Source organism: Mesoplodon densirostris, chromosome Y (genome assembly GCF_025265405.1).
Source record: "Mesoplodon densirostris isolate mMesDen1 chromosome Y, mMesDen1 primary haplotype, whole genome shotgun sequence".
NCBI classification, from domain to species: Eukaryota; Metazoa; Chordata; class Mammalia; order Artiodactyla; family Ziphiidae; genus Mesoplodon; species Mesoplodon densirostris.
The window spans coordinates 10,123,871-10,249,982 of NC_082682.1; the positions used below are offsets into that span (position 1 = coordinate 10,123,871).

Below are 126,112 nucleotides of genomic sequence, written 5' to 3' on the forward strand. Positions count from 1 at the left end.
AACTGGAGAAAATCACAAAACAGCTTTTGTGGCTTAACTCTAAACTCATGATGACCTACTCCCAAATTGCCTGGGATCCCCTTAGTAGTCTCCAACAGTTTTCTCGCTCTCATGATTCACAATGACTATTTCAAAGCTCCTTCAGGCCTCTCCAAATCTCAGTGCTGCCCTCAAACCTCACTCTCACTAGGCACTCTTGTTTTATAAGTTACTGATAACATCTCAAGTCATCCACTTACACTCCCCCGCCCTCCTGACACCAAGTACAAAACTTCCTCCATAGGCACATGTCTTAGCCACGTCCTCCCCCGAAGGGCCAGATGTGGTGTATCTCCTCCTGTCAAAGGCTGTTCTGTCCACCTCTATTAGGAACACTTCCATTCGGCCCTTCCCGGGATCTAAACAATACAGTTTCCCCCTCTCTTCTGTGCATTCAGTGCTGACTGGAGGCTCTCCATTGACTCTGAACCATGCTCAAGTCTTTCCCATTAAAACAACAGCAAAACTAAATCACTTTATTCAGTCCTCCTTCTTCTACCCATTGCTGTCTCTCTCCTGCCCTTCACAGCCAAAATTCCCAAAGGAATTATCCATCCTTCTGTCTTTACATGGTCACTGCCCACTTACTCTTTTTTTATATAAATTCATTTATTTTATTTATTTTTGGATGTGTTGGGTCTTTGTTATTGTGCATGGGCTTTCTCTAGTTGCGGCGAGCAGGGACTATTCTTCATTGCGGTGAGCGGGCCTCTCATTGCAGAGCACGGGTTCTTGTTGAGGAGCACAGGCTCTTCTTGTGGAGCACGGGTTCTAGGCACGTGGGCTCAGTAGTTGTGGCACATGGGCTTCAGTAGTGGTGGCTCATGGGCTCTAGAGCGCAGGCTCAGTAGTTGTGGCACACGGGCTTAATTGCTCCGCGGCATGTGGGATCTTCCCAGACCAGGGCTCAAACCCGTGTGCCCTGCATTGGCAGGTGGATTCTTAACCACTGTGCCAGCAGGGAAGCCCCACTGCCCACTTATTCTTAACCTCCTCCACCATGTGCCTTCCAATCCCTCCACTCCACAAAGCAGCTCTCTCACATTACCAATGACCTTCACGCTGCTCAACACAATGAGCAGTTTTCAGTCACGCCTCGCTTGGCCTCTCAACGGCATCTGATGCTCTTGAACAGTCCCTTCATCTGAAAGCGCTCTCTTCCCTTTCGTGATATACAGTGTCATCCTGGTTTTCCTCCTGCCCCTCCGCCTCCTTTGCAGGTTCACCCTCCTCTACAAGGCCTTTAAGCTTTTGAGAATCGCTAAGCTCAAGGCTAGCCCCTCTCCTCTTGCCACCCTCTGCTTTCTCCCTCAGCACCGTCATTACCACCTCAATGCAGGTGACACAGGAATGTGTATCTCAAGCCACTTCTGTCCTTGCCTGTTTGTCAATAATATGTCAACGTCAGTAAGTCCAAAATTAAAGCCATGATTTTCTTGTTGGTTCTTTGTTCCCTGACTCATAAATGGGCCATTATGCATCCAGCTGCATAATTAGAAACCAAAGCTTATCCTTGACCCCTCGTCCCATCCCATCCCCGTGGCTCTCAAATCCTTTCACTGCCCCCTCTCTCCACCAACACACCATACTCCAAATAGCCATCATCTCCCACCTGCACTACTCCAACTGCCTCCCAACTGGCTCCTCCTCTCTACTCCAGTCCCCTTGACTCTGTCTTCCACACTGTGGCCAGAGTGTCTTGTAAACACAAATTCTGTCATGACACCCCTTCCACGAAACTCCTCATCGCTTTAAAGATAATATCAAGGACTTCCCTGATGGTGCAGTGGTTAGCAGTCCACCTGCCAATGCAGGGGACACACGGGATTGAGCCCTGCTCCAGGAAGACACCACATGCCGTGGAGAAACTAAGCCTGTGCTCCACAACTACTGAGGCTGTGCTCTAGAGCCTGTGAGCCACAACTACTGAGCCTGCATGCCACAACTACTGAGCCTGCATTCTAGAGCCCACGTGCCACAACTGTGGAAGCCAGCATGCCTAGAACACGGCATGCCCGTGTTCTGCAACAAGAGAAGCCACCACAATGAGAAGCCCGTGCGCAGCAACAAAGAGTAGCCCTGGCTCGCCACAACTAGAGAAAGCCCGCACGCGGCAACAAAGACCCAACGCAGCCAAAAATAAATGAATAAATATTTTCTTTTAAAAGAGAAAGAAATAGGGGGTTGAAATTTTGTCCGCAGGACCAGTCATAAAGCAAGAAAACTTTGTCTTTCAAATACAGGAAAAGGGGCCTAAATTCTACTATGAGCAGCACTTGAGCCTGGAAGATTCTGGAAGGTGCTGGAAGCCACTGCCGACTTGTTCATCCAGGACTCAGAATTCTTCCTGGAGGAATGGCCTTCCCACCACTGATCTGAGAGGAGTGCTCAGAAGGGGGCTGAGCTCATTCCCCAGGAACCCACATTCTGAGGTCTTCATTAACGTTGCAAAGCCAAAGCCCCCCTTTTTTAGAGAAACAAAGAGGAAGGCGGGCCCCTCCTCCAGCAGATCTTTCCCACCCACCCACCCGGGCGAGTGGTAAAAAGCCTGGGAGGGAGCAGGTCTCTTTTCTGAACCGACCACAGGGCTGGGCACTGCTGCAGCCCCTGCTTGCTCACCCTTGCTCACCGAAGGATGTGCCTGGGTGCCAGGAAGCTGGAAGCTTTGATTTAAAAAGAAGAAAAAAAAGGACCGAGAGAGAAAGAGTTGCAGGGATTGACAACCCCATAGCTTTCCCTAGAAAAATGAAAACTGCCCACCAGCCTGCCGAGACTGGGTCGTTAAGGTGGGCAGCTCAGTTTCAGCCCCCCTTCCTTGTGTTTTACCTTCTCCAGTTACATTGTAAATTGAACGTAAAAGGATCTGAGCAATCAAAGGCATATTCTCTGCAATACATAGCGGAATATAACATGTTCCCATTTCATTCAAACATGATAAAAATACTGACCTATGGGGGCTTCCCTGGTGGCGCAGTGGTGGAGTGTCCACCTGCCTACCAATGGAGGGGATGCGGGTTCATGCCCCGGTCTGGGAAGATCCCACATGCCACAGAGCAGCTAGGCCCGTGAGCCATGGCCACTGAGCCTGTGCATCCGGAGCCTGTGCTCCGCAACGGGAGAGGCCACAATGGTGAGAGGCCCGCGTACAGCCAAAAAAAAAAAAAAAATACTGACCTATGATGGGTTGTTTGCCCGAATGTGTGTTTGTCTGCCCACCTTCTTTGCATTTGTCTCTACCTATGTGCCGATGTTCACCAGCCTCAATATTTATTAGAGATGTTAGGCTCTTAGTGTGGTTGAGTGTGGTTGCCTAATTTTGTAGAGCATCCAATTTGGACACACTGGCTCTAAATAAATGCTTCCCCGTGAAGACGATGATAAGAATCCCAGCAGCGGTGCTGAGTCTTAGGAAATAGTACTTGGGTTGGGGTGAAAGTCTATGAACCCTTAGGATCTAAGGAGGGTCGAGTCATCTGGCCCCAGAGGGCTGAGTTTCTCCCAATCTCCATTCCTGATCAGAGTCTACATTTTCACCCTTCAAGGTCCAGTTTCAGGACTGTTCCTTTATAAAGCCTCCTGAGTCGTGCTCAGGGTTTCCTCCCCACAAATCTGAACTTTTCTGGGTAGTGCAGAAACTTGAAACTTACAGGGGGGTGACCCATGACATTGTTTGTCTTATTATCTCTGTGTGTGTGTTTGTGTGTGTGTGTGTGTGTGCACGCACATGCACAATAGTAAGAGCTAATGTTTCCTGAGAGCTTTCTTTGATGCAGGGGCTATGCTAAGCAACATATATGTCATACATATGAAATACATATATATATTGATATATATATAGATATTCTGTCTCCCCAGCTAAATAATTAATTTCTTATGGGAAAGAGCTAAGTTCTGAACTTGGTTCTATGCCCCCAAGAGAGCTTAGGTTGGTGCAGAGTACTCAGTAAACATTCAATAAATATTTCTTGGCTGTCAACAAATCCCAAGAAATTAGCAGAGTTCACTCTGGAAGGAATGTTGAGTGAAACAATAATGGAACCAGATTCAGCAATGAACATTTTTTTGACTGCCTGATGTAGAGATATAACCAATCTGGCTTGTCATTCATTAACTAATTGTGTATCGCGGCCAAAGAGCATGGGTCTGGAAGTCAGGTGACATAAGTCTCACCCCACTTCTGTGACCAGGTCAGGGTAGTGCCTTGGGCGAGTCTCTTCCCCTCTCTGGGTCTTAATAGCCTCAAAAAAGGAACTGGACTAGATGGCTGTAAGCTTCCTTCCAACCCCCGAATGACGTGATTCTATAGCTCGATCTACAAATGTACACGCTTCTTGTTTGTGACATAAAGCCCCACCGAAAAACAGAGTCGGCAAGAAATTATGAAAAACATCGGGTGCCGTGATCATTTGCACACTCTAAGGATGCTCAATTCAATAAATTCCACCCCTGTACCTAGCCTGCCTCTCCACGGCAACAGAAGATTCAAGGCTGTCAGTGGAGCGAACCAAACAGTCTCTCCCCATAATTGTATTGACAGGATATCAGTCGAGTTCTGATGGCAGGAAGGGCGCACCCTGACACGCTCTGTAAAGAAGGCTTGAAGGCTATTGTCGCAGGATCCTCTGTTGAGTCACAGAGTTCTGGGGAAATGAGAATCAAGCAGGGAGAAGCCTGGCTCTTTCTCTATTTAATTTTATTCTTCCCAGAGAGTCACATTTGAAGGAAAACTGGCTAACCACACGTCACTTTATACAATAGAATAGATGCCCTTTCTAATGGAAAACACCTGCATCTTCTTGTGGCCACATTAAAACATGCAGTTGTTTCAATCAGCCCCACTCAATAGCCAGCTGGCTTGGTTTTAAATGAGGCAAAGAGTTGTTGAGCTCTTGTTGATAAAATATCTGCTTGGATATCTGAGGTTTTCACTTTTCACTTGGTTACGGTGGCATCTGGCAGACATGTTCTTGAATAACTGATGTGTGTACGTCCCGGTAAATTCCATGGGTGTGAAACAGCAGTGTTGTGTTCGTTCAGGCAGTGTGTCTGCATTTTAAATGAAAAAGAAAATCGCAATGCTATTCACTGGAGAAAACAATCTGAGCAACAACCTCCCAACATGGGGGAGTAAATGACTCTTTCTCAGGTGTTATGTTCCCCCAATACAGATGCAACGTTCAGATTCAGACGGAGACAAAAACAAAATATACTTAAGTTCCAATCATTCTCCTGCAGACACCCCAGGCAGAGGGCACTCCCACCTCTGCTGCACACAATGAGAACTCGCACAGAAACAAGGGTTTGAAAATCTGGGATTGTGAAACTGACATGCCACAGTCAAGAAATCCACAAGCCATGCCTCAACAGAAATTTCAGCAATACATTATTTATTTATTTATTTATTTTTGCGGTATGCGGGCCTCTCACTGTTGTGGCCTCTCCCGTTGCAGAGCACAGGCTCCGGATGCGCAGGCCCAGCGGCCACGGCTCACGGGCCCAGCCGCTCCGTGGCATATGGGATCCTCCCAGACCAGGGCACGAACCCGTATCCCCTGCATCGGCAGGCGGACTCTCAACCACTGCGCCACCAGGGAGGCCCAATACATTATTTTTTAAAAAGATTTTTTTAAAGGCTCCACCATCTTGGATACTTTCAATCTTCTTTTCTTGAGAGCTGAAAACCTCAAAGTTTTTTTTCATAATTTACATTTCCTTTAAAATAGAGGAAGCTTTTTGGAGTGGTAAAAGTAAAGCTGGGCTGGGAGCCAGTGAACGAAGCTTCTACCCCTGGCTCTGCCAGAACCTGTCACAAAGAACCCACCACAGACCTCCTCAGCGTCCCCAGTGTAAGGAGGGGTCTGGAGAAGGTAATAATCAAGGTTACTCCTTGCTCTCAATGTTTCTGCAGCTTTTACTTAGGCCAGATTTTAGTAGAAAAATCTGGTGGTGGTGGTCAGTATTGAAATGTGGACATAATCTTCACTGCTACTGAAACTACCTTATGGCCCATCAAGAACTGGAGGGAGAAAAGTAAGAAGGAAACACCTGCTTTCCTGACAGGAGACAAGCTGGGCATGATCACCAGGGCGCCCCCTGCTGCTTGAGCCGAGTCACCGCTGACGGGGCAGCCCTGCTCTGTGTCACATGCTCTGAAGACAGAACCCTCGGTGGTGGGTCAGTGTCTCCCGCACGTTTTCCAACCCAAAGTTCAAGTTCAGGAATTAGGACTGAATTCATCTGGAAGCTGTTCAGCTAGTGCCATCCAGAGGCCAAATACTGTCCTTCTTGATATGCAGCACGAGCAAAAGGAAAAATGGGAGGGGAAATGTTTACTTAGAGATGTATGTTATACATGTTAAACACATGTATATTGTACATACACATGTGTGTATGTGTGCATACATATGTGTATATACAAGGTGTATATATCTATGCATATACCTATATGTACGTATGTGTCTCTATGGCTGTGTTATAGCTTGGGGTGTGCATCACACTTAATTCACCATGGAGAATAACTCCATTACACTGTCCATTTTGTATTTAAGTAGGAAGGAGTTGGTCCCCCAGTAACTGCTTGAGTAAAAGCAATGATCAGAGGTGAGGAAATTGATTCTCCCCTTGATCCCAGAGTGGTGAACCCCATCTGTCTGTGCCATCTGTCCTCTGAGAGTGGCTCTTCTCACCTAGAAATAAGTGAAGGACTTTGCTCCACTTTGGGAGGCCTAGGAAGGGGAGGTGTTAGATGGAAGGGTGCCTAGTGTGATAAGCCAGCTTTTCCCAGCTGCTGGCCCAGGAAACAGTTTGGGTAGGGCAAGAGCAGAGAATCCATGTTTTCACAGGAGCCAGTTAACTCAGCTAATTCTACGACGATGTTAAGAAAGCCCAGGTTCCCTGTACGAAACAAACAAAAAACTAACAACAACCAAAACCTCTGGGCTCTAAACAGCTCCTGGCGTTCAGATAAATAATTGTTACTGAATCCACGGTTATCACCTGCGCCGTCCACCCCCGGAATCTGGGGAACTGCGCACATTTTTAAAGGCACACTGCCCTCTAGTGGCGCAAGGTAAAATTGCTCCATGACCAGCTTCCCAAGCGCCAAACTTCAACTTGACCTTCCCTGAGGCCCCGGAAAGGGGCGTTGATGCCACACCAGATTTGGGTGATCACCATTCCCGAAACGTGACTAATGTAAGGGAGCGTGCGATCAAAGAGGCGGCGACCTAGTTGGAAACGGCGGCTCCCTCGCTCGTTTGTGCCTGTGGGACCCCTGGGGCAGAGATTCGCGCTTTTTGTCTCTTAGGGTCGTAATTCTGGTTAAGAGTATGATTGGGTGGAAATTAGCGTGTGCTGTGATGCTTCCAAGGGACGTACAGAAAACTGGCTACATAACAGCAGCCCAGGCATGCAGGGGAATCGGGAGAGGCGGCCTGCACCCTGCGAGGGCTGGCTGGTGGTAAGGACGCTCGTGGTAAGGGTGCTGCTACCTGTCTGTCACCCTGGGGGTTCACCCTGCGTGAATACATATGCAAATAGCCGCCAACGTGGAGCACTTACCACGTGTCAGGGGTCTCGTAGGGATTACCTTATACAATCTTCCCAGTCACTCCCTTTAATGAGTGCCATTATCCTCCCACTTTGAGGATGAGGAAACTGAGGCTCAGCGAGGTGATGCGGCCTGTCCATGACCGCCCGGGGGTCCAGGTCTGTCTGGACCAGAGCTGGAGCTCCCAGTGCCGGGCTCAGAGCAGGGCGGTGGGGCTGGGGCAGGACGGGTGGAAACCCCCGGCCGCGTGGGTGCCCAGTGAGGGGACGAGCACAAGAGGGTGAAGGGCGTGGGGGCGACTCACCTTGTCGATGAGCGAGCGGGTTCTGAAACATGGAAACACGACCCCCAGCCTCTCGTTCTCCATGGCCGGTTGGATGTCGGCCATGGTCAGGGGCCGCCGTGGGGGCGGGCAGATCTGGCTGACCGTGCAGCGCACCGGCGGCTTCTTCTTCCATCGTGTGAGTTCGTGTCAGGAGGTCCTGGCCTCTGGCATCCTGGGGATTGTGGCGAGTCGACCAGCCGGCTGGATCAAGTGCCCTTCCCAGGTGGGGGGCTGGTGCGGAACTCGGAGGGGCCCTCCGCCAGTTCCGGGACATACCACCCGGACGCCAGGGTGGACACCAGACGCTGGGCTCCCTCCGGAGCGAGGCACGCCCACCTCGCGCCGCCCCCTCGTTGCAAGGAGCACTAAGACCTACAAAAGCCCCTCTGGTTCCTGAGAGCTCCTTCTGGGCTCCGCGCTGCGGATTCGAAAAGGAGAGAAAATCACGACCACCCCTTGAGGAAGAATGGAACCGTCCGTTCCCATGGCGACAGGAGACCAATGGCACTGGAACAGGGCTGGTCGATTTACTTTCAGGAAACTTTTCAGCGGCCACCTAAGTGGACGTGTTTTGAGTTTTCTAAAGTAGACCTGAGAAAAACCCAAGAATCACCACTGGGCTGTGTTAAAAGCGACGGAGTTCTAGAAGGCCAGTTACACTTGACTTCCAAGTCAAAGACACATACACCCCCCCACTCACCACGACTCCTCTCGCCGCCCCTTCCCACTTCTCCCAGCGACACACACACACACACACACACACACACACACACACACACACACACAGCCCGGGGCAGAGCATTACGTGTTTCAGAATGAAATAGAAATCCGCATGCCAAGCCTGATGTTACTGCTAAACCACTGTGTGATCTCAAATTAGTCACCTTTTGGGTCCTCGGTATTTTCTTCTGTGAAATGGGTAGGGAGGGAAAGTCTAGAGTTGAATGAAATCAATGGTACCCAACTTTGTGCAACAGAATAAAGGGAAGTTGAAAAATACAGATTCACTCAATCAGAATATCTGGAAATGGGATCTGACAATCTGTATTTTAATCCTTCTTCCCCTTTGGATTTTTTTTAAGTTCAAAGCTATGGAAACTTTGAAAGAAGAGTACAATGAAAACCCATATAGCCTTCACCTAGATTGACTGGTCCTTAGTATTTGCCACGTTTACTTTCTGTGTGTGTGTGTGAACATGCACACACACACACACTGCTAAACCATTTTGAAAAGATCTGCAGACAGCATCATATCTGACCCTAAATACATGTACCTGCCAAGAACAAGGACAGTCTCACACAGAACTACAATGCTATTATGTCTATGGATTTTAATTGTCACAATAATGGTGCCTGGTATGCAGTCTGTATGCAAAGTGGGAAATCTGCACTTTTTAAGAGCTTCCCGAGTGATTGGGGCAGTGTTTTGGGAACCACTAGCCTGGATGATCCCTAGTCTGCCTTCTAGTTCCAGCCTTTAGTGGCGTCATTCACCCATCATTAGCATCTTCATTAAATGTGCAAATATCCACAAGGCTCTGGGTAAAGGGTTCACCACAGAGAAGTTGCACAGACAACAAACCTGCACTTCACGGCCTTGCACAGCAACAGTGGACAACACCAGCACTGCCTTTTCAGAGCAAATCAGACAGACTTCCGACTGTCCATCCAAGGCCTGAAGAGGCCCTTGGGTGGTGACAGGTGTATGATGTACGCTTTATGGTGTCTCTAGTCTGCTTCACTTTCAGACTTTCACCTAAGTGCGCGTTGTGCACTTTTTAATCAAAGCTGCTTGGCAGCTCACACAGGGGAAGTCAGGTGGTGCAGCAAGGCGCAGGATACTGCAGTAGTAGGAAGATCACAGGTTTGAATCCTAGCTGGGGCCACATAACTTCCCCTGTGACAAGTTACATGAAGCCCTAGTGTTCTCATCCACAAAGTAAGGCTAATATTACCTAATAAAGATTTCCTAAAACAGGGAGTTGTTACAGGATTCCATGAGAAATCTCTTTGCTGGTGTGATTGTCTTCACTATGCAGTAAGACTAAAAGTTTGGGTGGCATGTATACTGGCCTCGACTTGATGGCCTGCTTAAAGCTTTACTTTTAATCATAAGCTAAGTTTCTTCACGACTCAGTGGAAATGGGAGAATCGGAATAGATCTTCAAGGCTTCTTCTACCTCTAACCTCCACCTAAGTTCAATGTGCATTAGACTCCACACCACTGAGCCCCTGCCATCCCCTGACTTCACCCCTTACCTCTGTCCCCGTCACTCACGGTGCTCCCGCTATCCTGGCCTTCTTTCAGTTCCTGCAGCAACCAAGTTCAGGGCCTCTGGATTTGCTCCCAGCCTGGAACACTCTTCCATCGATTTTTCTTCACCCTTTTCATTTAGAACTCAGCTGTCACTCGTCCAAGAGCCTTCCTTACTATCTAACCTAGCTCTCACTGTCCCTAGTCGCTCCCTATCACATTACTCTGATCTATTTTCCTTAAAGGATAATCTGAAATTATCTTGGTTGATTAGTTTGTTTTCTGTGTTCCTCAGGTTAGCCCTCAGCATCCTGTTCACTCCTAGACTGCAGACGGACCTCAGCAAAAAAAACCGTTGAATAAATGGCATGCGTGCATGAACAAGCAAGTCAGCGGAAGGGCTCTGTCCCACTTTCTTAGTTTTAGGATCACGCTCTACCCTGTCCCACCCGACTCGCAACAAGCCCGGGAGCAAATTGGGCAGAAAACGACGCGAGTCACAGCCCCACAGCCAGTGAGCTGCTACGGCAGCGCGATGCCGGAGGGGGCGGGCCGGAAGTGACACACCCACTTCCGCTTTCGCCACACCAGCACTTCCGGATTGGAAGGCAGGTGGCCACGCGTTCGGAAGGTAAGTGAAAGCGCCTTATAGTTGCTCTGCCTTTTTTCCCAGTTGGCGTGTCTGAGCCGAGAGGTGTGTGGCTGCTGTCTTCACCTCCCCGGAGGCCCGCCTTTGGCCCAGGTCCCCAGCGATGAGGGTGGCGCCTGTTTTCTCCGCAGCCGCTCCAAGCCCCTCCACTCGGGAACCTCTCGTTCGTTCCTCTCTCTCAGCCCCGGAACGCCCACCCCGGGGCAGAGCAGTGTCTCCAGGGCACCCCAAAGTGGGGAGGGGATCGGGACCAGGCTTTGGCATGTCCCTGCATGGCGGGAAGTGGTATGTTCCGAATGAGTGTGAATAAATATATATCCATACATGTCGAATGCCAGGGAACCATTTGGGAACCAGCCGTTCGAGAAGATCCCAGCCCTTAGGAGGCCGGTTCTGTCGCAACGGAGCGAAGTGCAGTAGGCAAGCAGCTGGATTGTTGAGAAACATTGTAACGAGAAGGCGGGACCCAGAAGTGATTAGAGAAAGTGAGTTTCAAACTTAGACCAGTTATAGCGCAGAAAGGTAATGGAGGAAAGGCATTCCTGGGGAAATGAGATGCTTTTGTAAAGTCCCTGATAACGAGAAGGATCATGGTGTATTCTGGGAACGGAAAGAAGACAGGATGTCTGAAACCCAGGGAGAAATGAGCGGTGGAGGGGTAGGCATGGACTAGACTAGCTCATGAAGCGCATGGTAGGTCTGTAAGGATTTGGAACTTTATCTTAAGAATAATGGAGGGTCTTCCCTGGTGGTGCAGTGGTTAAGAATCCACCTGCCGGTGTAGGGGACACGGGTCCAAGCCCTGGCCCAGGAAGATCCCACATGCCTCAGAACAGCTAAGCCTGTGCACCACAACTACTGAAGCCTGCGCTCCTAGAGCCCGTGCTCTGCAACAGGAGAAGCCACGGCAATGAGAAGCCTGTGCACCACAACGAAGAGTAGCCCCCGCTCGCGGCAACTAGAGAAAGCCCACGCACAGCAACGAAGCCCCAGCACAGCCAAAAATAAATAAAATAAAATAAATAAACTTACAAAGAATAATTGAGAAGCCATAAGAAGGTTTTAGTGGGACATGACTATATATTTAAAATGTGGTGCTGAGTTCAAGAGACCAGAAGGAGAAGCATACAAGGTATTTACAAAAAGAAAGAAAGAAACTAATGGAAGGTAAAAATACTAAAAGGAATTATCTGCTCTGTTCATTGTTATTGAGAGATCCTGAGGGAATTCCCTGGTGGTCCATTGGTTAGGACTCCGTGCTTCCACTGCAGGGGGCTCGGATTCGATCCCTGGTCAGGGAACTAAGATTCCGCCAAGCCACGTGGTGCAGCCAAAGAGAGAGAGAGAGGGAGAGAGAGAGAGAGAGAGAGAGAGAGAGAGAGAGAGAGAGAGAGAGAGATCCTGAAAGATGGGCCAGTAAAGTATCTCTTGAATTTAGTGGCTCGAAGGTCATAGGCACTCTAACTGGAGCAGTCTCGGGGGTGTGTCTTGGAGGTGGAAGCTGCATAGAAGTGGGTTAAGAAGGGGTTTCTGTGCATCTCTGGGTGACACCAGGGAGTAAGGCCTTAACCAAAGCTCCTGGTGCCTCCGTTGGAGGTGAGATCCTGAGGCTGGTAGTTTTGGCTTATAGGTATCAGTCCATATGTTTGTTATTCCCCATCCTTCCAGCTAGACAATTCTTATAGCTTCTTGACTACCTAGGAGAAAGTAGGTACCTTCTGGTAGAAAAGGTGCTTAAGCATTCAGACTTGAAAGACCACTGACACAGAGAGGTCTCCAGGATCTGTTGTTAAGTGAAAATAGCAAAATGCAGATCAGAATATACAGATGCTACCTTCTCTGTGAGAAAGGAGGGAAAATAAGGACAGATTATTTTGATGTTTGAACCATGTTAAACGTATTACCTTTAGTATTACTTTTAGTTGCAGAGAAATAAAATCTTAAAAATTGAAACCCAGAAGCAATACGGAGCAAGGAGAGTTGTAAGATGTGTTTGTAAAATTATATTTTTAACCATGTCTTTTGTGAAGTACATTTCTATTCCTGTACTTAAACTCCAGGATGCATGTGCTCTGTATAAGAATTGACATTGGAGCCTTATTAAACTTCATTCCGACTTATTGCAGAACTTGGACATTTTGTTGGACACTAACAAGGCCCATTCAGCCTCTTTCTCAAAGAGGCGATCTTCTAGTTTGAGGTCAGTGGATACTTGATGTTCCCGCTCTGAACCACAGCTGGGCTAAATGCTACAAAAGAGAAATAGTTTGCTATGAAAGTATATCATTTGGGGAATGGACCAAGCTCAAGGGGTCAGGAAAGGCTTCTTTCTTTTCTCTCTCTCTCTCTCTCTTTTGGTAAATACTTGAAACAGTATGTTTACATCCTTCAGTTGCTTGTTTTAATGCTTGTATGTTTTAAAATAAATTTATTGATTCATTTATGGCTGTGTTGGGTCTTCGTTGCTGCACGCAGGCTTTCTCTAGTTGCAGCGAGCAGGGGGTTACTCTTTGTTGTGGAGCATGGGCTCTAAAGCACAGGCTCAGTAGTTGTAGTGCAAGGGCTTAGTTGCTCTGTGGCATGTGGGATCTTCCTGGACTAGGGCTTGAAACAGTGTCCCCTGCACTGGCAGGTGGATTCTTAACCACTGCGCCACCAGGGAAGTTCTTAATGCTTGTTTTTCAGTGAAAGGAGTCTGTATTCTTGTTCTGCCCCTTGCTTTTTAGAAAGTGAACTATTTCAGTTCACTTTAAAAGAGTAGAAAAATAAGAGTAGACAAAAATATAACAAATACCCCTGTACTCATTACTCCAGTTAAGAAATAAAAGATTGCAGATATAAGAGAAACTGGCTCTCTACTTGTCCCTAATCCCTGAATTTACCAGTTATAATCCCCATGCTCTATTCATAGTTTTACTACATATGTTTCCATTCAGAAAAGATACATGAAACGATTTTGTGTTTTGAATGTAATATACGTGGCATCATAATGTATATATTCTCTTAACTCAATATACACGGCATCATAACATTTATATTGTCTTAACTCAGGATGCATGTTATCATAATGTTTATATTCTTTTAAAGCTTTCTGGAAGAAGCGATGCTCAAGCCAAGCTCTGAAGGATGAAAGAAGGCAGGGAGGGGTAGGAGACAGCGGAGAGCAGCCCAGAGTGAGGGAGTCGTGATTTATAAGACCTCAAGCCAGGGAAAGGATTGGAGCATGTTTGGGGAACCGAAAAAAAAAAAGGCCCGTGTAGCTGGAGCACAGAGTTTGAGAGGAGAGGTAGAAGATGAGGCCATGGGGGAACAAGGGCCCGATCATGGCAGAGCACTGTTCTCAATTAACTATATTTTTTCCATATCATAAAGGCAATGGAACCAGACAAGTGAATTACAGTGAGCTTGCTACACATTTAGAATAATGGAAAACTTATAATCATGACTCCAGGCTTGCCATTTGTCCTGCAGTTTCGTTTTTGTGTGATTTTTTTTCCTCCTGAGGCTAATGTTTAAAATGCTCTGCAAAAAGAAACCACGTGGTTCTGTTTCCCTATAGGAGTAAAATGGAAGGAGGATCAAGCAGATTGGAAACCCACACTCCAGTTTTCGTCTAGAAAAAGACCAAGCATTCTGTACATAAGGAGAGACATGGGAGGCATCCCCATGAAAGTTTCAGAGACTCCTCCCTGGCAAAGGAACAGGCTGACATAACTAAGGGTAAAAAAAAAAGAGAAAGCATGCCCAGCATCTTGTTTCTTCTCCTTTGAAACAATCAAAAATGTGCGATGAGCCTGAAAAGACCACTTCTATACCCAAAAAGAATAAAAAGAGAAGAAAAGGTGCTTTGGGAGTCTATAAGGAAACAGGTATGGTGTACATCCTGGTGGATAAAGAAAACATTGAGAACACACCCAAGAATTTTAGAAAGCATGTCGATGTCATTTACATTGATGTAAGCAAGCGGCAAAAGTCAACAAAAGGGCCTGAAGCAGATGAACCGCATTTAGTTACTAAGTCACGTGAAAATGAGTCAGAACTGCATGATAAAGTTCGGGGGGAAAAAGCATAAAAAACATCGGAGGGAAGTCGCGTCCTGTGATGCTGTCCAGGAGAGTCTGGGTGCAAGCATCACCCTGCCCGGATCAGAATCCCAAGAGCAGGAACCCCAGCCTCCCATGGGCCAAGAAGGTGAAATTGCACAACTACCAGTGTCTGCAGATCAAAGCAATTCTAAGACAAGAAAAAGGAAGCGTCCAAGTGACCAGGAATTCGAGGCCTTGCCTGCGCCTGAGAGCGCTGAGAACATATACTCAGAGGGATCCCAAGTGATTGGTGAGGTCGGGACTGCAGGGGGCAATCAGGAGTCCAGTGGCCTCAAGAAAAAGTCTAAGAAAAGGAAGAGAAGATCTTCTGTTGATATTGCCGTGGCACCTGGTGGTTATTTTTCAGTGCTCAGGACGAGCTCTGAGGACACGCTCTTTGATTCAGTGGAAGGTACTGGTACCTTGATTAAAGAAAGTGTGAAACCCAGGCCACAAGAGGAGAAACCCCAGGGCTGTTCGGAAGAGGTGCAGAGGTAACATGTGGGTGTAGAGCCTTCTGATGGTGTACGTCTTGGGTGTGAAGTCTGCCCGTTACCTCTTTGTTCAGCATGGCCATAGGAAGTGGCAGAAATCATAAAGAGATAGACCATCGAATGTATAGGATGTCGTGCACATTTAACTGAGTAACTTGGCAGGTACCTTGCGTTCTTCATGTATAAAATAAGGCAGTTACAGTCTGTTTTCACTAAGAATTATTCCAGCCCTGAAATTCTATGTATAAGTTTAAAAAGAATTGTAAGACCCCACAATTACCTTGTCTATATGTACAGAGAGAGGAGAAAGGATCAGAGAACTTAGGATGTTACAGAACAGGAAAAAAACTTGACTTAGGGTTCTCCCTAATAAAAGAAATTTAGATATCATTCTTTATATAATTATCATTTAAGTATACTGGCTGATGAATAGATGCAGGAATTTCTTTGAAGCACTTTATTTCAGTTCCTGGGAGTTGGGACAGGTTTTCTCCCCATTTCTACTCTGTGACGTTCTTACATTTGCTAGATTGTCCTGGCTTAAAATAGTTTCACATAGAAGTTAAATGGCAGAGGGCCCAACTCACATCATCCTCTGTGCCCTCTCTTTGGGGACATTTTTAGATCACTGATAACGATGCAGGAATGTTCTCGGCCTGTGGTTCTTAACTTGTATGGGGCTGTGGACCTGTGAAAGCTGTTGACCCTTTGCTCAGACAAATGCGTACAGTTTTGTTTTTGTTTTTGTTTTGTTTCAGTTTCCTGTCTGGGTGGTTAGCTGATGCCCTTGGCTAAGAACACCTTTGCACATGTGGCAGAAAGTCTGTGGGAATGAATTAGTGATAGATACATAGAAGACTATGTTTTCTTTATACTGCCAAGGGGAAAATATGTGGCCATTGTTAACTGCAAGGAAGCAATTGTAACGATGTAAACCCTGAATATTGATTTAACTAATTAGTAACCATTATTATAAAACAACTCATTGGTGGCGGGGAGGTGTCTTGAGTATGCATGGGTGTAGAAGAGGGCTGAGCTTATGAGGAAGTCAATATCTGAAACAATACAGTTGGGAAATAGTAACATAAGCAATGCCTGGTGGAAATAGGTCTTAGGGCGACATGTTTACCTTCCAGGCAGCCTCTGAGGTGTATCCAAGTTAGTAAAGCTATATTACAGAGTTCAGACATCACAGACTGAATCAACTCCAAGATCCCTTCCAGCTTTAATGCTGTCGTAGTCAAAGGGAGAGTCACTGTAAGGAAAGAATCTGAAAACCATTAGGGGACGTGACCTGTCAATGTTAATCAATCCAGTTTTTCTTCTTAGATTAGAACCCACAAATGAAGAAGATAGCAATTTGGAGTGGGCTAAAGATCCTGAAACCAAATATTTATCTGAAGATTCGAGAGATTCAGATAATTCAGATGTGGATTTGGATTCTGCTGTGAGGGGGCTCCAGGAGTTCCTCCCTGATATCAAGGAGAGGGCTGCCACTACAATTAAGCGAATGTATCGGGATGACTTGGGACACTTTAAAGAATTTAAAGCCCAGGGTAAGCTTGTGGGACTTGAATATTTGTTGAACTTCTCTATATGCGTAACTAGCCCTGACTTTCTTTTGTGAGTGGTTCAGATTTATAGATTCACAAACAGCATCCCTTAGCTACTTTCAGCTTTATCTCCTTCCAGAATCATTATCTGCACTGTAAAATTACCAAAATGAAGTGCACTCGTTTTCCTCCTCTGTGCCCAACTTCTGGTAGGGGAGGCGAGGAAAACCGGGACTAATGGATCCAGGTGATCCACAGACTAGAAGATCAAGCCCGGAAGAAGAGGGGGAGGAGGTTAAGTGGTTGAGACACTGGGAGGGGGACACAAGTGAAATCAAATTAAAACACGCATATCAACATCATCAGCTTTGGTGAGGTGTAATTTCAAGGATATTAATTTGAGGGTGAGCTGGTTGTAGTGGGCATGGCTTCAGGCAACACCCAGCTTGGTCTCCTTCTTGATTTCACTGTGTTACAAGAACCTCCCAGAAAGCTTATTGGGTTTCAGAATGAACTACAAATGTAAGGTTGTGTACTGCAAGTGATAAAAGATTTTTTAAATAAGTTTAAGATTAGGAAAATATACTGTGTAATGCAGTCAATAATAATGAGACTTGAGTGCTTTGAGTTATGACGAGGAATAGAACGTAAATTGCAGTGACATTGTCCCCACCTCCCCCCAACATATATACGTAGAGAATATACATGTTCATGTTTGTGCCACCCAGTTCCCAGCACTGCCTTGGGGGGAGGAGGGGAGAGGATAGTGAAATGGGGGGGGCACTTCTTTTAAACTTTTATTTCAACACTGTTTGAATTTTTAATGAATATCTATTACTGTTAATTTATTTCTTAAATAATTGTGTAAAAAGGAATTGATGACACAAGAAAGGTCACATTGGAGTAGGATGGCCAGGGAAGACTTTGGGAGGACAGTGTGGCTTAGGCCGAACTCTGCAGGAGAGCGAATGTCAAGGGCACAAGCAGGGGCTGCTCCACGATAGGTGGGGAGGAGCTGATGGGTGCTGTTGTGATTGCTAAAGACCAAACGGTGGTTCGCTTTCATTGATTGTTGACAGTTGTGTACCTTTTTCTCCTGCCCCAAATCCTAGGTGTCGCTATTAAATTTGGCAAGTTTTCCATGAAGAAAAATAAGCAGTTAGAGAAAAACCTGCGAGAATTTCTGTCTCTGACAGGAATCGAGAATGCAGACAAGCTGCTGTACACAGACAGATACCCAGAGGAGAAATCTCTAATCACCGACTTAAAAAGAAAATACTCGTTTAGATTGCACATTGGTAAGTTTAGAACTGTGGCCTCTTTGACCACCTGCAGCCTTCCAGCCTTGCACAGATAACCGCGGTGAGTATTGAGCACAGTGCCTGGCCCGTCCAGTACATGCAGTGCATGTTAGCCGCTGCTACGTTAATAGTATTTTTATTGCCAGCCTATACGTTCAGGGATTTGGAATGTGTTCACGTCTCCCAAGAATAGTGCTTTTACAGATTTTCTAACAAATTAGATGATCAGCTTCCAGCTTTCCTACTTGGTAACAATTACGGTTTTGGTTTCTCTTCTTGTCCTCTATTGTGTATTTTTTGCATACACTGCACAAAGTACTCTGGTATACACCAGAGTCTCAGTCGTTTTTTTAAGTAGAGCCATTTTTGCGCTTTGAGCTGGAACACTCCTCTTGGAGGTATCCTGGGGAAGTTAGAAGGTCATGAAGCAATGTAGGTTTGGACTGGAAAAAAAATCTCTCTTGAATTTAAAGAGGATAATTTCTTAGGTGGAATGCACAAAGGAAAACAAACAGTGAGCCCCTGCTTGGGGATCCTTTCATCTTTAGAGTGGCAAAGCAGGAAAAAGCTTATTCAATTGCAGAGGTTTTTTGTTTATCTTATGGGGAGCTGCTGGAGTGTGTCCTCCACCTCCAGATTATGTTAAAAGCTCTTTGCCTAATAAGGGTCTTTTCCATGAATTTAGCAGAACAGAAGCTAGAGCCTCTACATACTAAGCATCTAGTTTCCAGAGATGGCCAAGGAAACTGGGGATTTTGTATATCTGCTCCCCAAGACGGCTTTCTGCAGGACATAGGAAACCGCACCCTCCACCTGGGGTCTAGGATAGCCTGTGTTGTAAAAAGGGGCCCTTCTGGGTTTCTTTTATAATTGCAACTGCGTTTCATGCCACGCTCCGGTTGTCCCTCTGACCACCTCTCTTCCGACTTTAGGTAAGGGCATTGCCTGGCCCTGGAAACTCGTATACTGTCGAGCAAAGAAGTTGTTTGATGTCAACAATTACAAAGGCAGGTAAGAAAAAACTTGAGCAGAACATTTCTCTAGTCTTTGCTGATACTGTAAATCAACATGTACACAACAAAATTGTGAAGAGTTTCGTGTGTGAAACCAGATGTGCCGTCAGGTGTATGTCTCCAAAGACCCTTTCAGTTTCCACCTCTTGAATAAATCTTCTGTCATCTTCCCCTTTCTAAATCCCTGGCTTTTACTTTATGCTGTCAATTGTAGCATTCTCCATGCGCTGCCTCTTAGCGTCACCCGTGCAGTTTTCTTGGCAGTCTCCTAAGTTGTAAGCTCCTTGCGAACCCAGACGTTCCTTCTCAGTGTGATGTGTGCCCTTCAGCACTGAGCCCAGTGCTTTGGGTTTTCAGTAAATATTTGAAGGTGGGGGTGAGCACTTGTGTGAGGTCATTTAAGTGTGATTCGGTAACATCAATGCAGAGCTTCATGTGGCGGTAGCCTTTCTGTCCTCCCTTTTTTCCTAAATAAAATACCCAATTATGTTCTGTTCCCAACATTCCAAATAAATCAAATGTAGACTGAGCGTCAGTGGTGGGTAAGCACTCTGCTTAAGGACAAAGGGATGAGGGAGAAAGCATCAGCTCCTACCCTTGAGGGCCCAGACAGCCACCTAGGGCTGAACTACTGATCTCACTTCCAGGAGGCAGATGGAGTGAATCTGTCAGGGCCAGTTGGGTCCTACTGAGCGCCGTGATTTTGAATCAGGACATAGGTACTATCGGAACTTAACATTGATATGACCTCGGCTTCTTTTTAAAAATTTTTACCAAAAGAAATAAACCGGAAGTAGAGGAAAGGCGCCTCCACACAGACTGAAACCTGCCTTCCCTTTTTCCCAAGCCCCCGCCGTGTACTTTAAGGAAATTCACTAAGGGTGACGTTTTAAGTGGGACCAAAAAGATGCTTTTGGTAAATGAATGAGGTAACATGTTTTTCTACCTGTTACATCACTGTGGGAAATGGCATTTTTCAAATAATGAAGGTCTGTCATTCTGATAATAAAGTTCATTCACTGGTACCATATTATTTGTGTTGTGCTGGCCATTTACCCTTAAAGTATGTTTCCAACTTAAGGAACTCTTAAGTGAAAAAACCATAGAAAGTCAAAAATCAAAGAATTGTAAGGCTCCAAGGGGCCATGGAGGTCAGTACACCTGTTTCCTCATTTTCGTACACTCTGTTTTTCTCTCATGTCCTTTTTTTTGTTGCTTCAAGGGTACTTTTAAGTCTTGTTTTAAATCTCAGGAAGACCCTGCTTGCCTTATAAAGGAAACTGCTAAAAAGCTTGATTCTTAATGGTGAAGGATTTCGCATCTCTGTTCACCATGCTCTGCATTTTAGATCCATTTCTGAGAATGCTAGGATCTTACTGTCCCCCGGTAGTTGTGGATCATCCTCATTAGAAATGGTTAGTATTTTACTAGGGCTGCTTTTGTGTTGCATTAGTAACAACATAAACTACCACTTCTGACCCCTCTTCCTCCCCACCAAAAAGGAGTTATAAAATGTCATAATGATGGCTTTTTTTCCCTTAAACATTTAAGATGTTTAATCTCAAAATCTGCATGTATTATAGTGCACTTTAGTTCTTTTCTTTTAATGTATTTGCTTTTATGTGGGATTGCTGCCTCTTAACTTCCTTAAACTGTGACAGCTTTGTGCTAAGGCATCTGTCACACCTTTTATTTTTGGCTGCGTTCGGTCTTTGTTGTTGCGCACGGGCTTTCTCTAGTGGTGGCGAGCAGGGTCTACTCTTCATTGCAGTTTGTGGGCTTGTCATTGCGGTGGCTTCTCTTGTTGCAGAGCATGGGCTCTAGGCGCACGGGCTTCAGTAGTTGTGGCTCTCAGGCTCAGTAGTTGTGGTGCACAGGCTTAGTTGCTCCACAGCATGTGGGATTTTCCCAGACCAGGGATCGAACCCATGTCCCCTGCATTTGCAGGCAGGTTCTTAACCACCGTGCCACCAGGGAAGTCCCTGTCTCATCTTTATTGAGCATCTGTTGTCTGTCAAGCGTTACCGGGTACCAAAGTGTAGAAAACTGACAAATGTCCCCACCCTCCGAGGACTTCCCCTCCAGAGCTGTGCTGTCCATCCATGTGACCACCAGCCTCATGTGGCCATGGAGCACTTGAACTATGATTAGTCCAAGCTGAGATGCGCTGAAGAGTGAAGTATACAGTGGACTTAGAAGGCTTGGTGTGGAGAAGAGAATGTAAAGTATCTCATTCATACTTTTAGGTTCTGATTACATGTTGAAATGGCTGCATTTTTAATATATTGAGTTAAACAAGATATGTTATTAATTCACTAAAACTAAATAAAATTAGGGACTTCCTTGGTTGTCCAGTGGTTAAGACTCCATGCTTCCACTGCAGGGAGTGTGGGTTTGATCCTTGGTTGGGGAACTAAGATCCGACATGCCGCATGCTGCCGCTAAATAAAACCCCCCAAAACATGGAAGGCAGAGTGGAATGGTGGAAAGTGGTCCTTGGTGATTTGACTGAGCTCCTGGATTAAGCTAACCCTAGGGCCCACTTGTATCTGGACTTTTCAATTGCCTGAGCCAATAAATTATCTTTAAAACAATTAATAAAATTAATTTTCACCTGACCACTAGAAAATTCTAAATGACATCTGTGGCTCATATTTCCATTGGCCAGTGGTGGCCTAGACGAAGGGTCAGATAAACCAGGGAAGCCACGAGCGTACAGTTGCCAGTGGTGACGGGGGCAGTGAGAGAGCAGCAGAGTGTCCTGTGGGAGAGGACAGCAGGACACCTCCAACCAGGTGGTCAGGGAAGCCCTCTCTGAAGATGCACCATTTAAGCTGCTTCTGAAGAGCTTGCAGGAGCTTTCCAGCGGTGGAGGGAGGCCATTCCCACCACAGGTCCAGAGGCTTCAAGGTGAGAAAGGCCGATAAGGCCAATAGGGAGCACCGAGCTTTGCAGGCACAGTCAGAAGTTTGGGTTTTATTGTGTGAAGCCTTTATGGGTTTGGCTGGGGAATAGCATGATTGGATTATTTGCCCTGGCCTCTGTGTAAGTGAGCCAGGGACTGCAGTGACTGACTTACAGGGTGCTCATGCTTGAGATGCCGAGACAGGAAGTATCTGGGCTCAGGTCCTTGGTAGGACTGCGCTGAGCAGGTTTCCTGACAGCCCGCCCTATACGGCTTCTCCCAGCGTTGCAGCATGCTGCAGTGAGAATAGTGGTTTTAAGCTTGTGGTTAACGCTTAGCTGTGATCTGTTTTCCCTTCCTCTAAGGTATAGCAAAGGAGATACCGAGAAGCTAAAGGTATACCAGTCCCTCCATGGAAACGACTGGAGAAAGATTGGTGAGATGGTGTCTCGAAGTAGCCTCTCTGTGGCCCTGAAGTTCTCCCAGATCAGCAGTCGTAAGTCGTGGTCTCTAGAGCCCAATTTGGTGAACAAATCAGCCCACAGTGGCCCAGGGCCCAGGCATCACTGCAGGCCTGTCTTCTGAGAGAGTCCTCACTCTTTCAGCCATTCTCTTACTGATTCATTTATTTCTTCATGCATATTGATGCAGCCTTTATTCACCAGACTGATTTCTGCCACACCTTATGTCAGTAGCTTTCAGTGTGACTCCAACTGCCAGGTAAACTGAAACCCACTCAGCCGGTGGGCAGGAGAACCTGGGCCACCAAGGTCCCTTCCCCCAGGAGACCAGGGAAACCATCAAAGGGAGGGCCTGTTAGTCAGGGACGTTTCCCAAAGCCAGTGTCAGTCATCTCTTGTCTGTTCTCTTCTTTCATAAAAAGCTTCCTTGGTTATATTCTTCACCTTAAAAAGTCCCCAGTTGCTTTCAGAAGACAGTCCTTAGTGGGTGTTAGCTTCAGCCTAGAGGCTCACGTGCTCTGGCCCTGCAGGCAGAGCCGTGCAGCGGGTCCCAGCCAGGCGTCCGCGTGTCCGCACGTGGTAAACTCTGAGGTGGTGGAGACCACGCCTTTTGTGCCACCAACTCTGGCCACCGGTGCCACATGAAGACTCAGCACAGCCAATTCTGCCAGTTTCCAAGAAGTAAAGCAAACATCTGGATTTGCACATGTGTGTGAAATCAAGATCTTTTTTTCTTGGGACTCTCTTTTTTAAAATAAATTTATTTATTTATTTATTTATTTATTTATGGCTGTGTTGGGTCTTTGTTGCTGCGCACGGGCTTTCTGTAGTTGCGGTGAGCAGGGGATACTCTTTGTTGCAGCATGCGGGCTTCTCAGTGTGGTGGCTTCTCTTGCTGTGGAGCATGGGCTCTAGGCGCACTGGCTTCAGTAGTTGTGGTGCACGGACTCTAGAGCGCAAGCTCAGTAGATGTGGCACACGGGCTCAGTAGTTGTGGCTCGTGGGCTCTAGAGCGCAGGCTCAGTATTTGTGGTGCATGGGCTTAGTTGCTCCATGGCATGTGGGAACTTCCCAGACCAGGGATTGAGCCCATGTCCCCTGTGTTGGCAGGCGGATTCTTAACCACTGCCCTACCAGGGAAAACCCTCTTGGGATTCTCTTGATTTTTAAATATTCATCCAAATTGTTATTGGGGAAATAGTAACAATAACACTCTGTAGGCCAGATCGAAGATATCTGTAGCCTTCCAGCTTGCGGCCTCTTCCTTAGCATGACTGTGAGCATGTAGACAAGAAGAGCAAATCATAGAAGCTTTTGATGCCCTGCACCAAGGACTGGCTTTAGGAATTTACAGGTGCTGGGACTTCCCTGGTGGTGCAGTGGTTAAGAATCCACACTTCCACTTCAGAGGACGTGAGTTCAATCCCTGGTCAGGGAACTAGGATCCCACATGCTGCAAAGCAGCTAAGCCCACGCTCTGCATCTAGAGAGAAACCTGTGTGCCACAACGAAGGTCCTACATGCTGCAGCTAAGGCCGAACACAGCCAAATATTTTTTTTAATGAAAAAATATCTTAATGAGTGCAAAATATTAAAAAAAGAAAGAAAAAGAGAAATTCACAGGTGCCTTCTTCATCAAGTACTGTGGTGATGCCATTGCAGCTGTTAATTTCACTCCAGAAACTGTTGGGGAGAGTTACTTATATAACATGAAAGTCGTTCGGTTATTCTCTTTCCACTAAATGTTTGGGAACCTCACAATTTCTTGCAGTAGGTATTACTCTTAGAAATAGGAAGAACAGCTTTCTCGAAGATAAAAAAAAGATTGCATTAAGAAAGGATTTTTTTCTTTTCAGTTGGTTGTGTGTGTGTGTGTGTGTGTGTGTGTGTGTGTGTGAGAGAGAGAGAGAGAGTGTGATTGGTCCTTAAAAGGAATCTATGGCCACTTTCGTAGTTTCGTTTTGATTTGCATGTAACTGGTAGTTTTGTTTCGTTTTGTTTTGTTTTGTTTTGTTTGGCTGCGTTCGGGCTTCATTGCTGCGCGCGAGCTTGCTCTAGTTGTGGCGAGCAGGAGTTACTCTTTGTTGTGGCGTACGGACTTCTCATTGCCGTGGCTTCTCTTGTTGCAGAGCACGGGCTCTAGGTGTGCAGGCTTCAGTAGTTGTGGCATAAGGGCTCAGTAGTTCTGACACGCGGACTCTAGAGCACAGACTTAATAGTTGCGGCGTGTGGGCTTAGTTGCTCTCCGGCATGTGGGAACCTCCTGGACCAGGGCTTGAACCTGTGTCCCCTGAACTGGCAGGCGGATTCTTAACCACTGCACCACCAGGGAAGTGCATAACTGAGAGTTTTATGTTTGTGTAATTGAGATGTTGCCCATTGTCTTCTGAAAAGTGTCTGATTTACCTTTTTGTTTATAAAGGCTTTATTTTGGGACTTCCCTGGTGGTCCAGTGGTAAAGAATCCTCCTTCAGATGCAGGGGACGCTGGTCGGGGAACTAAGATCCCACATACCGCGGGGCAGCTAAGCCCATGCTCCACAGCTGCTGAGCTCATGCACCCTGTAGCCCATGTGCCACAAAATACAGGGGCCATGCACCACAACTAGAGGGAGAAAACTCACACGCCACAACTAGAGAGAAGTCCGTGCACCACAACAAAGAGCCTGCGCTGCAACAAAAGATCCCACGTGCTTCAACAAAGATCTCATGTGCCGCAACTAAGACCCAACACAGCCAAAACAATAAAGAAAATAAATAAATTAAGGGAAAAAAAGACTATTTTTCTAGAGCAGTTTTGGGTTCACAGTTCAAGTGAGAGGAAGGTACAAAGACTTCCTACTTATCCCCTGCCCTACACATGCATGGCACACCCCCATTCTCAACACCCCCCAGCAGAGTGGTCCATTTGTTACAATCCGTGAAGCTACCTTGACACATCTTAACCCCCCAGAGTCCACAGTCCACATTAGGGTTCACTCTTGGTGTTGTAGCTTCTGTGGGTTTGGAGAGATGTCAAATGACAGATACCCTTCATCATCATTTTGTTGTTAATATTGTGTTTGAAAGCAAATAGATGAGCAACTTCAAGACCATCCTTTTATGTCAACAGAAAGAAATCATGGTGCTTGGAGCAAGACGGACACCCAGAAACTAATCAAGGCTGTTGAAGAAGTGATTCTAAAGGAAATGTCTCCCCAGGAGATAAACGAGATGGATTCTAAACTCCAAGAGAATCCTGAAGGCCACCTGTCAGTTGTTCGGGAAAAACTGTACAAAGGCATATCCTGGGTAGAAGTGGAGGCGAAAGTGGAAACCAAGAAGTGGATGCAGTGTAAAAGTAAGTGGTAAGTTTGAGGCTTCTTACATAAATTTCAACAAGAAGCATTCCCTGCCCCTCTCTCAGCAACTTCCGGAGAGGGGTGGACTGCTGAGGTTACTAAGAATATCTGTAACTACCACGTGGAAAGCCTTACAGTAGGTCAAGAATGATCCTCTCTAATCCGCTGCTCCAACCACTTCCATATCGAAAGCTAATTTAAGTTAGCATTTAACCACCCCTGATTCATTGTGTGGCTTCTTCATAAAGAACTTAGACCTTTTTATTCTATTTATTTATTTATTTATTTGAAGTATAGTTGATTTACAATGTTGTGTTAGTTTCTGGTGTACTAAGTGATTCAGTTGTGCATATATATTATTTTTTTTATTCTTTTCCAATGTAACTTATTACAAGATATTGAATACAGTTTCCTGTGCTGTACAGTAGGACCTTGTTGTTTATCTATTTTATATATAGTAGTTTGTATCTGCTAATCTGCAATTTCAAATTTATTCCTGCCCCCTTTCCCCTTTGGTAACCATAAGTTTGTTTTCTGTATCTGTGAGTGTGTTTCTGTTTTGTAAACAGAACTTGAATCTTTTTAATATTGAATATTGACTTCTGGTTTCTTCACTCTGTCCCTTTCTTCATAAAACAAGATTGTTACCTATTTATAGCATGAAAGAAATACAAAATTAACGTCTGAATATTTAGGAGGGAAATCACAAGTGTAGTGATCAGTAATACCTCCACCTTTTTACTTTTGCTTTCTAATTCAGCAGTTCCTCTGTCTTCATCCAAAGCAGGACAGTCATACTCTTTCATCCTAGAACATCTTTAGGTACATCCATCACGAAGAAGTAGTTTCAGTCCAGATGTTGCTGCACGTTCTTTGCCCAATGTAGCTTTTCCCAGCCCTGGAGGGATTCCGAACTAACTTTCATCTGCAACATGACAGCTTGAAGCAGTGGTTCTACAGCCCACGACCCAGGTCTCCTGCATAAACGGGGCTCCATCATCCTGCATAAAGGGGGCTCCGTCATCTTGACCATTAAAGAAGAATGAAATCCAGAGTGGGCATGTTGTATGTTAAAAGCAATCTGCTACATTATACTGTGTATTGTTTATATACCTTACAGTTCTGTTGTAGAATATTTATCTTACTAGAAGACTACCCTCAGGAAATAAGGTCAGATAATGTTTGGGGGGGGTGAAGTGTGTAATATGGAGGAACCAGAGCCCTTTCTACCCCTATATCTTAGGCTTAAAAAAAGGAGTGGGGACTTCTCTGGTGGTGCAGTGGTTGAGAGTTTGCCTGCCGATGGCAGGGGACATGGGTTCGTGCCCTGGTCCAGGAAGATCCCACATGCCGCGGAGCAGCTAGGCCTGTGAGCCATGGCTGCTGAGCCTGTGCGTCCAGAACCTGTGCTCTGCAACGGGAGAAGCCACAACAGTGAGAGGCCTGCGTACCGAAAAGAAAACAAAAAAAAAGATTAGGGGCTTCCCTGGTGGTGCAGTGGTTAAGAATCCGCCTGCCAATGGAGGGGACACGGGTTCGATCCCTGGCCTGGGAAGATCCCACATGCTGTGGAGCAACTAAGCCCATGTGCCACAACTACTGAGCCTGCATGCCACAACTACTGAAGCTCACCTGCCTAGAGCCCTTGCTCTGCAACAAGAGAGGCCACTGCAATGAGAAGCCCATGCACCACAACGAAGAGTAGCCCCCGCTCGCCACAACAAAAGAAAGCCCGCGTGCAGCAATGAAGACCCAGTACAGCCAAAAATAATAAATAAATAAATTAATTAATTACTTTTAAAAAAGGAGTGGGTTATAAAGCCTCGGTTGGAAGATGATATGTCAGTGTCTTAAAAGGGGAATGATGAAGGGGAGCCATGCTTCAGAACCAGCATAATTAAATAACACGCAAGGGTTCTTTTTTAATTTGAAGAAAAAAGTAGGAAACTTGAATGCTGAGCATAGGTTTACTTCATGAAACATTGAAATGGCATCAGCGGGTACATTTCAAACCAGTGAACATGGGCGGCTATTAGTAAAAACTGTCAGTTTCTGTGTGTGTGCCTCATGTACCTCCCTGCTCAAGAAAGTAAATGTCACAGCTCATGATCTGTCCATCAGATTGTGACAGATTTCACTCTTCAAGAGAAGCACTTTTAAAATATTTTTAATTGGGCTGCTGCTCTCATTAGGAGCTTCAGGGAATCCTTTCCCTCAGCCATGAACTTGGGGCCTTAGAGGAATCATTGAGTCATTGATCACTTTAGTAAATCTGTGCAGTTTGGTGTTTCAGCAGCTATAATGGAAATAAGAGCAATATCTCTCTGTTTGATAAACAAGCAAAAAAAATTGAGTCTACACAGCACCCTTTAGCACCTGCAAGCAGGCTTATTCTTTTTTTTTCCTCCCTTTTATTAAACTGTTTATTATGGAAATTGTGTAACACACACCAACTTAGAACTCCTTGTATCCATCAGTCATTTTCAATAACCATCAACTTTCTATCTCTTTATTTACCCTTTCCCACTTTAAAAAAACTTTTAAAAAGGTATATTCTTGATGGTGGTAAATCTTAGCAGTGATGAGTTGCAAAAGTTATAAAGTGGTTCTGAATAAGGACAATTTAAATGAGGAAAACAAAGGACATTTTAATGGAAACTTTACCCTGAAAATAAACTGTTTTTCTTTCTTTCAATGTAGGACGGAAATTCTAACCAAGAGGATGACAAATGGTCGGGACCTATACCGGGGACTTAATGACCTACAGGCCAAGATCAACCTCATTGAAAGGTACAGAAATAGAATGTGATGATATTTTACCCGTTTTCCTCTCTAGCCAAAGAGTAGTTGTTAAAGAGCAGAATCTGCAGTAAGATTACCACGGTTCATATTCCTGTTCCAGCACTTTCTACATGCATGACCTTGGATGTGTTTCCTGCCTTTCTAGGTCTTGGTTTGTTCATCTTAAATGAGGATGATAATAACAGTACCTGCCTCTTAGTGTTATTGGCTGAAGAAATGAAATAATGCATGCAAAACGTAGCGTGCACTCAATAAACATAGCTCTTTGAGTCTTTAAGGCTTTCACATAGACACTGCTTACTTCTGTCCACTGGAAAATGGAGGTAAATACTTCAGGCCGAGCCCTACTGCTCTCTAGCACGCATTAGTTGGTGTCACTGCTGCTTGGTCTTAATTTTGTCTTTGAGTTCCTGGTCCGTGCAGAGTCCTCCCTCCCCTGATCGACAGGGAGACACGGACCTGTTTTACAAAGTCTGCGAGTCTAGTGGACCTGGCCTCATGTCCAATGAGGAACAGCAAAGAGCAGAAGAAACCTTTGGATTCTGGCCGCCCTGTCCAGCTTCATTATTCTTGCGCTCTCTCAGGAAGCCTTCTTCTCCTTCATTGGTGGGCTTCCTCGTTCTCCACGCTGGCCTGGCTGGGGTTTTTCTCCTCTACCAGAGAGATAGCAGAGACTAGCAGAGCCAAGGAGGGCATCTCACGTCAGGCAGGCCTGGGTTCCAATGTGGGTAGCGCCTATGAGTCATGAAACCTTGAACCAATGACCCGAGCTCTGAACCCTGATTCCTGGCTTGTTGAAAGGACATAATCCCCTAGCTTCATCAGGTGGTGTTGAGGGTAAAGGGATTAGTGGGTATCAAGGTCTTAACCCAGTGTCTGTCACTTAGTAAGTGCTGAGTACACATGTATACTACTCTTGTGTGTCTACATTGAATGGTGAAGTTGTGTTTTTGTTTGTTTGGTTGGTTGGTTTTTAATATTGTATTTATTTATTTGGTTGTGCCGTGTCTTAGTTGCAGCAGGCAGGCTCCTTAGTTGTGGCATGCAGACTCTTAGTTGTGGCATACATGTGGGATCTAGTTCCCTGACCAGGGATCGAACCCGTGCACCCTGCATTGGGAGTGTGGAGTCTTAACCACTGTGCCACTAGGGAAGTCCCTGTGTTTTTTTTTAATTGAAGTATAGTTGATTTACAATGTTGTGTTTAACCTTTGCTATACAGCAAAGTGACTCAGTTATACATATATATATTTTTTCATATTTCATTCTTTCCTATTATGGTTTATCACAGCATATTTAATATAGTTCCTTGTGAAGTTGTGATTTTTACTAGGCTTGGTGGGAGATGCAAAGGGCTCAGGAGGAGGAAGGGTGATTTTTTGGTCTGTAGCTCACCCCAAGACCTTGGGCTGACCTTGGGTTAGCATGCCAGTGACACTGGGCCTGTATAACAAGGGAGCTGGAACAGGGGTGAACACGCTGAGGCCTTCCAGCTCTTAATATTCTGTGAGCCCATGAAGATGTGGATCATGTTGATTTTTGGCTTGAAAACTTAATTTTTATTTTTTCTCATAGGTTGAATGAAATAAATGTGGAAGATGTTAATGGAATAGACTGGGAAGATCTTGCTAGCACCATAGGGTAAGGCCATTTGTTTAATATTAATCTAATGAAAAAACAGAGAGGAGTTCTAATAAATGCCTCTCAGATTTGAAGAACAGGACTGAAATTCCTGCTGCTTATGGAACTCATCTATAAATTGTATTTGTGTATATATGTATTGGGAACGCCCTGTCTAAGAACCAGACCAGGTAAATCAGACCAGCCCTCCCTCAGCTCCAAGCACCACCTCCACCCCAAGACACCTGAGAAGAGTGAATGAAATGTGTGAAGAGTCTCTTAAAAGCTTCATGGAGCACACCAGCTATGACTGGGACGAAGAACCCATGGTCCCTTTGCCCATAATTAGCCTTTTACCATTTGCCACATTGACTTTATCATCCCTCCCTCTCCCGCTCCCTTCTACAAGGGAATAGAATTCTTTCCCTTAACAGTTTCAGTGTTAGTGGTGGACGCCATGTCCTCAGCAAGGCTGTTATTCTGCATCAACACAGTGATCTTACTGAGGGCACCTGACACTGATGCACTACTATTGTCTAAAACACAGTCCCCATGCAAATTTCACCCAGCGTCCCAGTCCTGTCCTTTATAACACTTTCCCCCTGATTTAAGATCCAGTCCAGGATCTGTCTCCTTAGAGTCTTCTAAACAGCAGAGTTGTTCTGCCTTTTCTTTTCATTTTTTAATTATTGGAGTATAGTTGATTTACAATGTTTCAGGTGTACAGCAAAATGATTTCTGTTACAGATTTTTTAAAATTTATTTATTATCTTATTTATTTAATTTTGGCTGAGATGGGTCTTCATTGCTGCACGTGGGCTTTCTCTAGTTGGGGCGAGCCGGGGCTACTCTTCATTGTGGCTCGCGCGCTTTTCATGGTGGTGGCTTCTCTTGTTGAGGAGCACGGGCTCTAGGCGTGTGGGCTCAGTAGTTGTGGCTCGTGGGCTCTAGAGCACAGGCTCAGTAGTTGTGGTGCACAGGCTTAGTTGCTCTGCAGCATGTGAGATCTTCCCGGACCAGGGCTCGAACCCATGTCCCCTGCAGTGGCAGGCAGATTCTTAGCCACTGCACCACCAGGGAAGTCCCTCCGTTATAGGTTATTACAAGATATTGAATATAGTCCCCTGTGCTATACACTAGGTCCTTGTTGTTTATCTATTATATATACAGTAGTGTGTATCTGTTAATGCCTTTGTCTTCTACAATGTTGAAATTGTGGGAAAATACAGGCTAGTCATCGTAGAGAACTTGCCTCAGCTGGGGAGTTTGTCAGACGCTTACTCACTGTTAGATTCGGGTTTTGTATTTTACACGGGAATCAGTCATGGGGGAGCCTGTGTTTCTGTCACCAGGTCACATCCCATCATGAGGCATGTGGTTCTGATTTTGATCCCCTGGCTCTGGCAGCCTCTGCCACACTGCCCCACTGTAGAAAAGTAAGTTTTTCTTTTGGTGAAAAGAAACGGCCATGGGGAGATATTTTGAGACCACATCAAGCTCCTGTTCCTCTTCGGATTTGCCTCAGTGTTTTCGGTGTGCTGTTCCTTTGCATTTCTCATCCGAGGAGTGAGATTTCATCGGTTGTCACTGTCTGTCTTCATCGCTATGGTCCTTGCATTTTCAATCAGTTCCTGTCACTGGAGGAGAGGCCACCACTCTGAAGACCTGAGTTCACTGCTGGCCAAGCAACAGAGAGCTGGCTGGCAAAGCACAGTCCCTCTAAGCAATGCAAACTGTTGAGCATCACAGGGCTCAGGGGTTGGTGGGCTTTGGGAGGTGGGGATGTTGAGGGACTGTCTGGCCTTTAGTTCGGGAAGGGTGCTGAGGGGAACAGGGCTGCCACAACCTGGCTGCCTTCCAGAAACTTGGCTGCTGGCGTGAGGTTGTCACTGATCCATTAGGAAGGGTGTAAACTGGTTCTGCTGGTTAGTTATTTACACCTTGGGATTATGGACAAAGAACAATCAGTCCTTTTTTTAACTTGGAGAATTGGAATCTTTTCGTGGCAGGCCCTGTTGGGAGTCACAGACACATGCCCATGGTTCCAAACCCTTTTCTCTTCTAGCTCATCTCAGGGGTGGGGCACCAGCTCTTGGGTGTGGGTCCCTGAGAGGGGAGGGTGTTAGGGGCTTTGAAGGAAGGCTGTTCTGCTGTGTACCCCACCAACTGCCATCCTAAGAAGTATTCATGTCGACCAGTCCCTCCCTTTGTAATATCAAACTGCTTTTGAAAAATCTGACTTTTCCAATAAATGTTTGTGTATCTTGTGACATTGCCTCAAATCACATTTCTTAAATTAACATGGATTTTTAATGATTTTAAGTAGAATTATATACTTAAATATTGATTGTTCTGGTTAAGGTTTAGAAATCTCAAAGCTGTAAAGCAGATGTCATGGCATCCAGTCAAATACCATTGGGAATAGTACATCCTCAAAGTTTTAATAACGAATTAAAACAGTGAAAATAATTAAATTAATAGTTCGGTCTCTTCAGGTTCTTTAAGCCTCCCTTGTGAATTGTTTAGGCAGGATTTTAAAGAAAGCATGTCCACCTAATGAGATGTAACACCTACTTCGTTTGAAAATGTCCAGATCAGTTATTGTTACGTCTTGAAGCCTGAGCTTTGATCTGCAGAACAACCTGGGTGTGGGGTGCTGTGGGAAGAGGGAAGGCATAGATGCCCTAGAACTTGGGCTTTGCAGTCAGGTGGACCGGGCGTCAAGTCCTGGGACTCTGCTCATAATTTAGCCAGCCTTGGGCAGGTCATTCCCTCACTTGCCTCTGCGTCGCGGTTTCCTCATTTGTGCAGCGGTGTAACAGGACCGTGATGAGGATGACAGCAAGGAGACAGTGCGTGTCACGCTGTGCACACGCGGCGGGCAGCTGCTGCCATGAAGAGGCAGAGAGAGCCCAGCCATCTTGTACTTCCACATACCTAGCAGATCCAGTTATTCCCACTAATCATATAACAACTAGATTAATTAATTACTGAAACAAATATGCCACGCTTTTGTGGCTTAGGAAGTGAGTGCCCAGGAAGTGAAGTTAGTGATTTTCACTTTAAAAAAATATTTAAGATGTGGTTGTTCCTGTCCTACTTATTGTAAATGAAAAGTGGATTTGACTCACCAGAATATCGTAAGCATCCACTTTATTTAGATTTGTAAAGTAAAAAATCCAGACCCCTGCCTTTGCATTGTGACAAATATATAGTTAGCCTGAAGGTAGTGGTTAAGAGTGTAGGATTTGTGAAATGTTGCCATTGGCAGCAACACAGATGGACCTAGACATGATCATACTAAGTGAAATAAGCCACACAGAGAAAGACAAATATCATAGGATATCAATTATATGTGGAATCTTAAAAAAACTGATACAAATGAACTTACTTACAAAACACAAATAGACTCACAGACATAGAGAACAGACTTATGGTTACCAAAGGGTTAGTGGGAGGGAGGTAGGGGGATAACTTAGGAGGCTTGGATTAACATATACACACTACAGTATGTAAAATACATAAACAATAAGGACCTACTGTATAGCACAGGGAACTATACTCAATATCTTGTAATAATCTATAATGAAAAAAAAATCTGAAAAAAAAAATATATATATGTACAACTGAATCTGCTGTACCCTTGAAACTAACACAACATCATAAATTAACTATAGTTCCATTAAAAAACACTGATATCCAAAAAAAGAAAGAAAAAAGTAGAATTTGGAGTGGACCCAATTGAAGTCCCAGCCCTTCCCCCCTATTCACTGTAAGATCTTGGGCATCTTCTCTCGGGTTCCCCATCTCCAAAACGAGGGATAAGCATAGGAGGCCCCACGCAGAGTGGTCGTGAGGGTTATTTGTTGCTCTGCAGAGAACCCTCAGCGTGGGGCTGAAGACAATGTTAGCATCAGCCCCTGTGAGCTAGTGTTACACCTTGTCTTCTCAACTGGTAGTTTAGATTATTCTAGTTTAGACAGAATCTGTGTTGTTGTACTGCTGTTTTTCTTCCTTCTGTGTGTGTGTGTGTTTAACCAGATGAACAATAGCTTTTCATATGTGTCTTATTTTTCTCACATGTGTAGACATGAGGATTAAGAAAGCTGCTTAGGTCTGTAGACCACCCCTCAATCAATGCACTTAGTACACAGGACTGAAATGATTAATTTTTAAACTGCCACTAACTTTTTGACACCTTTTCCTTTCTAAAGGGGTGTTCCTCCATCTTATGTCCAAAGTAAATTTTATAAGCTGAAAGCTTCCTGTGTTCCGTTTTGGCAGAAGAAGACTTTTCCAGGTCAGTATTTTCGATATCTGAATAGTTAAAAACGCAGCATATGGGGATACACACTGGTAGTGTGACCTTGCGTAGTGACTTCTGGGAACCTCAGATTCTTCAAATGGAAAATGGTAAAAATTGGCAAATTATAACCCCTACCTGACAGGACTTTCAAAAGTACTAAATGAGATAATGAGCTTGAGAAGTGTGGTCACCAGGCCGCCGGGCGTTTAGCAAGCACTGGGTGAGGAGCTGCGAGTGCTTCTGGATTGCACAGCACACATGCTCACACCACATGCCTGCACACACACTGATCCACAAAAAACTGGAGGTACAGTTTCTTCTCTGCAGCCATTTGTAGGTGGTTTACATATGTAATTCCCAAACCTGGACTATCGGAGTCAGGTGGGGAACTTGGGAAAAAAGATACATACCTGGGTCTCATCCCAGACCCAGTTGATCCTAGTCTCTAGTCTGTGTCCAGAGGCTAGATTTTTCTCTAACAAGCTCACAGATGAGTCGCCAGTGGCCTGCCCAGCATCATTGTTTGGGACCCACTGGTTCGGGTAACACTCCACCCTGCAGTGTGTGACAAAATGCTCCTTGCGTTCAGCAGACAGCACTGCCTGGGTTTGAATCCTGGCTTCGCCCTCCTGACTCTATGACTTTGGATGAGTTTCATGTCTTTATGCCTCATTTGAAACACAGGTGAACAATAGTGCCTACCTCATAGCATTTTTGAGAGGATTGAATGAGTGACTATGAATAAAGCAGTAGAGCCAGGTCTTGCTACAGTGCCAGAAACAATGCATTGTCATCGTCCACGCCATTCGTCCTTTGACCTTGGGAAGAGGCTTTGTCAGATCATCTCAAGATTCAGTTTCTTTAGAGATTATAGACTACCTTCATGAGACTAGTCTACCGTTGCTTAGAGAAAAACTAGAGAAGAAGATGGAGAAAAACGGGACTGAGATCCAGACTCTGGCAACCCCCAAGCCAGTCTTCCTGTTTTGAGACATCTTTTGTTGTGACGATGACAGTGAGGGAGAAGACGGAGATGAACAATGTTAAGCGGCTGCTACTCTCTTGTCCATTTTTCTAGGTCTGGTTGTGTTTATGTACGTGTCAATAATGCTATTTCCACTATTGATTTTACTGAAGAAGGTGCAACAGCCAAAGGAAGGGTATGAAAATAATAACATACTGTGGAACATTAAAAATTGATTCACATTTCATATTCAAGTTTGTCTGAATGTGAAAAGAAAGGCGAGTACATGAGTTGATTTAATATTTTCTGTGCTATTATATTGAAAATTATCATATTGAAAATACTTACAACTAATGGTTTTCATACCACAACAGGATCCCAAGTGCCTCTAATGGCAGCAGAGGGTAGTCATGTCCAAGGAACATTTTCTTTTTGTTTTTTTTTTTTTGGCTGTGCCACATAGCTTATGGGATCTTAGTTCCCCACCGGGGATTGAACCCAGACCCTCGGCAGTGAAAGCGCAGAGTCCTAAGCCCTGGACCGCCAGGGAATTCCCCCAATGAACATTTTCGTGGTGTGGATTCAACTATATGTGCATTCAGCAAAAAAGAGAATGTTAACAATTTTAATAATGCATGCCATTTTTTTCTGTGTTTCAATTGTTTAGATGTATATTTTAGTGTGTGTGCATATTAGGTAAGTGGTACAGGGACGTTTGTGTTCCCGGAAGCTGGTTTTGGTTCCCATGTGCCTGTCATGGTGTGTGTATCTCATCTTCCCGAGTGTGATTCTAGTGTTTAAAGATAAGTATTTTTCATACAAGATGCCCTCTCAAAGCCAGTCACAGAATTCTTCTGGTGTTTAACTGGAAAAAACAAAGAAACCAGCAGTCTCTTCCATTGCTTCTGGAAAAACTGCCTCTGTTAGACTTCCCTTGCTGGCAAGGGGAATAAAGTGCCCAGGCTTCTAGCCTCATCTGTACAGGGGAGAACATAGAAAGGAAGGTGTGGGTGAGCAATATCCCATACAGTGAGGCCACCCTCTGGGCCAAGGTGCAGCACCCTTGTCTCCTGAGTGTAGCATCATGATGTGCGATGTTGGTTAATTCATCCAGAAAGCTAGACATGTTTCCAAGCTTGCCGTCATCAGAGAAGGAAGAATACAGAGAAACAAGTTTAGGAGTCCTCATTCACCAGTATATCCACAGCACCTATCATGGTGTTGTGCAAATAATAGACACTCGATAAATATTCAGGGCACAAATGAGTATTTTCTTTTTAAAAATTAAATAACTAATTTGTTTTTGGCTGTGTTGGGTCTCCGTTGCTGCACAGAGGCTTTCTCTGGTTGCGGAGAGCAGGGGCTACTCTTCATTGCAGTGCACGGGCTTCTCACTCCGGTTGCTTCTCTTGTTGTGGAGCACGGGCTATAGGTATGCGGGCTTCAGTAGTTGTGGCCCATGGGCTCATTAGTTGTGGTGCACAGGCTTAGCTGCTCCGCAGCATGTGGGATCTTCCTGGACCAGGAGGTGAACCCGTGTCCCCTGCATTGGCAGGCGGACTCTTAACCACTGTGCCACCAGGGAAGTCCCATAACAAATTAATATTTTCTTTTTAATAAGCATTTTGCCTTTAGTCACCTCCTTCTATCTGTCAAACATACCAATCTTCAGGCTGATGGGAATATAAATTACATGTTCCTTTTGGAGGACAATCCGGTAGAATACATCAAAGCCTTAAGAATGTACATATTCTGAGATCCAGCAATTTCACTTCTAGGACCTAAAGAAATAATAGAACTAGTGTAAAAGAATGGCACATTTATAATATGGAAACTAGAAAAATGAATGTTCTTTCATAGGAAATTTACTATATATGATGGTGTATTCCTAGAATGGAATATTAGGCAGTAATTAAAGAATGATAATGAGGGACTTCCCGGGTGATGCAGTGGTTAAGAATCTGCCTGCCAATGCAGGGGACATGGGTTCGATCCCCGGTCTGGGAAGATCCCACATGCCACAGAGCAACTAAGCCCATGCACCGCAACTACTGAGCCTGTGCTCTAGAGCCCGCAGGCCACAACTACCGAGCCTGTGTGTCACAACTACCGAAGCCCACGCTCCTAGAGCCCATGCTCCACAACAAGAGAAGCCACTGCAATGAGAAGCCCACGCACCACAACGAAGAGCAGCCTCTGCTCGCAGCAGCTAGAGAAAGCCCACGCATGACAACAAAGACCCAACACAACCATGAATAAATAGATAAATTAAAAAAAAAATTAATGATAGTGATAGATTTGGTTAACATACAAGGTAAACAGTATCAACTAAAATATATACCGTTTTTCATTCAGAAATGTACATATTATCTTCTTAATTTTGTAACAGTAAAAAAAAATAGGGACTTCCTGGTGGTCCAGTGGTTAAGACACCTCGCTTCCAATTCAGGGGGCACAGGTTCGATCCCTGTTAGGGGAACTAAGATCCCTCATGCCACGTGGTGCAGCCTAAAAAGAAAAAAAAAATTGTGTAAATAGAGATGCATTACAGTGTAAGGGAGGAATTAAACCCAAAGTGTTGACAGTGGTTCTCTCCGGGGAGTGGGATTGTGAGTTTATAGGTTAGAAGTCTTGACTTGCAAGTGCCAGAAAATGAGACTCAGATAGCTCAAAGGAATCTGGGGACTCTCAGACTGAAAATCCAGAGGGAGAGGATGGATCCAGCTACTCGGAGTCCTCAAAATGTGTTTTCTTGCTGATTCTCAGCTCTCCCTTCTCCAGAGTCCACTTCATCTTCAATCCACACAAGGGGCCCCTTGGTCCTGAGGGGTGCCTTCATAGAGCCCCATGTTATAGCATCCTTATTATTACTTAAATAGAGTATGCCATTCAGAGAAGAGAGCAATAGCTCTTGCTTAAGTCCTGGGTTTTGTTCCCAGTGCCCAAATTAGCGCTTGTGCCCAACTCTGAGCCATCACTGTAGCCACAAAAAATAGGATGGTCTTCAACCCATCTGGGCTCATGTCTGGAGCTGGGATGTAGCTCAACCTGCCTTAAATGGCTGAAAGGGTAAATACCCCTGTGGACAATTGTTCCCAATTGTCATCTATATTCTGCATTGTTATCACTATACAAACAAGCCATGGTGTTAGCTATCTTTTTTTTTGTGGTACGTGGGCCCCTCAATGCTGCAGGCCCTCCTTCCGCAGAGCACAGGCTGCGGACACGCAGGCCCAGCGGCCATGGCTCACGGGCCCAGCTGCTCCGCGGCATGCGGGATCCTCCCGGACCGGGGCACGAACCCACACCCCCTGCACTGGCAAGTGGACCCCCAACCACTGCGCCACCAGGGAGCCCAGTATTAGCTATCTTTGATTCTATACAGGTAGAATGAATTACCACTTTCTGCTACACTCCCCCCACTGCCCCCAACTTCTAAATGCTCATGTTCCTCGAGACTTTTTGGACTCTTCACATTCTCCCGATGCCTCAAAATAACATCTATGTGCTAATGGCTCCGAAATGTGTAGTTACAGGTCAGATTCTCCCCCAAAATCCAGGCTAAAATATTAATCTGCCTACCTGCCATTTCCATTCAAACGTCTGAGCCGTTTGACCATAAGGTTAAAAAGGACTTTAGTTTCTCAGAGCAGTTTTAGGTTCACAGCAAAATTCAGAGGAAGCTACAGAGATTTCTGAAACACCTGCTGCTGCCCCCTGCCATATGCATAGTATCCCCCATTATCAACATTCCCTACCAGTGTAGTACATTTGTTACAACTGATGAACCTGCAGTGACACGTCATTATCACCCAGAGTCCATAGTTTTCATTAGGGTTCACTCTTGATATGTACATTCTATGGATTTGGACAAATGTATACTGACATGTATCAGTCCTTTAATATCCGAGTACTTTCACTGCCCTAAAAATCTTCTGTGCTCTGCCTGAAAGCTCAGTCAGTTCACAAAGAAGATACACTAATTCTCAATCGGCACATGAAAAGATGTTCTAGGTTTTCCCCGGTGGCACAGTGGTTGAGAGTCCTTCTGCCGATTCAGGGGACACAGGTTCGTGACCCAGTCTGGGAAGATCCCACATGCCGCGGAGCGGCTGGGCCCGTGAGCCATGGCCGCTGAGCCTGCGCGTCTGGAGCCTGTGCTCCGCAACAGGAGAGGCCGCAACAGTGAGAGGCCCGCATTCCACAAAAGAAAAGAAAAGAAAAGATGTTCTACATTATTATTCATTAGGGAAATGCAAATGAGGCACCATTTTAACCCATTGGGATGACTGAAATTTAAAATACTTACAATAGGGATAGTATTGACAAGGATGTGGAGCAAATGGCAGTCATATACTTTGTTTATGGTAATTGAAGATGGTAAAATCACTTTGGAAATGGCTTGTAAATTCTGGTAATGTTAAAGACACACCTACCCTGTAATCCAGCAATTCCACTCCTGCATATTTATCCATGTTAAAACATATGAGCATAAAAAGACTTGTACAGTAATGTTCATAAAAGCTTTTTCTGTTTTTTGTTTTTGTTTTTTTTTTTTTTTTCGGTATGCGGGCCTCTCACTGTTGTGGCCTCCCCCGTTGCGGAGCACAGGCTCCGGACGCGCAGGCTCCGGACCCGCAGGCTCAGCGGCCATGGCTCACGGGCCAAGCCGCTCCGCGGCATATGGGATCCTCCCAGACCGGGGCACGAACCCGTATCCCCTGCATCGGCAGGCGGACTCTCAACCACTTGCGCCACCAGGGAGGCCCAGCTTTATCTGTTAACAGTGGAAAACTTGAAACCACTCAATATTCATCAGTAGATGACTAAAAGAAAAAAACCCAATTGTGGTGTATTCATTGAATGATACCCTTCTCTTCAATAAAAATGAATTGCTGATACATACTGTAACATCTGTGGACTTCATACACTTCCTGTTGAACAAAAGCAGATGGTCAAAAGAATACATAGTGTATAATTCCATTGATAGAGTTCTAGAATAGTCTAAATGAATCTATGATGATAGATATGTTGATAGAAGTCAAATCAATGTTTCCATTGGGTGAATGGGGAGAAGATTTTCTGCCAAGTGTCCCAAGGGCACTTTTCTGGCAGGAAGAAAATGTTTTATATCATGATTAGAGATGGTTACATGAAATTATGGAGTTGTTAAAATCTCTCAACCATACACCTAAAATGTGTACTTATTGTGTATAATTGTATATAAATTATATAAAGTTGACAGAATAATGGACTAAGAGGCTACAATGAAGGTTAATGATGATGAAATCAATAGAAATTATAATATAACAAATATTTTAGTAATTCATTAAGAACAGATCCATTTCAAGTAGAAATAATGTGTAACATGTTCTTGGATTGTTGATGATCCAAATAATGATGAGTAATGAGTCAAATGATCAAACTGGAAAAAGTACTGAAATTTTGACATAAAATACTGACATATAAAACTCACAATCTGTATCTAAAAATGAGAAAATCTGTGACAACCTAGTAGTAATGTGTTATCAATTCCAAGTACTTAGGTTCAATCATTACACCAGAAACTTTATGTGTTCTGAATTCTTACAGCTTATCTGTGAAAAAAGGCTTGATCCAAATTTTTTAAACTTGACAATCCTAAAATCTGCATATTATCAAACGAAGTATTAATTTGAAATGTTCATAGACACAATAAAATTTCATCAATCTTACTAGAAAAGAGACTGAACTACATTTGTGTTCCTTGTATAGAAAATGATCTTCAACCTCATTGATGAGATAAAAGTGTATGAAGCCCAAATATATAACTTTTATAGAGTTGTGTTTGCAGCTTAAATATTTTTTTCTGAATTTTTAGTATTTGTGGGGTTTGTCCATTTAAAAAATTTGTAATTTGTGCTATTCATTTCAAATAAATATTAAAGACACCCCTCAAGTTGTGTAAACTTCGGGCTCTACAACTCCTGAGCATACCTTGGGTCAATGAATCTATGAGTGTAAAAAGCAATTCACGGAAAAATGCATTCAGTCTAATTTGATAAAGTTCAAAAACACGCTAAGCTTCATATATTTACAGATTAAAGACAAACGTGGTAATATTATAAGGAAAGACCCACTGCAGGCTCCGAAGCAGGATGAAATTATGGCTTCAGTGGCCCTAGGCACATTTTGCCTTCAGGGGCACTCTCCTCCTTAAAAATACCAAAATTTATATTTTATGACTGTATTGGTATAAAGACAAATAAATGGTAAATATTAAAAGATTTTCTTCAACGTAATATTCCACTTGTTTTTCTGATTTTATAAGAAGTTAAGACATTTCTGTGTGTCCCTAGCCCAAGCTACCCTGTAAAATGGAGGAGCCCCTCTGTTCAGGATTCTCGGTAATATTCCGTTTCTTACACTGTGGTGAGTAGCTTAGCATTTTATAAATATCCTTTCATGGCTACTTTAATAAAAACGTATGAAATACATTCTTCAAGGATACACATTAAAATGGTTATCTCAGGGAAATAGAGATTCCGGTGATTTTTTTTCCATCTTCTCTTTTAGAAAAGTTTTTTTTTTTTAATAGCCAGCCAGCTCCCTATTTTACAAAAGTTTTAATATTATTTTAAAAAGGATACCTACACAATTTATAGTGCAATATAGTTCCGCACAGTTTTGTAACTTTCGTATTAAAACACTGGATTTGAATTTGGCCAACACAGTCCACCTGACAGAGAAAAATCTAGAAACGAGAATAACAGTCTTTGCCTCCTGCTGGGATTGTTAAATTTCCATAACAGGCATCGGGGCTTTCCGATAAGCCACGCCCTCTTTCTGGAATGTTCTTCAGCAGGACCCTGCCCACTTCTTCCCTGGCTCACCCACTTCTTCCCTGGCTCGCCCCTTCTCATTCTTTGGTTAGGGTTTTCTGCTCAGTAAGATCGTCGCTGGCTGACCGGTCTGGATCGGGCCTAACTCAGCCTCTGCTTTCCTTTAGAGCCTTGATCAGAACTAGTAATTATTTGTTTTTCTGTCTCCTCTATTAGAGTATAAGCTAGTGGTGACGCCTCGTCGTTGAAGTCAGCAGTAAGCGTTAAAAGAAAAAAAAATGGGTAGTCTTCCCAGGGGGTTTTACTGTTATATTCTGTACTGTTTTTTCTCTTTCCAATACTTAATGTATCCCTTTTCTATGATACAAAGTATATACTTCCCCCAAAGTACGTGTTGATTACATATTATATTTTAGGTCTTTAAAGGAAATCTAAAGAGAAAAACAATTCCTTCGCAACCCGTAACACCCCTGCTGAAACTCCTGAGGCATCTAAAAGGGAAGAAAAAGTACTGGGCGGAAAAGACAGCATGGTAGGCGTCCAGGTGGCCTGGGGTGGGCGCATCGGCGGGCGGCCACTACCCGGAGAAATCCGGGGCAAGGCCGCGGTGAAACCTCAGCCTCAAGCTTTCCCCCCGCCCCCGCCCCTCACGGACGCTCCTGATTGGGCGAGCCCGGGAGGCCGGAAGTGACGCCACGCCAGGCTTCCCTGCCTCCAGGCGGAGCCCGGGCGTGTCTCTTCCCACGCCCCGCCCCTCGGGGCACCAAAACAAGAAAGCGGCGGCCGGGGTGGGGCCTGCGGACGGCCGACTCCGCGCAGAGGGCGGGGCCTGCGCTCGGGGCTTCTTTGGTTGGGTGGTCGGTTACGGATGTTGGCGACTGATCGCACGCCCGCACTTCCGTTCTCGGCCGACTGTTGAGTCGAGGCACGGAGGCGGAGGCTGGTTAGCGGCCGGGGGGAGGCCGAGACGGGTGAGGAGAGCGGTGGACTCATGGCTGCTGGCCCGGTGAGCGTGGGAGCGCGCACGGTGTAACCGTCGCAGTGTGTGAGGCCCGGGCGGGTGGGGTAGGGGCGGCGTGAGCTCGGCCGCGTCCCTCAGGACAGTTGCGGCGCCCATTGGGGCGCCCTCCGGTCCTCTCCCTTCGCGTCGTCTGCAGTGCCGTCCCGTGTGAGCTCTTCTGAGTCTGGGCGCTGCGTAGTTTCGGTGGGAGTGAGTGGGGTGTCTTGCTACAGAAAGTCTCTGTCCGCTCGACGCCCCCTGCTTTCTCCTGCTGGGGTTCGTGCCTTTGGAGAGTGTGCCCCTCCCGAGTGGCCACCTGACCCCTCCCTGCCCCACCTGAAGGCGATGGAGCGCTGACAGCCAGCCAGAGGGGCCTTTGCCATCCTCCCCACCTTCCAGGAGCGACGATGTGCCAAGACCCGTGTGGCCCAGAAGGAATCGGGCCCGAGGCTCGAAGGAAGAAGAACCCACGGCTGGTCAGTCAAAGTGGCAGAGATGTTAGCTACTGACGATTGTGGGGCTGAACTCACCTGCTAATTGCGGGACTTAATGACAAAGTGCCTCGCTCTACCCAGCGTGGGGACGAGGTCCCCCGTGGAGCCACTCCCCCTGTGGAGTCAGAATGGCAGTTGCACTGTTTCTTCATTCCTTGTTAGATCCACCGGCATGTTGTCTAACCTCTGGGAGCTTGAGCCCTGTCATCAAATGGTAATATTTGGTGGTTCTTTATAAGGATTGATGTGAAGCCCAGGTGAGAGAGCGAGTCTAAAAACCACTTCCTCAGTTTTGTTTTGCTTTGCTTTTTCAGAAATGTTCTTTTGGGGGCCAGAGTCTGGGTATATATGAATGCAGATCCTCACCCATTCTCAAATAAACCCAGGAATCTCGACTGAGAGGATCACTTCGCTGTAGGCCATTACCCCAGGTAATTATTTGTTTTTTTTTTTAATTTTAAATGTTTACATGTTTTATTATTTACTTGGTTGCATTGGGTCTTAGTTGCGGCAGGCGGGCTCCTTAGTTGTGGCATGCAAACTCTTAGTTGCGGCATGCATGTGGGATCTAGTTCCCAGACCCAGGGATCGAACCTGGGCCCCCTGCATTGGCAGCGTGGAGTCTTAACCAGTGTGCCACCAGGGAAGTGTCAGCAGTTATTTGTTAAATAGACATTTAAGACATTTTTTTCAGGCACTTAATATGTGCCAAGCCCTGAGAAGTAAGACAAAGGAAAAAAAAAATACAGAATGGATCCTTGCCTCCTATCAGACTCAGAATTGCTGAGGATGGAGCTTGTAGGTGGGAGACAGATAAGTAAACAGCTCAGCCTAACATGGTAAATGCAGTGATAGAGACCATGTACAAAGTCCTGAGGGGATAGAGAAAAAAGTCATCAAAGACAGATTGGAAGGGAGGGAATGAGTCAGACAAGCCTCCAGGCATGATGATGCTCAGAGGTAGTTCTCAAATCTGGCTGCCCCCGCCCCCGCCTCCGCCTCTGCCCCTGCCCCCGCAATATTTACTTATTTATTTATTCTGGCTGCGCTGGGTCTTAGTTGTGGCTTGCGAACTCTCAGTGGCAGCATGCATGTGGGATCTAGTTCCCAGACCAGGGCTCGAACCCCGGCCCCCTGCATTGGGAGTGCAGAGTCTTACCCCCTGGACCACCAGGGATGTCCCCCAAATCTGGCTTTTTATCAGACTTACTGGTGGAGTGTTTTTTAGAACACATCTGAATTTTCTCAGTGGTATCTCACCATGTGCTTTGCTAATTTTTTTGGCCAAGTTCCTTTGGTGAGTCTGATGCACATCCAGGGTTAAGAAGCAGGCAAAGGTATGAAGAGTAGGTGTCCAAGGCAGATGGAAGAGCTTCCATAAAGGCAGGTAATGCCAAACACCAGGAAGCATTTTAGGAAGTGCAAGTGAGGGGGAATGGCAAGAGATGATGCTGAAGCCAGGTCATGGAGAGCCTTGTGTGGTGAGGTCAGAAATTTTAATTTTATCGGCCAAAGGTAGAGGAGTCATTTGTGCTTTTAGAGTCTGGTTTTTGCTTTGGCCTTTGGCAGCACTTTGGAGGAAGAATTGATGGTGGATCAAACAAGAGGCAGATCATTTAGGTTTCTTCTGTAATCCAGACAAATAATGAAAATGTATTGAACTAAGGAAATGGCAGTCTCACTGAGAGTAAAGTACAGAGGTAATCAAGGTGGTAGACTCTATAGAACTTGTAGAGATGGGGGCTAAGGGAGGATAGTATAGGAGAATTCACAGGTTACTGGTTTGAAAAGTGAAGTCATGGTAATACCATGGATACAGAGAATACAGGACAGATAACACATTGACGGGAAGGACTTTGTTCTGTTCTGGTCCTGTTTACTTGGAGGCAACTGTCAAGTGAGTATAGATTCACTGTACAGTTGGATATTGAGTATGGTCAGCCTTCCATATCTTTGGGTTTCCCATCTGTGGATATAGAGGGCCAACTGTGTTCCCTGTACTCCACTATTTTATGGAAGGGACTTGAGCATCTGCAGATTTTGGTATGCATGGGGGGTACTCCTGGAACCAATCCCCTGCAGAAACTGAAGGGCAGCTGTATATCTTTGTGGAATTCTAGGCTAGGCTATCATTTATTGAGTAGCTGAAACACAAACATGGCATTGAGTTTTACCTACGTTCTCAGTCTTTGGGAAGCTTCATTATAAATAGTAGTTGAAGAAATAGGTTGAATTGTCACCCACAAAGAGGATATTGAATGAAGGGTTAGAGTCCTGAGGACAAACCTTTGGAAATGTTGATATGAAGCAGGGGGAAAAGGAACAGATGATTATGGGGGCTGGATAGAGGAAGTGAGAGAAGAATGTTGTGTTGTCGTAGATAAGGAATACATGCTTAGCAGTTTCATATGCTTTAGAGGAGTCCATTAAAGAACCTACTGGATTTGGTATTAAAGAGATTATTAGGGACTCTTGTGAAAACATTCAGTGAAACATAAGATAGAAGCCAGAGTGCAAAGGAGCTAAAGAAGTGAATCTAAATTATTTTTTCAAGGGGAGTTCCCTGGTGGTCCAGTGGTTAGGACTCGGCGCTTTCACAGCCGTGTCCCGGGTTCAATCCCTTGTCAGGGATCTAAACTAAGATCCCTCGAGCCGCTCAGCGTGGCCGAGGAAAAAAATAAATAAATAAAAGCAATTGCGAAGAAGTTTAAATAAATAAATTTTTAAAAAGTTTAGCTAGGAAGGATAGAAGAAAGTGATTGTTATTTGAAGTTTCTGGCCAGCTATTACTGATAAATGATATCCCCTGGATAAGTCAATAGAAAATTACAGTTATACCTCTGGTGAAGCATCCTATGTTATTGGCAAAAAAAACTGTGTCTCCGATGCACAGGAGCCGCTCTTACTTCTGTCATGCAGCTTGAGGATTCCCTGGACTCCCCAATTTGTGGTTCAGTAATGATTCCAAGCAGTAAAAACACTGATGAAATTAACAAAACTGTCCTCCAGAAGAACTGAATTGTACAAAAATTTGCAAGATTCATAGTCATCTACCAGCAGTTTTCCCTTAAAAGAAAAATTTCAGTATACCCTGTTCAAATTTTTTTGGGGCTTAGCTATCAGGCCAATGATGATTTTACTTTTAGGAACATAACCACACCCACTTATGGCCTTTGAGAGGAACTATGGAAACATGTTTCTATTTTTGATGTGCTGTAGCACTGTTCTCTCTGTTTTCTAAATTCCATGGCATTTATCTGTTATATGGCAGTAACTCCTATCTACTTTGAGAACATTTAGTTTGCTTTCTGGAATGTGGAAGTAGGCCAGCTCTCTGAGTGAGTGAAATAAAAAGCAGCCTCCATAATTTTTTTTTACTAGAAGGTTTATTTTGCTAACTAACTTCTCTGTTAATAATTATTTTAAAGTATACAACATTTTGGGCTTCCCCGGTGGCGCAGTGGTTGAGAGTCCGCCTGCCGATGCAGGGGACACGGGTTCGTGCCCCGGTCCGGGAAGATCCCACATGCCGCATGGAGCAGCTAGGCCCGTGAGCCATGGCCGCTGAGCCTGCGCGTCCAGAGCCTGTGCTCTGGGATGAGAGAGGCCACAGCAGTGAGAGGGCTGCGTACCGCAAAAAAAAAAAAAAAAGTATACAACATTTTATTTGTACTTCAGTACCTTGATTTTTTCAAAGTTGCAGTTGACTGCAGTCTTGTTTCCTGCTCAAGTCAAGCTTGAAACAACTGATGTTTGAGAAATCTTCCCTGAGTTTCATTTTCTGTCCTTGCATTGTCTAGAAGGGTGAAACTTGTTGAATTAGATTACATCACTGGAAAAACACAGCTTCTGCAGACTTTTAACTTCCTGGTATTATATTACTGGTTTTTCAAGTATGAGAAGTTTTTTGAGTGAGATTTATATTCTGCAGAAACATAGTGTCTATTCTGTTACTTCATATTCCCTAGTTTGCAGCACCCTTAAAAAATGTAATTGAATTAGAATTAGTGTTAGGAAAGGGCAGGACTCTCCAGCTGAACTAGCATATTACTTTTTTAATTTTTCACACAAGGGCTGTGTAACTCATGTTATCTTTCTGCTCTACTTTTCAGGAAGCTCCTAAATTAGGCCTTATTGAAATTAAATTTCTTCTAAATAAGTTTTGATTTCTCTCCCTTTTTAAATTGCCTTCTAAAATGTCTTTTTCTTTATACTTTAATGTTGAAAGCTGCCCTGAATTCTTTTCAGAAGCATGAAGAAAGTATACAGTTAATATTTAATAAATTTTAAAAATCAGTTCACAAGACAAATACATGTTTTTGATTGTACAGAAACTATAAATACTGTCAAGATGTGATCAGTTTCCCATTAGCAGAGCTTATTATGCACTCTGAATTTTTGGGTGATAATGCATTCAAAAATGTAACATTGTCAAGTTTCTGTACCCAAGTATTCAATGACTTGGGTCATGTTTCTTAACCTTTTATTGTCCCTTCTCCCTCTCTGAAAGGAAACGTTTAAGACATTTCTTTCCTATGAATTTCCCATGAATTTTAATACCAGCAATATATTATATACTTCTTTATGTAATGTCCATATACCTGTGCTTTATATGTAAAAAGAGTAGGATGTGTTCCACTAACCAGTTTTCATCTCCTTGAGGATGATGCCACTCCTGATGAGAATGCATGGATTAGGATCATCCAGTTAGGAAATGAACTTCATTGGGTTTACAGTTGGGTTTGTAACTTTTTTCCCATCAGGCTGATATACATTCATTAGATAATGAAGGTCAAGTTTTCAAGATCGGTTTTGTTGGGTAATTTCCTGGCCCAATTCCCAATAAAATGTTTCCATATGATAGAACACTTGGTTCGATTTCCCTTGGGTGTGGTTTTCTTCATTTTTGTCAAAGACTGGCTAATAGCTGTTTGGCTAATACATTGAGTTTGATGTTTTTCGCATGAATAGACTGGGGTTGTGGGTTTGGGGAAGCATACTGCAGAGTTGAAGTTCCTGCCTCATCACATTGTGTCAGGGGTTACCAACACGACTTAACCACTGGTGATGTTAACCTTGATCACTTGGTTTGAGGTTGTGTTTGCCAGGTGTCTCCACCATAAGTGTGATTTTCACTTTGCATACTTTCTTATTTGGAAGTGTTTCACCAAGTCCAGCCCTCACTCAAGATAGGGTGGGATTAAGCTCCACTTCCTGGAATGGGGAGTAACTGTATATATTATTTGCAATTCTTCTATAAGGAAAGTTTGTTCCTTCCCCTACATTTGTTTATTCCTTCATTTGTATCAGTATGGATTCATGTATATTTATACTGTGGGTGATAATCCAATATTACATTATTTTGTTACTCAGATTGTTTCAGCTTTGGCCGCTGGGAGCTCTTCAGGTTGGTGTCTAATATGTCCCTTTGACATGCCCCCATCCTTTTGTGTTTTGTGCACTTTGTTTCTGTTCCGGGCTTCCCTGGTGGCTCAGTGGTTGAGAGTCCGCCTGCCAGTGCAGGGGACACGGGTTCGAGCCCTGGTCCTGGAAGATCCCACATGCTGTGGAGCATCTGGGCCTGTGCGCCACAACTACTGAGCCTGCGCTACAGAGCCTGCAGGCCACAACTACTGAGCCTGTGCTCTAGAGCCTGAGAGCCACAACTACTGAGACCACATGCCACAACTACTGAGGCCCACGTGCCTGGAGCCCGTACTCCACGAGATTGGCCACCGCAATGAGAAGCCCACGCGCCACAACAAAGAGTGGCCTCTGCTTGCTGCAGCTGGAGAAAGCCAGCACGCAGCAACGAAGAACCAACGCAGCCAAAAATAAATAAATTAAAATTTAAAAAGTCCCCCACTATTATTGTGTTACTGTTGATTTCCACTTTTATAGCTGTTAGCAGTTGCCCTACATATTGAGATGCTCCTATTTTGGGTGCATATATATTTATGATTGTTATATCTTCTTCTTGGGTTGATCCCTTGATCATTGTGTAGCATCCTTTCTTGTCTCTTGTAACATTCTTTATTTTAAAGTCTATTTTATCTGATATGAGTATTGGTACTCCAGCTTTCTTTTGATTTCCATTTGCCTGGAATATCTTTTTCCATCCCCTCACTTTCAGTCTGTAACTGTTCCTAGGTCTGAGGTGGGTCTCTTGTAGGCAGCATATATATGGGTCTTGTTTTTGTATGCATTCAGCGAGCCTGTGTCTTTTGGTTGGAGCATTTAATCCATTCATGTTCAAGGTAATTATTGATATGTATGTTCCTATTACCATTTTCTTAATGGGTATGGGTTTGTTTTTGTAGGCCGTTTTCTTTTGTGTTTCCCACTTAGAGAAGTTTCTTTAGCATTTGTTGTAGAGCTGGTTTGGTGGTGCTGAATTCTCTTTGCTTTTGGTTGTACGTAAAGCTTTTGATTTCTCCGTTGAATGTGAATGAGCTCCTTGCCAGGTAGAGTAATCTTGGTTGTAGGTTCTTCCCTTTCATCACTTTAAATATATCGTGCCACTCCCTTCTGGCTTGTAGAGTTTCTGCTGAGAAATCAGCTGTTAACCTTATGGGACTTCCCTTGTATGTTATGTGTCATTTTTCCATTGTTGTTTTCAGTAATGTTTCTTTGTTTTTAATTTTTGTCAATTTGATTACTATGTGTCTTGGCGTGTTTGTCCTTGGGTTTATCCTGCCTGGGATTCTCTGCGCTTCCTGGACTTGGGTGGCTATTTCCTTTCCTATGTTAGGGAAGTTTTTGACTATCATCTCTTCAAATATTTTCTTGGGTCCTTTCTGTCTCTCTTCTCCTTCTGGGACCCCTGTAATGCGAATGTTGTTGTGTTTAATGTTGTCGCAGAGGTCTCTTAGGCTGTCATCATTTCTTTTCATTCTTTTTTCTTTAGTCTGTTCCGCAGCAGTGAATTCTACCATTCTGTCTTCCAGATCACTTATCCGTTCTTCTGACTCAGTTACTCTGCTGTTGATTCCTTCTAGTGTATTTTTCATTTCAGTTATTGTATTGTTCATCTCTGTTTGTTCTTTAATTCTTCTAGGTGTTTTTTCTTTAATTCTTGTAGGGCTTTGTTAAACCTTTCTTGCATCTTCTCGATCTTTGCCTCCATTCTTTTTCCAAGGTCCTGGGTCATCTTCACTGTCATTTTCCTGAATTCTTTTTCTGGAAGGTTGCCTATCTGCACTTCATTTAGTTGTTTTTCTGGGGTTTTATTTTGTTCCTTCATCTGGTACAAAGTACTCTCTGCCTTTTCATTTTGTCTTTCTTTCTGTGAATAGGGTTTTCCTTCCACAGGCTGCAGGATTGTAGTTCTTCTTGCTTCGGCTCTCTGCCCTCTGGTGGCTGAGGCTACCTAAGAGGCTTGTGCAGGCTTCCTGATGGGAGGGACTGGTGGTGGGTAGAGCTGGGTGTTGCTCTGGTGGGCAGAGCTCAGTCAAACTTTAATCTGCTTATCTGCTGATGGGTGGGGCTGGGTTCCCTCCCTGCTGGTTGTTTGGCCTGAGGCGACCTAGCACTGGAGCCTAGCTGGCTCTTTGGTGGGGCTAATGGCGGACTCTGGAAGGGTTCCCACCAAGGAGTACTTCCCAGAACTTCTGCTGCCAGCGTCCTTGTCCCCACGGTGAGCCACAGCCATCTCCCCCCCCTGCCTCTGCAGGAGACCCTCCAACACTAGCAGGCAGGTCTGGTTCAGTCTACTATGGGGTCACTGCTCCTTCCCCTGGGTCCCAGTGCTCACACTACTTTGTGTGTGCCCTGCAAGAGTGGAGTCGGTTTCCCCCAGTCCTGTCAAATTCCTGCAATCAAATCCTGCTAGCCTTCAAAGTCTGATTCTTCAGGAATTCTTCCTCCCGTTGCCGGACCCCCAGGTTGGGAAGCCTGACATTGGGCTCAGAACCTTCACTCTAGTGGGTGGACTTTGTGGTATAAGTGTTCTCCAGTTTGTGAGTCACCCGCCCAGCAATTATGGGATTTGATTTTATTGTGACTGCGCCCCTCGTCATTGCAGCTTCTCCTTTGTCTTTGGATGTGGGGTATCTTTTTTGGTGAGTTCTAGTGTCTTCCGGTTGATGATTATTCAGCAGTTAGTTGTGGTTCTGGTGCTCTCTCAAGAGGGAGTGAGCGCACGTCCTGTACTCCGCCATCTTGAACCAATCTCTGAAATTAATTTCATTTAACCCTTTTTACTTGAGTTTGGATGGTGGAGGCTGGCTCTGATGGTAGTATAAAACCCCAAATTGGAGACAGTCAAAAACTGTAAGTTTCAAACTTAGTAGGAATAGGTTTGTAGCTATTATATTTGCAGCCATTACAGTTTATACTGCGTTGATGAGCAGTGAGTTATGGCCAGCAGTTCATACACACATGTGCAAATTCATGTGTATATATACTTCCTAACCAAGAGAAAATTCTCTATATGAGTTTTTGTTATTAGTATGGACTAATATTTGTAGATTTCTAAGGTTTCCAGGGATTTCTGGACCAGGGCCTCAGGGAATGTGAAAGGTTTCCTGAGCTTTTCACTTGACTCCAGTACATGATTAGAACACTCCAAAATCTGTACTTTGAAAACATTGATAATTCTATGTCTCTGTATATAATTTCCCATCAGTACTGTATAGTTTTGAGCCGGCTTTATAACACAGCTGTATGTTGCCTTATGATGTTTATTACTAACTGCTTTCATTTCATTATTTTTCACGTGTCACAGGTAAAGTTTTTACGAGTAAGCTCATATTGAGTTTAGCCAGTGATTGATAAGCTGGCCAGCAGAATGTTCTGGATGTGGTCGAGGCACATTGTAAGTTGAAGACATGATCATTAGTAGGAAATGTACCCATTCTCCACCAGAATAGGCCTGAAGTGTTGTGTGTTTTTTTTTCTTTAGTCTTTCCATGTCTTCTTTTCTGGATACAGGTACAGAATGAGCACATGTTGTTGGTGTACACCAGGTGGTATTTCCACCATTGACTTCCTGCAACGCTACGCATCCGAGACCCACTCCAGTGAATTTCAAACAGCTGATGAAGACCTCTGCTACTGCTTAGAATGTGTGGCGGAATACCACAAAGCAAGGGATGAATTGCCATTCTTACATAAGGTACTTTACATTAATTGGGCAGTATTTTTCAGAGCTTGATAACTAGTAAAAGAATAAATTTGAACTCTGTTGGAATCATTCAGGGAACTGAAAATGTGATTTAAACTGTGAATGCTAATATACGTGTAGTATGTAACTCATAGCCTGGTAGATAGTAGGTGCTGAATAAATGCTTATTGATTGATGGAATTGAATTGAAATCTAAAGCAGAATTTTATAATCCTCCACTTTTAGACATTTTGATGTGAAACAGTTTCATGAAATGAAGTGACGTATGGGGTTTTGTGGGTTCATGTTTTAATGTCGTTGTGTTTGACATTGTTAACAGCCAGGTATCTGAATGGCTTGGGTTATTCTTTTATTGGCTAATATTTTTTTTCCCTCTCTTCAGTTTTTAATGTTAAGTGCTATAAATCAATAAAGACAAACATTTTTTCATTCACAGTAACCAAAGTGAAACATATAATTTTAAATATGTGGCTTTGAATATTGGTTTATTATATTTATCTGATGAGAAATGGAATACGGATCATAGAGTTACGTATAATAATATAGAAGAGAGGAGGGGGATGATTAGTTACGAACCTTTTGAGGAAAACCTTTACGTTTACAAAGTTGCCTAGCGATGAAGCTAACCAATGCCTTTATGCTAAAGCTGATGTTTCAAGGTAATTACCTATGGCTGGAACGTAGAAGGGAAGTCAGAGAAGGTCCAGCTTGTGCCTTGGTAAAGAAGCTCCAACTTCTCATTTCCTTTTCAATAGAGTATAGTTGACAGTGCTGTTGATAGCAAAACTCTGCAAGAGCAATGTTGTAAACATCTCATGCTCTATGTACTCATGTTCATGTATCATAAAAGCCACTTTTATTTTTATGTTCAGTGACTGTTTTCTTTAAATCTAATATATGAGGTTTAGTCCTTTTTTTTTTTTGTGGTATGTGGGCCTCTCACTGTTGTGGCCTCTCCTGTTGGGGAGCACAGGCTCTGGACGTGCAGGGTCAGATGCCATGGCTCACGGGCCCAGCCTCTCTGCGGCATGTGGGATCTTCCCGGACTGGGGCACGATCCCATGTCCCCTGCATCGGCAGGCAGACTCTCAACCACTGTGCCACCAGGGAAGCCCTGGTTCTTCTTTAAACTTCTGAATTTTTATACTTAGAAAAAGGCTTTCTAGAAGGATCGTCACATCCAGTATATTTTGTTGCTAATAAGATATAAAGCACACTGCCCGTTTTTCTTTTCCTGTAGGTTTTATGGGAATTAGAAACCTCACGTCTCATAAATCACTTTGAAAAGGCCATGAAGGGAGAAATTGGAGACGATGACGAGTTATATATAGTAGACAACAATGGAGAGGCACAGATGTTTGACCTTACAGGCCAAGACTTTGAAAATAAGCTTCGAGTTGCTCTTCTTGAAGTACTGAAATATCCTTATTTGCTTTTACATGAGCGTGTTAGTGAGTATCTTGGGTGTTTCACAGTTGTATCATTTTTTTATTTTAAGAATTGTAAAAATTTGGGTTGATCTATATTGAAAATCTGTTTCTTAAACATATACTTAGGATACTCTTTTTTTCCAAACGTTTTATTTTGAGCATTTCCAAACCTAGAAAAGTGAATTACACAGTGAATACCATATACACACCACATAGATTGTACAGCTGCTGATATCTTGCTGTATTTGCTTTATCACATATTTATTCATCTATCCATTCAATTAATTTTCATTCTTGGAATTTGTCTGTAGCAAGGTTTTTCAAACTTGGCACTGTTGACATTTTGGACTGGATAATTCTTGGTGGGTGAGGGACATGCTGTTTATTGTAGGATGTTTAGCAGCATCCCTGGCCTCTCTCCACTAGATGCTGGTAGTGACTTGCTCTCCCTATTACCCTAGTTGTGACAAGCAAAAATGTCTCCAGATATTGCCAAATGTCCCTTGGGAGTTGGGGGTCAGGGCCAGTGGGGGACAAAATCGCCAGGTTGAGAACCACTGTTCTGTAGTAGTTTTCAGTAATCACAATGGCATAGCATATTATGTCTGCCTAGATTTTGGCCATTTATATTTGCATTTCTTAATATGAATCTCTTGAAGACATTTTCCTGATCTGTCAAATCTAACGAAATAACAGTACCTTTAAGGCACCCACTACTGTATCTAGTCCACATTCAGATTTTCCCAGTAGTTGCAAAATGTGTTTTTGGATGATTTATTTAAATTAGAGTCCAATCAGGGACTGTGCATTTGGTTCCATTTGATTCCATATTTCTTACATCTCTTTTAATCCAAAATAGTTTACTTTTACGTATGTGTTCACAGGTATAGATATAGTTAGATAAATAGATAGATGGATAGATAGATAGATAGATTTTTTGTCATAACTTTGACTTGCTGAGACCAGATGGTTGCCCTAAAGAATAATGTGCTTCCTGGACTTTTCTGATTTCTTCCTTGTCATGTTATTTGACTCGTTTCTCTATCCTCTGTATTTTCAGTAAATTGAAAAGTATATCTAAAGATTTATTAGATAAATCAGTTCTTTCTAAATAAATTCAAAATAACTAGATTTTTAAATTCGAACAAGTCATTTTTCAAACATTTATTAAAGAGTACCATATCCAGAAAACTATATAAGCTTGATTTTTCATAAACTAAACATACTTGTGTAGCTGGCACCCAGGTCAAGAAACAAAACATCATCAACACACCAGAAGCTCTCCTCTTACTTTTCCAGTCATTGTTCCTCCTTCCCAAAGCTAACCACTGTCACTACAATATTCTTTGAAGCTTGACAAAATAAAGTTGATTCATCTGATATGGTAAATGTAGGAGTCTATTCAGTATACTTTTGAAAGAGTGATGAAGAAATTTCCATAAAGCAACAGGGATTAGGATAGTGCTGGTACAGATAGACTCATGGAGCAGTGTAGAGAGTCCAGAAGTAAACCGAATCTATTTGGGGAATTTACTCTGTGGTGATGATAGCATTTCAAACCAGTGGAGAAAATGGATTACTCAGTAACTGAGAGTAGGACAAAATAGCCATTTGGGGGACAAAGTTGATTTTATCAGTGCGGTACAAGATAAAGCCCTCATGGATCAAAATGTAAAATGCTAATGGAATTGGACCTATAGCCATACTTCTAAGAAGGTGCCCTCTGGAGATAATTATGCCCAGTGTGAAAAAAGATGTTTGTACTAGGAAAGAGCAATTCATAGGCACACACTATGATCAACCTACCCGTCTTTCAGCAGCTAAATATCATTCCTACATTTACAGCATTTTTATGCCTCAGTTTAAAAAAAAAAGGAGCAACTTTTCATTTACTTACAGAGCAACTGAAGGAGCCAAATTTAGGGAATCTTGATAACGTTGATAAGATGTATGTCTTATGTTTACTGCCTTATTTTTTCTATTTAGATGAATTATGCGTTGAAGCACTTTGCCGGATGGAACAAGCTAACTGCTCCTTTCAGGTTTTTGACAAACATCCAGGGATCTATTTGTTTTTGGTCCATCCCAATGAAATGGTGAGTGTGAGTGTTAGGCAGTGGAAGAGGGGATATTTTATTTTTGCACCTATAGTATAGATAACTATAATAGAGGTTTTTGATGTGTACTTTGTTTAAAATATTTGCCAAAGTTATTCTCTTGTTGTTGTAACATTACTGCAGTTAAGGAGGGGGTGCTGGGGGGGCTCAAAGAAGAGAGTTAAAAGAGTAGGGAAACAGTTCTGACAGGTGATGCTTCAGTTTAAAAGACAAATGAGGGAATAATCTGAACTTTCAGTGTGTTGACCTGAACTAACGAAGAAGGAGAGTTCTCTCTTGCTTTTCTTGCTTGCCTGCCCCGCTCCAAGCACATGGAAATACCAGTTAAAACACTTGAAATAATTATTTTGCTAATAGATGAGATTTTTAACAGGTGATGGGGTAGAGGGGAGGACAAGGAGATTCAGTTCCTAGGTGCCAGACAGGAAGAGGAGCATGAGAATCAGAACAGTAGGTAGACAGAAGCAGAGAGCAACACCAGAGGCTTGGAACCTGACTTTGAGCTGATTGCTCGAGTTTGAGGACGTATCATCATGTGGCGAAGCAGTGTGTGCAGTAGGACCTGTGCACGTTGGCCTCTAGAACTGAGTTACAACGTTAAGGCAATAGCCATGAAGGGTTGCTCTGCCAATAGAAGGATAGTAAAGAGGCTTTTTTTTTAAGTGGCGAAGAAAGAACACGGTAATGGGGTTTCCAGTCAGAATGGTGGTGAATTTCAGTCTCCTTTGTGCCAAACCCAAACAATGATAGAAAAAAATTCAAAAAGTGGAATTCTAAAACGTATAATCACACTTTTCAAAGGATAAATGTTTCTTTGGACCAGTAATGGAACAGAAATACAAAGTGATACATGGTGGAAACCTGTATGTCGGCCTGGGTGGCTGTAGGTAGCAGGGGACTGAGTTTGTGCATGATAATAAGAATTACAAGTCTACTCCAGGCAAGGGTAGAACCAGAGTCGAGGCCTGTGCTTAAAATAAGGGTGGGGCTTTCCTGCCTGTGAAAGAAGACTGACAGAAAGTACAGCCAGCTGCTCTCTGGGACTGGCTTTCTTAAAGCTGCAAAGCAGTAGAGGAAGCAGGTCCAGCTGAGCAACCAGGACCTGGGCCAAGCACTTGCAGACTTGGTGGCTGGGTCTGCAGGGCCAGGAATGACTGTATTCTTCATTATATATGTGTTTTTTAGGTGAGGAAACTGAGACAGGAGACTTAACCACAGTTGCACAGGCTAGTATGGTGACTGGGATTTGTATATAGGCAGCCTGATCCAGAGCCCTAATGCTTTTTTTTAAAGTTTTTATTTGAAAATACTTTAAAATTTTCAGAAAATTCTCAAAAATAAAAAAGTAGAAAACACCTGTATATTCTTTAGCTGTATTCACCAGTTACTAATGTTTCACTCCATTTGTTCTGTCATTTGCTTTCAGTTAACTACAAAGCTGTTTGTTTTCTGAACCATTTGAGAGTAGGTTGCATGTATCATAGCCTTTTGCCCGTAAATACTTCAGTGTATATTTCCTAATAATAAGAATATTCTCACAATATTACAAACTTCAGTGACTTCAACATTGACACAGTAAGGTCTGTTTTCCAGTTGTGTCGTGTGATCCAGTGTACTTGGTAGCATTTTCCCCCTGTACTCCAGTATCCAGACCAGGATCAGGATTTACATGTAGTTGTGTTACATTAGTCTCCCTTAATCTGTAACATTTCCGCAGCCTATCTTTGTCTTTTATGACAATTACATTTCTGAAGAATAGTCATTTCTGCCTCCCTCCCATTTACAAAAAATAGAATGCTTATCATTTTGGGTTTGCCTGATGCTTGCGCATGGTTAGGCTTCGGTTATACGTTCCAACTGGAATACTACATAAGTGAAGGATGTTATGTCCTTCTCAGGGTGTCAGATATACAGGCATGCCATATCATTCGGCCTCTCATGGTGATGTTAATTTTGATCATCTAGTTGAGGTGTTGTCCAGTTTCTTCATTGTACAATGTCTATTTCTTAAGTACTGTAAGATCACATAAATACCTTACTCCTCACCAAAATGTTCTCCTAAATTTAGCATTACCTAATGGTTCTTCCCTGAGCCAGTTTTTCTAAGATTGCAAAATAGTTTCAACCCCAGCACTTTACACGTTTACCAGTCAGCACTTGACATTGATTATACTATAATCAAGAGCCATTTTCCCTGCTCTTCATTTATTCATCTGTTTATCATAAGTTATAGACTCATTGATTCCTTTGTATTTTTTTTTCGATAGCTTAAAATCCATTACTTAATTATGTTGGCATAGAGCCCATTGTTTTGTCCACTAGTTCTATGTGTTGCAAACTTTTCTGCCCATAACCTAAAATATAAATAGTAAAATAGTAAAAATATTCTTTATCGAGTTCACACACATATATAGACATGTGCGACCTAAACATTTCACAAAACAATACTTACTGTTACTATGAAGGAAGCCCACTGATTTTTTAAAAAATTTTATTTAGTATTTAAGGTTGGTTGTGATCACTAAATTCAGTTTGTAGCGCAGAATAAATTTAAAATCACTTCCCTATGCTATATCGCCATGTAGAGGTGACCTTTGATTTCTTCTGAGTTTTCTCTTTTCATTTTTCTTTCCTTTTTTAACTTTACAAACATACAAAAATAGATTGGTGTAGTGAACCCCCATATATCCATCACTGTGCTTCATCTGTTATCAATATGTGGTCAATATTCTACTCCTGTTCAGTTTAGTTAACGCAAATCTTAGACATCAGAGCATTTCATCCATAAAATACTTTAGTACATGTATCAAAAAGTTAAGTGCTCTTTAAAAAGAACAATTACATCAACACACTTAGAATAATAATAATATATTTCTAGTCAGTGTTTGAGTGGAAGTTATTATCTCAAAAATGCTTTATTAGGGTTAGATCAAATCAGGATCAAGTAAGGTTCACACGTCGCATTCCAGTTGACCCTTGATCAACATGGGTTTGAACTGCATGGGTCCCCTTATACACAGATTCTTTTTAATAGCATGTAGTATAGTACTACACAGTTCGAGGTTAGTTGAGTCCATGATGCAGAACCAGGATATGGAGGGCTGCCAACTATGTTATATTCGAATTATATTAGTGTATTCAACTACGCAGAGGGTAGGTGCCCCTAACCCTTGTGTGTTGTTCAAAGTTCAATTGTAATTAATATCTTCCGTATTTTTTTTTTCTGTCATCATGGACCTTTTGGTTTATTTCCTTTAAATGTCTGAAAATCATGTATTTTTCCTAAAGTACTTTATTCTATATGATAGTTTCTGTCTTCCAGTTTTATTGAGGTATAATTGACATACAGCACTGTATAAGTTTAAGATATACGGTGTAATGATCTTTTTAAAGTATTTGATGTATCTTGTGTCCTCTGTAGTCTGTAGAGAATCTTATTTTAACTGTATTCTTTCTGTAGACAATAGTGTGTTAAATGAAGTAATGAATGTGTTACACTTTTAGGTTTCACGTTGGGCTATCCTGACAGCAAGAAACTTGGGGAAAGTGGACAGAGATGATTATTATGACTTACAGGAGGTTTTGACTTGCCTTTTTAAAGTTACTGAGTTGGGGCTTTTAGAAAGTCCAGACATTGATACTTCTTCTGTCCTTGAGAAGGGTAAACTGATTCTTCTGCTTTCACACATGTATGATACTGCCAACTACAAAAACTATTGGTTAGGTGAGTATTGTTCCTACACACATATAATTAGTATTTTCCAATATTTCTTATGATTATCCTGCAAGGGAAGGGATCTCTTCTGGTAATCTGATGAAAATTGCTAAATAAAGGATTTCATAGTTCACAATTCTTGTTCTGTCATTAAATTGACTATTACAACATCTTGTCTTTAAACATTTCTTATCCTGGAAATCATCTGTGTAAGAGGTACATTTTCAAGTATGGCAAATAGATCTTTTATTTGAGGCAGTATTAGATGTTACCGTATTAGCACAGCAGCTGAACTTAATAGGGTTTTGATCTCTTGAAACAGAGGTTTAATACCTCTTTTCCCATCTGTAAAATATTTCCTGGGAGAAAGCGATACTAACTTTGGTTTTCATCAAGTTGTATATTGACTTAAAGTAGTTCTGTCCTACTTCATTGATTCAGAGTCTTACAGTCATGTGTATATTTGGCAGTGATTGGTACTTGAAATATAGTGATCTTAAAATTTAAGGGGTCTTTGATATTATGAGATGCAAATTGTGTGGTAGGCATTTTGGAAATGGTTTTCTAACCAGGTTCGTGCCATTTTCCCTTTTTATTCAGTCTAAAGTTCTGTTCTTAGGAGGAGGAGTTGTATATGAATATCTCAGACTTCAATGTCTGAGGCACTGGATACTGTTTGGTTTCATCTTACTGCCTTGTTATTCTTTTGCCAACTAAACTGGAGAAGACATTAGAACAGTTTCATTTAATCAATTCAAGAAAACTATATGTGATCTTACAGGTATTTGCATGTTGCTGACCATTCTTGAGGAGCAAACCATGGATTCACTGTTGTTGGGCTCAAACAAACAGAATGATTTTATGCAATCAATACTTCACGCCATGGAGAGACAATCAGATGGTAATAAACTTTATTTGCTGACTATTGTTATGATGGTGCACTTTGAAAATACTAGTGTCACTGTAAGAATTTGGGTGTATGATGTGGAGGAAAGAAAGAATGAACATTTTATGGTTTTGGTCATAGAGTCAGAATTTTTAATTGGAAAGGACCTTCAGAGTTTAACTCAGCACGTTACTTTCATAAAAGAAGAAACTGAAGCCCAAGGAAGTTAACTTACTTTTGAAAAATATAATTAATTTATTTTTGGCTGTGTTGTGTCTTTGTTGCTGTGCATGGGCTTTCTCTAGTTGCAGTGAGCGGGGGCTACAGATTCTTTCTTTAACATCTTTATTGGAGTATAATTGCTTTACAATAGTGTGCTAGTTTCTGCTGTATAACAAAGTGAATCAGCTACACATATACATATATCCCCATGTCCCCTCCCTCTTGCGTCTCCCTTCCACACCCCCATCCCACCCATCTAGGTGGTCACAGAGCACCAAGCGGATCTCCCTGTGCTCTGTGGCTTCTTCCCACTAGCTATTTTACATGTGGTAGTCCATGCCACTCTCTCACTTCATCCCAGCTTACCCTTCCCTCTCCCCGTGTCCTCATGTCCATTCTCTATGTCTGCGTCTTTATTCCTGTCCTGCCCCTAGGTTCTTCAGAACCTTTTTTTTTTTTAGATTCCATATGTAAGTGTTAGCATACAGTATTTGTTTTTCTCTTTCTGACTTACTTCACTCTGTACCACAGACTCTAGGTCCATCCACCTCACTACAAATAACTCGATTTCGTTTCTTTTTTATGGCTGAGTCATATTCCATTGTATGTATAGCCACATCTTTATCTATTCATCTGTCGATGGACACTTGGGTTGCTTCCATGTCCTGGCTCTTGTAAATAAAGCTGCAGTGAACATTGTGGTACATGACTGTTTTTGGATTATGGTTTTCTCAGGGTATATTCCCAGGAGTGGAATTTCTGGGTCATATGGTAGTTATATTTTTAGTTTTTTCAGGAACCTCCATACTGTTCTCCATAGTGGCTGTATCAATTTATATTCCTACCAATAGTGCAAGAGGGCTCCCTTTTCTCCACACCGTCACCAGCATTTGTTGTTTGTAGATTTTTTGATGATGGCCATTCTGACTGGTGTGAGGTGACACCTCACTGTAGTTTTGATTTGCACTGCTCTAATGATTAGTGGTGTTGAGCATCCTTTCAGGTGTTTGTTGGCAAGCTGTATATCTTCTTTGGAGAAATGTCTATTTAGGGCTTCTGCCCATTTTTGGATGGGGTTGTTTGTTTTGTTGATATTGAGCTGCGTGAGCTGCTTGTAAATTTTGGAGATTAATCATTTGTCTGTTGCTTCATTTGCAAATATTTTCTCCCATTCTGAGTGTTGTCTTTTCATCTTGTTTATGTTTTCCATTGCTGTGCAAAAGCTTTGAAGTTTCATTAGGTCCCATTTGTTTGGTTTTATTTCCATGTCTCTAGGCGGTGGGTCAAAAATGGTCTTTTATGTCATAGAGTGTTCTGCCAATGTTTTGGCAGGCAGATTCTTTACCACTTCACCACCAGGGAAGTCCCCTCTTTAAGAAACATTCCATAATTGTCTTCACTTAACTAATGACTTTCTTCCTTATTTGAGAGCTTCCTAGACATAAGACAGCTTCAGTAGAAGATAAAAAAGTATATGAGCAGTTCTACACGAACGACTATGATAAAAAAAAAAAAAAGTAGACTCTAAGAGCCCTGAGGGAAATAAAGCAGAAAGTTCTAAAGTTGACAGTAATTGGGTGAGTTAGAGCACTTGCCTCCTAAGAATACTGCGGAAGATGACAGGTGGTACTAACAGTGAAGCCATTCTGGTTCTTTCTTGGAAAAAGCCAGCTATCTGTTTTATTCTGTAGGTGGTGTATCTTTATGTGAGTGTCAAAAATAATTCTGGAAAGAAAGAATAGAGTAAGATCTTACAGATGCTTGACTGAGGGCTTCTAATTTCCTTAGAAGACATTAAGGAGAAAGTGAAGGTCTTTGAGCAGGGCAGTGTTTTGCCCCTGCATGTAGAGAAGAGGGGAAGGACCAGGGATAAGAGTGTGTTGAGTAATGGGAATTCCTGCCAGTTGGATGGAATGGAGATAACAACAAAGCCATGTTGAGACATGGGTGGATGAAGATTATGTATCTCTGCTTATCCAGTGGATGAGGGGTTCAGTCCTTTATTCCAACCGAATGACACACACAATTCAGGATTTCTCATATCATGGACTTTGTTTAGATCTGAAAATACCAAGTTTTTCTTTCTCTCCCTTTTTTTTCTACTTTACCTCTGTTATTTATTGAAGGATGGGAGTATAAAGGTCTGGAAGAAGCAGAGGAGGAACGATTCTTTCAGGTTGGCAAATAGGGTGAGAAAGTTGAGTTTATCTGGACTATCTCAGTTTGTTCCACACAACAAGATTTCTTAACAGAGGTGTATTGCTTTAAAAAAAATGCAGACACTATTTAAAAGTTTCCCAGCTTTCTAAAACCTGTAGTTGACAATGCTTTACTTTAAATTATTTCCTGCTTTGCTTTCACTTTTGTTGCTACCCAGGTAAAGAATGCTTAATTCTCAATATATTTTAGTACCTTTCTCTAGTTGTGTTGTAATTTGGCAAATTACTCCATTGTGTTTCAGATGATAGTGTGGATCCTTTCTGGCCAGCGTTACACTGTTTCATGGTGATTCTGGATCGTCTTGGATCTAAGGTCTGGGGTCAACTGATTGATCCTATTGAGGCATTTCAAACCATTATCAACAACGTGAGCTACAGGAAAGAGATCCAGAACATACGGAACAGCTCTGTGAGGTTCGTTCAGTTCCTGTGTCAGGATTTCCAACAATCTGTATGAGGAAGTCTACTATAATTGACTTAACAGTAGGATTTTTCTCTTCTTTTTACCCTTCCTTTCAGTAATTTCTATTTGTTCTTAATATTTAAGGACCAAGTCAGAATCCGAGTCATATTTAGATGATATGGTGACTTGCAGCCAGATGGTATACAATTATAACCCTGAAAAGACCAAAAAGGTATCAAACATTTTGAGAATTCAGATGATATTGTATTGCCTTTATATTGTATAGCCAGTGTTTTATGTGGTTAGTTGCATTGCTGATTTTATGATATGTAGCTATTCTGAATCAACTGTTGCATAAAACAGTTTCTGATTGAACAGTAGCTCATGAGGAAAAATGGGCTGTAATGAGAGCATGCACACTTTGAGAGATTAATTTTTAAGTACATTTTGGAAGGGTAGAACATTTATGGCTTGAGGGAGATAAATCACATGACTAGAAATCAAAACCAACTGAAGGAAAGAGGTCCAGAGTACATGGAGGTTTTGTAAATTTAACCTTTTCATGAAAGCTTCACCTCAAAATTGGACTGTTTTCAATTTCTTGGGGGTCCGTATATGTACATCAACACAGGAAAGTTGAGCAGTGTATTTTCTTGTTGGCAACTTTTGTGTTAAACCTGTCATGAATGGTGCTTGTTTATCTGAATGTCAGTATCTCTTTCATTTTAGGATTCAGGGTGGAGATCAGCCATTTGCCCAGATTATTGTCCTAACATGTATGAAGAAATGGAAACATTAGCTAATGTGCTTCAGTCAGATATCGGTCAAGACATGCGTGTTCATAACAGCACGTTTCTGTGGTTCATTCCCTTTGTGCAGTCCCTCATGGATCTTAAGGATCTGGGTGTAGCTTATATAGTGGAGGTTATTCATCATCTGCATTCTGAAGTCAAAGACGTCCTCAACCAGACGGACGCCGTGTGTGACACAGTCACTGAGTTTTTCCTTCTGATTTTGGTGTCAGTGATTGAACTGCATAGAAATAAAAAGTGTTTGCATTTGCTGTGGGTTAGTTCCCAGCACTGGGTGGAAGCCATCGTAAAATGTGCCAAGCTTCCCACCACCGCGTTTGCTCGGAGTTCTGAGAAGTCATCTGGAAACTGCTCCAAAGGCACAACAATGATATCTCTGTCACTGCATTCAGTGCCATCTAACTCTGTACAACTTGCTTGTCTGCAGCTGATCAGAAGTCTCCTTAAAGAAGGCTATCAGCTTGGGCAGCAGACTCTTTGTAAGCGATTCTGGGATAAGCTCAACTTATTCCTACGAGGAAATATATCTTTAGGTTGGCAGTTGACAAGTCAGGAAACCCATGAGTTACAAACTTGTTTAAAGCAAATTATTAGAAACATAAAATTCAAAGTGCCTCAGTGTAGCACTTCTGTGGATCTGACTCCTCCATGTAAAACGCCTCCTGCATCTTACAATAAAGAAGAAAGTGAACAAACAGGTAAGGAGTCTAAAAAACACAGGCACTGTCTGGAAAACTCCAGCCCAACATTCTCTAAAGAACCGATGAAAGCTGATGCCTGTCAAGTGAAAGAGAGTATTTTCAGCAAGACACATAATGCCATAGAAGAGGATAATGAGCAAACTTATATAAAAGATTTGAAACGCAAAGACCATCTCTCAGCTGAGTTGTGCTTGAAGCCCAGTAGTAAAAGGCTTGTTAATGAAAGAGCTCGAGGCCAAATTAAAATAAGTACAGGGAAGCATAAGTCTGTAAAAGAGAATTCCTCATATACCCCACAGAATTGTACTTCAAGAAATGGTCCAGAAAAGGTATTTGACAGAGGAATAATCACATCAGCAGGTTTGTTGACTGATTCTAGCAATGACTCTCTGGAAAAGGTATCCACATCAGATGAGGATTTCTCTTTAAAGGATGATGCTCTTGGCAAAACATCAAAAGCAAGAACTAAGGCACATAAAGATGAAATCTGTGCTAAGTTATCGCATGTAATGAAAAAGCAAGACAGGAAAAGTACCACTTTAGAGGAAAACCTGACTGTATCTAGCATTGAAAGTTTCTGTTCAAAGAAAGATGCAGGAGGTCAGAAAGGAGATGGCTTCATACACAATCTCTCTTTAGGCCCTAGTGGTGTTCTGGATGATAAAAATGGACAACAAAAACCTGAAAACAGTTTATTGCTGAAAAAGAAACAAGTAAAGGAAGAAGAGTTGGGCATTTTCTCCACCCCTGATATCAGTTGTCAAATACTAGAATGTCATGTTGGTAATAAAGATTTGGTCTCATTCACAGAAATGACCAATATTTTTGTGGAGAAAACACCTCCCTTTAAAGATCCTGTGACTGTACTTGAATCAAGAGATATGGGAATTAGCAAGAGTACTGTTCAGTTTTCTTCTGATTTAAGAGAACAGGTCCTTAGCATCAGTCCTAAGTCTGACCCTTTAACAGATTCTCAGATAGACAGAGACATCCACATATTATCTTTAATAGCTCAAGCCAGTGTTATTAAGTTCCCATCAGGTTCAACCCAAAGAAGTTTATCCCAGCTACAAAGAAAAGTTAAAGATGATAGAAGATGTTTGACAGCCAACCAAAATAGTGTCAGGGAAACCTGCTGTGGACACGTCATTATTATTTCCGATTCTGATGAAGAAGATGATGATGATGAAAGAATTGTGGGTTTTAAGAAACACATTAAACAGGGTAAAACATGCATTGAGAAAGAATGTCCAGAGCATCATACTTCAATAGCTAACACAAATGTGGAACAGAATGTAATAAAGGAAGAAAATACAAGGTCCCTTTTGCGGTTTGAGGAATCGGATTCTCATTTTTTTGAGTTTGAAAGTCCATGTGAAGTGTTTTCAGTTTGGCAAGATCAGAAAGCAGACAAGAATTCAGTTCAAGAGAATGAAGATAATTCGTGCTTGACTCATGTAGGTGATACCACAGATGATTGGGGTTATGGTACAGCTTATGTACCTGAAGAGGTCATTAAAACAGCAGAGGCAGCTTTGAAAGAGGGAGAACCTGAATCCAACAGTGACATAGAGGAGGATAATACATTTTTAACACAATGTGATCCGGAAGATATGGATTTATGTTCACAAATGGAGAAAGAGAATGATGAACTCATTGAAGTAGTTCATGGAAAAGATACAGTCCAGGTAGAAGAAGATTCTGTGAGTCGGCCTCAGTTGGAATCTTGGAGTAGCACAAAATGTAAATACAAAGATTGTGTGGAAACACTGAAAAACCAGGGTGAATACTGTTCCAAACACTCTGAAGCTAAAGCAGCAGATGAAGATATATTTCGTAGACCTGGCTTGCCTCTCTCTGCATCTAAACCTTCGAGACCTCCCACTGCTAAGATATTTACCTCCAGTAGTACTTCACGAATTGCTGGTCTTTACAAGTCTTTGGTAAATACGTCAGCACTCTTACCAACTCTGCAAAATAAGTCAAGTGGGGTACAATGTGCTTTGAAAGTACCACAGCCAGTCTCTCTGGTGTCTCAGAAGCCAGTGGCTGAAATGAAGGGTTTGTGCAACGTTCTCCAGTCTCATACTCCAAATAATTCCAACAGGCAAGGCTACAAAGTTCCATTTTGTGAAAACAGATCTTTTTCGCCTTCCTCTCCAGTAAACATTTTCTTGTCAGCACAGTCCATCTCTGACACCTTCGTTAAAGAGGTCTTAAAATGGAAATACGCAATGTTTGTGGACTTTGATCAGTGCGGACCCCCTTCAACTCTTTGTCAGTCCATCACAAGACCTGTGCCTGTGAGATTTCAAGATGGTAGAGATTATTTTAATGTGTTTTTCCCTTTGATGATCCTGAATACTTTTGAAACAGTAAGTATATGTTCTAATCGTATACGTTCAGACTTTGAAATTACCTTTCTTTACCATGTTGTGTACGGCTAAAATAACTGATCGCATTTTGATTTAGATGTAGCTTGTAGATTTCATGTTGAACAGACATTGTGCCCGACACTGTTCTAGATGCTGGTGATACAGAGGAAACACTTAAACTCTGCCCTTCTGGAGCTTACAGACACAATTCAGAGTGCTAGTTTACCAAGTCCAGAGGTGGCACAGGAGGAGGAAACGTTTTTCGGTGTAAAATAAGGGAAGACTTCTCAGAGGACATAGTCTCTCATCTGCGTTTATTTTTTTGAAAAGTAGAGTAAACCTTTACTGAAGTTTTCTTGAGGAGGTAGCAAAGGGCAAGTTACACTGGTCAGCACAAAGCAGTAAATCCCAAATTTCTCATCTGTCTTCCCAACTTCTTATGCCTCATAGCAGCCTTTAGCTGCCCCCCTACCCCAACACATCCCATTCTGGCTCTTCTCTCTTTCTTACTGCCTGACTGGGATTGCCAAGTAAAATATAGGATTCCCAGTTAAATTTGAACCTCAGAAAAACAGCTAGTAATTCTTTAGTGTAAACATCCACCTGCACTTTGAAGGATGTTTTTGGTGTTCTCACAGCAGGTCGATTTTTACTTTTTTTCAAATTGATGAAAAAACAAAAACCCAAAACGTGAGTGTGCAATAAGGTGCTTCAAAACAAAGAGCACTGAGGTGAATACCCTCGTATTCAGTCAGCAGATCCTTGGGTGCCTGATACTTGCCCAGTACTATCACAGACCTGGCGGGGGTAAAGTGGTTAACACGACAGACAAGGCCTCTGCCTTCTGGGAATGATCATTTCAGATCAGGACAAAAGGCTCTAGAGTGCTCTAGAATGATCTAGAGCAAAAGGGAGTCGGCACTTTAGACTGAAAGGTGAGACAGCCTCTGAGAGCGATGGTATTCACACCGAGACCAGAGTGAGCAGAAGGAGTTGGCCATAGGAAGTATTGACAGGCAGAGAGACTGCAAAGATCCAGGTTAGAATTGTTAAAGTCAAAGGAGATGTACTGCACAAAGAGGCAAGTTGGTGTCAATTTATGCCCTAAATTTCAGCCATTGTCGTAAGAATTATTTTACTAGTGTTTCAGAACCATTAGAAACAACTAACTGATAAAGGCTCTTCAGTCTCTCTCCTTAAGAACAATGTGAAATAGTATTACAAAAATGATTTTCTTACCTTACAAAATTGTTAGTTCAGTGAACAGTGTATACAGTTAAATAACCTGCAGAATATACAGAGATTTTCTTCATCTTGGAGCTTATTTTTTTCTTGAACGTTTATCCTTTCCAGAAAACACTAAATTGCTTAGAGGCCATTCATAGCCCTTAAATTTAGGACACAATTGTGATTTTATTTTTCCCTTAGTTCAGAAGTATTTATATGTTTATCTTTAAGATTTCTTCCTTCAGGACATTTCTGTAGCCAGAACCTTTTCAAAACAGAATGAGTGCAAGTTCCATTTGTACATACACAAAGTTTAAGATAGTCAAATACTTGTGGAAGGCCCATTATAAAAAAAACATCAGCCACTCTCACCTCCCCAAGTAATTATTTTTGATCCTTGAGGGATCCTTTTGTTATTTACTTCCATATTTCTAAGTAACATGCCACTATTTTGACTTGTTAATTTTTCAGTACTAGACATTTTCTGTAATTACCCACTACAGGAAGTACCCTCTCTTCCCAGCCCTGTGTTCACACACACCTCTCCTGTTTCCCCATCCTCACTATGGAGTAGTTTTGTAATTTTTAGGTCAGTATTGGTTATTAATTTGACGATATAAAAGGTGTCCACTGGGCTTCCCTGGTGGCTCAGTGGTTGAGAATCTGCCTGCTAATGCAGGGGTCACAGGTTCGAGCCCTGGTCTGGGAGGATCCCACGTGCCGTGGAGCAGCTATGCCCGTGAGCCACAAGTACTGAGCCTGCATGTCTGGAACCTGAGCTCCCCAACAACAGAGGATGCGATAGTGAGAGGCCTGCACACTGCGATGAAGAGTAGCCCCCACTTGCTACAACTAGAGAAAGCCCTCGCACAGAAACGAAGACCCAACACAGCAAAAATAATTTAAACAAAAGAGAATAAGGTCTTTGAATTGAAAAAAAAAGTTTCCATGACTAAGTCATGTGGTAGCTGTAACTACTTTTCATTTCCGACGCTTTGCTTTCTCTTTCTTTGGATTTATTGTTTACTTAATTTTCTATGTACTTATTACTGATTTAGCTTCAGGCTGTCTCTTGGATGTTTAGGTCTCTCAGTATGATCAGGCACATCAGATAGTTGATAAATTTCGTCTTCTTGGTTTAGGATGGTTAACCTGAAATGCTCACCATCCTCATCCTAGGGCTTGCATTTCCTTCTTTCCTGTGTTGGATCTTTGTCTCCTGTACCCAGGGTTGTCTGTTTTTGTCACCCTCTCATTTTAGTAAGGCACATCCTTCAAGCTTCCTGAGAAAAGAATGTGTAGGAGATAAATTTTGAAACTTTGCATGTCTTAAAATTTCTTTCTATTTGGCCATCTCTGTCTTTGTTGTTGTCATCGTCATTCTCCTTCCTTCGAGACTTTCTCAGCGTCCAAGTCTATTGAAAAATTTTTTGAGCATATTTTTAGTTTCACAGTACTCTTGTCCTCTCATTATTCCTTTATATAGGATTGTGTGCTTTCTTCATGTGCACAGTATTTTTTACTACCTGAAGTTAATTAATGATAAGTTTAAAGTTAGTTGAGAGTTTTCTTCTCTTTTCATTGTCCCTGTTTTCCCAGTTGCTTTTTTCCTATTCATTTTACTGTCTACAGACCTTTCATGTTAACTCCTTTCTTCACACGTCTAATGATTTTTGGTGGTTTACTCACATTTAAGAACAGGATACTAACAAGCAGATTGGAGCATTGTTCATAATAGCCAAAAGTTGTAAACAGCCGAGATGTCCATCAGGAGATGAATGGGTAAACAAAACATGGTATATGCCTACAATGGAATATTAGTCTACTATTAAAAGGAATGACCCGTTACATGTACTTTTACCTGTTCTTTGATGAACCTGGAAAATAGTATGCTAAGTGAAAGAAGCCAGGTACAGAAGGCCACACATTGTGTAATTCCATTTATATGAATTTTCCAGAATAGGCACATCCGTAGAGACAGAAAGTGGATTAGTAGTCGCCAGGGGATGGGTGAGGGAGGGGTGTGGGAATTAGGACTGACTGCTAATAGGTATAAGGCTTGTTTTGGGATGGTGGGAATGTTCTGGAATTAGATAATGGTGATGGTTACACAAAATAGTGAATGTACTAAAAACACACTGTAGTGTGCACACTTTAAAGTGGTGAATTTTATATTGTGAAATATATCTCAACTTTTTAATGCTATAAGAAAAGAGGATGCATTTAAATAATGACAGGTCAAAAGAGATGCTTAGGAAAAGAGATACTTTTACTAAAATGGTCCTTTATTATTTGCACTGTGGAAGTCAAATGTGATCTGAAGGACACCATCACATGGTGAAATCCAAATTAGTTTCATTCTTTATATTAAGATAATATGCTTAGGTATAGTTATAATCTATATTTTGTTACATGTAAGATTTTAAAATAGATTAGAAGCTCTGAGTGAAAGGGATAGGCTTGTTGACCATTTGGCATTTTATTGGGAAGCCTCATCCCCACCCTCATGTCACTGTTTTTAGTCTTTTTTTTTCCCTTCTTAGTGAGGTCAGATGTCCCCAAGAAGAATCTTCAGATCGATTGCCTGGAAAGCATAGGCTTGATGGGGAGCTGACTGTGGGGTGAGGGTGGGGGCAGAGGGAAAGGTCCAGGCATTCAGAATCTAAACATTTGCTTAATTCCCTGTTTAAAAATTATTTTATTTTATTTTTTAAATTATTTTATTTATTTTTGGCTGCGTTGGGTCTTCGTTGCTGCACGTGGGCTTTTCTCTAGTTGTGGCGAGGGCTTCAGTAGTTGTGGCTCACAGACTCCAGAGCGCAGGCTCAGTGGTTTTAGCGCACGGGCTTAGTTGCTCCGTGGCACGTGGGATCTTCCCGGACCAGGGATCAAACCCGTGTCCCCTGCATTGGCAGGCAGATGCCTAAACACTGTACCACCAGGGACGCCCCCCCACCTTTTTTTTTAAGTACAGCATCCCCTCTCTGTCTGCTGCCCCACAGGCAGAGACGGTCACACTTCATAGAAGTGAAACCACTCTAGCTTTTTGCTAGGAACAGGGATGGGCAGTCTCCCTTCAGCCCTCCTCCTTCTAGAGGTGTATGTCAGATGCTTCCTTCTTAGAGTTCAGCTTCTTGGACTTGCTGAGTTAGTTAACCATTCATCCATCTGCTTACCAGCTTCCCAGATTTTGATACTCTTGCCTCGTCTTCTGTTCTCTTCATCCTAATGAACTAATCCTGTTGTGAAAAATCCTTTGGGTGTTTTAGTGGGGTTTCAGGGGAATGAAAGGAAATGCCTGTGTTCAATCTGTCATCTTTACCATGAAGTTTTATCTTGTTCTTTTTTTCTTATTTTTGCAATCTTGTTCTTTTTCTTTAACCATGTAGTGAAACAGCATTGTTTTAGCATTTCTAGTTTATATAGTCCAACATTTATTAATGGTATTATTAATATACCTTGATTCCTTTTTTTTTTTCCCCACTGTAACGTGTGGCTTGTGGGATCTTAGTTCCCTGACCAGGGATTGAACCTGGGCCCTCAGCAGTGAAAGCACTAACAACTGAACTGCCAGATAATTCTCAGATACCTTGATTACTTTTAATGTTTATTCTTTCTTATAAGCCAGAGACTGTGGCATCAACCACAGTCTTGGTCCAAGGCTTCTTATCCTTATTTGGATGTAATTTGACTTCATAATATTGTTTGTTAATGGAATGCTGAAGTGTGTTTAGAGTCCTTTGACAGAAATGTGGTTGGTATCCTATTTAGGACATGAAACACAGTGTTTGGTTATCCAGTTCTTATGTCTTATTGCAGGTGGAATGCAATGACATTGCGTAGAATTATCCCTTGCCCCAAAGGGCAAACGAGCAAATTCAACTTTTAGAAATATGAGTCTCTTGAATAAAAAAAAAATCCCACAGGATTCAGAGGCAAAAAGTATACAAATCAATTTTCACAGCAAAGTAAAGGAGCTGTTACAGTGGAGGATTCCTGGACTGAATGTCAATATTATGACATAGTATGAGTCTGTTTCGTGTTTGGTAGTTGCAATCGTTGTTGCTTTTGTTGTGGTCATCCATTTGCAATGCTTGGTGTCAGTTTATCTCTTGTAAAAACAAAATACAGTGTGTGTGGGGAAAAAAAAGAAATATGAGTCTTTTGTGTACTGATGTGACTGATAGAGGATATATTAGTTTTTAATCCTTACGTTTAACACACAAAAGTATTAGATAATGTGCACTATTTTGACAGGGACCAATTTTTTTGGTCAGTTTTGGCAAATACTTTATTGTCTTAAAGTTTTGGTTTGCTGGCTCTGTCTGCAGTCCCCTTCGGTTACCTGTGTGTGCATGCACGTATATGCAGAGTGTAATTGGCAGGAGCTTTTTAGGTTGTGTAGACAAGGAGCAGGCAGAAAGGGGGCCCTTCTGGAGTACCAGCTGTGATTCTTAGTGCCCACACCCCTTATAGGGAGAGTGCACCGGTTTTTAGCTAATTTCCAGTTATACTTTGTTCTGTGAAGGAAACAAAACAGGTTGATATGATGAGCGACATTGGGAGGCTGCTTTTGAGATCGGGCTGAGAGCCAGGAGAGGAGGGTTTTGTGCAGAGGAGGGGGGAGGGTCAAGACTATAATGCTTTGAGGTAGGCCTAACTGAGCATATGTGAGCAAAGAGATTAGACTGATGTGACTGGAGTGAGGTAACTTAGAGGTAAAGGGAAATGAAGTAAGATTGCAGAAATCAGTCAAGAGCTGGATGGTATACAACCCTGTAAGTGCAGGTCGGGGTTTCATTCTCAGTACAGTGAGAAGATGTTGGAGGATTTTTAGTTGGTTGGTGTTTAGGCTGGGGGAGTAGCAATATGTAGTAGTTTACTTTTTTGTTTTAAAGAAAACATTCTTAGTTGCTCATTAGAGAATAACTGTAGAAAGGTAAGCATAGATGCAGTAGACCTGTCGGGGGCTATTATAATAGCCCAGGAGAAAGATGATGGTAGCTTGATCTAGGTGGTAGCTATGGAAATAAAGAGAAGTGAATTCATTGGGCGTAAATTTTGGAGATAGTACTCAGTACTTATCTTTTTTTAATATATATAGAAATTTATGTTATTCATTTTTGGCTGGGTTGGGTCTTGGTTGATGCACACAGGCTTTCTCTAGTTGCAGCGAGCTAGAGAAACTCTGCATAGCATCCCCCATTGTCAACATCCCCTACCAGTGTAGTACATTTGTACAACTGATGAACGTACATTGACACGTCATTACCACCCAGAGTCCATAGTTTTCATTAGGGTTCACTCTTGATTTGTATATTCTAAGGGTTCGGACAAACGTATAATGACATGTATCAGTCCTTTAATATCAGAGTACTTTCACTGCCCTAAAAATCCTCTCTGCTCTGCCTGTTCACCCCTTCACAGTCTCAACCCTGGCAATCACTCATCCTTTTACTGTCTCCATAGTTTGCTTTCCCAAGCATGTCAAATAGTTGGAATCACACAGTATGTAGCCTTTCCAGATTGGCTTCTTTCACTTAGTAATGTGCATTTCAGATCCTTCTGTGTCTTTCCATGGCTTCATAGCTCATTTCTTTTTAGCACTAAATAATATTCCATTGTCTGGTTGTACCATAGTTGGTTTATCCGTTCACCCACTGAAGGGCATCTTGGTTGCTTCCAAGTTTAGGCAGTTATGAATAAAGCTGCTATAAATATCCATGTGCAGGTTTTTAACGTAAATATAAGTTTTCAGTTCATTTGGATAAATAGTGAGGGCACTATTGCTGGATCCTACAGTAAGAATATGTTTAGTTTCATAGGAAACCACCGAACAGTCTTCCAAAGTGGTGGTACCATCTTGGGAATTTCCTGGTGGTCCAGTGGTTAGGACTCTGCACTTCCACTTGCAGGGGGCACAGGTTCGATCCCTGATCAGGGAACTAAATCCCACAAGCCACGTGGCTCAGCAAAAAAAAAAGAAAAAAAAAGGTGATGGTTCCATTTTTTACATTCCCAGGAGCAATAAATGAGAGTTCCTACTGTTCCACATCCCCGTCAGCATTTGGTCCTGTCAGTGCCCCAGATTTTGGCCATTCTAATACGTGTGTAATAGTTTCTTGTTGTTTTAATTTGCATTCCTTTGATGACATAAGATACGGAGCATTTTTTCATATACTAATTTACGGTCTGTATATCTACTTTGGTGAGGTGTCTGTCCAGGCCTTTTGCACATCTTTTTCATCAGGTTGTCTGTTTTCTTACTGTTGAGTTATTTTTTTCTTTTTTAAATAAATTTAGTTTATTTATTTTTGGCTGCATTGGGTCTTCATTGCTTTGCACAGGCTTCCTCTAGTTGCAGCAAGCAGGGGCTACTCTTTGCGGTGTGCGGGCTTCTCATTGCAGTGGCTTCTCTTGTTATGGAGCACGGGCTCTAGGCATGTGGGCTTCAGTAGTTGTGGCATGCGGGCTCAGTAGTTGTGTCTCACGGGCTTAGTTGCTCCGTGGCATGTGAGATCTTCCTGGACCAGGGATCGAACCTGTGTCCCTTGTGTTGGCAGGCAGATTCTTAACCACTGTGCCACTAGGGAAGCCCTTCTCCTTCACTTTTAAAGGATAATTTTTCAGGATTCCGAATTCTAGGTTGGTAGGATTTTTTCTCTCAGCAGTCTAAATATTTCACTACTCTCTCCTTGCTTGCATGGTTTCTGAGGAGAAGTTAGATGTAATTCTTATCCTTCCTCCTCTATAGATAAGGTGTTTTTTCCCACACGCTTCTTTCATGATTTTTTCCTTTATCTTTGATATTTCATATTCCTGAAGGTTGAATATGATATGCCTAGGTGTAGTTTCTGGCATTTATTCTGCTTGGTCTTGGAGCTTCCTGGATCTGTGGTTTGGTGTCTGATGTTAATTTTCGAAAACTGAGTCATTATACCTCAAATACTGCTTCTTTTTCTCTCTCTCTTCTTCTTGTATCTCCATTATGTGTATGCTGCATCTTTTGTCATTATCTCACAGTCTTGGATATTCTGGGGTGTGTTTTTTTTAACCCATTTTTTTTCTCCTTGCTTTTCAGCTTTGGTAGCTTCTATTGCTGTAGCCTCAAGCTCAGAGATTGTTTCCTCAGCAATGTCCAGTGTACTAATGAGGCCATCAGAGGCATCCTTCATTTCTGTTACAGTGTTTTTGATCTCTGGCATTACCTTTTGATTCTTTCTACTTTACATCTCATTCATTACATTACCCATCTATTATTTCATGGCCTCCTTTTTTCATTAAACTCTTAGTATATTAACTATAGTTTAAAAAAAATCCTGGTCTGATAATTCCAGTATTCCTGCCATATCTGACGGGTTTTAGTGCTTCTTTATTCTGTGCAAACTGTGTTTTTTTTTTTTTGCCTTTGAGTATGCCTTGTAATTCTTTGTTGCAAGGCAGACGTAATCTACTAAATAAAAGGAACAGCAGTAAATAGGCTTTTAGTGATATAGAAATGAGGTATGGGGGAAGGAAGACCATTCCATAGTCCTATGATAAGGTGTCACTCTTTTAGTGAGCCTTTGCCTCTGGACTAAGAACTTTACACCACATGCTTCTTAGTTTCCCCCCACCTCCTTGGGTGAGACAGGATGGTTAGAATGGGCTGGAGCTGGTTTTCTTCCCTCAAGTAGGTTAAGCTCTGATGAAATCCCAGCAAGTTTGACTCCGGTAAAATAGCTTCTCATAGATCAGGCCTTGTTAAGAAGGTCAAGAATGTTCTGGTGTATTTCACAATGGTTCCTTTACCCCAGTCCCCACCAACCCCCCACCCCCGCTGGAAGCACACAGGGAATTTTCTCCAGTGTTCACTGTGAGGGCCTGTTCGAGCTCCTAGAGGTAAGACTCACCAAAGTGTGGAGTCCCACTTATGACTGGGTCCCCCTAGAGTTTTTGAGAGAGGTCATGCTGAGCCTCCAACAGTTTGTCGCATCCAGTTCAGGATTTCCTCCTGGCATGGAGGTTTCTACTTAAGAGTTTTCTGCGCTGGCAAGTTGTGATTGTCTGTATCCACCTTTTTGTCTCTTTTTACTTGTTAGGATGGAGTGGTGACTTCTAAGTTCCTTACATGCCAAGCTGGAAACCAGAAGTCCCAAATTAATTTTTAATGTTTGTGTCACACAGGAGTTCTAGGTTCTGGATTTTATGGTTGCTTACTTTGGAAAATTTTGCTGTTTAACATTGGCTTTTCAGATGTTTTTGCTTTCTTAAGTTGCTTTTTTTTGCTTTGCGTAGGTGGCACAGGAATGGATCAGCTCTCCAAACAAAGAGAAATTCCATCAGTTGCATTTACGAAAATTTCCTGCTGATTATAAAAAATACTGGGAGTTTGTGGGTAAGTTCTTCCTTACGTAACTTGGGCTCTATCATATAATAATTGGAGATTGCTATTTGAGGGAACATAATAATTGCTTGAAGTTTCTGGGATATAGGTTTCCTAAGGTCAATTTGTAAGCTCTTACAAAGAATATGTTTAAAGTCTTTACTTAATGAGGATAATTACTGGGACAGTTATAAAATTCATGGTTTTAACCATTGTGCTAGCAGAATACCACAGGCCAAAGTGTCCCTAGATGCTGGGCAAGGGAGAGAGAAGGTGAGTGAGGGAGTTTGACTGGCGGGGGTGGAGGGGATGTTGACATGATCGTGCATACAGATTCTGAGTAAATCTCTCTGCCGTCTCTGCTCTCACTTCATGAGTTGTCTGGAGCATGTGTCACAGTTATGTCTTAGTTATAAATAAACCAAGCATTTAGAACCCTTTAAAATAAAAAATATAAATTATCCATCTGCCTCCTTCCCCCTTGCAGTCCATCCCACTCCATAGATTCACTTAAGAAAAAAAGCGTGTACATATATTTGGGGGGAAAGGTATTATATGTTCACTGTAGAATATTCAGATAACATTAGCCAATAGTAAAATAAACATCACTCACAGTTCCCATCATTCAGAGATCATCTTATGAACATAGTAGTGTATATCTTACTGCTAGACTTCCTATTCATCTGAGTGAAGGCGGGGTGGGTAGGGTTATTTTACCTAAGTGACTTCTTTCATGTATTTATTCAGCAAATATTTACTGACTTTATACTACCTGATAGTGTATGATTCTAGATGCTAGGTATGTAGCTGTGATGAAAACATAAAATTCCACCTTCGTGAAGCTTACATTTGACTTATTTTCATTTAGTCTATTATAAATGTCTTTTCAGAGATAAATAATAATAGCATGTTCAGTGTTTGTAGTTATTCCATTGTAAGCGTATTCCATAGTTCTATTTAACCAGTAATTTCTAGTTAGACATGTACATTACTTACGGTTTTTTACTGTTACACTGAAAAAATCCCTTTGCTAGATCAAACAGTGTGTGCATTTTAAGACTTTCGGTTCATATTGCCTCTGTCTACCAAAAAGAATACCATTTTCACTTCTGACATAAGAATGTAAGAATGCATCTCTTCTCATTTGCTAGTTTAAACTTATCCCCCAGTTTTATATGGAACATGTATCTCATTTGAAGTTGTAGTTTTTGTCCTCAAATCTTTATTGGTCTTTTGTATTCTTGCGGGGTGGATGGATAATTGTCTGTTCATGCCTTTTGTCCTTTTTTTTCTCTTAAGGAGGTTATTTTCTTACTTGTATGCATTGTTATTTTTTTTTCAATTTCATTATTTGCTGTTCAGTTTCACATGCAGTTTTTGAGGCAGACAATTTTTATCTTCACATGTTCAAAAATACCGTATTTATTTCTTTACTGTTCAGTTGGTTTTAGAAATCAGATAAATACTTCCATATTTTCTTGTAGTAGTTTTATATTTCTTTCTAATATTTAAATCACTGATTTATCAGCCATTTATCTTGATGGTATGATAGAATCACATAGCATTTACTCTTGTGTCTGACTTCTTTCATGTAACATGTCTTCGTAATTCATCAATTTTGTGTGCATCTTTGGTATTTTTTTCATTGCTGTGGTGGTATTTCAATATGTGACTATGTCACCATTTTACTGTTGATGGACATTTTTATTATTATTATTTTAAAGAAGTTTTTTTGGCAGTGCCATGCGGCTTGTGGGATCTTAGTTTCCCGACCAGGGATTGAACCCGGGCCACAGCAGTGAAAGCGCTGAGTCCTAACTACTGGATCGCCAGAGAACTCCCGTTAATGGACATTTTTTTCAGCAGTTTAGGCCTGTGTGTCAGGGCTCCCCAAGCCCATGCCCACGTTCAGTGATTCACTAGGAGGACTCACAGGAATTATATTCATGCTCATGGCTGTGACTTACTATGGCAAAAGGATACAAAGCAAAATCAGCAAAGGGAAAAAGGAAACCAGGAGCAAGTTTCCAAGAGTCATTTCCCAGCGAAGTCACACAGGACACACTTAATTTTCCCAGTAGTGGGCTGCGACAACCCATGTGACACATTATCTACCGGGGAAGCTTAGAGACCCAGTGCCTAAAACACCCTCTGCCTAGCCCACATTCATGATTTTCACAAGTAAAGTGGGTGTTTGACATAAGCTGTAGAGAAAAAATTTGGCAAACAGGTAAGGTACAGTGAGCCATTGTCATCAGCAAATGATGAGAGCTGTCTGGAAAACCAAGTTCCCAGATTCCAAGGGGGGCCAACCTTGTAAGCAGGCCTTTCTAATGATAGCAGCCTCAGGCCTTCTTCTACACACAGCATTTTATGAATAATGCTACTATGATCATTCATGTGTCTCTTCGTGTTATGCGAGGGCATTTTTGTGGAGTCTGTCTCCTGAAGTGGGTCTCAGAGTCTCAGGGTATTATGCGTGAGCTTAACATGAGTAGATAATGCCAAGCTAGTCATGCAGAATGACATGCCCCACCAGCGTATGGAAGTCACGTTGCTCCATGTCTCTGCCAACACATTTGTGTTGATTGTGCTGTTCATTTTAGCCGTTGTAGTGTGCGTGTACTGATGGCCATTTGTGGTTTTATTTTGTAATATCCTGGCTATCAGTGAGATTGAGCACCTTCTCATATATTTAGTAGATGCTCAAGTAACCTCTCTGGGGAAGCACCTATTAAAGACTCTTGTTCATTTTCTGTTAGTTGTCTTTTCCTTACTGATTTGTAGCAAGTTCTTTATGTAATCTGGATATAAACCATTCTCCCACTTTGGCTTGCATTATGACTCTCTTAGTGATGTCTTTAAAATTCTTATTTTATTCTTGTTTAGACTTTATTTTTTAACATAACAAATGCATCTGTGTATTTTTTTATGGTTAATGGTCTGTGCCTCATTTAAGAAACCTTTCCCTGCTGCAGGTCATAAATATATTATCTTAACATCTAGAACAGGTGTCAGCAAACCACAGCTTGCAGATCTACCCTGTATCCTGTTTTTATACTGCCCAAGAGTAAGGTTCTTACATTTTTTTAAGGTTTTGAAAAAAAGATGATGATGAATATGCAACAGACATCATGTGTAGCCTGCAAAGAAAAATCTGGCTCTTTACAGAAAGTTTGCCAATCCCTTTTCTAGAGGCTTCGCTGTTTTGCCGACCAGGAATGGATTTTGTACACGAGTAAGATGTAGGGGCCATGTTTCATTTTTTTCCCTAATGGAGATGTAATTACCGCAGTAGTATTTATTGAAAAGATTATCCTTTCTCCATGGTCTGCAGTGTCATATTTGTTACAAATCTAATGTCCATTTAATGCACTGACCTTTTTCTGGGCTCCTTTCTTCTTTGTTGGATCATTTGCCTACCTTTCTGCCCATATCACGTTGCTTAATTTTACTTAATTAAGCTTTATTATAAACATTAATGAGCAAGTCTGCTTACCTTGTTTGGCCTTAAGAGTACGTTGGCTATTCTTGTCCCTTTGCATTACCATGTAAGTTTTAGAGAAAAAAAAAGATGTGGACATTTGTTAGGAATTGGCATCTTTCTAATACTGATTTGAATACAATACATACTGTCAGTTATTTAGGTTTACTTTCAGTAATGTTTTACAGTTTTCTAGGGAGAGGTTTTGCAGATCATCATTGGTTAGATTTTTTTCTTTTGGTGTCATTTGTAATTATTTAAGTGACTATCTCTAATAGAGATGGACCTAAAAATTCATAGTAAAACATTATTTTGTTGCTAAAGTATTAACCATGATTTCTTAATATTAGATAGCTAGACAGTGTTCAAGTTTTCAGTTTCCTCATAAAGAACAATTTATTTCAGCCTGCTTGAATTAAATCCAAGTTAGGTCCACTCATTGACATTGTTAATATGTCTTCTTCAATTATAATTGTCTCCTTCATGGATTTCCCCCCCCCTTTGTAATTTATTTGTTGAAGAAATTGTGTTGTTGACCCTGTAGAATTACAGGGTCTGTGTCTGTGTCTTGCTGATAGCATCCCCCTGGTGGTGTTTAGTATGTTTTTCAGTCCTTTGTACTTTTTGTAAATTGATAGTTGGATCTAGATCAGTTTCATTTGACCTAATATTTTTGGCAAAACTAGTTCATAGCTGAGGTTGGTGTGTTCCTTTATCAGGAGGTGCTTGATCTCTAATTTCTCTTTTTGTAATACTTATAACCATTGATCCTTAATGCCTTGATTAATTATCTTACTAAAGGATACAAAATGGTGATATTTTTATTTGATCATTTCTTCATGTATTTGCTATTGTAGTTCTATAAAGAAAAAGTGCTCCATTTTATTTGATTACTCAGTAGTATACTTTATAAAGAAGGGTAGAATAAGTATTGATACTTGACTCCTGACCAGTTTTCAAAATAATGACTTAATTCTCTGCAAGTGCTGGGTTGACCAGTGAACTTTAAAAAAAATGTTTTTTCGTTATGAACACATGGACTTAAATACACTTGTTTCAAGTCTTTGTAATTGGTTTCTTCAAGTTGGCTCCTGAGCCCTTTAGACAGGACCCTACTAGTCTTTGAGAGCTTTCTTGCTACCTGATACAACCGATACCATCTATATGTTTTATCCTGTATGTGAGCTTTCAATTTTCTAAGTAGCCTTAGTATCTTTGGGTAGAAAAAGTTATTTCAAGATCAGTATTGGCATGTTATATGCTGTTTACAAGTAATACATGTAAACATAAGGATACAGAAAGGTTAGAAGAGGAAGATTGGAGAAAGCTACTCATGCAAACCCAACTAAAAGAAACTTGTTTTGCTCTGTTAATACCAGACTAAATAGACTTTACGGCAGAAGAGCATTATTTGAGATTAAAAGCGAGTATTTCACAATGATAGCAAGTTCAGTGAACAGAAGATAGGACCATTTTGAATACCTAATAAAATATATAAAGAAAAAACTGATAGAACTAGAGTGTACTCTTTACATATATGTGAGACCTTTGAACCATTCATTTTTTTCTTTTCTTTTAGTTTGGAAATTATACATCAACTTTTACCTCTTTTGCCATTTAGTAGTTCAGGTGAAAACTTAGAGTGTACATGATTCAAACTTTACAGATTTCATCGATACTTTAAGTGTCTCCATAGATAAGGCAAAATCTTAAAAACTTTAACCCTGTTTATGTGTTCCACTTTGTATATTATTATTGTTACGTATTTTAACTCTATATTTTAAACTGTGTAAGACATACAGTTGGTCCTCTGTATTTGCGGGATTTGCATCATCAGATTCAAGCGTGGATTGAAAATATTCATGGAAAAAAATTCCAGAAAAACATGTTTGCTATGCACCAGCACCTATTTACATACCACTTATGTTGGATTTACAACTATGTCCATAGCGTTTGCATTGTATTAGGTAGTATAAGTAATCTAGAGATGATTTAAAGTGTACTGGAGGATGTGCGTGGGTTATATGCAAATACTACGCCATTTTACATAAGGGACATGAGCATCTGAGGATTTTGGTGCCTGCGGGAGTCCTAGAACCAATTCAAGGACTGTACTCTGTGTAGTGCCTTGTGCAGCCCTTTTTTGTTTGTTTGTTGATTCTACTAGTTCATGTATTCTCTCCTGGTGCTTTGCTTATTTCTAATATGTTGGTCATTGTCTTTGGAAAGTTATTTAAAAAATAATCAGGGGCCTAGGATGATACGATGTCCTCTTCCAGAGAGGATTTTTCTTTGCTTCTGCCAGGATTCTGGGAGTACTAGCAATGTGGGATCATCTTAATCCGGTTTAAAGGATTGAGCTTTCCTGAAGTACTCGGGTGAATTGAAGCTGCCTTCATTGTTGGGTGTAGTCCTTCATGGTCCCTACCTGAAGCTTGAGGGCTACCAGTATGCCTACTTTATCTATGCAGGCCCTGGACTCCAGTTTTTGTCTCATTTTTTGTACAAGGCTATCCCAGGTACTGCTCAAATTCCTGGCTGCCACTCCCTGAAGAGTTCAGATGTTTCTAGGGAAAATACTGGGCTGGCCCTTGCGGATCTCCACCTTGTTCTGGATCTCAACAGAGTGATTCTTCATTGTTGTATTTGCTCTCTGATGCCTTCAAATAGACATTTCTTACATGATGCATTTTTTAAATTCTTTTTTGACTTAGTAGTTCAGTCTACTTAATCCTAGTACTTCGTGCTTTGGTTCAGTATGTTGTTGCTGGATTTGGCAGTTGGTACTGAACTTTTTAATTTTAGAGCTTGCTCTGTTTTCCCAGCCCCATTTATTTTACGACTGTCCTTTCCCCCTTGTTTGAAATGCCACTAGTAGGCTCAAAATTCTTACGTGTACATGGATCTGTTTCCAGATTTTCTCTTGGGATTTTGAAAGTAGGGCACAAAAGTGAAAATTCCTTGATTAAAAACTAAGGTAAACTTCAAGGAAAAGAAATTTATTAGCTACTTTTGAATATTATGACTTCATCTATTTTGGCTTTGTAGCAGGTTTTAAGAAGACTTTTATAATGCTGTGTGATCAATATTTGTCAATGCTGACTAGCTTAGACTATCATTTTGAAGTATGTACAAAGTCCGCTAGTGCTGTATACTTGCTTGAACTTGGTACAAGCGTGTAATATCCTTTAATCTCATGTAAAATAATTCTGTTAGAATAAATGCTGTCTTCTTCTTGTGTTATAGTTTATCTTGAGGAATGTGAACTAGCTAAACAGCTTCATCCAAAGGAAAGTGATTTGGTGTTTTTGGTCCCTGAAAGACTAAATGGAGAGAAGAAGGATATAGAGAGAAATCGCCTGCAAGTACCCCGTGAACATTACTGTGGCTATGTTCATACGTTCCGCCGCACTTCAGTCAGTAAGTACCTAATGAGACATGGAAGAGAAATCTGTCAGCAGCTCATCTTTTAATCTCCCTCTAAATTAGGCTTTACTAGCCATGTATTTGCTATACATTTACCAGCCCTCTATTTGCTGTACATTTACCAGATGTATATTTGCTCTATGTTTACCAGACTGTATTTGCTAGGTTGATTACTTACCATTCAGAGTCCTCTTTTAGTTTTTCTAGACTCAGCTGGAAAAGGCCCAGCATGTATTGCTTTAGACTTAGGATTTTAAAGCTTTCTTTTGTAATGTCTTCTCCTTCTAGTAAATTCCTTCATCTGTCAGTGTGTTTGTTATAAAACAGACAGTTTGCAAACCATCTGTTTGTTAAATCACATTCCAGCCTTGGTTTGGGGGCTAATTATTGATGAGCAGACCAAACACAGAACTAATTGTAAGGCAACTGGAGGGGTTTACTGTTTCATCACTCCCATCCATTGTGGTGTAGGGACTTCTCTCCCTAAGGTAGCATAACAAAAATAATGTTAGCTTGAATTTAAGGACTACTGACTGTGTGCCAGCCAGTGTGCCCTGTCCTTCCTGTACACATTTATCATCTTTTCCCAGAGCCCTGCAAAACAGAATGGTTTGTTCCCTGCTCATTGGGAAATCAGAGTTCAGGGATGTTAAGTAACATATCCAAAGACATCCTTAGTATTAAACACTCGGTCCAGAATTGAAACATAATTTTGTTTGACTACGAAGTCCACATGCTTGATATATGCCAAGCTGCCTTTTTGACATTGCTGCTCTCTTAGTCTCTGTTATGGGAAGAGGATATGTGATCATTATTCCTTCACCTTTTTGTATCATATCTTAAAAATAGCAACAAAGCTCTTAGAGTTTAACATTGTGCCGCATCATAACTGGTGTGCCATGTCCACTATTGTGTGATCGGAGCTCAGTTCTTTGTGCAAGATGCGTTGAGCACCAGGGATATCTAGCTTCATCTGTGCTTTCAACTCTTACAAGTGGTTACATTTGCCAAAGTTCTGTTTCTAAGATTTAGCAATGGTTTCTGTCTCCTTCCTGGAACTCCTCATGCATCCAACTACCTGACGTCTCCATTTGGAGATTATTAGACATTTCAAACCTACTCCAAAAGGAAGCACTTGATTTACTGCCTGACATCTGCTGTTGCTCCGGTTTTTCCCAACTCAGCATGTGGGACCTCCATCCCATTCTTCCAGTTGCTCAGCCCAAAACCTCAGAGTCATCCTTGAGTCCTGCTTTCCCTCGCACGCTCCATCTAATGCATCAGGAAGTCCTGTCGGATCTTCCTTGGCCATATATTCTACATCCAAGCACCACCTCTCCTGCTGCCTCCTGGCCCACGTGACCATTCACTTTTACCTAGATTTTAGCCTCTTAAGTTGTCTTCTTGTGCTTTTTCCATTGCAGTTTATTCTTCTTTCACGATAAGTGATTCTTTTAATGTGTGACTTAGCGCGTGTCACTTACCTGCACGGAGCTGTCCTGTGCTCTTGACCTGACTCAGAGTCATGTTCAGAGTGGTTAACTGCAGAGCCCTCTGAAGTGTAGCTGCATTTACTGTCTTGGTCTTCTAGCTTGCTTCTCCCTGCTTTTCCTTCTAGCCATTCTGGCCTTCTCCCTGTTGTGAAAATAATCCAGGCACCTCGCTGCCCCATTGTCTTTGCAGTTGCTGATTCTCTGCCTGTAACCCACTTTCCCCGGTTACGGGCATGGCTCACTCACTTAATGCCATGGCTCTGCTCAAATATCATATCAGGAAAACCTCCCCTGACTCTCCTGTCTACAACAACACTCCCTCACAACCCTCATCACTTCCTCATCCCCCTTCTCGGCTTTCTTCCTAGCACTTACCATCACCTGACATGTTTATTTGCTTTTCTGCCCCCTTCTTCTAAAAAATAAGCCTCCAGAGGACAAGAACGTTGCCTGGTTCTTAGGAGGCAGTCAGTAGATACTTACTGAGAAAATTATTTAAATGATGTATAAAAAACATGTTACAGGGCTTCCCTGGTGGCACAGTGGTTGAGAGTCCGCCTGCCGATGCAGGGGACATGGGTTCATGCCCCGGTCTGGGAAGACCCCATGTGCCACAGAGCGGCTAGGCCCGTGAGCCATGGCCACTGAGCCTGCGTGTCTGGAGCCTGTGCTCTGCAACGGGAGAGGCCACAACATTGAGAGAGGGCTGCATACCACAAAAAAAAGTTAACAAAACACCTTGTTCTGAATAACCTTTTTAACTGGACACTGATATTCACTGGTAACTGAAATTGCTTTTTCTCCTTCTTGATAATAGTGCTTAATGGGAAATCTGAGTGTTCCCTTTCCATCCAGACTCAACATAATTTACCAGTCAATTTAAATGAATTCGTGAAATGTCTTGTAATCAGCTCTCTGGTGACTACACAGAGGAAGTTGAAAGCCATGTCTTTGCTGAGTGGTCGGAACCAACTGGCCAGAGCCATTCTGAATCCAAACCCCATGGACTTCTGTACAAAAGATTTACTAACTACAGCATCTGAGAGAATTGTGAGTGACAGTCATTTGATAACAGGGGAAGTCAGAACATTTCATGTCAAGATGTTAAAGCATGTTATTTTTATCTGTCACACATTCCCTGTTGTCTACAACAAAGACATAGTCACCATGTGTGCCCAGTGACGTTTTTAGTGCTTAGTTTTCTTTAATATTGCAAAGTAGTTCTTTGTGTTAAGTTAGTCAGCTTACCTCAGGAAAAAAGGTAGAGTCCAAAAAGGAATTGAAAATATGCTTGCAGAGCAGCATTAAAATGTGAGGTGAACATCGTACTTAACGGTTTGTTAGGTAATTAAATACAGGAGTAAGAGGAGGTTTAATGGAATGACTTTTGCATTTGAATGATCAGTGGAGCATTGACTGGTACTGTTGTCAGTGTGACGACGAAGTTGTGATTTTTGTGTGAACACATATTTCTCATTGTTGTAAGAGTTGTGTGTAAGTTCCAGGAAATTAACACAGAGACAGGCGGAGGGAAAGGAATGCTATTTGAACCCCTGTCTTGTGTTAGGACTTTCATATGCATTTTCTCAGTGAGTTCTCACCCTCTAAGGAATCCCAGATTTAATGATTGTCAAAGCCTGAAGCCCAGAGAGGTTAGGAGTTTAGAGACCTAGCTTTTGAGTGAAACTGAGTTGTAGACTCAGATCTGACCCCAAATCCATGTTGTTTTGACTGTATCACTTGTGTTAGGAAAGGAAGTCTTGGAATGTTTTTACTGTCTAAAGAGAGAATTGACTAAAATGGGAAGAACCACGGAATAAAAAGAAGAAAAGTACAAAACAGTTTATTGTGATCATCTTTATAAGAATCACAAATAAAAATATAGTTGTTGTGGTTGTAGGTGGACTGAGGCCTGTAGACTCATCAGTAGCTCTTTCCAGTAGTTAAAGTGGTTCTTAGATTAAGGGTCATTTTGGGGTTTTGCCTGATCATCACCAAAGCATCTGTCTGACAAAGGTCAGCAGCAGTTCAAACAGATGTCTTCCACTCTCTCGCTCTCTTGTGCCATCCCAGGAAGAACGACTCGTTCTCACTAGTGTCTTTTGTATAGATTGCCTACCTAAAAGATTTCAATGAAGACCAAAAGAAAGCGATAGAAACTGCATATGCCATGGTGAAACACTCCCCAGCAGTTGCCAAGATCTGTCTGATTCATGGACCACCCGGGACAGGAAAATCAAAAACCATTGTGGGCCTCCTGTACCACCTACTGACAGAGGTAGAGTGTGCACAAGGGCATCTGTGCCCTTAATTGAGTATGTTGTTTTACTTTAACTAACGTGTAAATAAGTACTAAAGTGCGTTTTTTCCCTTCACTTCTGTGTATCTTTTTGATACTGTGTGGAACTATATCAGATAAAGCGGTAGCAGAGGTAGAGAAGGTTATAAGAAATAAAAGGAACAGAAAATGTTATCTTGTGTGAAACTAAGGGCTAGAAGAGTGTTCTTCGGGCTTTATTATAGGTCACGGCTAATCCCAGGAGACAATCTTGAATGTATTCCTGGGTTACATTTTGGATTGAACATTGAATAAAATAAGTGGATAGTAAGGTAAGGCTCAGAGAAGTTAGATAAAATTTTATGCCAGATTAATTTTTATTTTTTGGGCACACCATGCGGCATGTGGGATCTTAGTTCCCCGACCGGGGATCGAACCTGGGCCCTTGGCAGTAAGAGCACTGCGTCCTAACCACTCGTTTGCCAGGGAATTTCCAGCCAGAGTAATTTTTTAACATCAGTGTAAGATGTAGGTGCTTTTATTTACTTTTAACTATTTATTAGGGGAACTTTCAAATATATGTGACAGTAGAGAAGAACTATAACACTGCATAATAGAGCTTATCAGTATTGTTTGTTTGTTTTTTGGTTTGTTTGTTTGGTGCAAATTGTCGAACCAGAGGAGGGGGCATTCAGATGAGAACTCCAATGCCAAAATCAAACAAAACCGTGTCCTTGTGTGTGCACCTTCCAATACAGCTGTTGATGAACTTACAAAAAAAATTATGCTTGAATTCAACGAGAAGTGTAAAGACAAGAAGAATCCTTTAGGTATGATACTTATGTGGGCTTTTCATTTGTTTTTGTTTTCAGTGTTTAGTGTGGGTAACTTTGAATGACAAAGAGCAAGCCAGTTCTGGTCATTTTTTCTACTTGAGGCTGTGGCCCATGTGTACTTACTGCTTTGTTTACTGAATATTTTGGAGCATTTATTCTGTGCCAGGCCCTGTGCTGTTTGAAACACCTTAGAGCAGCCCTTGATTCAGTTGTGTAGGGGTTACGGAAGACTTTTAGAGGAAATGATATCTAAGATGAAACTTGGAAGAGCAATGAGGAAGTGAAGTGGGGAGAGGACTCTGGTGGAACTTACTGTACATAAAAAGGACCAGAAGCCAGAGAACCGTGGATGGTTCAGTCTAGCTAGAATATAACGAGCTCCACCAAGGCAAGGGGTTTTAAAAATATGTTCATTGTAGTAACCCCCGTGCCTGGAACAGTGCCTGGCACTCAGTTGGGACTTAGTAGATGTTTAGTGACACAAAAGCTAGAGCAGTCATCACTTATGGTTACCGAGTGCTCACTATGTGTCAGCACTCAGAGTAATTCTCTGAACCATGCAATAAATAACCTATCTACATTTTATAGGCAAAGAAGGTGAGGAGTTGAGATGTAAAGTATACCATAGGGATAAGTCTTTTCAGTACAGTTGACAGATTGAAGAGCATTGCCACCGAGGATTCGGGATGCTTGAGCGAATGTGTAAAGTCATTTCTGTGCACTTAACCTTAACACCTCCTCTCACACCAGCCATCCTGAGTGGCGTGGTTATGGCTCTGGGTCGGGCTGCTCTTCTAAGCACATGTATCTCGTCTTCCCTAAGCAAATTTTATTTTCCTTGAGGTTACCTTGCAGTGACCTAAATCAGTTAAGATTCAATTGGGCTGCAAATAATAGACACTCCAAATACAGTGGCTTAACTATGATAGAAGTTTATTTCCTTCTTACTCAGAAGCCCAGAGATGGGCAGCTGAGGGATGATACTGGCGTGATGACTCTGCTTCCGAGTCTTCAGAGACCTAGGGTCTTTCTACCTTGTTGCTGCACTACATGGGACCCCCCACTCCTTAGTGCACCTCATGGTCAGAAACGGCTGCTCCAGCACCAGTAGTCCCATCTAGCAAGTGCAAGGAAAAAGGGACAGATATACTAGCTGTGCTTTAAGGAAAGTTGTGAGACGCTGCCAGTAGCACCTCTGCTTATTTCCTTTTGGCCAGAACTTAGTCCCGTGGCCACACCAGCTGCAGGAGCAGCCAGGATGTGTCGTCTGTCTTCGCAGGGATCACGCACATTTCCCCTTTTATTGCACATGTATTAGCTACATGTAGAGGTCATTTGCTTTTAAAACTGAAAATGCATTGTCAACGGAAACTTTTCTACTCACCATTATGTTTGTGAGAACTATGACTTTATGTATCGCTGTATATGGATACGGTCATTCATGTTAACTGCTATAGGGTGTTTCATCTGTGAGTGCACAGTTCATTCGTTATCCATTGATAGAAATGTAAGTTCTTTCCCTTTTTTTTGTTATTTCAAACTTTATTCCTGTACTTGTGCCTGTTTCTCCAGTGCAGGATGAAAACGTTTACTGCAGTGACTGAGTTGTATTGTGTTGTACTGTACAGCAGCTGAAGGGAGTACACTGGAGTACTGTGTTCTTACTCACGTCTCCTGAGTATTCATACAGGCTGCTAGGGCAGTGCTTTCACACTGTGGCTTGTGACCAGTTAGTGGATTGTGAAATCAGTTTAGGGAGATCAGACCCAGCATACTTAGACAAGATAAGATAGAACAGAAGAGAACAGAAAAGATTAGAGTGTAGGTAGTGAGGGGTAAAGTATTGTTTTGTGAAACCTGTTTTATTGGTGAGGTATGAGTGTACTGGCTTTCAATGTGAAGTGTACCTCATACTATAGATCACGGTCAAAAGAGTTTATAAAAACACTGGTCTAGTGTATATATACCTAGAAATGAAAATGCTGGGTTGAAGGATTTGTGCAGATTCTAGATAGTGCCCGGTTCTGCTCCAAAGTGGTTGTATCAAGTTATACAACCGAAAACAGTTCCCACGTGATTTTCACTTTCCTTTCCCTGAGGGAGGGTAATAAGCCCCTTTTCAGGTGTGGGCTGACAACACGAGAAGGCTGGGATGAAGGTGGCACAAGTGTAGTGTCTAGGTTGGATTTTTAATATTTTTGTTAGAGAGAAAATGACATCTCTTGTCAGTAAAGACAGCTTTTTTCTTCTTATTCAGTACTTTCATTTTTGCTTCTTTTCACTATGCCCAGTGGTCCTGGGTGTCCTTTACGGAAATACCTTGGACATCTCACCATTATGTGTGATGTTTGTTCCTGGGGTTTGGTATATACGCTTTTATCAGGTTAAAAAAGTCCCCGTCTAATTAGAGTTTTTTAATGAATGGGTGTTGAATTTTACTGCATGCAGTTTTTTTTTTTCATTCATATACCCCTCCCCCTCACCGTATGGCAGTGCAAGCACAGAGTCCTAACCAGGGAATTCTGCTTTTCTTTCTTTCATTCATTCTTTCTTTTCTTTCCTTTCTTTTCCTTTCCTTTTTTTTTTTTTTTTTTTGTGTGGTTCGCTGGCCTCTCACTGTTGTGGCCTCTCCCGTTGTGGAGCACAGGGTCTGGAAGCGCAGGCTCAGTGGCCATGGCTCCCGGGCCTAGCCGCTCCGTGGCATGTGCGATCTTCCCGGACTGGGGCACGAACCTGTGTCCCCTGCATCGGCAGGCGGACTCTCAACCACTGCGCAACCAGGGAAGCCCCTTTTCTTTTCTTTCTTTTCTTTCTTTTCTTCTTTCTTTCCATACCCCGAGGCTTAAGGGATCTGAGTTCCCCGACCAGGGTTTGAAACCAGGCCCATGGCAGTGAAAGTGCCGAGTCCTAACCACTGGACTGCCAGAGAATTCCCTACAATGCTTTTCTAATGTGAAAATATCCTTTATTCCTAGAATAAGGTCTGCTTGGTTGTGTACTATTATTTTTTTACCACATTGCTGGATTGCTATTGATTTTTTTAAATGAGGGCAGCCTATAATTTTTCTTTGTCATATCTTTGGTTTTAGTATTGAAGTTATACAGACTTTAAAAATGAAGTTATACAGGGCTTCCCTGGTGCCGTAGTGGTTGAGAGTCTGCCTGCCGATGCAGAGGACATGGGTTCGTTCCCCGGTCCTGGAGGATCCCACGTGCCACGGAGAGGCTGGGCCCATGAGCCATGGCCACTGAGCCTGTGCGTCTGGAGCCTGTGCTCCGCAACGGGAGAGGCCAGAGCAGTGAGAGGCCCGCATACCACAAAAAAAAAATAAAGAAAGAAGTTATACAGACATTTATTTGGGATGTTTCATATATGACAGAGAATTACCTGTTACTTGAAGGTTAATTTGTCTTTAGTGTTGTTTTTTGGGGGGACTTCTTGTTTGTTTGTTTTTTGTCTTGTTTTTTGACATATGGGTAAGTTTCTGTCTGCTGAATGTCTTTAATTGTTTATTCAAGTTTTCTACATTTGACTGAGTTTTGCTAATTCATATTATTCAAGAAAAATTTCCACTTCACCTTAGGTTTTCAAATATATTGGCATAACATTGGTCACTGTATTCTCATTTTTAAAATCTCAACCATATTTTGGTTGGGTCACCTTTGTCATTCTCTGTATTATGTGTTTAGGCTCTAAGTCCACATGTGGCATGGGCCTATAGTTGGAAAGTCCTAGAAGAGAGTTTTTTTTTCCCAGCTAAGCCCAGGCCAAGATAGATTCATGTCTTTTTCATCCCTCCACCTCTTCCATGCCCTCTTACTTTCTAGTGGACATTAAAATCCAAGCCCCCATTATAAAATTTCTATATGTTGATTGGAATGGTAGTTTTGCTGATGTAGATATTTGTCAAACTCTGTAGAACTAAGGATTTTTAAATCTCTGCATTTGATTGTATGTAAATGAAAAAACAAACACCTAAGCATCTAGAGAGTGACCAGCCCTCACCCTGTTCCCTCCAGGGAAGCCACAGCATCTCAGGTGCTTTCACCTCTGGTTTTCACCTTTCTCTTTGTTTTTGGCCCCTAGGAATTTCTCTTACATCCTTCTGAGCTCACCCTGCAATTTAAAGGATGCCTGTTTTAATTTCTGGAGCATTTTTAGATGCTTATAGTGGGTATAAATCTCATCCACCTTTCTGGTAGAAACACAAGTTAGCAATTTTGACACCTTCAAGTAAATGTTGGTCCGAGAAGATGGCTTCAAATTTTAGAAGAATGAGCTGAACTCGGAACAAAAATATGTGTAAACAGCTGTATAATGAGTTCATTTATTCATTCAGTGTATGTTTATTGTACTTACGTGCCAGCTGCGGTTCTAGGCAGTGACCAAAACAAAACCTGGTTCTTATGGGACTTGGATTCAGTGGAAGGAGATAGCAAACAAGTATGTGATGTGTCAGATTGGGATAAGTGTGCTAATAAACGCTGCATGATTGCTATAGTTTAGTAGTTCAGTGAAGCAGTGGGAGACTTTTCGATTAAATAATATCTGAAATGTGCTAACCTAAAATTAAAATGTGGTTAATAAACCAGTTAAATGATGCTGACAGTTTTTGGAATTACCATATTCCAGAATTTCCAGCATCTTGTGTCCCTTAGATCCTGGAGTGGCATTGTGATGTGGAACAGAGTTTCAAAACCGTGGTTCTCAGTATTCTGCAGAAAAGCATTTGATGGTCCTGTAAGATTCTGTTTGGGGAATTCAGACATGCATTAATAGAGAAAAGTCTTCATCTTCGAAATATCCTATGGTCAAGAAATTTGTTTTATTTTCACTCGCCATTTCCCAAATACATTTTACCATGGAGTGATGTATAGAACATAGTTTGAGAAGCATTAGTGTAATAGAATCTCAACTCTGCAGTGTACTGCTTGTGCCACCTCAGTAGCTTTTACTAGGTGGAAATAAATCCTTGCCTTATAGGATTCTTATGAAGCAAATCTAAAAGAATGTGTGTGGAACCTCTAGCGCAGTTCCAGGTATTTGGTTGATTAATAGTTCATGTTAGCTCCTTTCTCTGATTGTTAATATATTTGCTTAGAAATAATTATTATGTACAGAAATTGACAGCATTCTTATTAACCTCTAAGTGTGACTTGTATCAACAGGAAACTGTGGAGATATAAATTTAGTACGTCTAGGTCCAGAAAAGTCTATTAATACTGAGGTCCTAAAATTCAGTTTGGACAGCCAAGTTAACCACAGAATGAGTAAGTACTGAATAAAGGTATATATTAATTGATTTCTGTTTCTTTTTGTATGGTAGAAAATGGCATGGGCATTAAAGGTAATTTGGAGATCCTAGAAGTAGTCTAGTTTTGAAAGCTAGTTTTTCTTCTCATTGTGTATGCATATGTGTGTATTTGTTAGAATTAACAGCTTTTTATCTTTTTTTTAAAGAAAAAGACTTACCTTCTCATATTCATGAGATGCACAGAAGAAAGGAATTTCTAGGTCATCAACTAGATGAACTTTCTCGCCAGCGTGCTTTATGCCGAGGTGGAAGGGAACTACAGGTATCTAAACATGTCTTGATCAGTGTTTTTTAATAGCTCATAGATAAACTAGTTGGTGAGTATTTGATGCCATTCTTTCATTGTGGAATAGCATAATTTGTGTATAAAAATGTACAGAGAAATGGTATGCCTTATATTAGGGGTTAAACTTTTTTTTAAAAGAACAAGATAGTAAATATTTTAGACTTTGCAGGCCATGTGCAGTCTGTTTTAGCCACTGAACGCCACTGTTAATAGCATGAAAGCAGAGTAGATAACACGTAAGTGATGGCCCAAGTTGGCCTGCTTAAGCAGAAAGAGCGTACCTGCAGTACTCTGAACAGAACTGAATCATACACACTATTAAGAATTTATTGGACTTCCCTGGTGGTCCAGTGGTTAAGAATCTGCACTTACACTGAAGGGAGCTCAGGTTCGATCCCTGCTCAGGGAACCCTAGTTCCTCATGAGCATCCCTCATGCTGCACAGTGTGGCCACCAAAAAAGAAAAGAATTTATCAAATTAACACCTACTGATTGAAGCATGGGGTGCTGGTTGTTGGGTTGCTGGATAATGAGCTGATGTTTAAAAACAGACCACAAGAGAAAGCGAAATAGAGAAGTTTATTTTCACAGGTCTTGAAGAAGGTATAAGGCATGTCTCATGGGGCATGACAGGCAAGTCAAGGGAGAGTGCAGACAGAGAGAGGCAGGCCCTGGCGCACATGTCATTATCAGAGTCCATGGGTGGAGTACTTTGGGGTTCCCAGGCTAGGGCTGGATTGGCCAATTTTAACCAAAAGAGCAGGGTTTTGGTAAGTAGCTTGGAGGGTCTCTTATCTAAAGGGCATATAAGGGGAAGGCACTGGATGGCAGAGGAGACTGTTGATCACAAGAGCTGATGTTGGCTGGTGGGCCGGTGACTCCACGGGCTGCCATCTAGGGCGTGCATGTGTGTGAAGGGGCCTAGTGTTAGTTTGGGGTCTCTGCAGGCTGCTTGGCCAAACAAAATGGATGCCAGGGCATCAGTACCATGGAGTAGCTTAGCTAAACTCTGACCCCCAGCAATACAGAAAGACTGATATAGAGAAAACACACTGGGTGAATCAGTTTTTCATTGGTAAAGTACTGGCTCACCCTTTTGAAATGTGAGACAGTCCATTGGAAAGCATTTTAAAATGCTTAATTTAATTTTAATGATGGCATTCTGATTTTTTCCAGAGGCAAGAATTAGATGAAAAAATGGCCAAAGTTTCACAAGAAAGGCAGGAGCTTTCTTCTAAAATTAAAGAGGTAAGTAGTTCACCTGTAGCACTTTACTGGTATTACTTTTTCTTTTTTTAAATTATGAAATAGTTCAGACAACCTGTGGTCTTTTCTCAATTACATTTAAAAATTGGGGGGAATTCCCTGGCTGTCCAGTGGTTAGGACTCTGCTTCCATTGCAGGGGGTGTAGGTGTGATTCCTGGTCAGGGAACTAGATCCCATGTGCTGCAACTAAGAGCCTGCATGCTACAACTGAAAGATCCCTCATGCTGCAACTAAAAGATCCCACACGCTGCAGGGAAGATCCCACATGCCACAACTAAGACCCAGCGTAGCCAAATAAATAAATAAATAAATAACTATTTGAAGATACAGGAAAAAAATTACACGTCTGAATTCAGGTAGAGTGACAGTGGCTGGGATGTGGCCCAAGAAATATAAGCACCTTTTTTCTCAGTTTTTGGCTGAAAGCATATACTCCTTTTACTTGTGTTTGATCACAAAAAATCCTTCTATAACATGTATAACTTTTCCCAGTTTTCTTTGGATATAAAAATATCAACTAACATTTATATTGGTCAAAGCTAGGATGAGCCAGGTGTGTATCCCATCACCAGAATGCAGCCCTTAATGAAATGAATTGGCGGTCAGGGAAAGAGAGGGTAATACTCAACCGGTAATGGTATTTGTATTTTTGAGCTGAGGTTTTCCTCTTGAATGTATTATTGACCTTCTCTGTGTGGCTAAATAAATATAATTGAACTTAATGTGTATTTCCACTAGCAGTTTGTTATGTGGAAAGCTTTTTATTAAAACTTTAAGCTGAGCCCAAAATTAATCTTCCCACATTTAAGGATGAAGTCCATGTTTACCAGTACTATGGTTTTTGCCGCTGATCACATTGTTCTGTGGGCCATTAAAACAATTGTACTTGGCAGTTTTACTCATTAGATGGCTGAGAGGAGAGGTATGTGACAGTTAACATGTGAGCACCAGAAGGCCACAGTTGCCGCCCTCTCTTCACATACATGCCTTGGCAACCATGGTTGAATCTATCACATGTTCAGGGATGATTCACGACAGCTTTTTCAGGAGGGGAGATAGGCTACCTGAATCTATGATGAGAGTACCAGTTTATTAATTTGAACACTGAATGATATGCGTTGTGAGGTGTCATTCATACTGTTAGTCTCCATCACAGCTTATTCCATTATAGTCTGGACCAAGGTTGTTGGATTCCACTGTGGAACTAGAATGCTTGTCAGTTTCACAGGCATTTTTGTTGGTACTATCCCTTATAAAAGAACAATATTACATACTTAAAAACTAACAGCAAAGTGTATGTTCAGGCTTAGTTCTGATCCTGGTTTTACTCAGATAATTGCTTCACAACTCAGTAGAATTACTTAATCTTTGCTTATTCTGATAGCTTCCCTCATACGTCAGGCTGTAAGAATTGTAATCCACTTCGACCAAATTAAACCTGAATAAATTTTTCTTAATGTACTTATTATTAACTCATGTTCTGAGATTAGACTCCACTGCAAAGTGTTCTTTCTGGTGGCTTCTGATTATCTTGAATGTTTCTGCTGTTTTCTAGGTTTGAGGTTCCTACCTAACATTTACTAGACATTATTTTGCCACATAATAAGTGTAGTTAAGAATTTATATACAACTGAATGTTGATGAAGTTTTATTCTCTTAGGTTCAAGGATGCCCACAAAAGACACAGAACATCATCATCTTAGAGTCCCACATCATCTGCTGCACACTGAGCACGAGTGGTGGTTTGCTGCTCGAGGCTGCTTTCCGTGGGCAAGGGGGTGTCCCCTTTAGTTGTGTCATTGTTGATGAGGTCAGTAAGCAGTCGGCCATACAGCTTTGCTAGGAGTAAGGCGTAAGTCTTAGATGAAGAGTGGCTGCCGAGATGTTGACAGAGTGGTCTTTGCATCTGATTTTGACCTGCCATTACATGTGTATTCTCTTATGTTGAAATATGCTGCTAATGACCCACCACAATGAAAATTGCTTTTTCAGTATCGGGACTGTAGTCTTAGAGATTCCTGATTGTTCTTCATAAAATCCCTCCCAAGGATTATTCTAGCTCCTGCTTTGGATATCTCTGGTTACCTTTATTTTTTTTTGTGGTACGTGGACCTCTCACTGTTGTGGCCTCTCCCGTTGTGGTGCACAGGCTCCGGACGCACAGGCTCAGCGGCCATGGCACATGGGCCCAGCCACTCCGTGGCATGTGGGATCTTCCTGGACCGGGGCATGAACCCGTGTCCCCTGCATGGGCAGGCAGACTCTCAACCACTGCGCCACCAGGGAAGCCCTCTGGTGACCTTTTGAAGCATTTTTAATATAACTCTGGGCAGCTCTGAGCCACTGTATTTTCAGCTAACATCTTTATTTCTACTTCATTCATTGAGCAAACATTTATTGGGTACCTACTGTTTGCCAGAATGTAGAGCCAGAAGACAAAAGAGATGGAAAATGAGGTACAGAGAACCCATCCAGGAGATCCAAGATCCAGTATTCATCAAAACGAAGGAATAGAAAAGATGGAAGTGATGAAATAATTGAAGGAAATGCCATTGACTTGAAAAGAAGCTTGACTCTTGCGTCTGAAGCGGCCTACTGAGGAGCAAGGAAGAGAGTGAGAGGGGGTGGGACACACAGACACACAGTCCCCCCAGGCATGTGCCCAGCAGGGACAAAGAAGACAAACCGGGGGCATGACATGGCCCTTCTAGCTTATGGGCTGCTTCCCAGGTGGTAGTGGCACCTGAGTGGTGACTGACTTCAAAACGTGTGTGGGCTTTTTTCCCCCACTTCGGTGTTTAGAATGTTTTTGTTGTTTTGTTTTCTAACCAAAGAAAGTTCTTATTTTTGATCTTTGGTGCAGAAGGAGAAAGTGTATGTTTCTGAATGGTTAGGACTCTTATGAATTGGATAGACTGTATATGGATAAATAAATAATAGATATAATTCTGATTATGTCTCCATTCTGTACTCTCTTACCAAGGCTGGACAGTCTTGTGAAGTTGAAACTCTTACTCCCCTCATACATGGTTGCAACAAGCTCATCCTTGTAGGAGATCCTAAGCAGCTCCCTCCCACAGTCATTTCCATGGTACGTTTTTTCACATTCGTGTTGCTTTAAAGTGGAAGGGGCTTGTTTGGGTTTTTTTGTTTTGGGCGGTGCGGCGGTCTTTCTTGGATCATCATCTCTTATTTGCAAGGATAAATAGGGAATGGCTGAGAAAAGAGAACCACTGTTGAGAGCCTTCATAGTGAAAGTCTCCCGAAATGTTCCTTTGTTCATAATGTGCTTATGTGTGTGTGACAGGAGCAGTGTGAGTGTCACAGACCAGAAGTTTAGGAGGAGGATGTCCCATGTGCAGTGGGCTGTTCCTTTGGGAAAGGCAGTGTGCAGCTGTTCTAAGGGCTGTGTCTGATTTATTTTAGTAACATAAACACCAAAACAATAATAAAAGAAAACCTTTAAAAGCAGGGAATAGAATCCAACCTCCTGATTTATCTTTCAATATGTGAAAATTTGAGGAAAACAGTATAAAGAGAAATTATTCTTACAGTAACGTTTTCAATTTTAGAATTCTGTATCCTATAGCACAGGAAAATGCCGGTGTCCCTCATATCCTCTGAAAGGGAAGGTGGGAAAGGAAAGAGGTTGTGGGCTGTGCTTGTGGGAAGATGAGCACCAAAGTTGTGGTTCCGTTCACTTCGTTTCTTAAATCTCACTAAAGGTGGCTCCTAGAAATGCACAGCAGAATCAGGATTCAGATGTTTTGGGTAATCTTCATAGGTCTAGATGACGGTTTTGAAGTTTAATGAAATTTCAGCATTTTACTGATACATAGATTATTTGTACAAATATAGAGTAGTGGCTGCATAAACTGTCCCAGAGAACAGACCATTTTCACAGCATTTCTGTTACGTTATGGAAACAAAGCAGGTTTTTTTGGTTAGTATTGTTTTTGACTTTGGAATCATCAAAAGGATAGTGCAGTTCTTTGACGTCTGAACACTCGTGCGTGACTGTTCAAGGGAGTAGCCTAGGAGCGCCCGTGTCCCTGAGTGAAAACCTTGTCCATAGGACAGAGCTGCTGTGGGGGGTTCTGCTTGTGGAGACCTAGGAGGAGCCAGCTCTGCCCTGCATTCTTTGACTAGTTGCAGTATTTCAGAAACCTACTGATTTAACTTCCTGAAGGGCTTTAGCATGTGGTTAGTGAAAAGGGTTGTCGATAGGCCTCAACTTGACTGTCTCCTTTGGTGATGGATTAAAAACAGCAGAAATGAGAAAAATCCATTTAGGCTTTTCTTATTGTTGCAAAAATAATAGAGGCTTATTGAGAAGATTCAGAAAATAATTACAAAGTTAATTTTCTCAGCATGCCTTTCTAACCCTAGGGATAAGTACTATGAACAGTTTAGTGAGTATTTGAACAGTTTGTGGGCATGTGTGTGTTGACTTTTTTCAGTCTGTGTTCATTGAGTGCCAGGCTAATTCAGGCACTGTTTTTAAGTTTTGGCGTCATGACAGTGATGAAAATAGACGAAAATCCCTGCCCTTGGGCTTCCCTGGTGGCACAGTGGTTGAGAGTCCACCTGCCGATGCAGGGGACACGGGTTCGTGTCCCAGTCCGGGAAGATCCCACAAGCCACGGAGCGGCTGAGCCATGACTGATGAGCCTGTGCGTCCGGAGCCTGTGCTCTGCAGCGGGAGAGGCCACAACAGTGAGAGGCCCGCATACCACAAAGAAAAAAAAAATCCTTGCCCTCATGAAGCTGACATTCCTAGTGGGTAACAGACAGTAAATAAGTTACTAGATTCAGAATGTCAGATGGCTATAGGGAACGTATAAATTTGTGTATATGTATGTAGGTTTTTTTTAAATTTATGGCTGTGTTGGATCTTTGTTTCTGTGTTAGGGATTTCTCTAGTTGTGGCAAGTGGGGGCCACTCCTCATCGCAGTGCGCGGGCCTCTCACTGTCGCGGCCTCTCTTGTTGCGGAGCACAGGCTCCAGACGCACAGGCTCAGTAATTGTGGCTCACGGGGCCAGCTGCTCCATGGCATGTGGGATCTTCCAAGACCAGGGCTCGAGCCCTTGGGTCCTGCATTGGCAGGAGGACTCTCAACCACTGTGCCACCAAGGAAGCCCTGTATGTAGGTTTTGACCTTGTTTAAAGGTGGAAGAATCAGTCTGTACCAAATTACCCTTTTTTCCAGTCAGTAAATAGATCAGGGATATATGTTCATGTCAAAACATAAAAATCTCCATCATTTTGTAGGATGGACTCAGTTTTTTTTTCTGGAAGTAGATGTGTTACCTCATATAAACCATTTTCTTTTTCCCCAGAGTGAAATAAATGAGGTTTTTTAGCTAACTTGAATAGATAAACTTTGGGGGGTATAGATGAAATTGCCAAATGTCTACTAAAAATATTCTCTTTAATTATACAAACTTATTTAATATCACATATGTAAATAATCACATATATAACTAATATAAATAAGAAGTAACACCTGTTTTCTCCACTCTGATAGTTTGTGAAACAAGTTTATTAAAACTGTGCACATACATCTTCAACGCTCATATTGTCAACGTCACTCATAAAGATTGCATCATCCTAGTGGGTTTTCCAGAGCACATTTTTTGCTTCTAGATTATTTAAGACGTAATACTTTTTGAATCTTGATGTGATGCTACCATTGAAAAGTATATCCCAAGGCACGACCGTGATAACATTAAGACAGTTTTCTTCGTTTGTCAATTAAGTCACTGTGTTTCAGATCACAGGTTTGTAACCCTTTCTTGGATTTATGAAATCAACTTAGTTGCCTGTGTCCTCTACTAGAATGTAAGCTCTGTGACATTTGATCTTCACTGTAGACTGTCAGCACCCCAAATTTTAGCTGCTCGGTATATGATGGATGGATAAAGAAATTGGTCTTTCAGAGGCTTATTTACAATGGCATTCATTATTTCTAGTTGTGAGAGCATAGCCCAGAAATAATTGTTAAAATCTGTGTTACAGTTCTTTGCTGCTTTTATCATCGGTTCTTTCAGGTGACCTCTGTTAGCACCAAAATAGCGACAGCTGTGGTCATTCACAAGATCACATCTCGTTCATAAGCAGTATGTGGGTTTTCTAAATAAGGGGAAAATACCTTAACTTTTGTAGTCAAGCTACATGGCTTTTCTAGGGCTGGAGTCGGAAACATCTTCTCTCTCTGAATCTTTGGTTGTTGGTAATACCTTGTACATTTTAGAGCTCAGTGATTGTTTTTTTTTTTTAATAGTGGGAAAAGTACACATGAATTCTTGCAGATTATTGCTTTGTTTTCCTCCTTTCAGAAGGCCCAGGAGTATGGCTATGACCAGTCGATGATGGCCCGCTTCTACAACCTTCTGGAAGAGAACGTGGAGCACAATGTGATTGGCAGGCTGCCTGTCTTACAGCTCACCATTCAGTACAGGATGCACCCAGACATATGTCTCTTCCCTTCTAATTACATTTATAACAGGAACTTGAAAACAAATAGGTGAGCTCTGTTCATTTCATGTTCACCTGTTTTATTTGTAGGTTTGGCTGCTTAGGAAGAATAGCTCTTTTGTTGTGCTTTTAGGTCTTGTTATTAAAAACACAAAGGTTTAATAATTTTAATTACAAAAGTCCTATTGATTGTAGCAAATGCAGATAAATGAAAAGAAAGGGATAAACCCAACCCCTATTGATACTACCCAGAAGTAATCGCTGGTAACATTTTGTTATATCTACTTCCAGTCCTTGTACTATGCACATCTTTTTTTTACTTTTTCTCCTTTTTTGGGGGGGTGGGAAAGCACACCATGCTCTACATAGTATACTGTAGCATGCTTTTTTCACTTACTGTATTATGAGTAATTTTCCAATCATGATTGTTATATTTTAATTTACATGGGTCATTCTCCCTAGTACTAGAATAGAAATGAAATTAACTTGCTACCTTTCACTAAAATATGTTATTTAAAAGTATTTAATTTTATTTAAAAAGAAGGTCCTCTTGTCCTCTTAACTTTCCCTTGCTCTCTTCCACAGAAAGAACAAATAGTAATAATAATTCTAAAACATTTTCTCTTGTAATTTGACTTGCATTCTAAATGGTGGCTGCTCTTTTGTAGAATGACAGAGACCATTCGGTGTTCATCTGACTGGCCATTTCAACCCTACCTCGTGTTTGATGTTGAAGATGGTTCAGAAAAGCGGGATAATGAGTAAGTTCTCCTTTTTCTTCAGTCCGCACTGATGGTCCCAGAATTTTTGTATTGTTTCTGTTCATATTTAAATTCAAAATACTTTCCATATAAATCTCTCTGCCTAGTGCCAGTGCACAATCATTTTCTTTTAGCTGGGTTGATAACTTCACCTTTTCAATCATAAATTACTGATGTCTTTATATATTTCAGTCTTGAATTTTTTTCTTAACTGGGTAATGGGGGTTATGTTACCTAACATGCGGTCAGCACTTCAGTAGATCCATGCTGAGATCCCAGCTGTGAGTAAAACAGACGTGGCCCCAGTGTAAGGCTGCTGTGGTCTAACAGGCGAGACAGACATTAACCAGGCCATCACCGTGGTGATTAATGGTTCCAGTTGGGTTAAGTATTGTGATGGATAAGTACAGATACAGTTGAATCAAGGTGTGAGGCAGAGGGTGGACAATACTTTCAGCATGTTGGATTGTGAATCAGGTGGTTTGTGAATGACAGCACAAAAGGAGCAGTGGTTGCTAATTAGGAAGCACCTCAGAGGAGCCGGGGCTTCTTGTGTGAGAATAAAGGAGGAGGAGCCCGGAGGCTGTATTTGTTAGCACAGATAGAAATGCCACCCCTGCATCATGACGTATGAAGAAATAGAAATTCCACCTCTGTGTCAAGAGAGAGCTGCAGAGCAAGTGGTGTCCTCCATGAGAATAAGATATTAGTTAATAGTGGTGGAAGGAGGGGCCCTTCAGTGAAGAAGTTAGAAATACGGAGCAGTTGGCTGGGGGGTTGCTATTCCAGAGGGATTGTGGAGGTTGTAGTGGGGTCTGTTGGAATGGAGCAGAGGATTGAGAGTTTACCGCATAAGTATTATGGAGATGGATGGTCACGGGAAGAGTGTTGGCCTGAGAGGTGACCAAATAAAGCTTTCAGGTATGGAAAAGAAAGCTAGCTGACTGGCTTGTCTGTATAGTAAGTCTTGAAATTAGAATAGTGAATATTTAAGGCTTTAAAGTGAGACAGATAAGGTAGCCTCGGGAATAAAGTTGTGCATGCAGGGCATCCCCCAGTGTGCACACATGTTGCATTTGGTATGGTGATGAGGGATCGCATTGTAGTTCAGGAGATGAGTTGGGAGTGCAGGATGAGGCCAGCAAGGACAGAGGACGTGATCCTGCTGTAGGGCCCCGTGTTTGTTCATCTCTGGGAGCCGGGTCACATTTAGTCTGTGTGGCTGCCATCCTCTCGGTCATGTGGTGCATGATCTGCATGGCCTGTGGTGGGGAATGCAGGAAGGTAGTACATCTGAAGCACTTTTCTCAGTGTTGGGAAGATAGTCAATCCTTACGTTAGCTATTCATTAGTCATATCTTCATTATTATTATGAATACTTTCGTTCTCACTGTGGCTATCCCTGTTTTAATAAGTGAAGAAACTGGTGCCTTAACATCACGTAACTCGAACCACTTTTCTCTCCTACAACTTTGTGTTTCACTGGGCAGTTATTTTTATATTTATTCATCTGTACAATATTAATGGTCATTATAACAGCCTCTTTGAATCACTGCTGACTGAATAAAGATGAAACCTACCTATGTACTCTTTACTGTAGTGGAAAACAAAGTGGAACTTAACTTAGCAATTGGACTGCTATTAGTTTTGATGTGTTGTATTTTTTGTTTTCATCTTATTTAGCTCATATGTAAATGTTCAAGAAATAAAACTGGTAATGGAAATAATTAAACTTATGAAAGACAGAAGAAGGGATGTTACTTTCCGAAACGTTGGCATAATAACCCATTACAAGGCTCAGAAGATGATGATTCAGAAGGATTTGGACAAAGAGTTTGATAGAAGAGGGTGAGGCATCTCTATTTTTACAGATATTTTGAGTTTTTCTGTTGAATTAAAAAGAAGAAAGAGGGGATAGAAGGAAAGAAGAAAAGGAAACTTAACTCTAGGGAGTGGTCTTAGACCCTGGTAGTATAGAACAAGGAGACTAGGACCCTGGCTCCATAGACTTGTGCTGGGAGGGAGTGTGGTTACACGTGTAGCCCCTGCAGATGGAGTACCTCCTGTCAGTTCAAATGTCATCACCGTTACACTTGACAATGGAAGTGACTGAGAAATTCTTCAGGCCTTTACCTTTAGTTGGATGACTTGTTATCTGAATTCTAACTCTACTGAGAATCATGTATTCACATTTTCACTTACAATAAATTATTTAACCCTTTTAGTGCCTTCATGTATAGGGTCATGTTTTTGTCTCCTTTATACCTCAACAGTAAAATAAAAAAATTAAATATTGGAAATCCATTAACTCAAATGTTTCTGCACCTAGAAACCCACAAAGTACCAAAATTGACTCTAGGAAAAAACAGAAACTTTGGATAGACCTATTAAATGAAAAAGAGTGAGTTAGTAATCACTTTCCAACAGAGAAAAACAGAGGATCAGGCTTCACAGGTGAATTCTGTCCAACATTAAGAATTAACACCAGTCCTTTGCAAATGCTTCCAAAAAATAGAAGGGAAGACTTTCTAACTCATTTTATGGGGCCATTATTACCCTGATACCAAAGCCATGGAGACATCACCAGAAAAGAAAACTATGGACCAATATCCTTTATGGATATGGATGCAGAAATTCTCAACAAAATAATGGCAACTGAACTCAACAGCATATTAAAAGGATTATTTACCACAGTCAAGTGGAATTTATCTCAGGAATGCAAGGTTGGTTCAACATATGAAAATCAGTCAGTGTGATATACCATATTAAAGGGGGAAACCCCACATGACGGTGATCATCTGAATAAATGTGGAAAAGACATGTGACTGAATGCAGCAACCTTTCATGATAAAGATACTCAACAAACTAGGAAGAGAAGGGAACTTCCTCAACCTAATAAAGAGCATCTATGAAAAACCCACAGCTAACACATCATACTTGATGCTAAGATTGAAAGCTTTCCCCCTATGATGAGGAAGGATGCCTCTCTCTACTCTCTCTACTTGCACTACTTGTGTGCAGCACTGTATTAGAAGTTCTATGCAGAGCAATTAAGCAAGAAAAGGAAATAAATGGCATCCATATTGGAAAAGAAGAAGTAAAAGTGTCTCTTCACAAATGGCATAATCTGGGACTTGCCTGGTGGTCCAGTGGTTAAGACACCATGCTTCCACCGCAGGGGGCATGGGTTTGGTCCCTGGTCAGGGAACTAAGATCCTGCATGCCGTGTGGCCACAAAAAAATCCAAAAACCAAAAAAAACCCAAAACTAACAACAACAACAAAAAAAAACAAATGGCATACTCTTACATCTAGAAAAACCTAAAAAAATCTTTGCAAACTACTGGTCCTTATAAACAAGTTCAGCAGAGTTGTAAGGTACAAGATCAGTATACAAAAATCAGTTGTATTTCTGTACACTCTAGAGAAGTCTGAAAAGGAAAATTTCTTAAAATTCCATTTACAGTAGCATCATAAAGAACAAAGTACTTCGGAGTAAATGTAACCAAAGAAGTGTGAGCTCATACACAGAAGGACAAAACGTTGTTGAAAGAATTTAAAGTACTAGATAAATGTAAAGACATTTCATGTCCATGGATCGGAAGACTTAATATTGTTAAGATGGCACCATTCCCCAGGTTGATCTACAGATTCATTGTTATCTCTGTCAAAATTCCAGCTACCTTTTTTTTTACAGAAATGGACAAGCTTATTCTAAAATTCACATGGAAGTGCAAGAGACCCTAAATAGCTTGACAGAGAACAATGTTGGAGGGCTCACACTTCCCTCTTTCAAAATTTACTACAAAGCTATCAACACTGGTACTGTCATAAGGGTAGACATATATAGACCAATAGACTAGAAGTGAGATTCCAGAAATCAATCCATACATTCATGGCCAGTTGATTTTCAACAAGGGTGCCAAGCCTACTCATTGGGGAAATAATAGTTTTTCAACATACGGTGCTGGAATAACTGGATATCCACCTGCAAAAGAATGAATTTAGACCCCTGTCTCACACTGTATAGAGTAATTAACTCAAAATGAATGAGTGCTCTGAGTCTAAGAGACAAAACTATAAAACTTACAAGGAAACAAAGGTAAATTTATATGACCTCAGATTAGGCAACAGATTTTTAGATATGATACCCAGGCACCAGTAACCAAAGGAGAAGTAAATTGGCCTTCATAAAAATTAAAAACTTATGTGTTTCAAAGGACACACTATCAAAAGAGTGAAAAGACAACACACAGAGTGGGAGAAAATACTTGCAAAATATTTATCTGACAAGTCATATCCAGAATATATAAAGAACTCATACAACTTAATAAAATGATAATCTAACTTTTTAAGCGGGCAAAGGATGTGAATAGCATTTCTCAAAAGAAGATAAACAAAAATCCAACAGGCACATGAAAAGCTGTTCCACATCATTTGTCATTAGGGAAATGCAGATCAAAACCACAATGAGGAGATATCATTTCACACCCACCAAGATGACTAGCATTACAAAAAAAAAAAAAACAATAACAAGTTTTTGAAAGGATGTGGAGAAATTAGAATACTTACACATTGCTGATGAGAAACTGCAGAAAACAGTTTGGCAGTTCCTCCTAAAGTTGAACATAGAATTACCATGTGACCCAGCAATTCCACTCCTAGGTACATACCTGAAAGAATTGAGAAAGGGTTCACACAAAATCTAGTACATGAATGTTCATAGCAGCATTATTCATGATAGTCAAAAAGTGGAAACAACCCAAATGTTCCAAAATGGTACATAGGTAAGAAGTAAATTGTGTATCTGTACAAGCGAATAGTCAGTCGTGGAAGGAATGAAGTACTGTTACCAGTCTACGACACGGATGAACCTTGAAAACATTATGCTAGGTGAAGGAAGCCCAACACAAAAGGTCCCATATTTTATGATTCCATTTATATGAAATTTCCCATGTAGAAAAGTCCATAGAGACAGACAGTAGATTAGTGGTTGCCAGGGCCTGGGGAGGGGGAGATAGAGACTGATGGCTGATAGGCACAGGGCTTCTCTCCTGGATGATGGACATGCTATGAAATTAGATAGCGGTGATGACTGCACACTGTAGTGAATGGACTCAACACCACCAAATAGTGTGCTTTAAAATGGTGAATTCTGTGTTATGTGAATTCTACTCCAGTTTAAAAAGATAGCACTAAAAAAATAAGAAATACTACTGTGTAAATATGTATATTTAATAATTATCTTTTTTCAGCAAATATGTTTCTCTCTTCGTAAATAGGCCAGCAGAAGTAGATACCGTGGATGCCTTCCAGGGTCGTGAGAAAGACTGTATTATTGTTACATGTGTCAGAGCAAATGCCATGCAAGGCTCAATTGGGTGGGTAACTGTCATCATTGATTCTTTGCTTGTTTATGATCCAGAGTTAGATCCTTTTAATCACTGTTAGAGAATACCATCATTTGCTCTATTTTCTTATATAAAAAATTGAGTAATATCATGAAGGTTTCTTTTTTAAGTTGTGAAGGTGATCCACTGTTAGGTCTGCTTCTCTTGGTACCTTGTTTATTAACCCATGTCACAGTGTAAATCTGTTGTTTCACCTGATAAGAGTGAAACAGATTATCGAATCCAGTATATTTTGCAGGGGCATGCTCCTCTCCATGGTATGTGTCATAATTGATCTCCTATCATATTTTTAGGATCTTTGAAGGCTTAAAAATCATACCATTAAACTTTCCAATATCTCATCCAAGTCAAAATAGGAAATTGACAGACAGATGCATCACTTTGAAGGAAAGCACTGGGCCTCTTGTTTGTTTGCTGTCCTTAATGGGAATTGCTTCTGTGCCGGGTCCTGCACCACGAGCTTAAAGCAGGAGCCCAAGAAAAGCTGTCTGAAATGCCTGTGTCTCACCTACGCTGACATGCCGAGTCTTTCTGAAGAAGGAAGTAACTCTTTTTTTTCCTTCTATTGCTTAGGTTTCTGGCAAGTTTGCAGAGATTGAATGTCACCATCACACGAGCCAAGTATAGCCTCTTCATCCTGGGACATTTGAGGACCCTGATGGTAGGTACATTCTCGAGGACCGGGGAACTCCAGAGTTTGCTCATGATGACTGATACCGGGTTGAGGTTTTATTTTTATTTTTCATCAAAGTGGAAATGATTTCGAAGCTACAAACAATAATGAGCCTCTTCCCACTGGTTGTTTTGTCCTCCAGCAGCTTCTTCCTGGGAGCTTTTATAATGCCTAAACTGCTCACCCTTTCTTAGCCCAAGACCCAGGTATCCGTAGTGTACTCTCAAGATGAGCTTTAAAAAAATTGTATCTACATTGTAGAATTGTTAAGAAGACATGTAAACCCATATATGTAAAGTGCTAGAAGATTGGTTAGCACTTAGTAAACACTCAGTAAATGTGGCTATTAGCCTAGCTTAATGCCAGAGAGGGGGAATTTGCAGGAAAGTGCTTGGATCTTCATTTCTGTCTTGGCACTTAGAGCAGCACTGCTTGCTGTTTCCCTTGAGGGGTGAGTGGCATCAGAGCTCATCCATCCGTACAGATACTCCTGTAGAAGGAGGGGCAAGTTTACATCTGTAGTCGACAGATAGTAATAGTACAGCTTAATTTGGTGAACCACAGCTAGATAAAACATGTATTTGCTGCCTGCCTCATTAGGTGTAATAACTCAGTTTCTCTAATTTCTGTATTTAACAGAGTCATTGTTTTATCTCAGGAGAGGTGCCAACTCAGTAGGATTTTCCTCCGTTTTGGTTAGTTCCACCAGAGGGCGCCCAAATACAGTCTTTCTCATTCAGCTCTTATCTAGATTTGTGGTCTTCAACCTTTGTTGTTTGTGCACCCCCTTGAAAGAATGTTTAAAAGCTGTGTATCCTCCGCTTTTAAGATTATATTGAAAATGTTTCATCGTTAAGTGTTGATAAAGATTTTGTTTCTAATATATTGTAAATATTTGACATTTTAAAAGAAAGCTATTAAAAATAAATCCATTTTGCCACTCTTAAATATATCCAGTGGAATAGAGAGCAGTGTTATTCTTTCTGCTCTTTAAAATTGAATTGCCATTTATACTGTTTAGGATAAAATTCAGTGGGGGTAGTTTATATATTTTCATAATTAAAAGGCTTTCTGTTAATATGACTATTAGGCTTTTCTGCCACAAAAACTTTACATGTAAATTTGAAAATTTAAAGAATTGGTTTTCATAACGATTTGGGGAAACTGTGTGAAGGGTGTGTGGAACCTCTGGACTGTTTTGGTAACTTCCTATGATTCTATAGTTACCTCAAAGAGTTTTTTTTTTAAAAATTATTTTTCCTGTGACCATAAGCATCTGAGTATTAACGAACGATATCTTGTCAGTTGAGTAACGTATTAACAATTACTCTTTTCACACAGTTGAATTTTGATAATGTTCAAACCCGAAAAGTAAAATGTTTATAGAGCTGTGTCTCTTAGATGACCTGATTGCAGGAGCCTTCATGGGCAGCCCTCTGTTTACCAGCCCCGCTATTTGACACCCAGGCATGTTTACCTCCCCTAGCTGTGTGTCCTGTGGTCAGATTTGGGACAGGTGAGACTTGCGGTTGTGAAGGTGGAGTGGAAGGGCAGAAAAGCCCCAGGAGGACATAGGGAACTGGGGTTTGGAAGCTGAGGTTTGGAAATTCATTCCCAGAAAACGTGCTCACAACCCCCTGAGGAAGTCTCTGTGAGCCCCAGAGTCACCGTCACGCAGATTTGAAGACCACTGACGTCTAGGTGCAGTATAGACGTTATTATCTTCACTCTGGGAAGCCAGTGTGACAAAAAGAGACCGGCAGAACAGAATAGAAAAACTTCCAGTTTATCATTTGGACTTTGCAATCCAACTTGCGTATTTATCCTTGGGCTTCCCCCTTCCCGAGCCTCTTTTTTTTTTTTTTTTTTTTTTTTAGTTCTTCAGCCCAGTTTCCCTTATGGAGATAGAATCAGTGATTAAGGCACTTGGTTTCCTCTGAGAAATCAAGACTAATAGCCCCTTCTCAGAACTGTTTTTGTGATCTAGGGATTGGATTAAACAGCAAGTTTAGGTGCAGTAGAATTGGCAGAAATAGCAGCAAGGCCATCTGCTTTACATCTGCTTTCCAGCCACAGGGTAGGACTCTCAAGAGCTCTCCTGAGTCAGGGAGATCTGAGACTGGTACCTCTTACATGCACCTCCTGGTGCATGCGGTCACCGTACCGTGCACTTGATTTATGCGACTTACTTTAAAAGGCCCTGTGAGGTCTGCATTGCCACCATAGTTTATCAAATCCAAGAAGCCAATAGTTATATAATGTGCGTCATTATTTTATGCTCTACTATTGAACTGTGACACTTTATTTTCACTTAGAATTTTTGTCTTATAGTGACTGAAAAAACTCTTTTAGACTTTAGACAGATTTTTATTGGGTTGGCCAGAAGGTTCATTTGTTTTTTTCTGTAACATCTGAATGAACATTTTGGCCAACCCAGTGTCATACCACTCTTGTTCATACCTAGGAAAAACAGCAAAATAGGTAGACTAAGATACCCCTGAAAGCATCTCACTCTCAGACTAACACTCTGGGCGTCCCCATTCACCATCCCATGTACCCTTACTGATGTTCGAACCATTCCCTGTGCAGTCAGAGGTGTGTCATGAGAGGGCCCCACTGTGGTCCCGGGTTTTTTTCCAACTTCTGATCTCCATTCTCCAAGTTGTAGTGCTGGTACTTTCTTGTCTTATCAGAAGATGTCTGTGGAAAGATTTTTCAGGCAAGAGCCAGGACTCATTCTTTTTAGAAGTGGTTTGTTGACTAAAAGTCAAGAGGTTGTAGCTGCCCAGCCATGAATTCCTCCAGGATTACATACATGGAAACTGCTGTCTGGCCTAGAGGCACCCTAAAGTCAGAAATGGTAAAATGTGAAAATAAAGCGCATTTTATTTATTTTATTTTATTTCAACGCACATTTTAGAGTCATTTAAATAAAATACTATTCATACCTTACAGTGAGGAAACAGGCTCAGAGAGGTCAAGTGACTTGACCAAGGTCACACAGCAGGTCAGTACTATGTATGCAGCTTCACTGCTATACCCTTACCCACCTTCATGAATAGTGCAGGAGCCCCCATGAGGGGAGCTATCCTTTCCTTCTCTTTCCTTCAATCTCTGTCTTTTTTCCTCCCTCATACTCTCTCTTTCTTCTGTCTAAAGAGGCCCAAGTTCTGATGGTTGTAAAGAAGCAATTTATTGTTGAGGAAACTAAAAGGAAGAGAGGAGAGATGCGTGAGTTGGGTTTTTGTTTTGTTTTTCCGTTTAGATGTGCTTTTCATAATTTAAGCTCTTCTAGAAAAGAGACACAAGTGAGACAACATCTTTGGAATAGTTATCTCAGCAGATTAAGATGTTTTAGCCCTTGGGAGTTTGGGAAGCCTTTGGGAATTTGATGCAAGCTGTGGTCCTCTTTCTAGAACAGTCAGCATGCACTCAAGAGTTGGAGCTTTCTGAAACCAAGCCTTCCTCTTCCAGAATGTTAGCCTTGGCCAGAAACAGGCAAGACTCTAGGGTCAGCAGTGTCAAAGGGAACTTGGTGGGATGACGGAGCCCTTCTGTGTCTGTGTTGTCCAGGATACTAACCCTAGTCACAAGTGTCTGCTGAGCACTTGAAATGTGGCTGGTGCAACTGAGGAAATGAATTTTTAATTTTATTTAATTGAAGATGAAAGAGCTACATGAGGCTACCGGCAGTTGGTACAGATTTGCATGACAGCTAATTCACCACGTGGCCTGAGTATCAGTGGTAAAATGATGGAAGTACTTTCTTAGAGGTGGTTCCCAGTGTTCTTTTCTAGCAGCATGGCTTTATAGTTCTGTATTCCACCTTATTTTTCCTTTCAGCCTTGTCTAACAAGTAATGGATTCTTGAGAATCTGTTCACGAAAGTATACTTACTATTTGTTCAGAAGTGAAAGCTGGAACCTCTGCTTCCCATGCATATGAGTGTTTCTTTGGGATGTAACTTACTTCCTTCTCTTTGTTTCAAGGAAAACCAGCATTGGAACCACCTGATTCAGGATGCGCAGAAGCGTGGTGCCATTATTAAGACTTGCAACAAATACTATAGATACGATGCAATGAAGATTCTGAAACACAGGCCCATACTGCAGAGAAGTCTGACTCACCCTCCTGCTATCACGCCAGAGGTTTCCAGACCCCAGGGCAGAGTGCCCAGCAACAAGCTAGACAGTGAATTTGCCGAGATGTCTCTTGCTTCTTCCCTGTACCCCTCACCCTCTGAGTCCAAAGAAGCCACTGTCACTGTTACTGCAAAGGACCCTGAAAGGCCACCCCTTCAGGACTGGCCTTGGGACCCACGACTGCTTAGGAGGATGGGCTTGGGCTGTGAAGCCAAAGGGAAGAGCCTCTTTGAGCTGCAGCCCTTGAGCCCCTGGTATCCTGGAGCAACGCCTCCCTCTGGAGAGCAAGGCTCCCCCGGAAGTCACCAGGATCCGACCAGTATTGGGCAGCAGGCCCCCACCAAGGGAGCTGCTGTGAACAACCAGAGACCTCGCATGCAGTGTGATCCTCCAGCTGCTAGTACCAGTACTTCCACGAGTGAGAGAAGATGTGCCCAGGAAGGGGAGGCACTCAGCCACAGGAGGGAGACCAGTGCCTTCACCAAGGGGAATCAGGAGAGGCGTGGCTCTCTGAGCCACCACACAAAGAGGAACTCAGGCAGGGACGAGAGGGGACTGGAGGAGGAGGACAGTAGATTGAAGAAGAGGAAGCTTTTATAGTGGAGCCAAATGAGACTGTCAGTCACAAGCATTACTGCAAACTTCAGATGACCAGCTAGTAGGACTGTCCAGATAAGATTACTTTTTTCCTTAAAGGAGTTTGTGTGCTGTTGGAAAACAGAAAATGTATCCTAACACATGGGCCTCTTGGTCATCTTCAGTACATTTTGTCAGTTTCAAAAGCTTTCAGAAGGCATTTGTGTATCAGTAATAATGTCCTCGAAGTCGAAGACTTAAAATGTTGATCTCTTGTTCTTCTGTAGGAAAGGTCAGACTGGAGGATTTTAAGAGGATGCTGTAAAAGTTGGAATGTATATTTGTATAGCAAATAACAGAATCCTCTTAAAATTTGGTAGACAGCTTTTCTTTCCCCTGCTTAAAATGTTAATCATTTTCAACGGAACAAACCTTATATTTAAAAAAAAAAAGATGGGAGGAGGGCAGGTCCTTTCAGAGATTGTTGTAGCAAACAGACGTCTTTAACAGCCCAGGTGGCCTGAGAGAACTGAGTCAATGCGTTGGGTCAGAGTCCTGTTAAACCAACTGGAGTGTCCTGGGCAAGACCCTGGGAAGCAGAGCTCTGTTAGGTGAAGTTCCACTCCTGCACCTTTTTAGACGAGGCACCTTGGCACAGGATGTTACATTTCTGTGACGAGTTCATCTGCCCATTGTAGTCAGCACGTAGTTCTCTAGCTAAAATTCTCATTCTTCATGAGATAGAAGAATGTGAAATGAAAGAATAATTCTTGAAATGTCATTCAGATGCCCCCAGCATATTGTGAATTTCCTGCAACTGGTGGGTTACAAATCCAGTGGTTGCCAAGTATTGGAGCAGTGCTGGGGTGGCTTGTGGAAGCCTGTGGATCGCCAAGAGAATCCAACTCATGAAAAGCTGGATGTTTAACATCTTCCCAAGGGATACTGGTCACCAGGCAGCTTGGGAACCAGGTAGGGCAGAGCAGATAAAATATTTTAGGCAGGAGAGAAACATCCTCTAAAAAGTGAAGGATGGGAGAGGAGTGCAAATACTTGGGAGTTGAGAACAGGGAGAGAGTTGACAGATTGCCTGTCATCTTTGGAAACCATCGTAAGTGACGCAAATACACCGCTGTGGTGGAAGATCTGGTTAGAGGGGTTGTGCTTCTGTGAAAGGAAGTGGCCACGGTGGGTGGCGATTTGAGAGACTTGATGGAGAGCAGGGCTGCCTAATGTCAAAGTCCAGTTTTCCAAGCGCACACACACTGATGTTGAGGTATCACAGACTGAGAATCTGTGTTAGTAACAGGTGACCATTGTTTGAACTAGCGGTTTGTAGTGAATGTTTTGCAGCCCTAGTTAATTTGGGGGAGAAAGCATGCATTCCTGAAGATGAATGTGCACCATTTGAAACTTCTTCAGTCATCTTCTTTTTAAGCAAAAAGGGCTTTGTGTTCATCAGGAATTCTACTGAAGCAGGTTATTAAGAGGTTTCAAAAAAAAAAAAAAAAAAAAACGTTTGGTTGCCAAAGGTTTAAGCATGCTACTTCTTTGTTACCCTTGTCCCTCCCTCCGGTTTCCAGACCTCTGATGATGGGATTGAACACTCCTGTCACTCAGGGAGCACGTGCTCTGTCCCCACAGTTAACCCCTGCTCCCCGTTGACAGAGGCGGGCTGAGCCCCACTCTGGGTAGGGGCTTCGTAAGCTTCCTGCCTGGCCTTTGGCAAGAAAGCTCATTGTTTCTTTAAGTTTACTTTCCTGCTATCTTGGTAAAATGCTTCATTTAGCAGACACTTGTAGTGACAATGTAGAGAATCTAAAACCTGTAAGCTTAGAGAAGAGGCATGCTGGAAAGAGCTGGGGTCAGGAACTTCTCCCACTCCGCTCACACAACACGTGAAGTAAGTGCTCCCCATCATACGTACTTTGCTGCCCCACCCAAACGATGTTATTTCCAGTTAAGTTTGGTGCCTGTTCTCCCACGTTGTGTTCACTTTTGGTCCACTTTCCACCTGGTCTGGCAACGTGAGAATTAGTGAATCATCCCTGGTATTGAGCAAGCCTGTGTCCTGACAGCCTCTCCCAGCAGGAAACAGTCAAACCTGACATTGCATTGGAATCGAGTTGTGGTTCCTGTTGATGTATGTATTTGCATGAAGCATTTCATATGTACAGTGTGTCCTTGATGTGGCTGTCATAGCACTGTTGTTGATTGGTGGTTAACCTTACTGCAGGTGAAAAATATGGCTGTTAGTTTCGTCCTTGCCCTGGCATTATAAGAAAGTGGCCTTCTTTCAGTCTTAGTTCTTTGAACATGCATATATTCTACTTAAAAATGTGTTTTGCTTCTTTGTATATAACTTGCCTTGGATTTACTATGCACAGTTTATTTAGTTCTTTCTTTTCATGTATTATCAGGAGGAAATTTGATAAGTACATGTGATTAATCTCCCATAAATGAGTTTTACAACAAAATTGTACTAAACTATTTTCTAAAGTTAGTTGTGCAGATTGATAATTTTTTTTGCTGTAGTTTTGATTCGTTCTATGCTCTGAATTCCTAGCTGGGATTTGGCAAGCAATAGCCCTGTTGTCTTTGTTAAAACCTGAACATTAAGGGAAAATGGCAGAATTAAAAGTGGAAAGAAGAAAACTGACGTGGTTTAGGAGTTATGTGTTTTTGAATGAAGGTTCAAGGTACTTCCCAGATACTCCATTTAGTCTGCCATTAGATGTATTTTATGCCAAAATTATCTGGTGGGGATTTGTTTTATTCAGGTTTCTCATCCAGTCCACAATCCCAGCTCTCCTTGCTTCTCAGCTGTTCTTGGAATCTTACCCGTAAGGTTGCAGGGTGCACTGTGGCTAGTTGTGGTGTCAGTTACACGTTGACGTTTGGTCCAGAAACGCACGCTCACCTCCAGGCTAAGATTGGGGAGCGGGTGAGAGAGGAGGGATGGATGAACAGTGACCCACGAAAGGAGCTCCCGGGGCGCCAATGGGGGCGCAGGGAATAGATGGCCAAGTTGGGGGTCACCACTGCTGGTTACAAAAGTACAACTCGTTTTATAAAAGCAGTGGCTTCAGGGGGCACAGTCAGATGTGCTGTGCTCTGCCAGGACATGGGCACCATCAGCTTCGCTGCGCCTCCCACTCATTCCGGATGGAGGCACCAACCACCCACGAGCGTAAAGTGACATACGTGTTCTGGGGTGAGATAAGCTTGCCAAGTGACCTGATGGGAGGTGAGCGCTCTGCGATGGCCATTTTATTTGTGGAATTTGTTACTGCAGCAGCTGGAGCAGTGATTTTTAAAGTCCCTCCTGACCAACACGCACTGTCACCACCATCTCCTGGGGTTCACCATTTATTTTTTGAGGAATAAATAATTCAGGGAGGAAACTAAAATTTAGCTTCAGCTTAAATAGAATTTCCAATGTTCTGCAGCACCGTGAAGGCCGGTTCTGTACACAGGGTATCCCTCCATAACTCTGAAAGGACCTGAGTTATCATCGCCCCGTCCTGCTGTACAGAAGGCATTTGCCAAGTCAAATGGCGTAAATGGTGTCTGCAGTTGGAAGGTGCTCGGAACCACAGGAGCTGCCTTTGTGCTCTCTTCATTAGAGCTTGGGCCCAGCCGTGCTGGTGGACACTGTTGCCTTTGGTCTAAGGAGCATTGCTGCAAATCAAATTGTTAGTAGTTCTCAGCCTGCGAGGTGCACTTTGGAGTCACCTGGGGGAACTTCGGAAAAATTCCCACTCCCGGGCCCTACTCTAGAATTCCTGATTTCATGGGTCTGGGGGCAAGTACTTGTCGCCTTTTCCTTTTTTAAATGTAAGCTTAAACTCACTCTCAGGTGTTTCCGTCGAGTGGCCAGCCTTGCGGCCTGACTCCTAAGGGTTCAGGAGGAAGGGGGAGCAGCCCTGGGGCCCGTCGGGGTCACATCTGCCTTCCTCAGTAATGGTCCCCCCACGGGTCCTGAGTGGGGTGAGGCCCACCACCAAAAGCCATCTGGCCATCTCTGCTTTTGTTCAGAAGGAGATTCCCAAGGGCTGCAGAGTGGGGCTGGGGAAGGAGGTCTGGGAATATATCCAGAGAAAACCATAATTTGAAAAGATACGTGCACCCTGATGTTTATTGCAGCACTATTTACGCTAGCCAAGCAACCTAAATGTCCATCCCCAGAGGAATGGATAAAGAAGATGTGGTACATATATACAATGGGATATTACTCGGCCATAAAAAAGAACGAAATAATGCCATTTGCAGCAACATGCGTGGACCTAGAGATGGTCATACTGAGTGAAGTAAGTCAGAGACAAATATCATATGATGTCGCTTATATGTGGAATCTAAAAAAATGGTACAAATGAACTTATTTACAAAACAGAAATAGAGTCATAGATGTAGAAAACAAACATGGTTACTGGTGGGAAGGGGAGGGTGAGGGATAAATTGGGAGATTGGGATTGACATGTACACACTACTATGTATAAAATAGGTAACTAATAAGGACCTACTGTATAGCACAGGGAACGCTTCTCATTAGTCTGTAACGGCCTCTATGGGAAAAGAATCTAAAAAAGAATGGATATATGTGTATATATAACTGATTTGTTTTGCTGTACAGCAAAAACTAACACAACATTTAAAATCAACTATACTCCCATAAAAATTATTTAAAAAACACAAAACAAAAACCACACTGCCACCATTCAGGTCACAGGGACATCTTATTGGGGTTCCTCTGGTCAGAGGGATGGGTTTTCTATGAGGATTTTCCCACAGTCCCCGCTCACAGGGGCCTCTTTTCCTGGTCCTCCAGAAAACTACAAAACATTGCTGCTGCTTCCTTTACCAAATACCCCCCTGGTCATTGCAAGTATCTGAAATAGTTAATTCTGATCTATTTTTATAGTCTACTGCCATAAAAAGGCATAAGGGCATCACTGTTTTTTTTTCAAAGTGCATTTATAAATTAAATCTATTCTTTTTTTAAATTAAATTTTGTAAAGAAAAAATTGGAAATTTTTATTTGAGCCGAATTTGAGGATTATAACCCAGGAAGAGCATCTCAGAAAGCTCTGAGAACTGTTCCCTAATTTTCTTTTTAAGCCCTTTAATTGCCACCTCTTCTAGTATTTAACCTGATCTACTGCATCTAATAAACTCATAAACACGGTGAATCTCTAGTTCTTTTAAAAATACCATTTACATACGTACACTAATATGTATAAAATGGATAACTAATAAGAACCTGTTGTATAAAAAAGTAAAATAAAATTCAAAATATTAAAAAAAAAGAAACCAGAAAACCTGAGGATTCTTTTCCTCACATCAAAAAATAATAATAATAAAACAAATAAATACCATTTAATACAATGTTCTTAAATTTTCCATTTAATCCTAAACTGAGTTATTTAGTAGGTTTCTAATTGAAATAACAAAACTAATCTGAGATGAATATGCCAAATTCTCTTAAATGTTAAAAACGAGCCATCAAATACACTTTAACACATACAATTTGATCTAAAAACATCACTATCGTTTTAATTTACTACATCATCTCAGGTTTAATTTTCAGTCTTTACAAAGTTAGAAAGCAGCCACTAAGGGAAGTTTTTATCTTCCTGTGTGAATTAAGGTTGGCATCCCAAGCAAGTTAAAAAACAAATATGTGACCTGGGAATGGTGTATGTCCACAGTGATTCTCAGACCACTGATTGGCACAGACCTGGCTCTTAAAACTTTTGTGAAATAAATCATACACATCAGAGTGTATATAAGAGTGATGTAAAAGGAAGGACGTAATAAAATAGACACTCGTGTACCCCCCACCCCATCGTAAGAAATGTCACTGCTGATGCCTGGAAAGGTCACTCCATGTTTCTTCCAGACACTCCGCCCCACCACACCCTTCCACCTAGTTGTAACCCGAATTCTGAATTCTGTAGTTTGTATAAAGTTTCACTGCACACCCCCAAATTATATTTACTTAATTTTGAAGTTTATGTGTTATATACAATGGGTATTCTGGGGCTGACTTTTCTCCCCCTCATCCTTACATTTCTGAGATGACTAGCCGTTATCCACTCTTTTTGGGTGGAGGGTAGTATTCCATTTTAGGAACACGCCCCAGTTAGCCCGTTCTACTCTGATGGACTTTGGTGTTGTTACTGCTTTTCCTGTCGCATTCCTCTGGTACCCACGTAGAAGAGTTTTCCCAGGCAGTGTTCAGACCTTTGTCGTGTAGGGACACAGGACAGGAAGGCACTCCAGAGCACCCGGACGTGGATGTTTCTGGGCTTGAGGCTGTGACATCAGAGCTCCAGACAGCAGCACGGTCAGATGCTCCCTTCCCCTGGAAGCAAGCCAGGAGGACAGCATGCCAGGTGGGGACTGATTGGAGCCCTGCCCTTTGTATCATAATCCCCTTATCGCACCAGTAAACCCCTTGGTCACAGGAGCCAGACTTTGTGGTTTCCATTCTTTGTAACATAAGTGCCTTGATTGGAGTACTCCTTACCTAGCAATCTAAGGTAGTTAGTGGTCTAGAGACACATCCTGTGGTACTAGCGATGTTGGACTTACACCCACCTCTCTGGGGCAGAGTGTCAGCGCCAGATGTAAATAGATCCCGGTAGCTGGGAACTGTCCACAATGTTATGGTTCGGTGGGGGTTATAGTTTTATTCTGTATACTTGTATGTGTGTGTGTGTGTGTGTGTGTGTGTGTGTGTGTGTGCATATATTTGAACAGAGTGAAGAGGCAATGGAACAGTAAGCATAGGAATTATCCTATGGAATGGGAGAAAAGATTTGCCAACTACACGACAGCTAAGGGACTAATGTCCAAACATAAAAGGACACAATTAAAACAAAAGTTGAATAATCTAATTAAAAAGTGGGCTGAACACTTTAGCAGATATATTCCTCTCATAGGAGACCTACAAATGACCAACAGACACATGAAAATTTGCTCAAGTTCTGTACTAGTAAGAGAACTGCAACATAAAACCACAAAAAGATACCAACTCACACATTTCATAGTGGTTATTATGCAAAAGACAAGACATAAAAGTGTAGTCAAGCATGTAGAAAAAAGGGAACACTTACAGACTGTTGGTGGGAATGTAACTTAGTACAACCACTATGGAAACTAATTCGGATGTTCCTCAAAATACTAAAAACAGTACCACCATATAACCTAGCAATTCCATTTCTGAATATACATATTTGAAGGAAATGAAATTAGTTACTTTACTGAGATATTTGCACTCTCTTGTTCACTGTATTAATATTTACCTAAAATATGCAAGGCATAGTCATTAACTATGTCATTGTTTATCAATGGTTAAATGAATCCTTTTAATGTGCTGTTGCATTCTCTTTGCTAGTATTTTGTGGAGGATTTTTGCATCTATGTTCATCAGTGACATTGGCCTGTAGTTTTCTTTCTTTGTGACATCCTTGTCTGGTTTTGGTATCACGGTGATGTTGGCCTCCTAAAATGTGTTTGGGAGTGTTCCTCCCTCTGCTATATTTTGGAAGACTTTGAAAAGAATAGGTGTTAGCTCTTCACTAATTGTTTGATAGAGTTCGCCTGTGAAGCCATCTCGTCTTGGGCTTTGTTTGTTGGAAGATGTTTAATCACAGTTTCGATTTCAGTGCTTGTGATTGGTCTGTTCATATTTTCTATTTCTTCCTGATTCAGTCTTGGCAGGTTGTGCATTTCTAAGAATTTTTCCATTTCTTCCAGATTGTCCATTTTAGAGTTGGCATAGAGTTGCTTGTAGCAATCTCTCATGATCTTTTTTGTATTTCTGCAGTGTCAGTTGTTACTTCTCCTTTTTCATTTCTAATTCTATTGATTTGAGTCTTCTCCCTTTTTTTCTTGATGAATCTGGCTAATGGTTTATCAATTTTGTTTATCTTCCCAAAGAACCAGCTTTTGGTTTTCTTGATATTTGCTGTTGTTTCCTTCATTTCTTTTTCATTTATTACTCATCTGATGTTTTTGATTTCTTTCCTTCTGCGAACCTTGGGGTTTTTTTGTTCTTCTTTCTCATTGCTTTAGGTGCAAGGTTAGGTTGTTTATTTGAGATGTTTCCTGTTCCTTAAGGTAGGATTGTATTGCTATAAACTTCCCTCTTAGAACTGCTTTTGCTACATACCATAGGTTTTTGGTCGTCATATCTCCATTGTCATGTGTTGCTAGGTATTTTTTGATTTCCTCTTTGATTTCTTCAGTGATCACTTCGTTATTAAGTAGTGTATTGTTTAGCCTCCATGCGTTTGTATTTTTTACAGATCTTTTCCTGAAATTGCTATCTAGTCTCATAGCATTGTGGTCGGAAAAGATACTTGATAGAGTTTCAATTTTCTTAAATTTACCAAGGCTTGATTTGTGACCCAAGATATGATCTATCTTGGAGAACGTTCCATGTGCATTTGAGAAAAATGTGTATTCTGTTGTTTTTGGATGGAATGCCCTATAAATATCAATTAGGTCCACCTTTTTTAATGTATCACATAAAGCTTGTGTTTCCTTATTTATTTTCATTTTGGATGATCTGTCCATTGGTGAAAGTGGGGTGTTAAAGTCCCCAACTATGAATATGTTATTGTCGATTTCCCCTTTTATGGCTGTATTTGTTTTATGTACTGAGGTGCCCCTATGTTGGGTGCATAAATATTTACAATTGTCATATCTTCCTCTTGGATAGACCCCTTGATCATTATGTAGTGTCCTTCTTTGTCTCTTGTACTAGTCTTTATTTTAAATTCTATTTTTTTCTGATATGAGAATTGCTACCCCAGCTTTCTTTTGAATTCCATTTGCATGGAATATCATTTTCCATCCCCTCACTTTCATTCTGTATGTGTCCCTAGGTCTGAAGTGGGTCTCTTGTAGACAGCATTTATATGGGTCTTAGTTTTGTATCCTTCAGCTTGTCTGTGTCTTTTGGTCGGAGCATTTAACCCATTTACCTTTAAAGTAATTATCAATATGTATGTTCCCCTTCCCACTTCTTAATTATTTTGTATTTGTTTTTGTAGATCTTTTTCTTCTCTTGTGTTTCTTGCCTAGAAAAGTTCCTTTAGCATTTGTTGTAAAGTTAGTTTGGTGGTGCTGAAGTCTCTCAGCTTTTGCTTGTCGTTTAAGTTTTTAATTTCCCCATCAAATGTGAATGAGATCCTTGTTGGGTAGAGTAATCTGGGTTGTAGATTTTTCTCCTTCATCACTTTAAATATGTCCTGCCACTCCCTTCTGGCTTGCAGGATTTCTGCTGAAAGATCCACTGTTAACCTTATGGGGAATCTCTTTTGTGTTGTTTGTTTGTTTGTTTTCCCCTGCTGCTTTTAATATGTTTTCTTTGTATTTAATTTTTGGTAGTTTGAATAATATGTGTCTTTGCATGTTTCTCCTTGGATTTATCCTGCATGGGACTCTCTGTGCTTCCTGGATTTGATTAACTTTTTCCTTTCCCATATTACGGAAGTTTTGAACTATAATCTCTTCAAATATTTTCTCAGTCCCTTTCATTTTCTCTTCTTTTTCTGGGACCCCTATAATTCGAATGTGGTGCATTTAATATTGTCCAAGAGGTCTGTGAGACTGTCTGCAGTTCTTTTCATTCTTTTCTCTTTATTCTGCTCTGCAGTTTTATTTCCATTATTTTACTTCCAGGTCACTTATCCATTTTTCTGCCTCAGTTATTCTGCTACTGATCCCTTCTACAGTATTTTTAATTTCATTTATTGTGCTGTTCATCATTGCTTGTTTGTTCTTTACTTGTTCTAGGTCTTGTCAAATGTTTCTTGCATTTTCTCTATTCTATTTCACAGATTTTGGATCATCTTTTCTATCATTATTCTGAATTCTTTTTCAGGTAGACTGCCTATTTCCTCTTCATTTATTAGGTCTGGTGGGTTTTTACCTTGCTCCTTCATCTGCTGTGTGTTTTCCTGTCTTCTCATTTTGCTCATCTTTCTGTGTTTAGGGTCTCCTTTTTGCAGGTTGCAGGTCCATAGTTCCCGTTGTTTTTGGTGTCTGTCTCCAGTGGCTAAAGTTCATTCAATGTGTTGTGTAGGCTTCCTGGTGGAGGGGACTAGTGCCTATGTTCTGGTGGATGAGGTTGGATCTTGTCTTTCTGGTGAAAAGGTCCAGGTCTAGTGGTGTGTTTTGGGGTGTCTGTGGCCTTATTATGATTTCAGGCAGCCTCTCTGCTAATGGGTGGGGTGGGTTCCTGTCTTGCTAGTTGTTTGGCATATGGTGTCCAGCACCATAGCTTGTTGGTTGTTGAGTGAAGCTGGGTCTTGACATTGAGATGGAGATCTCTGGGAGATTTTCGCCATTTGATATTATGTGCAGCTGGGAGGTCTCTTGTGGGCTAGTGTCCTGAATTTGGCTCCCCCACCTCAGAGGCACAGCACTGACTCCTGGCTGGAGCACCAATAGCCTTTCATCCACATGGCTCAGAATAAAAGGGAGATAAAGTAGAAAGAAGGAAAGAAGGAAGGAAAGAAATAAAGAAAAAAGAAAAGATAGATAAAATTTAAAAAGTTATTAAAACAAAAATAAAAAAATAATTATTAAGGAAAGAAATATTTTATAATTAAAAAAAAATGACAGACAGAACCATAGGACAAATTGTGAAAGCAAAGCTATACAAACAAAATCTCACACAGAAGCATACACATACACACTCATAAAAAGAGGAAAAGAGGAAAAAAATAATATATCTTCCTCACAAAGTCCACCCCTCAATATGGGATGAACCATTGTCTATTCTGGTATTCCACTGATGCAGGGTACATCAAGTTGATTGTGGAGAATTAGTCCGCTGCTCCTGAGGCTGCTGGGAGAGATCTCCCTTTATCTTTTTTTTTTTGCTTTTGTTTTCTGTGTTTTGTTGTTTGTTTTAATTTTTGACCCTGGTGTGAAATACTTTTAAAAAATATTTTTTTTTAATTAAGTGTACTTTCATTTATTTATTTGTTTGTTTGTTTATTTTTAACTGTGTTGGGTTTCATTTCTGTGTGAGGGCTTTATCTAGTTTTGGCAAGCTGGGGACACTCTTCATTACAGTGTGCGAGCCTCTCACTGTCGTGGCCTCTCTTGTTGTGGAGCATAGGCTCCAGACGTGCAGGCTCAGTAGTTGTGGCTCACGGGCCTATTGCTCCATGCGACATGTGGGATCTTCCCAGACCAGGGTTCGAACCCGTGTTACCTGCATTAGCAGGCGGATTCTCAATGATTGTGCCACCAGAGAAGCCCCCTTTCTCTTCTTTGCTCGCACAGCTCCTCTATTTCTGCTATGAATTTGGCCCTGCCTCTGCATGTAGCTTGCCTGAGGGTGTCTGTTCTTCGCTCAGACAGGACAGGGTTAAAGGAGCCGCTAATTCAGTGGCTCTGCCTCTCTCTGGCCGGGGGGATGGAGGGGTATAGATGCAGGTCTGGTCTGAGGCGTCCAAAGCTGACGTGATGTTGCAGCAGCCTGAGGTGCGCAATTAGTTCTCCTGGGGAAGTTGTCCCTGAATCTTGGGACCCTGACACTTGCGGACTGCACTGCTTCCTGGTCACGGAGGTATGAGGAGTGACCTGTGCTTCTACACAGGATTCTAGGTGGTGGCAGCAGCAGTCTTAGCATCTCATGCCCGTCTCTGGGGTCACGCTGATAGCCACAGCTCGTGCCCTTCTCTGGAGCTCCTTTAAGTAGCACTCCTAATCCCCTCTCCTCCTGCACCAGGAATCAAAGAGGGAAGAAAAAGTCTCTTGCCTCTCTGGAAGCTCCAGACTTTTTCCCGGACTCCCTCCCAGCTAGCCGTGCTGCACTAACCCATTCAGGCTGTGTTCACACTGCCAACTCCAGTCCTCTCCTTGCGCTTTGACCCAAGCCTGAGTCTCAGCTCCCAGCCCCTTCATGCCCCAGCCGTTGAGCAGACCAGCCTCTTGGTCTGGTGAGTGCCAGTCGGCACCGATACTCTGTGTGGGAACCACTCTGCTTTGCCCTCTGCACCCGTTGCTGTGCTCTCCTATGTGGTTGCAAAGCTACACCCCTCCACCACCAGCAGTCTCCTCCCACGAAGGGGCTCCTAGTGTGTGGAAG

The 126,112-nt window shown here is 41.9% G+C and overlaps 2 protein-coding genes across 3 annotated transcripts; both read left to right on the forward strand.

Moving 5' to 3' along the window:
• The first annotated feature begins 10,755 nt into the window (after window positions 1–10,755).
• LOC132482900 (transcription termination factor 1-like) lies at window positions 10,756–35,200 on the forward strand. Of its 2 annotated transcripts, XM_060088170.1 has the most exons (10): window positions 10,756–10,798; window positions 14,376–15,395; window positions 16,725–16,951; window positions 18,061–18,246; window positions 19,182–19,260; window positions 22,533–22,663; window positions 25,740–25,974; window positions 28,669–28,758; window positions 30,346–30,411; window positions 34,605–35,200. In XM_060088170.1, exons 2-10 carry the CDS (start codon window positions 14,845–14,847, stop codon window positions 34,717–34,719), a joined length of 1,680 nt encoding a protein of 559 aa, XP_059944153.1. In that variant the 5' UTR covers window positions 10,756–10,798; window positions 14,376–14,844; the 3' UTR covers window positions 34,720–35,200. The 2 variants fall into 2 exon arrangements, with proteins under 2 accessions (XP_059944153.1, XP_059944154.1); XM_060088171.1 differs by lacking the exon at window positions 14,376–15,395 and having other exon boundaries at window positions 10,779–10,798.
• An 8,181-nt stretch (window positions 35,201–43,381) lies between these two features.
• On the forward strand, window positions 43,382–114,516 carry LOC132482904 (probable helicase senataxin). The gene is made up of 26 exons (XM_060088173.1): window positions 43,382–43,487; window positions 44,290–44,406; window positions 52,907–53,090; window positions 54,340–54,550; window positions 56,516–56,625; window positions 60,151–60,370; window positions 61,143–61,262; window positions 63,931–64,102; window positions 64,236–64,323; window positions 64,821–67,979; window positions 77,484–77,583; window positions 84,302–84,475; window positions 86,792–87,024; window positions 88,085–88,252; window positions 88,932–89,082; window positions 94,258–94,359; window positions 94,550–94,665; window positions 95,866–95,937; window positions 97,617–97,766; window positions 98,940–99,047; window positions 102,297–102,484; window positions 103,104–103,196; window positions 104,880–105,044; window positions 108,478–108,576; window positions 109,180–109,267; window positions 113,269–114,516. Exons 3-26 carry the CDS (start codon window positions 52,914–52,916, stop codon window positions 114,019–114,021), a joined length of 7,017 nt encoding a protein of 2,338 aa, XP_059944156.1. The 5' UTR covers window positions 43,382–43,487; window positions 44,290–44,406; window positions 52,907–52,913; the 3' UTR covers window positions 114,022–114,516.
• Window positions 114,517–126,112: the final 11,596 nt, after the last annotated feature.

Excerpts from the sequence above, each read along its gene's own strand:
- LOC132482904 (XM_060088173.1), top strand. The coding sequence starts at position 52,914 with ATGAGCACATGTTGTTGGTGTACACCAGGTGGTATTTCCACCATTGAC. Across the intron at positions 77,584-84,301 it reads AAAATACTGGGAGTTTGTGG|TTTATCTTGAGGAATGTGAA; the intron begins GTAAGTTCTTCC and ends CTTGTGTTATAG. Across the intron at positions 108,577-109,179 it reads GCCATGCAAGGCTCAATTGG|GTTTCTGGCAAGTTTGCAGA; the intron begins GTGGGTAACTGT and ends TCTATTGCTTAG.
- LOC132482900 (XM_060088170.1), top strand. The coding sequence starts at position 14,845 with ATGAGTCAGAACTGCATGATAAAGTTCGGGGGGAAAAAGCATAAAAAA. Across the intron at positions 15,396-16,724 it reads TGTTCGGAAGAGGTGCAGAG|ATTAGAACCCACAAATGAAG; the intron begins GTAACATGTGGG and ends TTTTCTTCTTAG. Across the intron at positions 18,247-19,181 it reads CTCGTTTAGATTGCACATTG|GTAAGGGCATTGCCTGGCCC; the intron begins GTAAGTTTAGAA and ends TTCCGACTTTAG.